This window comes from Elephas maximus, chromosome 14 (assembly GCF_024166365.1).
Source record: "Elephas maximus indicus isolate mEleMax1 chromosome 14, mEleMax1 primary haplotype, whole genome shotgun sequence".
In the NCBI taxonomy this organism is placed as follows: Eukaryota; Metazoa; Chordata; class Mammalia; order Proboscidea; family Elephantidae; genus Elephas; species Elephas maximus.
In genome coordinates, this window is record NC_064832.1 from 24,867,938 (window position 1) to 25,012,116 (window position 144,179).

General features: G+C 40.4%; 3 protein-coding genes across 15 annotated transcripts; 1 reads left to right on the forward strand and 2 right to left on the reverse strand.

The window, feature by feature from the left end:
- Nucleotides 1–3,351: 3,351 nt before the first annotated feature.
- THSD1 (thrombospondin type 1 domain containing 1) lies at nucleotides 3,352–34,563 on the reverse strand. Of its 10 annotated transcripts, none has more exons than XM_049853305.1 (6): nucleotides 34,264–34,352; nucleotides 33,979–34,080; nucleotides 31,481–31,617; nucleotides 27,894–28,859; nucleotides 16,420–16,578; nucleotides 3,354–10,359 (listed from the first exon to the last, which is right to left on the reverse strand). In XM_049853305.1, the coding sequence occupies exons 3-6, from the start codon at nucleotides 31,536–31,538 to the stop codon at nucleotides 9,002–9,004; spliced, it is 2,541 nt and encodes an 846-aa protein (XP_049709262.1). In that variant the 5' UTR covers nucleotides 31,539–31,617; nucleotides 33,979–34,080; nucleotides 34,264–34,352; the 3' UTR covers nucleotides 3,354–9,001. The 10 variants fall into 10 exon arrangements, with proteins under 10 accessions (XP_049709263.1, XP_049709262.1, XP_049709259.1 ...); XM_049853302.1 differs by having other exon boundaries at nucleotides 31,481–32,380; XM_049853301.1 differs by having other exon boundaries at nucleotides 33,334–34,080.
- A 4,978-nt stretch (nucleotides 34,564–39,541) lies between these two features.
- VPS36 (vacuolar protein sorting 36 homolog) lies at nucleotides 39,542–90,437 on the reverse strand. Its single transcript, XM_049853336.1, has 14 exons — nucleotides 90,273–90,437; nucleotides 73,471–73,539; nucleotides 70,408–70,478; nucleotides 60,244–60,358; nucleotides 59,134–59,223; nucleotides 58,341–58,427; nucleotides 50,101–50,133; nucleotides 49,919–49,996; nucleotides 49,149–49,283; nucleotides 47,541–47,606; nucleotides 43,382–43,446; nucleotides 42,702–42,786; nucleotides 40,389–40,465; nucleotides 39,542–40,292 (listed from the first exon to the last, which is right to left on the reverse strand). Exons 1-14 carry the CDS (start codon nucleotides 90,366–90,368, stop codon nucleotides 40,199–40,201), a joined length of 1,161 nt encoding a protein of 386 aa, XP_049709293.1. The 5' UTR covers nucleotides 90,369–90,437; the 3' UTR covers nucleotides 39,542–40,198.
- A 4,549-nt stretch (nucleotides 90,438–94,986) lies between these two features.
- CKAP2 (cytoskeleton associated protein 2) lies at nucleotides 94,987–117,897 on the forward strand. 4 transcript variants are annotated; one of them, XM_049853319.1, is made up of 9 exons: nucleotides 94,987–95,144; nucleotides 96,015–96,099; nucleotides 103,504–103,576; nucleotides 103,684–104,549; nucleotides 105,015–105,219; nucleotides 106,752–106,922; nucleotides 108,526–108,595; nucleotides 115,547–115,796; nucleotides 116,270–117,897. In XM_049853319.1, exons 1-9 carry the CDS (start codon nucleotides 95,075–95,077, stop codon nucleotides 116,523–116,525), a joined length of 2,046 nt encoding a protein of 681 aa, XP_049709276.1. In that variant the 5' UTR covers nucleotides 94,987–95,074; the 3' UTR covers nucleotides 116,526–117,897. The 4 variants fall into 4 exon arrangements, with proteins under 4 accessions (XP_049709276.1, XP_049709279.1, XP_049709278.1 ...); XM_049853322.1 differs by lacking the exon at nucleotides 94,987–95,144 and adding an exon at nucleotides 102,415–102,505 and having other exon boundaries at nucleotides 96,046–96,099; XM_049853321.1 differs by lacking the exon at nucleotides 94,987–95,144 and adding an exon at nucleotides 96,886–97,084 and having other exon boundaries at nucleotides 96,051–96,099.
- Nucleotides 117,898–144,179: the final 26,282 nt, after the last annotated feature.

The window sequence follows — 144,179 nt, forward strand, 5'->3', positions numbered from 1 at the left end:
CAGCTGCTCAGCCTATGCAGATAAGTAATTAGGTTCAAGGGCTTGAAGGGAGCCAGAGGCTGCACCCACATGATATCTGTGTGAGAGCACCCTAAAACTGAGGCCCTTGGCATGATAATGTGATGGTTAAGGTTATGTGTCAAATTGCCTGGGCCATGATCCTCAGTGGTTTGGCAGTCGTATGATATGTGATCACTTCTATGATGGGATCTACTGTGAATAGCCAGTCAGTTGAAAGGGAATTTCCTTGGGTGTGTGGCCTGCATCAAATATAAGTGGACATTCTGGCAAGGCTCATGGGCTTTTGCTTGCTCAGGATCCTGCAGTTGGCTCCTGTTTATCTGGCCTCCAGTTCTTGGGACTGGAGCGAGCAGCTCACCTACGGTCTTGCCTGCCAATCTTGGGATTCGACGATCTTTGCAGTCTGTGAACAAGAGCCCTGTTCTCTGACCTGCCAATCTTGGGTTTGCCAGCCCATGGCTACGTGAATCAGAAGCCTCTATCCTGACCCATGGACTTGGGACATTCCAGCCTGTACAACTGCATGAGCCATTTCCTTGATATAAATCTATATATATATTTATAGACTTTACTAGTTTTGCTTCTCTAGAGAACCCAGCCTAAGACAATAAGATGGCTGACTCAGGTTTGAAACAAACTTCATTTTTGTCCCCAGCTCCTGCTTCTGTATGGTTACAGCCTTGTAACCTTGCAAAACTTTAAACTAAGGCCAGAATGTAGTCAGGGCAGGTGATAAAATATTCCAGGAAATGTACCCAAAGGGGGGCGGATGTCTCATGATTCCCGTAAAAGTTTTTTTGAAACAATGTTGCCATGGTCAGTTGTATGTAAAGATCAGCAGATTTGAAGAGAGACTTGTCTCTAGGTCTGTATAAAAGGCACTCTTTTCCTCAACCCCAATGGAACACTTTGTAATCTCACATTGCACTGTGTTCCCCAGCCTGGCTGTTTTCTATCCCCCTAATAAATCTCTGTTGTCACTTTGAACAGAGTGTAAGTTTTGTTCTGCACTTCAACATTTCTGGTGTCAGAAACGTGGGACTGGAAGGTGCACTGCCAGCATCAACTCCTGAGGAGTCAAGGACCTGAGCTCAGGTACCAGCAAGAGCCATTTGAGCTCATCATCTCTGCAAACTCCCAGGAGTCACTGCAGGTAAATACCTCCCGGATTTGAGTCTGAATCTCTCCAAGCTTTTATTCGGGGATTTGGTGTCTATATATTTATCTCTTTAGTTCAGTTTAAATTTGGATACTCTGGCCAAGGTGTCACTTCAGGTTTGGGACTTAATCACTGCCTAGGACTCTCAGAGTACCATAAGCTGCAAAAACATGAGCACGGGTTTTAGCAACTAAAAGCCCTTAGTGCACTTGACTACCAAACCAAAGTCTCCCGTAACAGGGTGAACGGCTTCGAGGGAAGGGCCAGAAACATTAGGCTGCCTTCCAGACTCAAGACAACTTCCTTGCAACAAGGCACACATTGGTATAATCAAAACACACTGTCCAAACCCTGTGGCAATCCCGCTTAGGTATTTGTTTGACTCTGAGAAACCGAAAGTAACAATTCAGTTTCGATTTTGTTATGTGCGCATTTGTTTTGTCCACAGAAAATAATACGGGGAATGCCAAGTCTAAGAGCAACTCAGGGCCCTGCTCCATGACTCCTGCTCATTCTATGAATATGCAGTTTTGTCCTTTGACCTGTGGATATTTATCTCAGTGGCATGATCTTACTAAGGACAGTTTGGAAAATCGGTGGCCACTTTTAGGTACTTTCCAATTAAAGAGACTAATATGTTTTGAGTCCAAAATAATAGACCAGGTCTCTAGTCAGCAGAATGAATTAGGTTCAGAAAGAATGAAACCAAATTTCAACCAAATTCTTAACATCCTTGGTAAATGAGCCTGGACTTCCCCCTCCCGGGACGCTGGTTTTGGGTTCATATTCAAAAACACTATAAACTGAATATACTAATTTGGAATTTTAGTGATCACTTTTGAGAAAACGAGTTTCCATTTGTATTGTCTTTTCTTTCTGTTTTGGGAACTTCTGTTTAGTTCTCAGGTTGTCAGAGGGTCTGAGATTCCTCCATCTGAGACTCTGGCAGATGAATGAGTTTATCTAGGACCTGTTTTTCTAAATCAATCTCATCTAGGAAACTTTGCTATAAATCAGTCTACTTGAAAAGGGCACAAAAAAAAGGATGGATTGTTTATTTTGATTGATATAACAAGGCCTTAAAAAGGGACAAACTATTGGATCCTAGAAAATATGCAAAAAACAGGGTTATGAAAATGTAATAATTTCTTACCTCTGGATGATATTATTAAACTAGGTTACAATATTTCTTCAAAGAAATTACTTTGACTGGTTTAATAAATAAGCAATTATGTGAATTAAATAGTCCTGATATTCCCAGGATTTGATGAAAATGAATTTGTCCTGACAAAGGTGGATTTTTTTTATGTTTATGCCAACCTTAAAAGCAAAACCTTTCAAATAACTTAAGCTAGCTATTATATGAACTGTGTTTTATTTCAAGAAAAGGGGTAATTTTGTCTTAAAACTTTTAGTTCCAGAGCGGGAAAAGGGAGGCACAGGATAAACCAAGGGGAGGGAAAAAAAAAAAAAAAAGGCTAGCCAAGAATTAATGGGTTCATTTACAAAACTGCTAAAGAGTTTTGGTATTCACTGGGTAAATAAAAGATTATGAAAAAGAGAAGGCAAAAGTCTTACAAGAGAATAGTGAAAGGGGAAGAATTTGGTTATCTTTTGTCTTTCAAAATACCTAGGCTGACTTAAACATATGTAAATGAGTTGAGATGACCAATTATTGTCTTTTGATCAAGAGCCAGGGCAGAATGAGGCCTCTTTGGCTCCCAGCCTCTGTGGAGACCTTTTAAGACAAAAGAGAAAAAGAAAAATGCTGTTTCACCATAAAAAAAAAAAAAAAATCAGAAATTGAGTGGATCCCCTTCATAAAAGAACTGTAAATAAGTTTTCTCTATTGTAGAGGAATTCTTAGAAGCCAAAAGATAGAAATCACCATAAACCATAAGACACACCTGAAATGAAATGGTATGGTGGAATGAGATATTTTGATTCAAAAAACAAAAAAAAAACAGCCAATAAAATCCAAGGTTAGATTGAAAAAAAAAAAGGAATTGGTGAAGGTTTGAATGAAAATATAGACTATTTAAACAAACTATTTCAGCAGTAATTACACTTTTTGATATATAGGCTTAAAATAATTTCCAAGATCTTTAGGTAACTTACTGATATTGAGTTTATATTCGTTATAATTTAAGTTTATATACTATTGTTTTTACAATGCAGATAAAGGATGTATATATTTGGGTCTGCTAAAAAATGTGTTCACTACTGCCACTTAAACCATTGTACTATAAGAGACATGCAACAAAATTTAAAAGATTTATTAAAAATGGAATTTATTTGATATGGTCTCAGTTTTGGTCTGGCTAACATTTGATGGGTTAATTTATGAGATGTTTAAGAACTTTTTGTGTCAAATAGCATATAAAGCAGAGAATCGGGCTTCCCACTGTTAAAGTAACAAAATTTCTTTAACTACTAGATTGAAGAGTTAATTTACTCTTTTTGTGATCTGCCTTGAAGACAAGGGTTCAGCCCCTCATTAGAATAAAATTCCTGAGTCGAAAATCAAGCTGCATAGCTTTGGAAAAGATATTTGGTTAAATAACTCAAATATTGTTTCTTGGTGACCTATGATGAACTCTTGATGACTTTAAAACTTTGTGGAAAGCCACAAAAGATTTGTTCCTGTTTTCTAAAAAGAAAAATGCTTATTTTTCTTTTTAGAAAAAAGTTTATTTGTTATGGGTTACATAAAACATGTTGTCAAATCGGGAGGACTTTTGAGTTAAAAATTTATGTGTCAGTAATGTCTGCCTGATATTAAACAAGCATATAATATTATGTCATCATTTTTTAAATTACTAACCTGGTCGCAACTTATTTTGAATCCACCATCATCAAAGCCAATGGTTTTAACTGGGGAATTCACATCACTCACCCATGGGGTTTTTCATTACTATTCAGATGTTTAGAGACTTGATTATCTTGGTATAGTCTTCATATATCCCGACTATATGGTATTATGCTTCAAGATTATTACATGTTATATTTAAGCTCTGAAAATAAGGTTAATCATTGTGTTTAGAGATATTTTTGTGTGAAGTTTTTTTTTTTTTAATTGACTATATTTGGTTTTGTAGTGCTTTTTAAAATAATTCCCATCAGGTCTTTCACTTTTAAGAATTATCATTAAAAGTTAACCACAGGGATTTCTAAATGTCATCTTCAGATGAGTTTTAGCTTGCTGATTCACTGGAAATGCTTGACCAAAATGTTTCAACCAAAATGGACTATATCAAACTTATGAAGAGGACCGTAATATTTCCAACATGCATGCAATTGGACTAAATTAAGATTTCTAGAACTCTTCCATAGAAGCTGATGGGGTTTTTCAGACTGCCGCTGATCCTGAGTTGCATGGAACAAAAACTAACTACACAGGACTGAATAAACTAACTACTTACAGTTTATATGAGAATATTGTTGATGTTCAATGTTCTATTTCCCTCTCTTTAATGTAAGAATCAGCTATTTCAGTATCTAATAATACTATAATGGCTACAGGATATCCTATGGTAAGAGTTTTTCCTCATCTCCTGATTCTTGCTATTTGACTAGCCCAAATGGCACATCTTGGTTATGTGGCTCTAACCTTTGGCCTTGGCTCCCTCTTGATGGATTAGCAGATGTACTATGGGATTGAGCTGGTCCCAAAGTCAAATATTAACTGACTTACCTCTTCTAGCTGATGCCTCCCCTTTTTAGGAGCTCATTAGTCCTGATCTGTATTTCAGTGGTATAATAATTTGGCTTCCATTTTTGTGCCTCAAATAGGATTAGAAGATTGTTATGGCACATGTCAAAATACTGACTAAATATATTCAGAGAAGGCATTAAACCACGGATCCACTTGTCACAAATTGAAGGGGCCAAGGCACCTCTTTGGACTAGCCAGTCCCCTGGATACCTAAAAATTACATTCAAATGCCCTTGTGGCTAGAAGCAGAGGACATTAAAAGTAGATGGCTAATCCCAAGAGCATGGAACAAAACTTCATGAAGCCTACAGAAATTCTGGACTTTGCTTCATGGTTGTAGCTCTTCTCATGCTGTTAGCTGTACTAGGAACTTTTGGTATTGTCCCCTGATAAGATTTTCTTACGCAGCGGACCAAAGGAACTTTATTGTAGCTGTTACTTTTACATTATTTATCATATTACTTTTGGACAGTTTTTCTTCATTATGAAAATCCTTTAACCCTTTAACAAAAAGGTCTGGAGATGGACGGGTGTTCCTCTGAGCCCTCTTAACAGTTTATGGTATCCCTGAACTCGAGACATCTATTCACAATTTACCTTACTACCATGACACAAAGAGCTGGTGACATTGCTGATGGAATAGCAGCCCAACAGAAATCTGTAGAATCCCTCGTTAAAGTTGTGCTGGATGACAGAATAGTTTTTGATTTCCTTCTAGTACAACAAGGAGTCTGTGCCACCACTAACACCTCATATTGTACTTGGATAAACTCTTCTGGGGAATTAGAATGAGACATTAGATTCACCAGAGAGCTACCTGGATTCATTCAATAGCCCCATGCCTGAATTCCTGTTTTTGATATTTTTGGCTGGTTGCCTAATGGTACTGGTTTTTGGTTATGTTCTATATTGCAAACAGGCTTAATTATCTTATAATTATTTTAGAACTAATCAAATGTATTATGAAATGTTTGTCTAATTCCTATAACCAAACTACTAAATCCCTTGTTATGCCCTTCTCAGAAACTATACCTTCAGGGAATTTTGATTTCACACCTTGAGTTAGTTGTTTTGGGAATGCTAAGCTGTTCCTCTCTATGTGGCCTTGCTCCACCCTCCCCCAACCAAAGGATCACAGAAGCAGAGTGCCTAAGCTATGGGATAGTGAAAAGCCCACTAAACTGGGTGGTGCCCGGCTGCCACTAACAACAATTCCTTTAAGTAGAATGGAATAATAAATAGTGTTGGGTCTTAAAAGATTGATAAGCAGCCATCCAAAGTTAAGAAAACACTCTTAAAATAGTAATCAAGTAATCTCTATTGAGATTCATGATCATAAGGAGGGAATGTTTGAGAGCACCCTAAAACTAAGGGACTTGGCAAAGACAAGATGGTTAAGGTTTCAATCACACTGCACTTTTGTCCCCAGCTCCTGCTTCTGTAAAGGTTACAACCTCATAACCTTATAAAACTTTAAGGTAAGGCCAGAATGTGGTCAGGGCAAGTGATAAAATATTCTAGGAAATGTACCCAAGGGTAGGAGTCCCATGATTCCCATAAAAGCTATTTTTTTGAAAGAATGTTCCCATAGCCTGTTTTATGTAAAGATCAGCAGATATGATGAAAGCCTTGTCTGAACCTCTGTATGAAAGATATTCTTTTCCCCAACCCCAATGGAACACCTTGTAATCTGACATTGCACTAAGTTCCTCAGCCTGGCTGTCTTCTACTCCCCAAATAAACCTGTTTCCGCTTTGAACAGAATTTTTGTTCTGTGCTACAACATACTTGATGACAGACTTCCAATGAAGGTACCCAACTCTTAAGGTTTTGTTTAGACCTTACTTCCAAAGCAAGTTGCAAGACCAGTCCTAACATCTCATCAAGCAGCAGAGAGCTTTCTTCCTTTGGTAAAAGCTAGCAGAAGCTTCTCTGTACATCCACTTACTGCAAAAGGCCCAGCTTTCTCCTGAGCACTTTTGTTTCTATTAGAGAAGGCTTGCAAAGACTGTGATGGTAGTGTGCAGAGTGTGGTATTTAGAATAAAAATGCATAGTCTGCATCGGTCCAACTTTGTTAAGAGTTAATTACCTTCTCTTATGGATTAACATGTGCCCCTAACCCCCCCCCCCAAAAAAAATGTGTTGGGATCCTAACCTCAAACTGTGTAAGATTGGAAGTAGGGTTTTCTTTGTTATTGTTAATTTGAACATACCAAAGTAGTGTGGGTTCTAAACATTTCTGAGTTATAAAAAGAGCAGATTAGATACAGAGACATGGGGAAAGACAAACACCATGTGAAGACCATCTACAAGCCAAAGAGTCAAGGAATGCCCAGGAGTACCTACAAGTAAGGAATTAATACAGCCAAGAGTCTGATTTGGACTTTTAGCCTACAGAACTGTGAGAAAATATATTTGTTCTTTAAAGCTATCCACTTGTGGTGTTTGTGTTACAGCAACACTAGGAAACTAAGACACCCTCTGAGTCTCAAATTCTTCATTTGTAAAATGTGGTAGAAAGACTGAATAAGAAAACAAAATTCTAAATTTCTAAAAAGGTTCCATTCTTCTCTTTCCTTCTTTACCTTTTTCTCCCAATTAAAAAAAGCTTAACTATAAAATAATAATCTGGTCTACCTACTTTCCATATACCTGAGATTAATGAATGCATTTTCTAAATAAAAAGATGGAGTTGTCTTTATACCTGAGATTAATAAATGCATTTTCTAAATAAAATGATGGAGCTGTCTTTAAACACACACACGTTTCAGAATGACACCACCCAGGCGTGGGTCTCCACTGGCAGCCTGGCCCAGGAGCAACACAGTATCACGTGCCAGGCAGTCTCCCAGCCTGCACCCACTGCCCATTTTCCTTGTGATGCTTTATCAGCAGATGACATTTTCCTTTCCAAAATGTTCTCAGAACAGTGATGAATATATGGACAGGTTTTCATTTGACTCATTACCTGCAAAAGTCAACTTCTTACATTATTTCTCCACAGAACAGCTCATGTAATTTTGTGTCAAGCCACTGGGCCCTTTGGTGCATAAAAATCCTTAAGATATCACCCGATGCTGGCCTGAAAGTTCTTCTGGATTATCTTGTGGTCTCACCATTTCTTGGTAGCGGAGTGCTTAATAGTCGCAATTATCTTAATCAGCCAAATATAGAACCTGTTCATACTTCCCCTGTAGGGAGTCAAATTCTTTTGTATAATTAAAATTCAGAAACAGATACTTGTACAACAATGTTCACTGCAGCATTATTCACAATAGCCAAAATGTCCACTAACAGAAGAATGGATAAACCAACGTGGTATACACACACAATGGGATATTGCTCAGCCATAAAGAGAAATGAGGTTCTGGTGCATGCTACAACATTGATGAACCTTGAAAACATTATGGTGAGTGAAACAGTCATAAAAGGATAAATATTGTTTGATTCCACTTACATAAAATATCTAGAACAGGTAAGTATACAGAAACCAGAGTTTATCAGTGATTACCAAGGGTGGGTGGAAATGAGAGAAAAGGGGGTCTCATTGCTTCGGGGACACTGAGCTTCTGTTAAGGGTGATGGAAAAATTTGGAAATGGATAATGGTGATGGTTGGACAACACGATAAATATAATGTCAATGAATTGTACATATAGAAAATGTTTTGTTACATATTTCAGGCGCACACAAAAAAATTCGGAGCTGTAATACCAAGTTAACTGCTCTATCTTCTATTTTAAGTTGAATCATATTTCAGTTTCAATCTGGAAACTGCCAAATGTTCAAAGTATTTCACAGTCACAAGTTGCAACTTATCTTTCATGTCCACATGTGAGACCAAGCCGTGTTTTACTTGTTTAAATTTTATTATCATTGTTATTAGTAATAAACCAGTAGAAACTGGATAACAAAGGGAAAAGCTCAGGATAAATAACTTCTTCCTTATGAATACGCACACCCTCCTTTGTGAGTTACTTCCTCCTCATATTCTGTCCTATTGTACAAATAGTATACAAAAATAGTCCACAAAACAATGTAAGCACTGGATACCACTTTCCGGACAAAGGACCCAAATATGGAGAGTTTCAGGCTGACTCGTGGCTTAGATTACCAGCTTCTCCACACTAAGCGTACTTGTGGTTTCATCCTCTTCATTTGACCCAAAATACCCAGGCAGGTCAAGCATCCTCTGCTCGGCCTCTGTCAGGCCAAATGATGTGTTGTCATAGAAGGCAAACTCAGGGTGTGCTGGGAAGCTCTGACACTTGTCTTTTCTACAGTGAGAAGGACTCAGAGGGCTGGGGCAAATGGGAGAAGGCTGTTTCCTCGAAACACTCCTGTGGCTGGGAGACGGTCCCCTTCGAGCTCTGTGAGGCTCCATTCTCTCAATTCCTGCCACTAACCCTGCCTGGCGATCCCCCAGGTCTGGTTTCCTCGTGGGCTGCCCTAAGGTGTGAGACTTAGGGAGAGGGCTTAATGGACCACTGGTTCCACCTGCTCCTTGGAAATGCTCCAATTTCTCAGGAAACAGGTGGGTGCCTCGACTGGGAGGTCTAGCCCTGTCTTCTGCCTGGTCCCAGGTCTGTGTTCTACAGCTGTAGGTGGGGGCCTGCCGTGGAGTCAGGGTGGACATGCTCCTCTCCCGGAATGGCCGGGCCTGCTTGGTCTCATGAAAACTAGCAGTCCTTCTGAAGTGGGAATTCCTGGGATGGCTCCTCTCAGATTGGCCCCCTCTGCTGCCCATGTGCCTCATCTGTGACTTGCGGATTAGGGTCTGGCTGGGGCTTACTGCACAACTGGCCTGAGAGACATTAAAATCCAGCATGGAGGGAGGCCTTTCCCCAGTACTGACCATTGCCTGGTCCAGAAATGGGGATTTGATCCGGAACTTATTTGCCACAGCTTCTTCCGGGCTCTCCAAGTCTAAGGGGGGGCTGGTGGCAGCATCGATAGCAGTATCTGTCAGGGGACTCTGAGACACGTGGTACACTTTGGTGGTTTCTGTCAGGCCTTTCTTCTTCATCTCTTTCAGCTGCTGCTGGGCAAGGCGGTAGCTAAACAGAGGGGGGATTATCTTCTGGGCATTGGACTGGAAGCTCTCGCTGCCAGAGGCATCGTCCTCGGGAGTCACTGGCACATTCCGCCTATAGGTCAAAGGTATGCCCATCTCCCCCGGGCTCACCAAGGGCCCATCTCCCCCATCCGAGAAGCTCCCACGCTGCTCAGTCAGTTCGCAGATGTTCTCCTCATCCGAGTTCTTCCGGAAGCTGGGGGAGTGGATGGAGCTGTGTCGAGCAGGAGTGCCACACTTGGGAGCACGGCCAAACTTCCTCCACAGTGTGATAAGGACAGTGGCAACGATGATGAACAAGCACAGGGACATCCCAGTGACTGTCACAATGTTGCTGGGTTTCACTGGACCTTGGGGCTGAAGAGGAGAAGGGCTAGATGCCTGGAAAGCTTGAAAAAAAAAAAAAAAGAACAAATGCATTCTGTACTACTGTTTCCTCTGAGTGCTTATGAGATCTCTGAGTGGCTTGCTGTCATTATTTAGCAGTTAAAGGAAAAAACAGAGCAAACAAGGATTTCTGGTTTTAAGTCTGTATCTCTGCTGGCAGCAGAAGCCAAACAGCGTCATCAACAAAGTGGAAACACTGCGAAGACAGACACTAGGGAAGTGAAAGGACCAACTCATCCATGATCAAGGTGCTCACTAGCTCCTGCTGCTCAGCGCTGCCACCTGATGAAAGGTGTCTCAAATATCCTACAAGGAAGCTGCATGTAGAAAATTTCAAGAAAAAATCAAGGTTTTTGCTGAAGATAATTTAACATGGGCTATTAGAGTTTTTTTTTTTTTTTTTTTATTAGAGTAGGAATCGACTCAACGGCAATGGATTTTCTTTGTTTTTGGTATTAGTTAAGTGTATCTTTCAGATGCACATCCTAAAATTCTTAACAAATAAAAAAAACTTGAAATGTGAAATAATTAGGTAGGTTATGCCTAAATTTGCACATCTCAAGAGAAATTACTAAGTGAAAAGAAGACTTTTGGCAATATATTACAACCCATTTCCCCCTTATATCCAGAAGCTGTCTTTGCTAAGTGTTGATGCATCTGCTTTCTCAGTTGTTCTAGATGCTGTCTGTGCCACTTCCTACCTTTACTGTCCTTCTGTGCATGTTGATTTTTCTGCTGCTTCCTTGTTCTCTCAAATTGCTTTGTCCCACAGTCATCAAAATGTTTCATCCAGAAGCAAACACCATCTGGGCCTCAGCCTGTTCTGCCACCAAAACACCTAGAAGTCAACTAATCCCACCAGGCCTTAACTCTTCCCTCCTTGGTCTTTGCCTAAAATTCAGGCCCTTCCAGCCACTTGTCCTATCTCTTTTTTTCTTATAGGCTTATTGCCACCCACTTTGTGCTTCATCTCCTAGGCCTATCCTCCACTGCTCCCCTCTCTCCTTTTCCTGTACATGATGGGACACTGGATAACCAAACTCAACATCCTGAACCTTCCACAACACACTTCCTTCACCTCCTTGCCTCATCTGAGGCCTGGAAGACACTCAGGACAGTTTCCCCTCTACCTTCTCTGCTGAAGAGCTGTTACGCATACTTCATTCATACACATAGCCAGCAATGTGTATGAGTGCATTCCAACCAATACTCCTTCACATCCATGTGTACTTCTGTGATGCTGACACCATCCACCTTAACCCTCTTTGTGCTCCCTCGACACTGTCATCTACCAACTGCCTCATCTGTCAATCACTCTAGCACCTGCATCCCAGTCCTTCTCACCATCCTATACCTAGTACCATCCTAGGTGACTTCAGAGTCCACTGGGGTTGTCCAGCCAACACATTAGACCTTTCTATCATTCACAGCTGTGCCTCTTTTGCAATCTTAAACTTCATCTCCCACTTGCAGCTGTATTCTCCCCTCTCACTTACTCAGTATTACTACACTGGCTACTCAACCTCACTGAGACTTCCGATTTTACAACCCCTCCATTTTCTGCCAAGCTACCATTTGCCTCCTGGTTTCACTTCTCTCCCTAACCAACCTAGACCTCTGATTCATCACCTGAACTATTCTCTTTCCAATATCCTCAACTTTACTGACTCCCTAATATGGAACTACAAGATACCCCTTTCCCTGTTCTTCAGCAAAAGTTCAATCCTAGATAAACGCAGACATCTACATTCTTAGCTGCTGACCCCAGGCCACGAGCACTGGAAAAACACAGCCAGGCAGACCAGTGCCTCAACGTACTTACAGCATTCAGCCGAAGATGGGGCCTTGGTGCTGCCCACAATCCTCTCACGGGCGCCTGAGCAACTCTATTTCCATACTCTGTAACACCTGCTTCAAAGTCTCACAACTTTCCTCAAGGCCTCGACCCAACCCCCTTCTTCGGAAGTCTCTTAGGCATCAGGAAAGTATACCCCAGGCCACCCCGTAAACTTAACCGCAGGCACAGCTACTATTTACCTCTTTCTCTCCGGAATCAGTGGGAGAGGTCTCCTTCTATGAAAGGCAAGTCCACCAACAGATGCTCTCTAAGCTACCAGCTATCTGTCTTCTCGTCTATGTAGCACCTTCCCCTCAGCACAGAAATATGCTCACGCTTTTCTCACTTTAAAATGACCCTTCTCCAATGCTTCAACTACTGTCATTTCTTGCTCCTTCCTGTCCCAGCCAAGCTTATAGAAAGAAGAGTCTATATTTGCTGACTTACTGCCATTGTCACCTGTCTCCTGCAACTTGCCCCCAGGATTCCAACAAAATAGCTCCTTAGCTGAGGTCATCAATGATCTCCTGATACCCAAATTCAAAGGATTTTAGTCCTTATATTCCCTGACTTCTGCAGCTTCTTCCAACTCTCTCTCTTGGTTTCAGTGATAAAACTCACTTATGTAACTTAGAGAGAAGAGCACGAACTTTGGAGTCAGGGAGATCCAGATGTGCAGCCTGGCTCCGCTGGCTCTGCTCTCCATCTCCATGCCCAAGACTCACCATCTTCCCCGCAGAATCTGTTCCTCCTCTGGTACATCCATCTCAAGGGAAAGGCACTGCTGTCGGTTCAGCTGCCAGTACCAGAAACCTGGGTTCCCCTTGATGCCTTCCTCAACATCACTCCACACCCAGTCCGAGTTCTACCTTCTCTCCAGCCCCACTCTGCCGCTTTGCTTTTCAAATGGGTTACTGAAAACTCTCCACAGGCCCTCTGCTTCCACTCTTACCCCTTCTGACTGGAACATCACACTAGAGTCGGAGAAATCCTTCTACGATGCAGGTCCAAACCTTCAAGGCCCCTCAGGATCTGGCCCCTGCCTTCCTGCCTAGCCTCGTTTTTACCACCCCCTCCTAACATACTATCCTCCAGCCACACTAAACTCTTTCAATGTGCAGGCGTCTCGATGTGCCATCTTCTTCCAAGTCTTCATGCATTCCCAACACTGCTCCCTGTGCTCAAACTCCTTTCTCACTGAGTTCATCTGGATGACACCTACTCAGCTCTCAAACAGCAGCTTAAATTCCACCCCTCCAAGAACTGAGGTCCCAGCATCGGCTGTCACTCCTGCAAGCTTCCAGAGCAAGCTGTGGACCCTTTATCATTGTAGATCCTGTACTGTACCGTGCGTTATGCCTGCTTACGTGCCTGCCTAGCTACTGTACTCTAAGCTCCTTCAAGACAGGGACATGTTTATACTATATATATATATATATATATTCCCAACACCAATAACTTGTACCTAGTTGACATTGAATAAGCATCTATTTAATTGATTCATGATTATTAAATAGGTAATAGCAAAATGATCAATATTCTACCAGGTAGAATGTAGGCACAACAGCAATTGGATCCTCCTATTATTACTTAAAAAGACAGACCAAATAAATGTAAAACTACTCAGATCTTGGCATAAAAACATTCTTTTAAAACCAAACCAAATTCTAAACCCCCAACCAAGTGAAAATAGTTGAATGATGAAAGCTTTGTTTCCTGACGTATCACCTCTCTCATCAGCAGTGACTGCTTACGACAGTTAGTAGCAGCGTCGCTGTTACACATTCGAAGCTCTTCCCTTAGCTATGTTACCTGGAAGTCTGGCCGGCTTCCCCGAGACCCACAGCTGGAGAAAAGCCCCCGAACTGCTGGCCTCATCCCGTCTTTCCTCCTTCACCTAAACAGAAGGGGATTTCCTAACGCTCAGCAGCCTGCACATAGGTATTTACATGTCCAAGAAGTAGAAAAAGGTTGGGTAGGACAAAGAAATTTTAATTTTTATCCATTTAAGCATTCTGAGACCACTTATACTACAAGTAGAGGTATCTGTAACACCTCGTTTGCCACTTTATAACGTAAAGGTTTCTAGCTCCCAGAGAGTATTAAAAAATTAAGATGCCAAATGCCACATTTCCCAAGAATGAATGCTAATTCCAGGTTGCTGATCCTTCTAGAAAGCCAGATTGGCCTAAATTTAAAGGCATGGCATTCAAGATAGAAAGCTAAGTATGCAATCATACCTAGGTGAGTACAAATCTATTTACTAGCTTTATGGTCTTGGGCAGGCCACTTAACCTCTCCATGCCCCGTATCCTATGGGTAAGGCACTTAGCCTAACGTGCAGTAAGATCTCAAGATGGGAGCCCAGCATAATAATAACTACCTTGTAGAGTTATTGTGAGGTTTAAGTGACACCATGTATTTAAAGTCCTGGCACAGAGCAACCATTTATTAATATTTGTCACTTTTTTTAAAAGTACACAACAAGGTAATAGCGACTAATTTTTAAATTGAGTGTTATGGCACTTGAGATAGAAAATCTTAAGACAATATGCCATCCTAGGATTGAGAGGACAAAGCATATTTAAAGGAAGTGATACACAAGGAAGAAATTGTAGCGAGTGAAGGGAATTTATAAAGAAAAGAGTAGGTAGAGAAGAAAAATCTTAGAAAACAGTAGGAGATAAAATTGAAGAAATAATGGATGCAGGGTGGAGGCCAGAGTCTATGAACGAGCAGCATTCTGAGGGCTGGGAGGCAGCCCTGGGTCTGACGCAATAGAACAAAGAGAAAGCAATGCCCTCACAGAATGCTGGAATGAAGAGAACAGGCTGATGGCACTGGCTGCAAAGATACGATAACAAGAGTCTTCTAAGGCCACAGGTGAGGACTGAGTTGACACATTGCCACGTGCCTATGATTTTGGCTAAAAGGTGCCTTGAGATCCAAAAACAGAGCAGCGCCCAAGTGCTATAGATGCCAAAGTGACGAGTATCCAGCGCCATTTTTTAACCTGGAATTGGAGAGTGGATGAAGGCAGGACTTGACAAAAGAACCTTAAGGGTCAGGACCACAGCAAAGAGCAGCCAACTAAATGGGAAGCTGGGTTATATATCAAGAGGTGGGATGATGTGTGAGACATGCAAAGATTATTTATTATTGCAGCCTGTGGTAAATGAATGGGATCAGCTCCTTAAACTGAAACAAACCTAAATGATCTATGTAAGCACCACATCTGTAGACCATGAACATTGAAAACTCATTGACTGCCTACTGATGCGTGTCTGGAAGATACCTAGAGGCTGAAGGAAAGGCCAGTCCCTAAGTGATGGCAAAAAGAATCTACTCTTCAACACCTCTCAGGTGGGGGGAAGGGCAAAGTATAAACCTAGGGCCATCCAGGGCATAAGACGAGGTGTCTTGCCCCACTTTGACAAATAAAATGGTACCCTCAGACTTCTCTGGGATGATGGGGAGAAAAATTAAGGAAAAATTTTGGTGAGAGGGAAGCAAAGGAACAAGAAATAACATTAAAAAAAAAAAATCTTGGTCAGAAAGGATAACCCCATTTTTGTATTTTTAAAAATTAGTACAGGCAGTCCCCGGGTTACAGACATCTGACTTACTTACAACCCATAGTTACAAACCATCCCCATTAAAGCCTATATTAAAAATTCAATGTGCACACATGGTTTATAATAACAAACAGGAGCTACTTTGCAACACGCATCAAAACGTTATTACGGTATTATTATATTAAAGACGTTTTACTGGATCTGGAAGTGTTTCTTTAATGTTTTTATGCATAGATAAGTACACTATATATTGTATACTAAGATGAACACTTGACTGATGTTAGATACAAACTGTACCTAACTGTTCCGACTTATGTACAAGTTTGACCTAAAGACAGACTCAGGAACAGCACTTGTTCATAATTGGGGACTGCCTGTATGTCTGCATCTTTAATTTAGAAATTGAGGTATGTTTTATTTCCTTGTCTACAATGTGTAATTCCCTTGTCACCACACTGGCAAGGTGTCCTCCCCAGTTACTCCCACTCTTAGACACACTGAACAAACACAGGGTCAGTACTGCAAAGAACAACCGAAGGTCAGTATGAGTCCACTTCTGAAGTTAGATGGGGGATTTCCAGGCAATCCTGGGCTTGATATTGCCTCTGATAGAGTCTCTGAGGAGAGAATCCTGAAGGAAGAACACCTACCATTACAGTCTTCCAGGGAACATGGGGAAGTCTCTGAAGACATTCCAGGGCAGCCAGGTCTGGAGGGGAAGGAAGTGAGACACACTCGGTGACGCTCTCTGACACCATCCCCACACGTGGCACTACACTGGCTCCACGGCTGCCACAATCCCCAGGTTTCTGCAAGGACATAAGTCATACTTTTAATGATAATTCACTTGAGAATCAGTATTTAAGCTCACCCAAATGAAGAGACAAAGTTCAAATCCCAGGCCTTGAAAAGTCAGAAAGTTAAAATGGTAGAAAGCTGGAAAGAGCGCTGCTCCTACCCTTACAAGAAGAAAACGCTGGTAATTTATAAAATCATGCTGCCCACCAGAGAGCTGAGGGCATGCCAACCAGTCTGAAATATAAGGAAAGACTGGCTTCTCCAAGGAAAGACAGGACACAAACACTTGTTACCTGGGGCAGACACCAGGCACCAGACAAGCTGGTGAGAAGAATTTAGCTGAAAATTTTTAGTGAACTGCTAAAAAGCCTAGTGTTGGCTAGCATGAGAACAGAGAACCCCTGGGAGCCACAGACACAAGGGGAATTTGTGCCCACTTGTAGGTTCTTCTCACAGACCTCACTAAATGCTCACCAGAAGGGCTGAGGGCAGGACAAAAGACCGGAGAAAGCCTCGCATGGGGTGGAGGCCTGAGGAGGGAAGCAGTGTCATTGTGGGAAAGTCACAGAACCTCACCCAGATTCTTCTCCCCAACAGAACAAGAGCATTAAAGCTCAGGGGAAGGGCAGCAAACCTTTTCTCCCTAAAGGCACAGGTTAAGACCCATTACTAGTGGGAAATAAACCAAAACCCAGTGCAGTCGAGTTAATTCTGACTCACAGCGAACCTATAGGAAAATTAAAAAAAAAGTCTTTACCTCTGGGGAGGGACAGAAAACATCCTAGGCCAGACTACTAGAGATCTTTTACCACTGGGGAGGAGTAGGGTCATCAAGAAGCCCTCGTTCCTGAGGCTGAGCGATGAAACACTTGCCTAAGACTGAGGCTAAACCAGAACAGAGAATGTCCTCCCAACCCCAACCACCAAGCCAGGAATCACTAAGTATCAAATAATAGCAATGTACGCCTGGGAGAGAGGCAACAGTGACAGATGACAACTTGTCTGATACAGAGGCTCAGGCCTAAAGCTAAGAGTGGAATAGAAATGCAGAGAAAAACCCCTGGCAGTCCATCCCCTACCCTAAACACAAAGTAACACTAGAAAAAATTGAAGTCTGTGGTACATTGAAGCTAGACATGTTGTCATTAGGTGTCTTCAAGTTGGTTCCAGCTCATAACAACCCTATGTACAACAGAATGAAACACTGCCTGGTCCTGCCCCATTTTCACAATTGTTGCTATGTTTGAGTCCATTGTTGCAGCCACTGTGTCAATTCATCTCTTGAGGATCGTTCTCCCTTTCACTGACCCTCTACCATAATGATGTCCTTCTCCAGGGACTGGTCCCTCCTGATAACATGTACAAAGTACGTGAGGCTAAGTCTCACCATCTTTGCTTCTAAGGAGTTTGGTTGTACTTCTTCCAAGACAGATTTGTTCTGCCTTTGCAAAGAATGGGAATTGCCAGAACACTTAATTGTGCTCATGCCGAACCTGTTCAGAGAACAAGCAGCAGTTGTTCGAACAGAACAAGGGGATTCTGCATGGTTTAAAATCAGGAGGCTGGCCATAGGAACAGCAAAAACCCAAACTCGGCTCAACTCCTAGCTATACTGACTCAATCCCATAGTAAAGCCCTAGTAAGAAAACAGGGGTGTGTCCATTTCCAGACCTAAATATTATTTACCTTAGTGTCTACAGGCATAAAAAAGATGTCCAGCTTTTAACCAAAAATCAGACATACAAAGAAGTGAGAAAAAACAAATTACATCAAGAGACAAAGTAATGAAGAGAACCAGATTTAGATATAACCTAGGTATCAGAACTATCATTGAAACTATTTAAAATAACTATGATTAATATGTTAAAGACTTTAGTGGAAAAGTTGAACAACATGCATGAACAGATGGGAAATTTCAGCAGAGAGTTAGAGACTAAAACAAATCAAATGGAAATGCCAGAAATGAAAATCATAGTGACAGAGGTGAAAAATGTCTTCTAAAGGCTCAACAGTAGACTCAATTCAGCTGAGGAAAGAAACAGTAAATTTGAATACAGATCAGTAGAAATCACCCAAACTTAAGCTCAATGAGAAAAATAAGAGTGAATAAAATAGAACAGAACAACCAAGAACTGTGGGACAATATCAAATAGTCTATCATGCTTGCAATTGGAATGTCAGAAGAAGACAGAATGGGATAGAAGAAATACTTGAAGAGATAATATCCAAGAATTTTCCAGAATTAATGAAAGACAGCAAACCGCAGACCCAAGATGCTCAAGAAACACTAAGCAGATTAAATATAGACAAATAAAAACTGAGACACATCACACTCAAACTGCTAAAACCCCAAAACAAACAGCAAATCTTGAACGTAGGGCAGGAAGGTGGGGGTGAGAACACATCACATATACGATAAGGAAGCATCTCTGCAGACTTCTTGTCAGACTTCATGCCAGCCAGAAGACGACCGAGTGATACACCTGAAGTACTGCAAGGAAAACCTATCAACCCAGAATTCTGTACTCGTGAAAATACCTTTCAAAAATGAAGAGAAAAAAAAAAGAAGGCTTTTTCAGACAAACAAAAACTGAAGGAATTCATTTCCAGCAGGCTTTCATTACAAAAAATGTTAAAAAAAAAAAAAAAAAAACCCTTCAAAAGAAGGAATATGATACTAGATAAAAACTTGGATTTATAAAAGAAATGAAGGGTGCTGGAAATGGCACATATGAAGGGCAATACAAAATTCATTTTTTAAAATAATATATTGCTTGAAGGTAAACTGAGAGTAATTAAAGTATATTGTAAATTCTAGGACAACCACTAAAAAATTTTAAGGTGTAAATAATAAACCAATAGTGGAGTTAAAGTCAATACTCAATACAAAAGAGGCAGGAAAAAAGAAACAAAGAACAAAAGAAATAAAGTACAAAACTAGAAAGATGGCAGATTTCAATCCAACCAGATAATCATTACATTAAATATAAATCTAAACACACCAATTAAAAGAGATTGTCAGGTTGGGTAAAAAAAAAAGAAAAGAAAGCAAGATCTAACTACATGCTATTGAAAATAAATCCACTTAAACGTAAAGATACAGGTTAAAAGTAAAAGAAAGGAAGAATATATACCTTTGCAACATTAATCAAAAGAAAGCTGGAGTGGCTACATTAATATCAGACAAAGCAGGCTGCAGAACAAGAAACACGGAGGATAAAGAGGAACATACCGATAAGGGAGTCAATTGAGCAAGAAGCCTTGACAGTCTTAAATGGGGGTGCATCTGACACTAGAGTTCAAAATACATAAAAAAACACTCCCCACCATCCAATAACCAAAACCAAAAACCAAACCCACTGCCGACGAGTCAATTCCGACTCATAGCAACCCTATAGGACAGAGTAGAACTGCCCCATAGAGTTTCCAAGGAGCGCCTGGCAGATTCGAACCGCCAACCTTTTGGTTAGCAGCCACAGCACTTAACCACTACACCACTGGGGTTTCCGAACATCCAAAGTGGGTTGATTAATGCAGACTTCTGTTCCAAGGAGGTGTGCAATCACTGCCAGACAAAGTAACTAAATAGTCCTCCATGAAGACTTACCCTAAGTCTCTTCTCTATAAGTATGCATCCAACCCCAAGACCCATCAGGTCATGCTAATACCAGGTACCGAAACATCCTCTGCACAAAAGTATCGCCTCATTTTCTAGGGACAAAAACTTATAGTGCAGTCAAAGTGATACGAAGCCTGCACAAACATACAGGGAACGTGTAAGGCAGATGCATTCTCGCGTGAGCCAAGTGGTACAATCTTTGGGGTGAGTCATGGAATATGAGTTCTTCACAGCAATTAAAAATCTCTGAGGATTTTCACAAGAATGGAAGCATTACAAACAAGTATCCTGGACCAGCATCAACTGAGGTGTGGTAATTATGTTCCATTCAGAGGTCCAACTGAACACAATATTGGTTCTGTGCCTCCCAGATGACACTGCAGCTCCTCACAGGGCAGAACAGAGTTGGCTTTGTCCTCGAGACTTCTGGGCTCTTCAGACACTAAGCCCCCAGTGCTTACAAAGCTTTGGGAATCTTATTTTAAAGTCTCTGAGTTAAAGTACTATGATTTATTTTCGAAAAATCTACTGAGAATCCCGCTACTTTGTAACTGAAATTGCAAATTAAGCCAACATATAGTTTATCCTTCCCTTTTGCTCATATTTAAGACCACAAAAGGTCTTCTTTTACTTTATATAAATATAATTTATTTAAATACATAAAAGTCTTTTGTCATAAACCAAAAAACAAAAATTCCATTCATGGGGGCCAGAAAAAAAAAAATCAAACTTTCTGATAAAAACATGAATCTTAATGTCAAAAATCTTATTTTGAAATGTTGTGTCCTTTTCTTTTGAAAGTAAAATCATGGTTTGAAGAATAATGAACAATTAAAAAAATGAGCATTTGAATTAATTTTTATGCTTCCTTACTTCTAAATCAAATTAAATCAATTTAACTCTACAGGAAACCAGTCAGATAAAGCAATGGACAAAGTTAATCAGGCAAATTAAAAAAAGAAAAAAAAAAAAACCTTAAGTAACTCTATCTGATCCCTGAAGACATCTGCTAATAACTTTGAGAAAAATGCTTGGCAACCTGGAATCATAAGACAACCACAGTTCACGTATTAGAAATGAATAGATCGCCAGGTCTTTCTTCTGAGGTGCCAGTGTCAACTGTTCTTCATTAAATTAGATGAACACATGCTACATACAGTCCGTAATATGTCCTAAAGGAATCTGGAAGGAAGACAGGAGTTCTACCATGCAGAGGGGTTTACTAGTTCATTCACTTTTGGAGAACTGTAGAGTATTACAGCATTCAAGGGTCTGGATATATCAATTTCTAAATTATATTTTCTAGATTTAAGTGAACTAACTCACAAAAATGGACAAGTAGCTTTAAAAGACTGGCAAAGAAGCCACAGTTTGAAGGTAATACTATTATTGCAAGCAACTGCAAACAAGAAGAAACTGACAAGGTTCCTATTCTTGGTAAAAGTTCTTGTTCAGACAAATTACAAAGAAAAACATGACCATCTAATCAGAAGATGGCCAAACCAGAAGATATCCAAAAAATTAAAATTATCAGAAAAAAAAACTATACGGAATATAGATTTATACACACTGTCATTAATTCGGAAACCCTGGTGGCGTAGTAGTTAAGTGCTACGGCTGCTAACCAAGAGGCTGGCAGTTCAAATCTGCCAGGCGCTCCTTGGAAACTCTATGGGGCAGTTCTACTCTGTCCTACAGGGTCGCTGTGAGTCGGAATTGACTCGACGGCAGTGGGTTTGGTTTTTTTTTTGGTCATTAATTCTGAAATTCATCTTAAGTTTTGCTTTGAGATACAGAATGCATAATCCCTTTTCTGAAACCCTTGGAGCAGATGTGTTCAGAATTTAGAACTTTTTAGATTTTTGAAAGTTATTACAACGCCTGTGCCATATGTGCTAACATTCCCCAAGCAGATTCTCGGGCAGCATCCCATAATCAAACACATTAACATTTCTGCAAAAAAATATAAATATTCACACTAAATAGGATAAATAAAAACCATAAATAGGCAGCTTTGGCAATATCCATTACATATTTGCTGTAAACTGTTATTTACATCCTATCTTGGGGTCCTAAGACATTTAGAAATGAGACAAATACAAAAACCAAATTAGTCCATTTTCAAAAAGAACTAATAAGAAATTCAGAGTGAGTCAGTGCCTCACGCAAGTCATGGTCGCTCAGTGGGGTTCCTAATGCTGCCATTTGACACAGTCTTCACTGGTCAGAGCTGTCAATTTAAACGGAAAATGAAAAGAAGGTAACTCAGTTCAGTCATAAACTTATATACTAAAACACAGGAAAGCACTAAGGTTCCTTTCTCTAGCATACATTTCTTTCATCAGCCTAACAGAGTCAGAGCCAACGTCTGTCTGACACACAGAGAATCTGGGTCCCCAGCTTTTGCTCCTCAGATGATCTGTTTGGCTGTGTTGAGCTGTGCCTAGTTGCTGTAGCATGGGCAGCCCCCCAGGTGGCCCCTGACTACCGTCAATCTGGACATAAAAACAGCTCCCTACTGTGTCCCTTTCCAGCCTCTTTTCCCTGCTGCTGCCTCAGGAGCTTCTGTGAAAAACAATCCAGTCTTTAGACACTGAGTGAAGAATCTGTGGAATGCCCAGCCGCTTCGAGAACCAACAAGGTAGACCTCCTGTCCCCAAATGTCTCTAATCAAATGGCCTGAATTTCTTTACTTTCCTGATTAGTTTCCATTAAATTCAGTCAATTAGATTTTTTCCTTCTATCAAGTATCTTCTTTTGAAAGGTCAAACACATTAAATTAGTTCAATCAAACTGTTTTTCTACTAATACCTAGCTGAGACCAACCACAATTCAATTCAATTTTCAATTTAATAGACATCTATTGAGCACCGGTTAATGTGTCAGGCCTACTGAGTGGGACAAATGAAGACTGTAAACAGCTTCAAGGCAGCACGAGTCAGTTTTTGCCACCAAATGAGCTTCCCCAATGGGGAAAGGGAGTGACGTTAAACAAGCAACTACAGGATGCCATGCCGGCTGACAGCCAGGGGAATCTAACTTTGCTGCAAGGTTAGAAGAGTCATTCAGTGGAAACTTGGGTAAGTTCAGGTGAACGTCAACCAGGTGAAGACAGAGCAGAGTGTTCACGTCTAAGCACAGAGGTAATGGCTGTGAGAAGGGCAGTCTGACAATGGAGGGCCTTGGAGTCCAAGTCAGGTTGTGGATTCATATTCTCGCGTCAAGTGAGGTGACTGAAAGGTTTGTAGCAGATGATAGTCTGAGCAGATCTGACTTTTATGCAATCCCTCCGGCTACACTGACAGAATAGAGCAGACAGAGGAGAACCAATTAGGAATCTGTTGCAAGTATCCAAGTAACGGAAGAAAAGCCAAAACCAAACCCTTTGCCACCGAGTTGTTTCAGACTCATAACGACCCTACAGGACAGAGTAGAATTGCCCTGGAGGTTTCCAAGGAGCGGCTGGTGGATTCAAACTGCTGACCTTTTGGTTAGCAGAGCACCACCAGGGTTCCAGGTAAAGGAAGAAGCAAAACAAAACCAAACCCATTGCCGTTGAGACAATTCTGACTCATAGCGGCCCTATTCCAAGTGGTTTCAGTGGAACTGAAGAGAAACAGAGATTCCGGCACCGAGGAGACAAAATCTACACAACTTAATGATTTGTTACTGACTTACTGTAATGACTTAGTATTGACTGGTAGTGAAGGAGAAGAGTCTGAATAATGAGTTGAATGGAAGAGTCATACACTGAGGAGCAGGTTTAGGAGGTAAGATGAGGGATCCAATCCTAGACATGTTATGCTTGAGGGCCTGGGAGATGTCTTATAGGTGACAGCTATTGAACAGCAGTTGGATGTGCAGGAAGAACTGGGGAGAGACACTGACCTGGGGAGAGATGCTGACCTGGAGGCATCAGCATCAAAATAGTAACCAAAGCCAGGTGTGTAAACAAGACCACCTAGCAAGTGTGTGAAGGAGGGAAGAATGCAGATGAAGACCAACACATAAGAGCTGAGACAAGGAGGTGGAACCCACAGACAAAGACCAACACCTAAGGGCTGAGACCAGCAGGTGGAACCTGCAGATGAAGACCAACACCTATGGCTGAGAAGAGGAGGTGGAACTTGCAGACAAAGACCAACACGTAAGAGCTGAGACCAGGAGGTGGAACCGGCAGACGAAGACCAACACATAAGAGCTGAGACCAGGAGGTGGAACCTGCAGATGAAGACCAACACCTAAGGCTGAGACGAGGAGGTGGAACCGGCAGACGAAGACCAACACCTATGGGCTGAGACCAGGTGGTGGAACCCATGGACGAAGACCAACACCTAAGGCTGAGACGAGGAGGTGGAACCTGCAGACAAAGACCAACACATATGGCTGAGAAGAGGAGGTGGAACCCTCAGGCCAAGAAAACCACGAATGAACCTCCAGAGAGGTAGGAGGTGAACAAGGTAAGCACGGCGCCTCAGAACCAAGGAGTGACTGCGTCTAGAGGGGGAAGCGTCGAACAAGATGAGGACTGAAAACTTCCTGGGTTTTGGGACCCAGAAGCCATTCACCAGCTGCTTTAGTGAGAACGTTTTCAGGGGAGGGGTGTGAGGTAGAAGCCAGTATGGAGTAGGTTGAGAAAGTGAATATTGGTGAAGACAGGGAAATGAACCCCAGATTGTAGACAACTCTTCCAAGAAACTTGGCTATAAAAGGAAAGAGGGTGATATCTGGGGAAGAACATGGGGCTGAGTGAGGGTGTTTGTTTTGTTTTTAGATAAAAGAATTATAAAGGGGACAGTTAAAGACAGAAGACAGAGAAGATATTAATAAAAGGTTCCTGAAATGAACGGAGTGGGTAGGATCCACAGCGGAAAGGGAAGGTTGATCTTACATCAGAGGCACAACGCCTCTTCCATGATAACAGGAAAGGAGATGGTCTGATGCCTGGGGAGGTGTAGATATTTTGGTGGGAGGCTGAGGGAGATGCCACCTGATGGCTTCCAGCTGCTGAGAATTAAACAGGAGGCAGGGACTGAGAACGGAGGCCTGAAAGAACTCTGTGGAGAATGGAGCACAAGCTGGCCAGGGTGCCACGTTAGGGAATGTGGAGGGCCCAGCTGAGGGTGGAGGCATGATGCATCCACAGTGGCGCTAGTCTACCTGGCTGAGCCCTTCTCCTACAGCCTCAGCAGCTTCAGTAGTGGCTGAATTCACGTAGAGCTGGGACCTGGCCAGGCAGGTGCATCAGAAGCACAACAGGGCAAAGGCATTTAGGAGACTGGTATGACAGTGATTTGAGGGATGGGCCACAGCATATAAGCTGGATAGAGAAGTGAAGACAATGAAGTGGCCAAAGGATGGTGAAAGAGCTGAAGGAAAGCAACCACTAAGGAGAAAAGTGGGTAAATTTGAATCAAGGAACACTTAGGGTTGCAGACAAAGCAAGTCAGAGGCTTGGGGCAGTAAGGGGGCGCTGGGCTTACTGGGCTGAAGCGCAGGTAGTGAAAGAGGAGAGCAGCATGTAACGGAACCACAGTCTCTGCCAAATTAAACTGCTTGCTTGCAGACAGGCCTGAACCCAGAAAAATGAAAAGATATGCAAAGAAGAGGCTTCAGGATGGATGAAATTGTAATAATCGCCCTTCTCTGTGATTACCACCACCAGGTGCCGTCACCTCAGCTGACTCATGGTGACCCCATGTGTCAGAGTAGAATTGTGCGCCACAGGGTTTTCAATGGTTGACTTTTCAGAAGTAGGTCACCAGGTCTTTCTTCCGAGGCATACTTGGGTAGACTCAAACCTCCAACCTTTCAGTTAGCAGCCAAGCGCGTTAAACATTCGCACCACCCAGGGGCTCCTCTTTTTGATTAGGTAGGGCATTACACAAAGAGTACAGAATTTGAAGATTTTTTGGAAACCTTTGAAATCTCACTAAAGAGGCTTCATTTCCATACTGAATGACAGAGAAAAAAGAGAGATGCTCAGCTAGGGGAAGCCAGAAGTTACTAAATTCAAGCAAACTAAACTTCATTTTGGGATTTAGCTTTGGATTCTGATCATATCTGCCATGGACTTGCTATGTGATGTAACAATGTTTAAATATAATGTAACAACAGTTAACTTTTACTAAGTGCTTTCTATGTGCCAGCACAGTGGTTAAGAGCTCGGCTGCTAACCAAAAGGTTGGCAGTTTGAATCCAGTGGGGCAGTTCTACTCTGTCCTATAGGGTCACTATGAGTCAGAATCGACTAGATGGCAATGGGTTTGGTTTTTGCTTTTTTATTCTAAGACCTTTACATGTTTTATTCAGTCCTCTCTGAGGTAGATACTTTTATTATCCTCATTTTAGTTATGGGGAAACTGAGACCTAGAGTGGTTACCTAAGCGGCAGGCTTGGTCTCTTAATTTTTCAGATGAGAATGACAATGCCAGTTGGGACATTATGAGAAGTGAACCATAAAAATAATGGAATATTCACCTAATGGAATATTATGCAACAATTACGAACAATGATGAATCTGTGAAACATAACATGGAGGAACCTGGAAGGCATTATGCTGAGTGAAATACATGAGTTGCAAAAGGACAAATATTGTATGAGACCACTATTACAAGAACTAAAGGAAAAGTTTAAACACAGAAGAAAATATTCTTTGATGGTTACCAGTGTGGGGAGGGAGGGAGTGGGGTATTCACTAATTAGATAGTAGACAAGAACTATTTTAGGTGAAGGGAAAGAAAACGCACAATACAGGGGAGGTCAGCACAACTGGACTAAACCAAAAGCAAAGAAGTTTTGTGAATACAACCAAATGCTTCAAAGAGGCCAGAGTAGCAGGGACAGTGGTCTGGGGACCATAGTTGCAGGCAACATCTAGGTCAACTGGCATAACAAAATGTATTAACATTCTGTACCTCACTATGGTGAGTGGCATCTGGGGTCTTCAACACTAGCAAGTGGCCATCTAAGATGCATCAATTGGCCTCAACCCACCTGGAACAAAGGAGAATGAAGAACACCAAAGACACATGGTAAAGAGGAGCCCAAGAGACAGAACGGGCCACATAAACCAGGGACTACATCAGCCTGAGACCAGAAGAACTAGATGGTGCCCGGCTACCACCAATGATTGCCCTGACAGGGAACACAATGGAGAATCCCTGATGCAGAACAGTGGGATGCAGATCTCAAATTATCATAATAAGACCAGGCTTAATGGTCTGAGACTAGAGACACCCCAGAGGTCATGGTCCCCAGACCCTCTGTTAGCCCAAGGCTGGAACTATTCCCGAAACCAACTCTTCAGACAGGAACTGGACTATAAGATAGAAAATGATACTGGTGAGGAGTGTGCTTCGTGGCTCAAGTAGACACATGAGAATACGTGGGCAGCTCCTGTCTGGAGGGAAGATGAAAAGGCAGAGGGGGACAGGAGTTGGTTGAATGGACACAAGGAATACAGGGTGGAGAGGAGGAGTGTGCTGTCTCAGGGGGAGAACAGCTAGGAGTACATAGCAAGGTGGGTATAAGTTTTTGTATGAGAGACTGACTTGATTTGTAAACTTTCACTTGAGGCACAATAAATAAAAAATAAAAATGGAATATTTCAAAGAAAATTAAGTCCATTTAAATTCTAAATAATAATTTTGATGACACGAAGGCACCAATTTGATGGATTTTTTTTTTTTAAATCTTAATACCAACCTATAGTTCTCTGAATTAGCATGCACTCTTTCTCTTTTGTGGAAAAATGGCTTCTGCTTGAAATGCCAAAGTCAAAGCAGTATTTGTTTTTCCCCATGTCAAACAGAGTGCAGTTAAATACCGTCCTTCTCTCTCCCAGGTTGAGGCTGTTTTCAGCCAGCCGAGCAGCCCCTTCCCCAGGGCGTCTGGGGGCCTCCTTGAAGACAGCGATCACTCCCTGCACAAAGATGCAAGGCGGAGGCACCACCATCACCTCCATCACAGACTCACACATCAGGTCTGGCACCATCACCAGTTTGTATCCGAACTTCTGGGCCAGGTCTGTGGGTCCTGTGGAAGTAATGACCGAGTTGCGGCCAAGTAGCTTCAGCACTACAGTAACATAGGCTTCCGGCCCGACAGGTGCACAGCCAAACTCAATCCACTGACCTTGACAGAGTTCTGCCCTTTTGCTCGTTCTTATTTCCAGGGGCTGTCCCTGACTACTTCTCGCCTCGGGAAGACTGTTGGTGAAGATGACATCCACCGAGATGTCGGGCTTGTCCACAGGGAATGCACACAGTGGTTGATTGGTAAAAAGACCCACCTGAAAGGTGCCCTCTGCTGCATTGGAGGTCCTGTTTAAGTCAATATGAAAAACTGGCCACTCCACCTTCAGAAAGGCACTTCTCTCCCACCAGGGGACTGCAGGACTATTGTCTGCTGTTTCCAAAGCCATTGTGAACCAGTAGTCACCAGCCTCCTTGAAGTAGAAGCACTCAAACTCAAGTGTTCCCTGGGACTGGTTGGTCAGAAGGTATTTGGTGGTAACAGTCTGGTTGGTGTTGGCTTCCAACAGCAAGACAGATACATTCCTCAACGTGCCATTAGCACCATCAAGATGCTGAAAATCCACAGACACCGTGTTGTTGCTCAGCGCTACATGGCTTGGCTCTCCCAAGAGGAGGTACTCAGCTTCGCCAAAAACTGAAAGGAATGGGTCAGAATGGGTTTTAAAAAGGAGTAACTGAGTGCTTCCCATAACCCAGGCATTATATTGTACATCTCTCCCTCAAATGGGCTGGAAATGGATAACACAGACACAGTTGATGAGTTCCAGCCACAGCAGACAGGAGTAGTACACTAAAGAGACCCAGCTGCATTACTGTAGAACTCTTGTTCCTGCAGACAAGGATACATTCTCATTTAGAAACTACAATTTGGATTCACTATATCCTGGGCTACTACAGTGCAGTTTTCGTCTCTCTCTCCCCATTCCTTTATTGTATTTAAAGTAATTGGTGTCTCTACATAAACGGGGAAAAAACAGACCTGTGAAAATAACCTGCCTTTTCCTTTTTTTTTTTCCTTTAGTGGCATGTGTATTCTATGCTCATTCAACTTTCATCTTTATATTCCAGTAAGATATTTTTCTCTCAAAAACAAAAATCTTTGCGTACTTTAACTGGAGAATCTGAATGTGTTTAATTATCATTGTGAAACCAAGGACACTTTTATAAGTTTTTGCATGAAAACTGTTATACATAGAGCAATCTGTCTTTAAAAGAAATAAGTTCCAGATTGGTTTTCCTTAAGTCAAGTGCCTTCTAACGTAAACATTTTCTTAAAAAAGAAAAATGACTGAAGAAGGTGACCTACTAGACAAAATGAACAGCACGAGTCCTGGCTCACTTAACTGGCTGCACCACTGGTTATCACACGAATCAGCATTCTCTGTATCTCGGATCACGTATTTTTTATCAAATTTGAAAAAACAACTTCCATTCCCATACCATTAACTGCTTAAATGTCTATATTTGGAAATCATCAAAAGAAAAGCAGTGAATTTTATGTCATACTGTTGAATTGATTAGTTCAGAAGTTGCATAAAACTCACTGAAAAGTGAACTAAATTTTTGGTTGGAACAAGCTGAACAGAACTAACGTTAGGCACCTACTATGTGCTCAGACTCGAGTGCCTGGGTGGTACAAATGGTTAAGGGCTCAGCTGCCAACTGAAAGGTTGCAGTTTGAGCCCACCCAGAGGTGCCTCAGAAGAAAGGCCTGGGGATCTACTTCCAAAATATCATCCGTTGAAAACCCTATGGAGCACAGTTCTACCCCGACACACACGGGGTCGCCATGAGTCAGCACTGAATCATGGCAACTGGTTTTGTGTGTGCTCAAGACATTTAAGGTGCTTCACATTCTTGATTTCATTTTATCCTAACAACAACCCTGTGGAGTCAATATTATTACTGAGGTTGAAAGAGATTAAGAAATTTATCTAAGGGCACACAACCGGCAATGATGCTCTAGCAGCGAAACTCTCTTGTCAAGTGAGATCTTTTGTACAGCTCCAATATATAAAACATGTAAGTGTGTGTTAAGTTTAAATTTATAATACTGAATTACTGAGAAATCAAAGAGAACTCAGGTCAACACGCTTGTCTCCAGTTTGCTAAAATGAGATTTGTTTTTTATTACTCTTCCTACAAAGCTAAAAGTATATTTAAAATGAAATTTGAATCAAGTATGCAGAATCTCTGAAGAACCCTAAAAGAAACCAAGGTTGAAAAGATCAAAGCTGGAAAGGAACTCACTGTAGACCCTTCCCTGCCTCTTTGAAGAAAGGTCATCAACATCAATACATTTATAAATCTCACACAGGGCTTCAAACCAGTTCTTTCTGGATCAGTCATGGCCGAGGAAGTGAAACGGGACAGACCCAAATTTTTTAAATTTGGGTGAACTGTAACGATAACTGGAATGAAAAATTGATGGGTTGAGGGCCTGCTAGAAACCTAATCTCCTTCTTAGAAAACAAGGGCAGCATATGCATTGCATAGCAACAAAATCTCTCTCCCATCAGGTTTTCAGCAGAGTCAGAAACAGTGGTGCCCCACTCAAAGATGGTGGCGGACCATGCAGCTCTGAGTGTGTGCTGCTCTCCACAGTTCTGCCAATAACTCAATCTCATGCATCAGGCTCCTGAAAGAGCTCACTACGCCTCTTCTGAGCCTCCCATTCCGGGGCTTTGACCCATAATTATTCTCCTTCCAATTATTGTTCTGGATCACCCAAATGGTAAAAATTCAGGTCTGTTCCAGTTAAGCTTCGTAGGCCATGACTAAACTGGTCTGAACCGGTTCAAAGCCCTGATCTCACATTTATGTTTCTTTATTGATACCCAGAACCAAAACCAAACCCAGTGCCGTCAAGCTGATTCTGACTCATAGCAACCCTATAGGACAGAGCAGAGCTGCCCCATGGAGTTTCCCAGGAGCACCTGGTGGATTCAAACTGCTGACCCTTTGGTTAGCAGCTGTAGCACTTAACCACTACACCACCAGGGTTTCCTACAGGTCCCCAGGTAGCACAAATGGTTTATGCTTGACTGCTAACCTAATGGTAGGCAGTTTGAACCCACCCAGCAATACTGCGGAAGATAGACCTGGTGATCCACTTCTGTTAAGATTACAGCCAAGAAAACCCTATGGAGCAGGTCTACTCTGTAACATATGGAGTCACCATGAGTTGGAATCGACTTGATGGCCAAATAACAACAACAACAACAATATAGCATTAAGTATGCTCACAATACTTACCATAGTCACAGAGTACCACCAACAATAGATTTGAAAAGTCTTTCAACATTTGTTTCATTCTGATCAGCAAAATCCCAGGTCTTTGATCTCCTCATGACCTTTCTCACATCCAAATCTTGAATTTTTTCCAAGAACACCTGAAATTAGAACCTTGGAAAATGATGACTCTGTTCAATGCTTTTCATAAAACAGTAATGATGAAATGACAAAACCATTCTAAGAATTTAAACTTCCTAGGGTACAGTGAAAGGAAAACAGGGAGGATGCTAATTTTCCCTGGGGAAATGATCTCCGATCACACATGCCCCTTTCATTCCATTACAGTTCACTTGTTAAGAACATTCAACAGGTAAGTCCAACACCAAGAGTATCTCTGCAGAACATCAAGCTTTATAGCACCCTTAGTGGGTGTCATTTGCTTAGAGTTTGTTGTTGCCTAATTTTACCAAAGCTAACGCCCAATCTGAAGAATACATTTTCACATTATTTGTTTGGCATATCACATTGATCAACTTACTAAATTTCTGCTAAACGCTCATTTTACATAGCCTAGAACTCTTCCTGCCTTGCTTGCACAAATAGGCTTATCACACTAAGTCTTCCCTGCAAAACTGGTGTATTATCTGGACTGTTTCATCACGCCTACATCAAAACCATCAACCCTTAAAAGAAAGAAACACCCAGAGCATTCCAATTAAATATGAACTCCATATGGCCCTGGCTTCCCTTCTATAAGACAGTCTAAAGAAAAGACAGATAAATAATAACTTTTAACTTCTGTCAGTCGTCCAATACCTGTTACTGCTGGTGTGCATAGGAAGGTAGATGACTCATGCGGCAGTCTTCTCAGACCACCTAGGAGGGCAGGGAAGACCTCGACAGCCCGTGATCCAGAGTTATCTGCAGTGACAGGCACTTATTTGATATAAACGATCTATTACACTGCAGAATAAAATGCAGGGCACTTGAGCCAGTTTTTCACATTGAGTCTAGCTGACTATGGGCTACTGAACATAAGCAAATATATATTTTCTTAACTTCTATGTTCCCATTATCCAGAGTTCATATATTTTTAATAAGTATATTATTTTCTAAATATATTTGTGTTACATCTCTTCAGATAAGAACAGAAAGTAATGGAATTAAGGGGACTGATTGAAATAATTCCAAGTACAATGAAAAGGAAACTGGTGTTTCTGTACTAGCTTTTTTCAATAAGTGTTGATTCAACAAAGGAAATACTGTACTTCCTCAAAGGGAAGCAGAAATCTGAAGTGCAATTATGCAGACAATTAATGCCCTCCCAACATCACTCACTCACACACACATACACAAACTCAACTTTGCTGGAATCAGCCATAAATTTGAACCAATCTCTTCCTTGAACATGGACAGGGAAAGCGGGACAAAGACTGAGTACCGGTGAGTACACAGGTGAGGCCCTTGCAGAAAACACCATCATATCCCTGGAGCAAGTGTGGGCACTTGGTACAATTAAAATGCTTCCTTTACAGTCACAGATACTCAGTAACCAAAATAAGGAAAAGAAGTAATTGATCCCTAACTCCAAAAGCTGAACTGGCTTCTCCCAAACTTCTTACTGCCTCATGTTAACGAGTTTTTAAAGAAGCCTCTAATCATAACTGATTGTGTGATTATAACACATTTTCCTTACGTATGAAAATGACCAGCAGAATACAAAATTGTGTGATAGCCTATATTTATAGTACTTTGAAACTGAATGGAAATGAAATATAAAATAAATGCGGAATTTTACTAGCTCAACCTTTAATTTGAAGAATTTAGAAGAGAACCCCCCAGAATGGAATGAAATGCAGGGTAAACAGCATTACCTTAAAAAAAACCCGTTATGGTGGAGTCGATCTGGACTCTGAGCGACCCCATAGGACAGAACAGAACTGCCCCATAGGGTTTCCAAGGAGTGGCTGGTAGATTCGAACGGCCGACCTTTTCGTTACCAGAGAAACGCTTAACCACTGGGCCATGCCTCTTCAATCTTTTTTTTTTTTTTTTTTTTTTACCTTGCTTACTTATTTTCTTCCAAATTGTCGTTTCTAATACCACAGCTGGACAGTTACAATGTTTGGCTTTTGAATCGTTTTAACAAAATAGGAACTTAGGTATATTTTGTACGCAAATTCTCTACAGCATTCAGACGCATAAACATTTCTAGAACAATTCTAAATATATCAGCTGAGAGCGTGGGGGAACGTTGTGAATACTGTCAAGGGCCAACTGCATCACACTCAGCTTAGATCCCACATTTTTGCTGAAACCAGCTAAGTTAAATGCTCCTGTATGCCCCACCCTAATGTCCTGGGGTCACATGACTTGTCAAAAAGGGAAAAAATTAAAAAGAAGCAAAGTGCTTTTGTCCCTTCTGTCAAATATGCATATGCTCGTGTGTATATATATAAGTAATATTTACTGCTATCCCACAACAGCCTTTATTTCTGCACCCCGCCGAATCTGCTCACCCTGGTCCCGTGCGCGGTGCCGCTTCCCTGGGAAGCTGAGCGCGCCGCGTCCACTCGGCCTTTGAAAGGCCCGCAAATCAGGTTCATGCTCGGAAATCTAGCCTGGCCCGCGTCGTCAGTAAAAAAAAAAAAAAGAAAGAAAGAAAGAAAAAAAGACCTCTTCAAATAAGCACCGTCTGAGATGAAACCCTTTCACACAGGATTTGTTTACAGAAGAAAAGAAACGTATCCTGAAACCCCGAGTATCCCGGGACGCGGTTTTTCAAGCACCCCAGCAATTCTCACCCAGCGCTCCTCCCGGGTCAGCCCACTCGCGGCAAAACCTGCTTGAGGGGAGCGCCGGGCGCCGGTGAGAGCCGGATTCCGGGACGCGGTGGCCGACAACTTTCCGAGCTGGTCCCTGGGGGAGCGGACGGGCTGGGCGCGTCGCGGGAACGCAGCCTCCACCCGGCGCCGGCAGGCTGCGGGAGGCAGCGGGGTCCGCCAGGGCGCTCCTTACCTCTCGGGACCGGCTGCGCGCGAGGCGGGCGGCGCAGGGCGGAGGCCTCGGGGCCGCGAGGCAGCGCGCAGAGCACCCCCTGCGCCCGGACTGCGCGCCCCGCCGCCCCGGCCGCCGCCGCCCCGCCCGGGCCCGCCCCCGACGGCGCGGGGAGGGCGGCGGCGCTGACTGAGGACGCGGCGAGGCCGGGCGGCGAGGTCGGCCCGTCCGCCCCGTGGGCAGCGCGTCGTTTCCCCCGGCGGGGCTGGACCGCGGCCGGCCAGGAAGCGGGCAGGAGCCATGCGCGGCCCGAGAGCCGGCCGCCCGGGAGGGCCACCGCCCCGCAGACGCAGACCCTTCTCCTCACACGTGCTCGCCGGGACCCGGAGCTTTAAGGGGCGCTAGCAGTGGCTCCCGACACTTCCAACCCAGTGTCTTCTCCCCCCGTCATTTTTTCTGGGAGACCACAAAAATCAGTCATTGAAATGGCATGTGTGGGCTTGGTTTCCCGAGTGCCATTTAAGAGTTTCAAAGGAAAACAGTTGAGGTGAAGTGCATCTTCATTATTCTTCACCTGGAGCCAGATTTGATTATTTAATTAAAAATAACTTGTTAGTTGTCGTTGAGTCGATTGGGACTCATGGTGACCCCATGTGCGCAGGATAGAACTGCTGTAATAGAGTTTTCAAGGCTGTGACCACCAAGCGGATCGCCTTCTGAGGAGCCCTCTGGGTGGGTCGAAGCCGCCAACCTTTCAGCTAGTGGTCAGCTAGCGCTTAACCGTTTGTGCCACCCAGGGACCCCCAAATAACTGGACATTTAAAATATATATACTGCGCAAATGTTAAATCTGTCTTAAATACCAAAGTATGGAGTCCACTTTAACAGCTCCATTTGTTTTTGAGCATGCTGTAGCTTACCATTTGCTTTTGACACAAAAGATACCGTGTAACAGACACAACTGATCTATAGTGATAGAAATCAGAGCACAGTGGTGGCCTCTGGTGAGAACATGATTGGAAAGGGGCAAGAGGGAACTTACTTGGATGAAAAATTGGTTGTATCGATTCAAAGTCTGAGTTACAGGAGTTTATACATTCGCCAAAACTTATCCAACTGAACATCTGTGCATTTTACCTCAATTTTTAAAACTTTAAGAAAATATATACCATTTCCAGGTTCTTGAATGTATCACAACTTTTAAAAGACATACAACTATTGTATGATATCAGAGGTACCAAATTTTCTGAGTCAATTAATACAGTCCTGTTGTTAGGTGCCTTCGAGTTGGTTCTCACTCAGCGACCCTATAGGACAGAGTACAACTGCCCCCATACAGTTTCCACAGAGAAGCTGGTGGATTGGAACTGCCGACCTTTTGGTTAGCAGCCGTATCTGAGTTTAAATTCCAGCCCTAACTCTCTAACTTAGGCCAAATTAATCTTCCCTCCACTGTAAAAGGCGTTAACAGACACTGAAGTTTTGTGGTGACTGACAATGTACAGCAAGCAATTTTAATCCTTCATATACACACTCTCCCCAGAAAGCCACTCTTGAGGGGTGGGAGGACTTAAATCTAAGGACAAGGGGCTGAATCAATACACTTGGTCATTTTTTAATGGCAGTTTTATTGAGATGCTTGGTTCTTTTTTAAAATTGGCATACCTGCCAAACTGCATTACTATCTTTATTAGACAGTTAAGATATATTTTTACTAAAAGAAGGCAATTTTAGAGTGAAGGGGGGGAAAAAAAAAGCTTCCCATAGAACAATGATTATGTATGGTCTTGTCAGTATTAACTAAAACTAAACTCGCTGTCGAGGTAACTTGAGTTTCTTTCTGTGTCAGTGTCTGGTCTAGTGATCTTGTGCAAATTGTGTAAAATTTATATTATCTCAATAATTCCCTTTATACATATGGGGAGATTTTTTTCCCCTAGGTAAATAAAATTTAAAACTGACTCATGATTATTAGGACACCAGTGACCCAATTTTCACACTATAGTAACAGCTTCTAATAACAAGATAGTACATATGTGTAATCTGACTTTTCTGGAGTGCTTCCGACACCATGGATGTGACAGAAGTAGAATAAAGATAGTGGCTCTCAGGCCAAGCCATGACAAATCTGGTTCCAGGAGCCTCTTGGGAAGAAGGTAAAGGACAGACTCAGGTTTGCCTGGTTAACTCATGACATAACATTATAATCGCCTTCTACCTACTGACAACTACTGGTCCTTGAGAGTTTAGCTTACAAGGCTCCACTCTGACAACAGTCCCAGATACTTCCATCACAACTAAAGGCTTCTTCTTCTGCCCCCACAGTATGCTACTTGTGTCCCTTCTGTGGCACTTCCTTCATCCCATCTTTGTTAAAGTTGCAGACATGTCTATTTTCCTCTTGTTAAGGGCAGAAGCTATATCTTATTCCGCTTTGTATTTCCCCAGTGGCCAACAAAGTTCTTCACACAAAGTCAATATGCATTCCAGAAAATGTTTGCTCAGATCAATTTAATCATGGGAAAATAAAGTGGAACCAAAATATAAAGGTGTATAGATCAGAGTTCACTCATTCAGTAATACTCATTAAGTCTCACTGTGTGCCAGGCCCTCTTCTAGACTCTGAGGATCTATGCATGAACAAACCAGATAAAAATCTCTACCCCTAGGAGCCTACACTCTAAATCCACCAAAAGGATGGGATTAGCAATAAATTTATATAAATTCATCTATACCTAATGGTAAAAAAAAAAAGACAACACAAATTGTGTAATTATTTAAATAGTTTATTAATGCTATAAAATTCTACTGTTGATACACAGTTTTCATTATATGTTGTACTTGCTATATTCATACCCACATACCCACATATCGGTCTATAAAGGATATAATCACAAGACTATGTATATTGAACTTCACTGGCAATTTAAGAGCTCTTCAAGGATAATTTTGAGCATGTACTTGATTTTGTCCTTTGGCACAGTCCTTACAACCTAACCACATTGCAAGTTGTGACTGCACTATACTAAAATGAAGACTGAGGTTGTTGGGCAAAGGAGAACCAAACTAAGTATCTGAGCATGCGAATGATGAATCCAAGCTCTGATTGGATCAGTCGGGCAACAAACAGGGAATAAGAGAGCACAGTCACACAAATGGTCACACATGGTCAATCAACAGTGAAATTGACATTGAGAATTTAAAAAGTGGTTCACAAGCCACCTCCCATTCCTTTCAGATAACTAAAATAGTAAGAGCTTGATGTCATAAATATATTTATAAATCAATTCTTGATAATAAAGTCTTAAAAAAAATCCTTAACATACTGGTTTATTCTGACTTTGAGGTTTATCATTTTCGCGTATTTTTTAAAGAATATTTAAAAGAACATCAAGAAAAATCATTTAATTTTGCAATAAGTTTAATATATATATGAATATCAATCATTTAACCCTGAAAACAATCTTACACAATGTAAAAAAATTTTTCTTGTCAATAAGTGACTAGAAATATTCCATTATCATAAAGCTAGAAACAGATTTATGTGCTTGAAAGCAAAAATAATAATTATACCAATGATAAGCACCAAAACAGAACTTTTTTTGCACTTAGGGCCTGATTGGTTATACTTAAACATAGCCTCTATCAACAGAAGGACCAAAATATCATCTTATTGGGGGGGGGGTGCCTAAAAATACATACAGAGCTCTGGAAACAGTGAAGAATGCCCATTTTCAAACTAAAATAATAAACTCAATCATACTAGGTTTTTTTTTTTTTAATTAATGTGACATCTGCAAAACATTCATGTCACTTTTCTTCTTTAGTTCACTTTATACAATTATGATTGCATCATTTTTGTTAATCTGGTGCCACACTAAATAAATACATAAACATGTTGAATTATGTGGATTTGCTATAACAAATCCAAACCAATAGAACTAGATCCAGTAGCTCAAACAACTTTACTTGCAATTCATTACAACTGGTAAAACAGATTATAATTTATCTTTGTAACTTTTAAACACCTGAGCCTGATGAGATACTGTGCGCGTGTGTGCGTGTGAGTGTGCGTGTGAAAGAGAGAGAGAGAGACAGCAAGCAATGCCCAGAGAAAGGACTGACATACACCACAAGCTTACACAATAGGCTACCTAAGCCTTGCACGGGCAGACACTGAATTGCCCCAAAACAAACTTGAGGCTGTGCCTTGGGGGGAATCAGAGTATCTGTCACCACGATGAAGAATCAGTCACAGGTCTGACAAACTAAGCCTACAGCAGAATGCTACGGCCACAACATTCCTGCTGACACCGGAAGACGTGAAACGGCGACAGTCACTTTTCAGGTAAGGATCTTGGGTGCACTGGGAGGGACTCCCCAGGTCTGCAGCTGAGGATCCCTGGAACTTTCCAAAAGGGTGTTTGTAGCAGCCTCTGGTGGTGGACTTCCACCTCACTTAGGAATTCCAGAGTGTGAACCTGGATGTCTCTCTTCCGAGCCCGAACGGTTCAATACAGGTACTATTCATATTGCATAACTACCCATGCCACCCTTCTGGAGGCTTGGACAAAACTAAGAACCATCACTACGCTTCCACTTCCAACTCGGTCTCAAAAAGGGAGCCTTCCTTCTGTCCTAAAGGGGTCCCTGAGTTTGAGGTATGCTGACATACAACGTGCTGTATAGCTGTAACATATGATGTCTACTTTAAAACTCAAGCCATCTAAATTCAGTATTAGCCAGTTTTTGTTATCTCTGTAATACTTTTTTATCAAGATAGCTTCTCTATACAACTTATAATGTGTAAGGCAAAGAACAAAAGAAAAATATAGTCAGCATGATAGATTTTTAAAAGTTCAGTGGTGAAACTCCTTTAAGAAGAAAAAGGAGACATACTACTTTTTCACTTTCTATTTTCTCATCCTCAGCTTCCAGATTAAAGAGCACTAGGTTCCCCTGCCCCACCACCTACACAATAAGCCTAGAGAATGCCCGGGTTGTCTACCTCTCAAATTTGTAATCCTGTCTCTGGGCATGTCTATACAGCTCTTTAATTCAGGTTCAAAGCCCACAGCATTTTTGAAACAAAATGACATAGTTGCATTCTTTAAATGCTAGCCATGAAATCACCTCTTTACAAAAAAGAAGTCAGTCATATTATACACACATAAATCAAATAAAATTCTCTCCTCTTAAACAGTGCTTTACTTGGTCTGTTGAAGACCTGCCTGTGACTGCTTCTAAAAACCCTTAGGAGGAGCCTGGTGCCACATTATCAAGACTGACATTTTGTTCCAGTGTTCTTAAAACTGCACTGCAGACAGGACTTGCGCTTCATGAAGACTGCCAAATGGCAACACTAGACACAGAAAAACTTCATCTATAATTCATGGAATTTTAGTCACACTAAAATAATTATCTAACCTGTCCAAACATGCAGCTTCTCTTTTTTCTTCCCCCATGAACTAAATTCCCTTCTTTGAAAATGGTTAGATTTGAGGATCAAGTTAAAATTCACCACATCTCAAGTTAAACATGGGTTTTAAACAACATGATTTTAAATTCACACTAAATAAGCTTCCTGGACCATAATATTTAGGAAGATATTAAAAGAGTTTTATATTATACAGCAAAGTTCCAATAAATTCTCAGTTTATCAGGGTTCAACTCTTAGCTCAATGTCACACAACCTCTACATGATGTAAGTATATGGAAACAAGTATTCCAAATACAAAGCCCTTAGTTCTGTGTCATAAATAAATTTGGATAAAACCGCAACCCTTCCACTGAGTCGTCTCGGCAAAGATGGCCCATCTTCTCTGCAAGAAGCAACCTAGGAACAACGGGAGAAAAAAAAAAAAACGTTAACAAGTATCTGTCCATTCAGAAACATAAACACAGTGGTAATGAAGCTCATGCTCCTATTTACCTTTCTTTGGCAAGAAGGACAGACATTCCCACAAGCTTGGCAAACTCTTCTGATGTTAAGGATCCTTTTTCTGAAACCTAACACAGCAGAAAAATGTGACAATTCAGGACATGTGGGTACTAACCTAGGGAATGTCTACCAGGATACTTAGAAAACAATTTTCTGAAATTTCCACTAAAACCCAAAGAATATTCAATATAGAACTAAATCTTCTTCACTAATGTTTAATTCTACAAAATGTGAAAGCCTCAGAACAAATAGAGGCTAAAACATCAAGATAAAGCCCTGTCTTAGTTATCTAGTGCTGCTATAACAGAAATACCAGAAGTGGATGGCTTTAATAAAGAGAAATTTTCACACAGTGTCATGGATTGAATTGTGTCCCCCCAAAATATATGTCAACTTGGTTAGGCCATGATTCCCAGTATTGTCCCATGTGATTTTCCTATGTGTTACAAATCATAATCTCTGCCTGTGGTTAAAGAGGATGAGGGTGGGATGTAACACCCTTGCTCAGGTCACATCCCTGATCCAACGTAAAGGGAGTTTCCCTGGGGTGTGGCCTGCACCACCTTTTATCTTACAAAAGATGAAAGGAAAGGGAAGCAAGCAGAGAGAGGGGACCTCATACCACCAAGTAAGCAGTGCCGGGAGCAGAGCACATCCTCTGGACCCAAGGTTCCTGCGCAGAGACACTCCTAGACCACAGGAAGATTGACGACAAAGACTTCCTCCAGAGTCAACAGAGAGAAGAAAGCCTTTCCCTGGAGCTGGTGCCCTGAGTTCTGACTTCTAGCCTACTGGCCTGTTAGAGAATAAACTTGTCTTTGTTAAAGACATCCACTTGTGGTATTTCTGTTATAGCAGCACTAGATGACTAAGACACACAATCAGAAGTCCAAATTCAGGATGCCAGCTCCAGGGGAAGGCCTTCTCTCTCTGTTGGCTCTGGAGGAAGGTCCTTGTAATCAATCCTTCCCTGGACTAGGAGCTTCTCTGCACAGGAACCCCAGGTCCAAATGATGAGCTCTGCTTTCTTGGTGGCATAAGGTCCCCTTCTCTCTGCTTGTTTCCCTTTCCTTTTATCTCTTGAAAGATAAAAGGTGGTACAGGACACTCTCCAGTGTAACTCCCTTTACATTGGATCAGGGATGTGACCTTAGAAAGGGTATTACAACCCCACACTAATCCTCTTTAACAGAAAATTACAATCACAAAACAGAGGACAACCACACAATACTGAGAATCATGGCCCAACGAAGCTGACACATATTTTTCAGGGACACAATTCAATTCATACCACCCTCTATAATATATCAAATGCACTACACTAGAGCTTAAAAAGGAGCCTTCGTGGCACAACGGTTAAGCACTTGGCTGGTAACTGAAAGGTCAGTGGTTCAAACCCACCAGAGGCTCCGCAGGACATCTGTTCCCATAAAGATCACAGCCTACGAAACCCTATGGGACGGTTCTACTCTGTCACTTGGAGTTGATATGAGTTGAAAATCGACTTGACAACACCTAACAATAACAACACTTAAAAAGAACTGTATCTGAAAAGGAACATATAACAAATTCTAATTCAGGGCAAATTACATGCTCCAATGAAAGAATCTTATACATAGATTTAGTTTAAAATGTGTAGTAGAAATATCTAAAGTCTTAGGGTTTTCATCTAGTTTAAAATACGAAGTATAATAAATGTGAGTTATTCAAATTATACAGGCTCACTATAAAGACTATGAAGACAGTAATATTTCACATATCCTAATGAGTAATATCAGCAGTTTGGTTAGTAAAAAGTTGTTGGTTTTCATATTTTTGAAACAATATTTCAGAAAACAACTTGTGATGCTTTATAATGCTACTTACATACTAAGTATTACTGAAAGAAAAAGTTCAATTATGTGTAATATCCTGATTTAAGAAGTTAAAAACCTGTTCTCAACACTAAGCTTCAACTGAAACTTAGTAATTTTAATTCTCCTTATTTATAACATTTTAAGAGGATGGCGCAGGACTGGGCAGTTTCATTCTGTTATACCTAAGGTTGCCATTAGTCACAGCTGACTCGACAGCTACTAACAACAGCATGAGTGTCAATAAGTAGAAGTTTCAAAAGCGCTTTTAAAGTATAATAATTTTGAAAAATATCTATTAATTGTTAACTATTAACCGTTTTTAATTAAGTATGTGAACATGACTTTTTAGTAAAGTTAAATTCAAAAAGGAAATCCTGTTCCGCAAGTTGCTAAGCATTCAAGTCTTCGTGGTGAGCTGTAACGACTGGAGGAAACTGGGCTCACATACCGTCTCCAGGGCCGAGGCCAGCATTTCCTCTTCCTTGTGGGACTGAAGCTCAATCACCATGACGCCACTGTCAAAGACTCGGAGCCTGAAACGCAGGTGGGAGGACAAGCAATGAAGCATCTACGGTCGTCAGCCACTAAGGAGAAGCAGATATTCTCTACCTTCTCTTCTGCCCAGGTATGAGGGCAATATTAACAAAAAACGACATTTAAATTGTAACAACCACAAGCAACTATGACATAATTTAAAAACACATGAATAAATAGTAAGATTAAGAACTAGAATCTACATGCTAAATAAAATGTCTGGCTACTTTTTTTTTTTTTACCTGAGGATAAGGAAAATACATTCACACCTGAACATTCACACCTTTAAGTCTCCAGGCCCCAACTATAAAATGTGTAAGGGAAGAGGGCTGGTTATTCTGACCTCATGGGAGGAGCCCACATTCTCATCTGACTGTCCCAAATCACCTAGGTCTGACTACTCGCCCCTGTGACACACACAGTTCTGAGCACAATGGAAGCCGGGACAGTAGTGCCAGATGACCACACACATTGTTAGAAAAAGGGCAATCTCTGGGCTCACCACACAGGACGGCAGACCTGGTGGGGCTTTTCTGTCCACCCTGTGCAGAAGTGTGGTGACAGTTGGCAAACATCCTGTGGAGGTTCCTTTACCTGAGAGGTAATTTCAGCGCATCCAGCATCTTGCATGCATTTACTAAATCTTCTGGTGAGAGCAACTAATGGGGAAAAAAATCCAGTTTATGCTGCAAATTAGTAGACTGATGCTATATAACTGTAATAATCACAAAAACAAAGGATCTGAAAACATTACCACTTATCAAGGACTTTAGACGGCTTAATCACAAGGCAAAAAGGATTAATAAAGGGGCAAAGGGCTTCCATTAATTAAAGCAGAGCTATCCTACAGAATTATTATGCAAGACACATGTGTAATTTAAAATTTTCTAGCAGCCACATTTAAAAAGTAAAAACAAAGAAGTGAAATTAATTTATATATATACACATATATACATCTATATATAATTTAACCCAAAAGATTCAAAATAGTACCAATTCAACATATAATCATTAAAAAAAAAAAACCTTAAATGAAGTATTTTACATTCCTTTTTTTTATATTAGGAGCCCTGCTAGCACAGTGGTTCAAGCAATCAACTGCTAAACAAAAGGTTGGCGGTTTGAAACCATCGGGAGCTCTGCAGGAGAAAGATATGGCAGTCTGCTCCCGTAGAGATTTACAGACTTGGGTCGCTATGAGTTGGAATGGACCTAAGGGCAGTGGGTTTTGGTTTTTTATATTGAGTCTCCTAAATCTAATGTGTATTTTCCTAAATCTAATGTGTATTTTACTTATAGTACATCTGAACTGGGATGAGTGATATTCTAGTCTGCAATCCCACATGTAACTAGTAGTGACCATGTTCAATAGAGCAGCCTCCGAGGGACAGCAGTGTGGTTGTGACAGGCATGCTGTCGAGTCACATAGAACCTGGGTTCATGCTCTGGCTCCGCCTCTTAGTAGCTCTAGACCCTTGAGAGAATTCCTTAACCTTTCTGCTCCTTGGTTCCCACCTCCTAGCGTGACTGGAAAAGCCAAGCGAGATAGTGCAAACCAGCAAGTTCCGTGCGGTACCTGGCACACAGTGAGCACTACACTGACGGTGACGATCATGATGATAAAGGTTTTATTGTGGGAACAGTAACTATTTGCATTTGTTTATGCTTTCCTGACCACCAAGTCCTTCTGAAAAAGTACTTTAGCTCTGTAAGGAAAGTTTTGTTATTATCCATTTTACATACAAAGAAACGGATCACGGATCAAAGGACTTGACCTTGTTTACTCAGTCAGAAACAGACAAACTAGGATTTAAACTCAGGTCTTTTCATCCAAAAACAGGGTTGTTTCCAGCTCCAGCACACCACAGCTCTCTCAGGAAATGCCTTACCTCCACATTAACCACCTCATTTCCTCAGGCCCTGGGACTAGCTAGGCGCTAGCCTAGCTGTTGGAGAGTAAAACTGCGGTGGGCTGAGTTGGCCGCTGTCCTAGGAGGCTAATGGGAGAGAATGAGGAGGGGCAGGGGCAGGCCTCAGCATGCCCAGGGATAACTTTCTATGTCTCTTTTCAAGAGAAAGTATAGGAAACTTGAATTTCCCTTCTATTTTTTTACATCGGGGTTAAGAGGTAAAGACATTGCTTAAAAGTTCCAGGCTGATTACTTATAAGATTAAACAAATTAACCCTTTATAACAACACCCCGTGGCATACAAAATGTGCCTTAACAGAACTGTTGAATTGCCACATTGCTAAATGTCACATTCTCAGGCTGACTCTAGCAAGAAAAAATGACACGTCTTGCACACTTAATAATCAACTTTGACACTTTCTTACACACATACACACACACGTGTATGCGTGCACGTTTATTTTAACCATTTGGACGCGACAGTTAAGACAGTCATTCAATCATCCAACAATTATTTATCAATCATTTTTAGGCTACAAACTATTATTCTAGATACAGTGGAAATACAGAGATAAACCATACAAGAATCCTCCCCTTAAGAAGCTAGTAGCTTACTAAGGGAAATAAAGACACGCACTTTAATAACAATACCCCATTGCCATCAAGTTGATTCTGACTCAGGGCAACCCCATGTGTTACAGAGCACAGCTGCATCATAGGGTTTTCTTGGCTGAAATCTTTATGCAATCAGATCACCAGGCCTTTCTTCCACAGCACCATCAGGCAGGTTTGAACCTCCAACCTTTAGGTTAATAGTCAAGTGCAAACCATTTACGCTACCAGGGACCTTCTTAATAACCATATAAAACCTACTGCCTTCGAGTCAATTCTGACTCATAGTGACCCTACAACTATACGGCCTGGTAAAAAAAAGTGGAAAAGGCCAAGAGAGAGACCAGCACAGTGTAGTGGCATTCAAAGGAGAGAGACAGTATTTCTAGGTGGACCAAAAACTCACTGCCGTTGAGTCGATTCTGACTCACAGCAACCCTACATGAGTCTAGCTAGACAAGCTTTGTAAATAGGGTGGCATTTCAGCAGGGTCCTAAGATTTGGACATAGAGATGTGGGGAAAGGACACTGAGGCAGAAATAATCATACAAACAAAGGCATGGAAGTATGAAAGTGCAGGATCACTAAAGAAAATAACAAGTAGCTAAGTTGGCTGAAACCCAGGGAAACATAAGAAAGTTTACAAGGATAAGTTGCAAGACAATCATAGAAGGCAGTAAGGGCTAGACTGAGGGATCTGGAACTATTTTGTGGCTGGTGAAGACCTACTGAGAGTGTTGGAGACTAATCAGAACTACACCTTAAGAAGATCAATCTGATGGCAATGTAAGATTCACTGGAAAAGGAAGTGTGACTAGGAGGATTATAAGAGCAAGGACAGGGAGAAAGGTGGGCACATAAGAAGAGCAGGTTTGGTGGGGAGAATGAGTGTATGAGCCTCCTGTGGCTGCTGTAACAAATTACCACAAACCAGGTGGCTGAAAACAACAGAAATTTATTCCCTTCCAGTTCTGGAGAACAGAAGTTCGAAACCAAGGTGTCAGCAGGGCCATGTTCCCTCTGAAGGTTCTAGGGGAGAACCCTCCCTTGCCTATCCCTAACTTCTGGTGGTTGCTGGCACTCCTTGGTGTTCCTTGGCTTACAGATGCGCCACTCCAGCCTCTGCCTCTGTCATCCGTGGCCTTCTCCCTGTGTCTCTGTGTTTCTTCTTAACAGGACACCAGTATGACCTCATCTGAACCAATTACACCTGCAAAGACCCTACTTCCAAATAAGGCCCCACTCTAAAGTCCCAGGTGGACACTATTCAATCCAGTACAACAAGAAACTCAGCCTGAGCTGGGGTGGGGTGCTCGGAGCTGAGCCACAGGAAAGGCAGTCTGGTGTGCCAGTTACGAGGCACAGCTCCTGAGCCAGCCCAGCCTGGGTCCAAATCCCTGTCAAACCACTGTCTCCTAAGTGTGGCCTTTGTCATTATTTAATCTTTCTAAATCTCAGTTTCCTCAAATTAGTCCCCTAATGGGGATAGTACCTCACCGAGTTATTGGGAGGATGAGATAATATAAGCAGGGTGCTTGGCAGAGTGCCTGGCAGAGTACAGACTCCCTGACAGCAGTTATTATGACAATTCAGGAGCCCAGAGCAGAGGCTTAACTCAGGGGCAGGGGTGCGTGCTGGAAAGACGCACGCGTGAGTCGTTTGCATGGAGGTGACCGCTGACACCACAAAACTGTGTTTGACTGCTAGGGCACAAAGAATATCTGGACAGAACCTTGGAAGCAACGGATACCTGGGTGTGAAGGGGTGATGAGAGTTGAAAGACAACCGCTGCTGATACAAAGCTAAAGGAGCAGGCAGCTCTCCCTCTGCGTTACCTCCAGGCAGTCTGTGTCTCACCGAGTCGGTTCCTTTTACAGTTCACTATTACAGAGGACGGGGTCTCACATACAACCTTACTCTTTACAACACAAACACAGATATTCGAACTGAGAGGTATCACTCAGTCCAACCCTTCTTTTAAAGGTTAAGAAAACTGAGTCCCAGAGAGGTAAAGTAAGCTGCTCAAGGTCACTCAGCAAATCACTGGTAAACCAGGAACAGGATCTACCTCCTGCATCCCAGGGCATATTCTTTTCACTGTACCACACTGCTTCTCAAAATAGCTTTGAGAGTCACACCCCTTCCTTAAATTGTACTTACTGTAGGGGAATCTGTATTATATCAAGAAAGTCTATTTGTAGTTAAAAAATATCTAAATGTTCTATTCTTACTTCCATTCCTCGAGCGCGGTTTACTAAACAGTACACCTCCGTAAGTGACATTATTCCCCCTCGTTCCTGTTAAAATATGAAATAAAAATGTATTATAATTAGCATCAGTTAGCATTTCTTAACAGAAATCAGAATCAGATTAAAATCAGAACATTACTTCGGAGCTTTTAAAACCTATGTCTACACACAAGGAAACCTACCAGATGCCACGAGATGTTTCAAATTCAACATTTAGACTTTAATATCATTGTTACTGTCTTCACTTTTACTAACATGATCGCAATGAAAGGAGGAGCTCTGTACCATGTTTCAAAAAGTGTATTCAATTTTTTAAAAGTTATTCAAACTAATAAATGAAGAAGAAATATAGAATTAAATAAGAATGTTACCATTTGCAACCCCTAATGAAATAATAAATCTAGGTAATGGCTGACAACATCGCACACACACAAGAAGGACAATCTGTTGCAAATCAACCAGGTGCAATGTATCCTGATCTGAATAAACCAGCTGTAAGAAAAAATGTGAACAGTAACTACATATGAAGAAATTGCTTTTTATTTTTTAGGTATGAAAATGGAATTAGTTATATTTAAAGGAGTCTTTATCTTTTACAATTACAGGCTGAAATATTTACAGATAAAGTTATGACATGTCTGGGATTTGTTTGAAAATAATTATGAGTGGAGGTTGGTCCGCAGATGAAGCTGGATGATGGCCACATACGGATCCCCTCCACTGTTTTGGTGGATGTTTAGAATGTATTTCACAATGAAAGTGCTTCAATAAACTTTTGATTGCCTAAATAATGTTAGACTAGAATATGAATCTATAATATGAAATTACTACAGCACTCTATACATTAGGATAGCAGAGAAAGAAAAAAGTTTTAGAGATACATGAAAATACATCCATATATAAACCAAAAAACCAAACCAGTTGCTGTCAAGTCAATTCTGACTCCTAGCAACCCCATGTGTTTCAAAGCAGAACTAAGCTCCACAGGGTTTTCAATGGCTGTGATCTTTCAAAAGGAGACTGCCAGGCCTTTCTTCCAAGGCACCTCTGGGGAGATTCAAATCACCAATCTTTTGATCAGTAGCCAAGCACTTAACTATTTGTACCACCCAGGCACTCCATGTCTATATATATAGGTCATATATTTCCTTTTGAAAGTAAAAACCAAAAACCCATTGCCCTCTATTCAATTCTGACTCACAGCAACCCCACAGGACAGAGCAGAACTGTCCCATAGGGTTTCTAAGAAGCGCCTGGTAGATTTGAACTACTGATCTTTTAGATAGCAGCCATAACCCTTAACCGCTATGCCACCAGGGTTTCCTTCAAAAGTAAGAAGTAAAAACTTCATATCAGATAGAGTTAGGAAGTTATAAACTATCTGAAATAGAATCTGAAAACAATTTAGACTACTGACCAAAAAAATCATTAATAAGTACACTGAACTATTTAATATTGCTGAAAGAAAAAATTAATATGTCAGTTGAATAGTAAGCACTTTATGAAAGCAGGTATGCTCTTGTTAATATTTCTGATGACATTCAATTTAACAACAGTATTTAAAGAACACAGTTTAGGTTTGGTTCTTACCTCTAAAGGCACCTGCAATATTCCAACCAGCTGTTTGGCCAGCTGCATGTGGTACTGTGTGCCTGAGCCATAGGTTTCCCTGGTAACCGGGTTAGCGATTCCCATGCTCAGCAAGTAGGATTTAAACCTGATTGTCTGTAAGACAGGAGAAAATGCACAAGAAGACGATATGAAGAATTAGCCCTCCCTCCCCCAACATTTCAAACCCTTCCATCAAAAATTGAATTCTACTCAGTATTTCTCTATTTACCCGTTTCTTCTACTATGCTTCTCTGCTGTGAACTATAAGGAAGTAGACTGCTAGTGGTTCCTCAGAGAAATCTAATCATTCTCTGGACTTCTACTACCTTGGCGTCTCATACTCCATTTATCTCATGTTTTGGTGCCAGAGATTTAGACGACAACTATGCTATATTTAATGCCAATAAAAGGATGCAACCTAAAACTTAGAAAGGATAATGGCTATGATGAGACTGCAGAGAAATTTAATGAAAGACATATCAAAACTTGGGAATATGTATAAAACAGCCACTCCTTACGTGTTTCAGTATCTGGGTTCTATACTCCACCAGGAGGTGCTGAAATAACTTTTAATCCTACTAGATCTTAACAAAGTTTTTATGGTTAACTCTGTCTTTAGCACTTTCACTTATCCTTAAGTCCTAAAAGAAATAAAACACTACATTAAGAAAGAAAACTGGTAAACTGCCAAAACATCATGTTATTTATATAATCTAGTTTCTCAGGCCTTAAAAAAGCAATCTATTTACCTCATCTTCGGTGATGTCACCTTGTTTGTCTTTAATTTTACTGGCAATTGATTTTGATAACTCCACCATTTCCTTAGCCTGTCAAGAAGAGAGCAATAATGTCCCAAAGTGTCTGCTAACAAACTATATTTTCAAAATTGTATCATAATTGACATGAATTTAGTGGTGTAAAGGACATATACCTTGATCATGAGTTTGCTTAGGTCCTCAAAGGCCTGAAATGAGAAATGAATTTTTGTTAGAATCGGCCTTAAGGATTAAAATGTTTTAAAAGCAATGAAGCACTCTATCTTATTCCTTATGATAAAAATTTATGAAATTTTCTTACAAATACCAGTTTACTTATATAAACGTAATGTTGTTGCTATTGTTGTTAGGTGCTGTGGAGCTGATTTTGACTCACAGAGACCGTATGTGACGGAACAGAACTGCCGCAGCGGGTTTCTAGGCTGTCATCTTTAAGGGAGCAGATTGCTAGGTCTTTTCCCCCACGGAGTGGAGTGGCTGGTGGGTTCAAACTGCCAACATTTCTTCCAAGTAGCAGCCTAGCATTTAACCAATGTGCCATCAGGACTCTTCCAAGTAATAAATCTACCTTGCTCTAATAATTCTGTTCATAAATTTTCCAAAACAAAACTGTAATAGAAAATATTAATTACTGTTCTTTGACACAAGTAAGAAATTTGTCATTGGTTTTTCCCAAAATCATTTCCTGACAGGAAGTCAGGAATCAAAGGCAGTGCGCAGCATTCCTGGCTTAGAGGGCAGCGCAGTTGCAGGAACGGCCCCCTGGGCCCAGCCATTGCTACTTTCAGCAGGTGCGAGTTGGCTGAAGCAGTAACCTCAGCCTCTGAATAAGACAGCCCAGGCTTGTAGTGCCGAGTATCGTGGATATCACAAAAGGAAAACATTCAGACACTACCAAAAATTAAACAAAACCCACCAATTGTTTAATTTACTACGGTGAATACCCACTTCAAAGACTTCTTCAAACTTAAACAGACATTCCTAATAAACTATGTCAAGTTACTGAAAATACACCTCCAGGCAGAATATCTTGTCTATCTTATGAAGTACAGATGTTATTTTTAAAAATCAACTAAGCACCTTATCCTTAGCAAGTCTTTCAGTCTACATTTAATAGCGGCCAACAGGTTTTGATCAGCTTATGCCCATCTTAATTACCCACAGGAAAGTATCCCCCAGCTGCAAAAAGATTTTGCTAAAAGAATAGAGTGTCATGTAAGATTCTCGTGGCCGACCCACTAAGGCTAATACTGAAAACAAAGGGGAATGAGCACACACCTAACAGGAATTTCCTCAGATAAACAAAAGGCTTAAACACTGGACTCTTATCAGCAACACACAGAAGATGCAGGAAACCCTTTGTGGGAAACTCTGGGCACCAGTTCTGAACCCAAGGGCAAATCCCATACGAACCAAGCTCTCAAACTGACGCACACAAACGTTTTACACACTTATGTTTTTACTTTCAATATACAAAATATTATTAGATTTCTTTTACCTGTATAAAGAAAACTAAGACGATGACACTTTAAAATTTTATATGGTAAACCATTTTATTTATTATATTTTCAGAGAAAAAATATGCCAAAAGTAAGAGTGAATCTACAGAGAATACATAAATTAGCCCTTACCGCTTATAAAAAGTTAATAAAAAACATACTTTAGTGTCTTCTTAGAAGATTTATAAAGTATCTTAAGTAATTATGAAATACAAAAGCATCCTCATTTCTATCTTTCCTATTATTCTAGAATTTGGAATTAGCCAACTGTCCAAAAAAATGGATGGCGAAACTACCTACAATAAAAATAAAAGCAATACACATTTAAACACAAAATAGAGGTACACACCCTTTCATTAATTTTCCTGCCAGTTTATAGAACCCCCTACCCGTCACGTCCTACAGTCAAACTTCCACTCCAGTCTTGAGAAAAACGGCATCTGCTTTACAGCCATAAGGTATCCTCTTACTGACTTTCAGTTAATAGTCGGTTTTTGGCTTCAGTAAACATTAATACATTCTTCAATATTCTGCTCCAATACCCTCGATTCTGTACATCTGCATATGCCATTCCCTGTGGCTGGACCCCTTATAGCCCTACTGGTCACCTATTAGCGCCTGCCCATCTTCTAGGCCTTGACTTTGATGTTACTCTGTGAACAAGCCTTCTGTGATCCCTAAAGGAAGTCAGGGGCCATTCTACGTGTTCCTGTGGCACCCTGCATTTCCTCCGAGTGTGGCATTTCTCACACTGGAGACCACGCCTGTCCTGCCTGTGTCTGGCATATCACTGCAGTACCCAGAGCACCTAGTGCAGGGCCTGGCAGACCAGACAGCAAGAACTACCTGCTGACTACATCACTGACCTGTATGAAAGAGCACAATGGCCTGTGCAGAATCTTTTGAAAACTGCACTTCCATGGAAAGTAGACCGAAACTGAATAATTTATGCCATAAATAAGAAAAACAGTATTGTGAACGTAACAACAGGTAGCATGGCAACATACAAAAAAGGAATACAAATGATGCACTTAGCTCACCATTCCACAGCCTCTCCAGAAGGACTGACACAGAAAGGATGGGAAGGAGAGTCATTGACAGAACAAGAGGACAGGGACAGCACCTTCTCCCCAAGCTGGCTGTCAAGGATTGGCATGATGTGGTAAACCGCACACCTGCCTGCAAATTAGGGTGCCCAGGTTCTCATCCCACAGTGAGTGCAAGGGGACCTCAGTAAGGCACGAAGGGGCTGAAGTGGTTTAGCCCCCCTGAACTCTCAAAATTGACCTGCCTTCCCAGGACAAGAACCCATCCTCAGGAGAATTTAGAGGAAGAAGAATTAACAACTGAGCAAGGTAAAGGTAAAACAAGACCAGATAAAAATGGGGGATGGAAATAGTGCCAGGAAACCACAGAAAGGAAGCTGCCATCTTTCTTAACACTGTTTGAAGTAGTAGAAGAGGGGCCTCTGTGAAGTAAGAAAAGCTACCCAGAACTAGGCCTCCCTCTAAAGTTCAGAAAAACCAATTTCACTTAAGAATTAGGAACAGCAAAGTATCAAGGTCAAATCTCACACAAAGTTATAAGAAAAAAGAAAAAGCAGAGTTAACATTCTACCCACTATAAAGCATACCAGAAAGACATACTCATAGATCAGATCAAAACTTAACCTTCCTTTCAAAATGAGCGAAAATGTGTTAAGAAAACGAGACAAGATATGAAAGGACAATATAAATAAAAAATCAGACGACAAGATTCAGGAGAGAACTAAAAGGAAAAGAGAAAAAATCATTTCAGAAATAAAAAGTACACTAGACAGAACACAAATGACTAAACACAGCAGAGAGCACCTTGAAAGAAACAGAAGAAAAAGAGAAACATTTTCTAAAGAAAATCTAAAGATAAAAAGACTCTGAAAGACAGTCACAAAGAGTGAAGAAAAGCAGTGAAGCTGCAACATACAGCTAACAGAGTCTCTGAAAATGAAAACTAAAGCAACTAATGAGAATTTTAATACAGATAAACTTCCCTGAAATTAAAAAATTCTTTTTGAAACTGTATGTTGAAAAAGCACACCATGTATCTGAGAATAACACCCAGAATAACATACAAACACCTTCTACTAAAATTACTGGACTTTAAAGAGAAAGAAAAAAAATCCCCTGGGAATCTGGACAAAAACAGCAAGTAACTTATGAGGGGAAAAGTAAGACCATCAGCACTCTTCAACAGTAACACTTCATGCCAGAAGGGGGAAACAAATGAAGTGACATACTGAGGGCACTCAAGGAAGTGGGCCAAGGATCCTAAATCCAGCAGAGCTGACTTTCATGTATAAGGACACAAACTATTATCAACATGCCAGAACTCAAAGCGATATTGTTCCCGTGTGCATTCCCAAAGAATCTACTAGAGAATGAGCTTGAGACAACCAAATTGACCACAGAGGGGATCAACGTAAGACAGGTGGTGAGCACTAAACATAAAGCGCAACCCACTGCCATGGGTTCCGACTCACAGCTACCCTACAGGACAGAGCAGAATGGACCCATAGGGTTTCTGAGGCTACAATTCTTTATGGAAGCAGACTGCCACATCTTCCTCCTGTGGAGCGGCTGGTGGGTTTGAACTGCCGACCTTTTGGCATGCAGCCGAGCGTTTTAACCACTACGCCACTAGAGCTCGTTATTAAGCATATAAACCAAAACCAAACCTGTTGCTGTCAAGTCGACTCTGACTCATAGTGACCCTATAGAACAGGGTAGAACTGTCCCACAGGGTTTCCAAGGAGCGGCTGGTGGATTCAAACTGCTGATCTTTTGGTTAGCAGCCAAGCTCTTAACCACTACGCCGCCAGTGCTCCATTAAACACATAGTTACTTAGAAAACTTGAGACTAAATGAAGGCCAAAGGGGAGAGGGTATGTGGTAGCTAAATGCTCAGACAACACAGATCTAGTTCACCTGTTTTTAACGTGGGAAGAATACGGGGACTATACACAAAAAAATCTTTTTAACTGTTTTAGTAATTATTTGGTATTATAGTCCTGAATTTGAATAAGAAGTGTCACTATGATCTCATGAGCTAAGTTATACTTAAAAAATTTTTTTTTCCTTGTTCTGTCTACTGAAAACGCATCAATCACCTCTAGTCTTCCCAAAGGGATCAAACATGAACCTGATGAAGCCTCTAATTCCAGCTCCCAATTTGTAGAAAATACAGAGGGCAAAGTATTATGGATTGAATTCTATCCCCTAAAAAGATATGCTGAAGTCCTAAATGTGAATGTGACTTGTTAAGTTTGCATGAGGTCACATTGTAGTATGGTTAGTCCTAATCCCATTGAATAGTGTCTTATAAAAAAGACAGACACACCAAGGGGAGACACCATTTGAAAACTGATGGAAAAACTAGACAGGCATGGAATCGTTTCTCTCTCAGGAACTTCAGGAGGAATTTAAATGGCCAATACCCTGATTTGGACTTCTAACCTCCAAGACTGAGGTAACAAATTTCTGTTCTTTAAAGTCACCCACTTGGAGGCCTCACTTTACCTGATTTTAGAACCTATTATACTGCCACAGTACTCAAAACAGCCTGGTACTGGTACAACAACAGATACATGGACCAATGGAACAGAACTGAGAATCCAGACATAAATCCATCCACATATAAGCAGTTGATATTTGACAAAGGCCCCAAAACAGTTCAATGGGGAAAAGACAGTCTTTTTAACAAATGGTGCTGGCATAACTGGATATCCATCTGCAAAAAAATGAAACAAGATGCATACCTCACTCCATGCACAAAAACTAACTCAAAATGGATCAAAGACCTAAATATAAAATCTAAAACGATAAAGATCATGGAAGAAAAAATAGGAACAATGTTAGGAGCCCTAATACACAGCATGAACAGTATCGAAAACATTATAAAGAATGTAGAAGAAAAACTAGATAACTGGGAGCTCCTAAAAATCAAACACTTACGCTCATCCAGACTTCACCAAGAGAGTAAAAAGACTACCTACAGACTGGGAAAAGTTTTTAGCTATGACATTTCTGATCAGCGCCTGATCTCTAAAATCTACATGATACTGCAAAAACTCAACTACAAAAAGACAAACAACCCAATTAAAAAATGGGCAAAAGATATGAATAGACACTTCACTAAAGAAGACATTCAGGTAGCTAACAGATATATAAGGAAATGCTCACGATCATTAGCCATTAGAGAAATGCAGATCAAAACTACAATGAGATTTCATCTCACTCCAACAAGGCTGGCATTAATCCAAAAAACACAAAATAATAAATGTTGGAGAGGCTGTGGAGAGACTGGAACACTCATACACTGCTGGTGGGAATGTAAAATGATACAACCACTTTGGAAATTGATTTGGCACTTCCTTAAAAAGCTAGAAATAGAACTACCATACAATCCAGCAATCCCACTCCTTGGAATATATCCTAGAGAAATAAGAGCCTTTACACAAACAGATATATGCACACCCATGCTCACTGCAACACTGTTTACAATAGCAAAAAGATGGAAGGAACTGAGGTGCCCATCAATGGATGAATGGATAAATAAATTATGGTATATTCACACAATGGAATACTATGCATCGATAAAGAACAATGATGAGTCTGTGAAACATTTCATAACATGGAGGAATCTGGAAGGCATTACACTGAGTGAAACTAGTCAGTTGCAAAAGGACAAATATTGTATGAGGCCACTATTATAAGAACTCGAAAAATAGTTTAAACAGAGAAGAAAATATTAGTTGATGATTATGAGAATGGGGAGGGAGGGAGGGAGAGGGGTATTCACTAATCAGATAGTAGATAAGAACTATTTTAGGTGACGGGAAAGACAACACACAATACAGGGGAGGTCAGCACAATTGGACTCAACCAAAAGCAAAGAAGTTTCCTGAATAAACTGAATGCTTCGAAGGCCAGCGTAGCAGGGGCAGGTGTCTGAGGACCATGGTTTCAGGGGACATCTAAGTCAATTGGCATAATAAAATCTATTAAGAAAACATTCTGCATCCCACTTTGAAGAGTGGCGTCTGGGGTCTTAAACGCTAGCAAGTAGCCATCTAAGATGCATCGATTGGTCTCAACCCACCTGGATCAAAGGAGAATGAAGAACACCAAGGACACAAGGTGATTACGAGCCCAGGAGACAGAAAGGGCCACATGAACCAGCAACTACATCATCCTGAGACCAGAAGAACTAGATGGTCCCCGGCTATAACCGATGACTACCCTGACAGGGAACACAACAGAGAACCCCTGAGGGACCAGGAGAGCAGTGGAATGTAGACCCCAAATTCTCACAAGACCAGACTTTTAATGGTCTGACTGAGACTGGAAGGACCCCGATGGTCATGGCCCCCAGACCTTCTGTTGCCCCAGGACAGGAACCATTCCCGAAGCCAACTCTTCAGACATGGATTGGACTGGACAATGGGTTGGAGAGGGATGCTGGTGAGGAGTGAGCTTCTTGGATCAGGTGGACACTTGAGACTATGTTGGCATCTCCTGCCTGGAGGGGAGATGAGAGGGTGGAGGGGGTTAGAAGCTGGCGAGAAACACGAAAAGAGAGAGTGGAGGGAGAGAGCAGGCTGTCTCATCAGGGGGAGAGTAATTGGGAGTGTGTAGCAAGGTGTATATGGGTTTTTGTGTGAAAGACTGACTTGATTTGTAAACTTTCACTTAAAGCACAATAAAAATTATTTCAAAAAATAAAGTCACCCACTTGGTGGTACAGTATTTTGTTAATAGCAGCTCTAGGAAACCAAGACACCAAGGAACATGTGCAACCATACTGTAGGTATGCAATCAGGAAAACCTAGCCCATGGCACTCTGTGGGTTCCAGTGCCCTGGGCTATTCAAAAGATAAATTATAGGTAAAGCACAAGAATGAAGAAAAAAACCTATAGATTAAAAGAAACTTTAAAGACACATCAAAGTTCTAAAAATGAGTAAAACTTAACTACATTGTCTGGGGTTGTATACTTGGGATAAAACTATAAAGAAAAAGAAGGACGTGTAATGCTGATTAAACTTAAGGTATATAATTTTTAACAATGTATAATTTCAAATACACACACACATACTTTTTACAGTGTTTTAAAACCAACTCTGAGCTTTTGCCTGTTAAAGTAAATACATATTAACACATATCATCTTGCCAAAGGGATTGAACATAAATTTGATGAAGCCACTGGATCTAGGTGCCAATTTGCAGGAAATACACAAGGCCAAGCAAACCCTAGACCATGCACTTAACAAGTCAAACGTCCTAAGTTTCTCAACTACAATCTATATTTTGAATTAGTGAACCCACAATAGGTATTCAGTAACAGTTTGCAATTTAGACTTCATTTGATTGACATATACTTAATTTCCATGAACAGCACCCATCAATGAAATTTTACTTACAAACTATTGTCAAAAAACGAAGAATTACTTCACAGCATCATTTTATAAAAATCAAAGACCATTTGCATTTAAATATGGAAAAACCAATGATATGTTTAGGTGTAGTAACAAACTATAGAATCTAATGCATAACTGGCTCTCTTAAGTACAGTTCTTTTCCCTTCACTTCAGTCTTCTCATATACGATGAAGCTTCAGAAGCACTGTCATGTACCTATTCAGGGTTGTTCTCATAGTAGATGTGGTGGTGTCTTTTTTTTTTTTTTCCTTTTTGGAAAAAGCTTTTTAAAACATGTTTTGGCTAAACTGAGATAGAACTATAGCTTCGGGCACATTAAGTATATTCCAAATTACAGAATGGAGCCAGTCACAGCTGTATCAAAAAGAATAAACACAAACGGCTGAAAAAAATAGCTGACCAAAACTTGTTTAAGAATTTACCTCAGAAATGTTTTTGTCAGTTTCTTTTCTTTTTTCTTCCAGTTTCCTTTCAATACCTACAATTCCTACAGCCCTTATTCTTCCTGGCTGAAAAACAAAAGTAGAAAGTTGGAAAAAAAATATGTATATATGTATATATATAGGAAGGAAACAAAATCTTTTGTAGCCGACCACACTGTGTTTTCAATGGCAGGAAGGGACCTACTAAAAATAAAGAAAAACAGCATACAATTACATCTAGCTTCCTTTTAAAACATTTCTTACTGTACATAATGATCTTTGAATCATTAAAGAAAAATTAACATAAAATAGATGGTATATTTTACCCTGCATTTTAGATATCAACTATGTGTGCTATTCATTTTTGTTCCTTGGCAAGCTATTATGTATTAGATTTTTAATAGGGTCTCAAATGTGCAAAAAATTGTAGTTAAAATTTTGGTGCTTGACAGCTAGTATACAAGCTAATTTCACACATGTGAATACCTGTCTGTAGTTGGTGATTAATTTAGACTAGCCCGGAAATCACAGCCCAGCCATACTGCCTGTTCTCCTGGATGCTGCTCTTAATTATAAACAACAGAAAGCAGAGAGTGGAATCTTCTACCATAATGAGAATTACTCTGGTAAGGTATCATTTATGCTTATTAAATACACTAAAGAGGACTAAATTAGGTGCTGAAAAATAAATTTGTAACCAGAATATTATCGTTTCTGGCAAGTTCTATAAACAGAGTCTTTTCCAATGAAGATATAAGAAACCATGGAGTTGAAGCTACTGTTTAAAAAATACCTGGGGTCCTCGATTCATTTGTAATGACTGGGAAACTGGCATGTTCTCCCATCTTCTCTGTGTCATTTCCTCTGATAAACGCCTGTAAAACTGTTGTATAAATGCATACACTTTAAATAAGTCAGGCTGTAGCATCCTCGTAGAAATCATTACTTAACATTTCTTCAGTTTAAAGGTCTGTTCAGTCATTTGCAACAAGTCTAGAATCCTCAGAGACATCAAAGGAAATCAAAGGAAGTTTTTTTTTTCTTGGATCAACCTCAGAAAGCACAAAGGGAAAAAAAAAAAGGAACTGACCTTCCATATAAAGTGGGCTATTCTCAACAAAGAGATAAATGACACTGAAATAAGTAGATGTGCTTTAAACAATTCTGCATACGTGAGGCATAAACACAGTGCCAGGAAAAATACACAACCATTTTCCATGAAGGAAGCAGAAAATAATTTGTTTACTTAAAAATGGAAGCCAAAAGTGAGGACCAAAATATGCCTATACTCACAAAAAATCAAATGTATTTTTCAACTACAGCAAGAATGACTTCAGTCAGTTATATTTGCTTAGTGCCTATTATATGAGCAGCAGTAGGTGAGGGGCTTCAGGAACAAAACACATGAATAATTTATGATATTGGTGGGAAGATAAACACACACTTGGAAATGTCTTAAGAACACACTTGTACAGTAACTTATCAATCAGACATATAAACTGATTAGTACTAGGGTGATCAGACTTGTGCAGAGTTAATCAAGATAGAAGACTACCTGCTTAAAAGCTGGTGAGCTTTCAGACGCTGAAGTGACGTAACATTTCACTGCATCACACTCTGTCTCTTTACCAAACTATACCGCTGAAATGTTACCATCATTAGCATATTTCCAGCCTCGACTCCTTCATAGTGACTGCACCCTCCTGCTTTCTGTTCCCACTGCAACCTAAACTTCATATTCCCCACTCTTGGATAAGGCTTAAGATATCATAATAAACTTATTGTAAAAATACAGTGAAACCTGGTATACTACACAATGTTGCCTTCCATCATAATAACAAGAAACAAAAAGAAACACACACACACACATTTCTAGGTCAATTTTATTCATACAGAAACTTACCTCAATCTGGCCATGTTCTTTGAAAGAAAGTTTGATGTAGGAATTCTTACTACTCTGGAATGGACCAGGTTCTTTGTTAGGAGGAGCTGGGTGAAGATGAACCACTATTTTGGCACTAAACAAAGAGCAAATGTAATGTATTTTGTTGCTTTTAAAAAATCATCAATTCTATTTTCATATTAATATATTTCAGACCACTTTTAAAATTCATACAGAAACAAAGACCATCTAAGAGCAGCCTTTTAAAAATTGTATTAATTCAGTAAATAATACACTATTAAGCTACTAATGGGTCAGGTAAGAAATCAAAAGAGAAACGACAAATTTCTTAGAGTCAAATGAAAACGAAAGAACAACATACCAAAACTTTATGGGATACAGTGAAGGCAGTACTCAGAGGGAAACACATAGCAATAAATGCCTACGCAAAAAAAGAAGAAAGATCTCAAATTAACAGCCTAACTCGACAACTTCAGGAACTAGAAAGAGAAGCAAACTAAGACTAAACCTACCAGAAGAAAAGAAATAACAAAGATCAGAGAATAAATAAATAAAATCGAAAACAGTAAAACAGACTCAATAAAACTAGAAGTTGGTTCTTTCAAAAGATCAATAAAATTGACAAACCTTTAGCTAGACTAAAAGAGACAAGAAGAGAAAAGATGCATATAACTAAAATGAAAAATAAAAGAGGAGACCTTACAACTGACCCAATAGAAATAAAGAGAAATGTGATAGAATATTATGAACAAGTGTAGGAAACAAACTGGATAACCTAAAAGAGATGGGCAAATTCTTAGAAGCACACAACTTACCCAACCTGACTCAAGAGGAAATATAAAGTCTCTAACAAGTGAAGAGATCAAGTCAGTGGTCAAAAACCTCTAACAACAACAAAAACCCGGGAAAGATGGCTTCACTGGGGAATACTGCAAAACATTTAGAGAAGAATTGACACCAATACTGTTGAAAGTCTTCCAAAAGACAGAGAAGGAAGAATGCTCTCTAATTCATTCTATGAAGCAAACGTAATGCTGATACCCAAATCAGACAAAAACACCACAAGAAAAGAAAACTAGAGGCCAATATCTCTTATGGACATAGATGCAAAAATCCTCAACAAAATACTAACAAACAGAATCCAACAGCACATTAAAAGAGTCATACACCATGACTAAGTAGGATTTATTCCAGGAACAGTTCAACATTAGAAAATCAATCAACGTAATACACCACATCAAGAGAACAAAGGAAAAGAACCACATAATCACCTTTAAGGATGCAGAAAAAACATCTGATAAAATCCAACACCCTTTCTTGATGAAAATCCTAAAGAAGACTGGAATAGAAGGAAAGTTGCTCAATATGATTCAGGGCAGGTATAAAAAGCCAACAGCCAACATTATACTTAATGGAGAAAGACTGAGAGCTTTCCCCTTGAAATCAGGAACAAGAAAAGGGTACCGCCTCTCACCACTTCTATTTAACACTGTATTAGAAGTCCTAGCCAGAGCAATAAGAAAAAGAAATAAAAGGTATCCAGATTGGAAAAGAAGAAGAAAAATTATGTCTACTTGTGGATATGATCCTATATATAGAAAATTCCAAAGAGTCCACAAGAAAACTTCTTGAGCTAACAGAAGAATTCAGCAGAGTTGCAGGGTACAAGGTCAACAAACAAAAATTAATTGTGTTTCTATACATCGGCAATGAGAAATCTCAAAGGAAAATTAGAGAAACAATTCCATTTACAATAGCACCTAAGAGAATAAAATACTTAGGAATAACTCTAACCAGGAACATGAAGGACATATACAATGGAAACCATAAAACACTGCTAAAAAAGATTAAATAAATGGGAAGATTGTTCCATGTTCTTCAATTGGAAGACTTAATATTAAGCCTTCACTACCCAAAGCGATCTATAGATTCAAAACAATCCTGATAAAAATTCCAACAGGCTTCTTTACAGATGTAGAAAAAATAATCCTCAACTTTATATGGAGTAGCAAGAGGCTCCAGATAGCTAAAACAATGTTGAAAGAGAAAAAGTAAGAGGATTCACACTTCCTGACTTTAAAACATACTATATAGCTGCAGTAATCAAAACAGCCCAGAACTGTTATAACAATAGATACACAGACAAGTGGAATAGAATTGAAAGCCCAGAAATAAACTCATACTTCTATGGTCAACTGATTTTTCACAAGGGTGCCAAGTCCATTTGATAGGGAAATAAGCTGGGAAAATTGGATTTCTGCATGCATAAAAATGAAACAGGATCCATGCCTCACACCATACATGAAAACAAATTCAAAATGGATTAAAGATCTAAATATGCAAACTAAAACCATAAAATTCTTAGATGAATAAACAAGGGTAATGCTGTCAAGGTCCAGCATTCAACAATGGATTATCTAAAATAGTAACAAAAGCACAAACAGCAAAAGACAAAAAACAAGTAAACGGGACCTCATAAAAATTAAAAACTCTGTTCATCAAAAGACCACCAAAAAAGTGAAAAGACAAGTTATAGACTGGGTGAATATCTTCTGAAACCATACATCTAAAAAGAATCTAGTAACCAAAATATATATAGAAGTTTGACAATGTATTAACAAAAAGATAATCCTAAAATGAGCAAAATACTTGAATAGATATTTCACCAGAGGACATTAAATGGCCATCAAACACATGAAAAGACTCTCAGCGGGCTGTGGGTACCATGGTCTCAGGGAACATCTAGCTCAATTGGTGTAAAAGAGTTTATAAAGAATATGTTCTACTTTCTACTTTGGTAAGTAGCATCTAGGGTCTTAAAGGCCTGTGAGTGGCCATCTAGGATAGTCCACTGGTCTCAGGAGCAAGGAAGGGTGAAAAAAACTAAAGGTGCAAGGGAAAGATTAGTTCAAAGGTCTAATGGACCACATCTACCACGGCCTCCACCAGACTGAATCCAGTACAACTAGATGGTATCCGGCTACCACCACTGACTGCTCTGACAGGGATCACAATAGAGGGTCCCAGACGGAGCTGGAGAAAAATGTAGAACAAAATTCTAACTCAAAAAGAAAGACCAGGCTTGGTGGCCTGACAGAGACTGGAGAAACTGGCCCCCAGACATCCTTTCAGCTCAGTAACGAGGCCACTCCTGAGGTTCATCCTTCAGCCAAAGATTGAACAGTCACATGGAACAAAACAAGACTAAAGGGGTACACCAGCCCTGGGGCAGAGACTGGAAGGTAGGAGGGAACAGGACGCTAGTAACAGGAAACCCAGGGCTGAGAAGGGAGACAGTTGACATGTTGTGGGGTTGTTAATGTCATACAACGTGTGTACTGTTTGATGAGAAACTAATTTGTTCTGTAAACCTTCATCTAAAGTTCAATTAAAAAAAATTCTCAGCATCATTAGCCATCAGAGAGATGCAAATGAAAACCACAATGAGGTATCATTTTCACTCTTACTAGGATGGGTAAGGAAACCCTAGTGGCATAGTGGTTAAAGTGCTATGGCTGCTAACCAAAAGGCGAGCAGTTCAAATCCACCAGACACTCCCTGGAAATTCTATGGAGCAGTTCTACTCTGTCCTACAAGGTCACTATGAGTCAGAATCAACTTGACAACAATGGGTTTGGTTTTTGAGTTTTTAGGATGGCTAAGACAAAAAAGAAAATAACAAATGTTGGCAAGGATGTGGGGAAATTAGAACCCTTATCTCCATTGCTGGGGGGAATGCAAAATGGCATAGCCTTGTGGAAAACAGTATGGTAGTTCCTCAAAAAAATAAAAATAGCACTACTATATGATCCAGAAATTCCACTCCTAGGTATATACCCAAAAGACTTGAGAGCAGAGACTCAAAAAGAGACGTGTTCACCAATGTTCATAGTAGCACTATTCACAGTAGCCAAAAGGTAGAAACAACCTAAATGCTCATCAACACATGAATGGATAAACAAAATATGGTACATACATACAATGGAATACTATCCAGCCTGTAGGAGAAATGAAGTCTTGATGCATGCTATACAGTATGGATGAAACTTGAAGACATTATGCTGAGTGAAATATGCCAATCACAAAATAACTCACTTACATAAGAAGACAAGAAATGGCGAATGCATAGAGACTAAAGTTTATAAGTGGTTACCAGGGGTGAGAGGGAAGGGGAAAAGGGGGGTTAACGGTGATGGAAAAATTGTATTAAGGGTAGTGATTTTTCTAATTGTCAGTAAGTTGTGCTCCTGTAAAAAATTGAATTGGCAAAAGCTGTGTGATAGATATATTTACAACAATGACAAAAAAAAAAGAGTAGCTGTTGAGGCTGGTTATATACAACCAAATACCCCAGAGAATCTGGTTTCTTGGTTTGGAGGTTTAGGGTCATGGTTTCATGGGACATTCCAGTTAATTGGCTGAATAACGTATTTAGTGCTTCTGTTCTACCTCCAGAAACCCTGGCGGCATAGTGGTTAAGAGCTATGGCTGCTAACCAAAAGGTCAGCAGTTCGAATCTACCAGGTGCTCCTTAGAAATCACATGGGGCAGTTCTACTCTGTCATATAGAGTTGCTGTGAGTCAGAATCAACTTGAGGGCAATGGGTTTGTTTTTTAGGTTTGTTTCTACCTCTTATTCATTGCATAGTGCCTGGGGTCTTAAAACCTTGGAAGCAGCCATTTTAGGAACAGTAATTGATCTCTATTCACCTGGAGCAACAGAGGAAGGAGAGACACAAATAGGAGTATATGGAACGTGTGGCTAATTGCCTCTATGAACAAACTGCCTCCTTTGCCAGGAGACCAGAAGAACTGGATGGTGACCAGCTACCGTTACTGAAAATTTTGATGAAAGATTTCACAGGAGAATCCTGATCAAAAGGTGGGGAATGGAGAACAGAATTCAAATCCTCATAGACTCTAGACTTTCTAAAGCCATGGAGGGCAGATGAACCCCTGAAACTATTGCCCTGAGATAATCTTTAGACCTTAAACCAAGAATAGCCCCTGAAGTTATCTTAAAACTGAACAATAATTTAGCTTAGCTAATTAAAAAAAAAAAGTCTTCCTTGAGCATTATGCTCTTTTAAGATCTAGAGGCTGTCCAAGACAGTAGTCAGATGCTTCACAATGTCCCTCTTAAAACAAGGACCAGAGAAAACAAGTGAATTGGATATAGATGACAACATTGGAAGCCTGAGCATCAAAGACAAGGTTCAAAAATCAGACTGAGCACAAAGTGGAAGGAGGGAGAGTACCAATACAACAGACAGAATTATAGATCACCCACACCCTGCTATCAGAACCTGCACAGTGCTGCCATATTGAGACAAAGCAAGCAGTTCCCAGGCAAAATCCCCATCACCTGGTGCACCAAGCAGGAGCGATGCTGTACTCACATCCAGAGCCAGGTAGGAATGCTTTCGCCTGTGAATGTTAAGTGCACGCACCACACTCACCTTGCCCACCCCAGGCCCATGTGCCAGGGGCCCGTGCACCTTTGGGGCCCCCCAAACCCTCCTTGGCCATCCCCCGTCCTTGCACACGATCGCAGTCCAGCAGTGCTTGCCACCACCTTAGCCCTGAGCCAGGAGCCCATGGACTGGAGGCGCTAGCCTCTTCGTTCAGCTATCCACTCTGGGGGCCCACAGACCTACAGCGCCTTCTACCCGCTCTGGCCACCCACACCAGGGCCTGAGGTCCAGCGGGGCCTCCTACTCCCTCCGGCCACCCACACCGGGGCCTGAGGTCCGGCTGGGCCTCCTACTCCCTCGGCCACCCCTACTAGGGCCTGAGGATGGCTCCTCCCTACAGCCACCTGTGCCAGAGGACCGAGGACCAGCTGCACAACCTCCCTAGTGATGTGGTCTAGTGGAGAGACCTATGCCCTACAACCAGGCACCCATGGACAGGTGACATACCCCCCTGGCCCACCCCCACAACCCAAGCCTTGTGCCTTCTTGGTATAGTCCCACACAGCCCTGCCCACCTGGGACCTTCAGTGAGTTTTGTACCACCCACCCTGTGACCATAAACTTTTTTTTGCTTTGTAAACTTTCACCTAATGCACAATAAAAAAAAAAAAAAAAAAAAAAAGAGCTATGTGTATGGGATCAATTTGACAACAGCCAACCTGAAAGATTAGATAGGAACCTTAGGGAGCTTTGAGTTTATGTTAATAAGGGAGGAACAACTCAGAAAAGGAGGGTGAAAATGGGTTGCACAACTTGAGGAATGTAATCAATGTTTTAGTACATGTAGAAACTAATGAATTGGTGTATGTTTACTGTGTATATTCTCAACAACAAAATAAAATTTATTTTAAAAAATTTGTATGAATTCAGGGTTAATAAACCTTTCATAAACATTTCTATCTAAAACTTACCATGAACCAAAAAGGAGCCCTGGTGGCACAGTGGTTAAGAGCTCAGGTTGCTATCCAAAAGGTCGGCAGTTCAAATCCACCAGCTGCTCCTTGGAAACCCTATGGGGCAGTTCTACCCTGTCCTAAATGGTCACTCCACTCGAAAGCAACGGCTTTGTTGTTTTTATTAATGAACCAAAAAATTTCCAATTACTAGCTCTATAGATAAAATACAAACGTGGTTTTAGAAAATAAGTTCAAAGAAATTTGCTAAATTCTGGGTGGTATGTGATGAGGGTTTTCCATCTACACTGTCATCCCCAGAGGTTCCAAGGGTGCTTGTGATTTCTGCCAAAGCGCACTACCTTACTCATGAGAAAACTTATCTGTGTAAAACCAGCCAGCTGACATTCTATTAAAACTCCATCCAAAACTAACATTCTACTGTGTCATTTGCTGGAAAATGCCACTCAATCAACAGCATAATCTAGAAAGATACCCAATTGTAAAAACAATTCTCCAAAATTGTTTTTGCCCTAAGAACACAAACTCCATTATCTTTATGACCACCATTATCTTCTATGCTATAAAAAAATACCACTGTATTCGTTTTCTTTTTAAATCTGTTTTCCTCACCTGTCCATTAAAAATCTTATCTTTATAACAAGAAAAACTAAAAACACTCATAAAGTCAAAATACCTTGGATACCCAGTGTACAGCTTTTTCTTTATGATCACATTACAGATACGCCTATTACTCAATTATAATTTCCTTTGTTTAGGGCCATATAGTTGCCTAAATACCACTGTAAAACTGATCACTGGGTTTTGGGCCCTTCTCAGTGTGATGAATGCTGTGGTCAGTGAGCTGGGGCCAGCCTTGTAAGACCTCTTCATCTATTCCTCTGTGGTGAACACCATTCAGCGAAGTGAGCAAATAAACTGTGCAAGCAGAATCGCAGGACTGTTTGAAGTAAATCATTAATCCAGGCAACAAAACTATGCCAGTCAGGATAGGGTGATTGAGCAAAAGCATCAACAATCTGAAAAACTAAAAAAGCCTAAGCCCTACTATCAGATTCTGCCAAAGGAAATCCAATGAAAAGCTAAAAGATTATGATGCAAAATGAAGCCAAAAATTCCAGAGTAAGAATAAAAGATCCATGCCATTTTTTCATATATTCATTCATTAGGTCATTCAATTACCATATTTTATCAAATTTATAATCCACCAAATGAAAGAGGCATCTTGAGTTCAGAGATATTGAAGGACAAAAGATATTCATACATCTTAGAATCTGTAGGGAAAAAGACCTAGATTTACCTTAAGTAAGGTGGCTTTTGTCCTTAGCTCTAGAGAAATAACCGTTGAAATAACTGGGGTGCATTAATCTGGGACTTCCAAGACACACCTGAGAATCTGAGCTGCTGAGTAGGGGCTGGCCAGACCAGAAAAGACTCACTTGGTAGGATGATATCAACTAGCCTCAGAAGGCATGATTCAGCCCATCATGCAAGGCTGGCTGATAAAAGCCTTGAATACGGAAGTGTTCAGAGCTTCCTCGTTGACGAGAACATCTGCTCTCAAGAGGGCAGCATGTCCCTTAGGATATGGAAAATTCACATCGGAAACCCCCCCAGACCTCACCCTATGCGTCTCTGTTTATATCCTTTTTGGCTATAATAATCTGTAGTCATAAGTATGGTATATGCTCTGTGAATTCCTTGTGTCATTCCAGCGAATTATTGAACCTGAAGGGGCAGTAAAAGCTGGCAGGTCAGAAACTAAGGGCATCGTGTGGACTCCTGAGCTGGCAGCTGGCATCCTGAAAGAGCAGTAGGAAACCAGCCCGAATTGGTGGCCAGCGGGTCAGAAGGTTGGGGTGCTGTGTGGACTCCCTAAACTTGCAGCTGGTGTCTGCCTATTTGACAGTCTGAAGGGCAGTGTCCTTTTAACTTGTGAGCTCTGAGAGAGTGCAGTGAAGTGGCTGGCAACGAGGGTGGAGAAGTGGGAAGGTGAGAACTGGAATAATCTCTGCATTTTGGGGACTAGATTCATGCTTATCCTTATTGCACAGAATCAATAAGATATAGTCATTGTTTTTTGGTTTTTTGGAGGGGGAGGGGGCCCTGGGATTAAAGAGAATATTTGAGAAAAGTTAACCCTGCATATTATTGAATTCCTCCTCACTGAGGATGTCTAAAAAAAAACAAGGCATTAATGTGAAGGTAAATATTTTAAATACTTTTGTTATAGAGTTCAGATTTCCTTGGAATACAGCAGAGGAAAATTCAAATGATCTGGAACACCCTCTAAGTTTTACTTTCTATAACTTAGTAAGATGGAGAAAAGAAAGCAATGGGGGAAATATAAATTAAAGGAACAATTTACAAATCTATGGCTTATTGATCTTTTCACAATGTTGATTAGTTTCTTTCATGTCAAATAAATGATCTTTTATGGCTGCTGTAATGATATAATTGAGACGCACATTGCATTTCCAGTGACATTCAGCATTTGTTTAACTTCTATTGAAGTGTCTAATTACGCTAAACCTAAAGAAAGACCTATATGGGGAAAAAAATCCAAACTAGCAATATTTGTCTCTAAGTCTCCCTCAATACATACACTTAAAATAAAAAAACACGCTTAAAATAGAGAGCCTAAAATAGTGGTATACTTCAACAGACAGAAACACTTGAACCTATAGCTTTAAACCAGAGTGACCACATCTCCTGATGTGCCTGGGTCAGTCTGATTTTGTGCTTGCTGCCCCTATTACTCTTATAAATGTTCCAGCTTGGACAATTACTAATACACTCTAACAGTGATTCCTGAAAAAGTCAACATGAGTTATTAAACTTAATGATCATCTAGAAATAGGAGCAAAGCCAGTTATTTTTCTTAGATGGGTCACTTTTGAATTTAAGTACTGAAAAGCTGGTACATAGACATGTGAAAGCCAACGGTCTGGAAATATGTACAATATGTTACAGCACAGCAATAAATCAGCTAAGTTAAGGATAACGGCTTGACTGGAAACATCTTTTTGTGAATACAGACCTTACCTCTATGTATAATGACCCAACGATACTGTCATGGATTGAACTGTGTCCCCTAAAAATATCTGTCAACTTGGCTAGGTCATGATTCCCTTGTATGGTTGTATGACCGTCTACCATTTTATCTTTTGATGTGATTTCCCTACGTGTTGTAAATCCCATCACTATGATGTAATAAGATGGATTAGCGGCAGTTATACTGATGAGGTCTAAAAGATTAGATAGTGTCTTAAGCCAATCTCTTTTGAGATATAAAAGTCGGGGACCTCATACCACCAAGAATGCAGTGCCGGGAGCAGAGTGCGTCCTTTGGACCTAAGGTTCCTGCACTGAGATGCTCCCAGACCGAGGAAAGATTGATGACGAGGACTTCCTCCAGAGCTAATAGGGAGAGAGAAAAGGGAGAGAGAAAGCCTTCCCCTTGAGCCACCACCCTGAATTCGGACTTGTAGCCTACTAGACTGTGAGAGAATAAACTTCTCTTTGTTAAAGCCATCCACTTCCGGTACTTCTGTTATAGCAGCACGAGATGACTCAGACAGGTATCAAAGCAAATCTTAGTACTTTCTTCATGTTTTCTGAATGACTGGCTATATCATGAGACTAAAGCAGGGAAACACCTTCTTAAGTGGCTTGACTACATAGTCCCACGTATGCGGTTACAGCACAGCAATAAATCAGCTAAGTTAAGGATAACGGCTTGACTGGAAACATCTTTTTGTGAATACAGACCTTACCTTTTCCCAATTCCAGCCGCCTGTTCTTCAATGAACACAATTTGAGAAAGAGGAATGGCCATGCAGCATTCCTAAGAAGAAATGAACAGAAAACAAGACTCATAAGACTTGTCGGAAATCCTCGTTTTGTAGCATTTAATAGAGTATCATTTACCTATAAGATACTCAATAATGAAAACAATTTAAAAATGTTATTTTATTCCTTAAATGAACTTAAGAAAAATTAAATAAAAACAATAGTGCAATGGCATTTTGCTCTGTGGAAGAACATTGAAGTTAAGTTTAAACATAGCTGTAACTACCTTTGTTTTTATAGTAGGTACTTTTTTAAAAAAAATTTATTGCGGCAAAATATATATTTAAAAAATTGCTGTTTTAAAGTGTACAATTCAGTGACATTAACTACATTCACCATGTCGTGCCACCATCACTACCACTCATTTCCAAAAGGTTTCAGCAACAACTCCCACTTCCCTCCCCCGCTGCCCAAGGCCCTGGTAATCACAACTTTCATCTCTATGCATTTGTCTATTCTAGATATTTCATACATTGTTTGTCCTTTTGTGTCTGACTTATTTCACTTAGTGTAATGTTTTCAAGGTTCATCCCTGTTCTAGCATATATCAGAACTTCATTTTTCTTTATGGCCGGGTAACATTCCATTGTATGCATGTACCATATTTTGTTTGTCCTTCACCTGTTGATGGACAATTGGGTTGTTCCCACCTTTTGGTTATTGTGAATAGTGCTACAACAAACACTGGTGTGCAAGTATCTGTTTGACTCCCTGCTTTCAACTCTTTTGGGAATACACCTAGGAGTGGAATTGCTGGGTCATATGATAGTTCTATATTTAACTTTTTAAGGAACCACCAAACTGTTTATCACAGCATGGCAGCTGCACCATTTTACATCCCCACCAACAAAGCACAAGGATTCCAATTTTTCCCCATTCTCGCCAAGACTTGCTATTTTCCGTTTTTCTGATAATAGCCATCCTAGTGGGTATGAGAAGCACTGGTGGTGCAGTGGCTAAGAGGTTGGCTGCTAACCAAAAGGTCAGCGGTTCAAATCCATCAGCCACTCCTTGGAAGCCCTATGGGACAGTTCTACTCTGTCTTGTTGGGTCGCTATGAGTCAGAATCGACTCAACGGGAACAGTTTTTTTTTGTTTTGTTTTGGTTAGAGGGTATGTTGGTCCTTTTTTGTTTGTTTGTTTAGAGGATATGAATAGTGGGTACATCTTTCAAAAATAATATTTATATGAAAACATTTTCACATAATAATCACTTAGAAAACAAAAATTCAAACAGATAATCTGAACAATTTTAAGGAGTGTGTTATATGGGTGATTTTCTTCTTTATAATTTTCTATATTTCACCTCCAAACACATACAATTTTTAACAAAAAATACTGACATACCTTCCCTTTATAAGTATATCTAATTTTTTATAATATTATATATTACTGACATATAACAGGTCTAAGGATTTGTCCAAATTGGCCTCTTTATATGATATTCAAAAAATTATATTAAGACTAATTACTTTATAAACATATAGTTTAAGGACAACACCTTACCATAAAAAGATTGCTTTACAGAATGTATATTTCTTTTTAAAGAAGTAAACAGCATTAGAAGTCTAGTGCACGCATTCTAGGTATAGAAAACTGTCCCCAAGAGGGCAAAATTTGGCTCTTGAGTAACAAAAAAAGTCTTAGTGCAATGGTTAGAGGCCTTTGAACGGGCCACAATAGACTAGTTTACCTGTGGTATTAAAATTTCATGGGGCAGGAGGGCATGTGTAGGAAAAAAACATAGACAAGATAGCTTATCTTACTGGAAAGGCTGAAATTGAGATATATCTACATACTTTCAAATTAAAGCTCTTTGGAATAGAGGTATCAACTCTACATAGACATAACCTGCTCTCCTTTCCTGGAATTAAAAAGCAAGGGGGTTTTCCCCTTGCTGAGTGACCTAGAGGCAGTTTTTCTCAACATCTAGGTAAAAGCATGCATTTCATGGCAGAACTATCCACCTGATTCTCACCAACAACCTGGGAGAACAAACTGTTCTGAGGACATAAGCCTTTTTTAGGGACCTTTCACAACTAATGAGAGGTTCTTACAGAAGGAATAATCAGGGATGGAGCAGGATTTCAGTGGTGATTACAAAAAAGGAATCACCATGATCTCCCATCTAGTAACTATATAGGCTTCTCTAGAGCCGAATAAGGGACAACACTCTAACTCTTCCAACTCCATTCGGAGGGCTCATATGACAACACCCGAACTCCCCACCTGCACTCCATCCAGACAGTCCATGTGACAACACCCTAACTCTCCGCCTGTACTCAATCCAGAGAGTTCATGTGACAATATCCTAACTCCCCACTTGCACTCCATCCAGACAGTCCACGTGAACAACACCCTAGCTCCCCACCTGCGCTCCATCAGGAGAGCTTGTGACAACACCCTAACTCCCCACCCGTACTCCATCCTGAGAGCTCATGTGACAACACCCTAACTTCCCACCTGCACTCCATCCAGACAGCCCATGTGACAACACCTAGCTCTCCATCTGCACTCCATCCAGATAGCCTATGGGACAACACCCTAGCTCCCCACCTACACTCCATCCTCAGAGCTCATATGACAACACCTTAGCTCCCCACCTGCACTTCATCCAGACATCCCATGTGACAACATCCTAACTCCCCAACTGTACTCCATCCTCAGAGCTCATGTGACAACACCCTAGCTCCCCACCTGCACTCCATCCAGACATCCCATGTGACAACACCCTAGCTCCCCACCTGTATTCCATCAGCAGAGCTCATGTGACAGCACCCTAGCTCCCCACTTGTGCTCTATCCAGAGAGCCCACGTGACAACACCCTAACTCCCTACCTGCACTCCATCCAGGGAGCTCATTTAGGGTACACTCTTTTGACATTCTGAAAATGAAAATTTATTGCACCCATTTACACTTTTGCCAAAAAGGAAAAGAAAACCCTTAGTGATTCTAAACCTAGGACAGATGCAGAAAACTGGCTTACATGATTTTTCTGATCTCTCCAAATCAGTCGGTGTGTACTAAGAAGGAGGGTCCCGGCATCAAATTTTATCTAGAAAGATAAGATTATCACAGATATTAATAACATGTCCAGACGTTCTTGTGACTTATACAAGTTACTCATATAAACATTTTAGAATTATGTTTATCACAAATTTAAGAGAAGCAATGCTATACGCTTCATGAGTTATATATATGTATATGCATACATACATATATACACACACACACATATATATACATACAGCTTTGATAGAATTAGGTACAAATTGTAAACAAATTAGATGTGTAACAGGGCAGTGGTTAAACAAGTTATGATACATCCATAACAGGGAATCCATGCAGAAGTAAAAACGAACGATGAAGTAGAGCTATATGGACTATCACGGAATTCTAAGATAGAGTTAATGAGAAAAAAAAGCAATCTGTGGCATATCACATGTAATATAATCATATATCTATTCCCCAAAAATATGTGTGATATATACATCTACACACACATATAGTGTATTTTCATGCAAATAATGCACATATTATACATTTTTTGCCACCACACCCCCACCCCCACATGTTATTTACCTAAGGAGCTATGCCAATTTTTTTTTTTTTTACATGTTGCTGACTTCTATTTCTGATCACATGGTGTCTTAGTCATCTAGTGCTGCTGTAACAGAAATACCACAAGTGGATGGCTTTAACAAAGAGCAATTTATTTCCTCACAGTAAAGTAGGCTACAAGTCCAAATCCAGAGTGTCAGTTCCAGGGGAAGGCTTTTTCTCTCTGTCAGCCTTCTCGTCAATCTTCCCCTGGACTAGGAGCTTCTCCGCACAGGAACCCCAGGTCCAGAGGACATGCTCTGCTCCCATCATTGCTTTCTTAGTAGTACGAGTTCCCCCCTCTCTGCTAGCTTCCCTTTCATCTCTTGCAAAATAAAAAATAGTACAGGCCACACCCCAGGGAAAGTCCCTTTACATTGGATCAGGGATGTGACCTGGTAAGGGTGTTACAATCCCACCCCAATCCTCTATAACATAAAATTACAATCACAAAATGAAGGACAACCACACAATACTGGGAATCATGGCCCAGCCAAACTGATACACACATTTTTGGGGGAACATAATTCAATCCATGACACACGGAAACTTCACTTAAGGTAGGTATTGATTTTATATTATTTGAAATTTAAGCCAAAATTATTTACCAATAGATCGTAAGTGATATACAAAATTTAACTTTTATAATTTTCTAATAAAATATCACCATCATTCTCATGAATGGACCAGTAGAAACACCATGTTGAAACCAAAGAGTATGAATGCACGAAGAACTACAGAAGTAACATTTTCAGACTATTTTTATACACACAAACAAAAGATGAAAGAAAATGAACAGAATGAGATCCATATGGGGCAGTTCTACTCTATCCTACAGGGTCATGATGAGTCAGAACTGACTAGACGACACTGGGTTTGGTTTTTATTTTTGTGGGGGGTAATATGTGAGGAAACCTGCTATGGCTGCAACCCAAAGGGTCGGCGGTTCAAATCCTCCAGGCGCTCCTTGGAAACTCTATGGGGCAGTTCTACCCTGTCCTGTAGGGTCGCTATGAGTCGGAATCGACTCGAGGGCACTGGGTTTTTGTTTTTAATATGTGAGGATGAGTGAATGAAGTCAAAATGTGTTGTCACATGAGCTCTCCTGATGGAGTGTGGATGGGGAATTAGGGCGTTGTCACATGAGCTCTCTTGGATGAAGTGCAGGTGGAGAGTTAGGGTATTGTCACATGATCTCTCTGGATGGAACGCAGATGGGGAGTTAGAGTGTTGTCACATGAGCTCTCTGGATGGAGTGTGGATGGAGGTGTTAGGGTGTTGTCACATGACCTCGCTGGAGGGCTCCACAGACATCGAATGCCTTTCACCTCTGCCTAGACCTGTGTGGGCCCATTCTACAGCATAGGTCCTCATTAGCATAGTATAGCAGGGTATATACCTGAAGCCTATTCTCAACTGCAACAGCTAAAGGGGAGTGACAGGTTTGTAACATTTGCCACCGCCCTATCCATTAAGCAGCGTCCTCACCCACCCACACCAGTGGCCTGAGGGTTGGCAGCTTCACCCACCACAACTAGCCACCTATGACAGGGATCTGAGAATAAGCAGTGTCTCCCAGTCCTTACAGCCAATAGCACTGGATGCCCAAAGTCTGGCTGCAAAACCCATCCACCTACGTGGCACTCAGGGGCAGCCATCAGCCCCCACCTTCTTTAGCACATTAACCCCCTACTACAGCCAGATACCTGTGCCTGCTCCAATCACCCCTATGTAGCCCTGCCCATCTAGGACAGCAGGTGACAGCCTGCACCACACACTCGGTGACCAACAACCTGGACACCTGAGTTGAACTGACACAAGTAAATGGACTCCTGGGCTCATACCTAGTAGCAGCTCTAACCACCTGGTGACAGTACGTGCGAGCTTCAAAGCCGCCAATAATCAAAGTAGCTCATGTGCCCAGCCTATTTGGGCATATCAGAACAAAACAACAAGCTAGGACACAGTTAGCAAACATCCAATAAATAAATAACTTATTGATGGCTCAGAGACAACAGTGAATGTCAAATCACATAAAGAGGCAGACCAGGATGGCTCCAGCAAGTGACCAAAACAAAGAACCAGGAAACCTCCCAAAAGAAGAGAAGGTCCTGGGATTACCAGAGGTAGACAGCAAAAGATTAATATACAGAGCTCTTCAAGATCAGGAAAGAGATCAGGCAAAAAGCAGACCAAGCAAAGGAAGACAAAGACAAAGCAATAGAGGAATACAGGAAGGTTGTTTAAGAGCAGGAAACACTGGTGGCCTAGTGGTTAAGAGCTACAGGTGCTAACTAAAAGGTTGGCAGTTCTAATCCACCCAGCGCTCCATGGAAACCCTATGGGAGCAATTCTACTCTGTCCTATAGGTCTCTATGAGTCAGAATCGACTCAATAACAATGGGTGTACAGGAGCAAAATGACAAATTTAACAGGCTGCTAGAATCCACAGAGACAGTAAATAGCAAATACAAAAGATTAACAATAAACTTCAGAATTACACAACTCAGTAGAAAGCCATAGCAGAAGAATTGAGGCTATGGAAGTCAGAATTAGTGAGACTGAAGATAAAGCTCTTGACCCCAATTTATTTGAGGAAAAATCAGACAAAGAATTAAAAAAAATTAAGAAACCCTAAGAATTCTGTGGGACTCTATCAAGAGAAATAACTTACAAGTGCTTGGAGTACCAGAATGGGGGGTGGGGTGTGTGGAGAGGAAACGACAGAAAATATAGAAACAATTGTTGGTGATTTGTTGGCAGAAAACATTCCTGAAATCATGAAAGATGAGAAGATACCTATTCAAGAAGCTCATCAAACCTACACAGAGTCGATCCCAAAAGAAAGTCACCAGGACATATTATCATCAAACTTGCCAAAACCAAAGATAAAGAGAGAATTTTAAGAGCAGCTAGGGATAAACGAAAAGTCACCTACAAAGTACAGTCAGTAAGACCAAGCTATGACTACTCAGCAGAAACCATGCAGGCAAGAAGGCAATGGGATGACATACATAAAGCCTTTAAGAAAAAAAATTACCAACCAAGAATTATATACCCAGCAAAACTATCTCTCAAATATGAAGGCAAAATGAGGGCATTTCCAGATAAACATAACTTAAGGGAATTTGTAGAAACCAAACCAAAATTATAAGAAATACTAAAGAGTGTCCTCCAGTTAGAGAATCAATAATATCAGATAACAACCCAAGACTAGAACACAGGACAGAACAATCAGATATCAACCCAGATAGGGAAGTCACAAAAATAAGTCAAAGATAAAACACTGAAAATAGGGAAACAGAGATGTCAATATGTAAAAGATGACATTAAAACAAAAAGAGGAACTAAATACTGTAGTCATAAACTTTCACATGGAGAGGAAATTAAGGCGATATCAAGAAATAAAAGATTTAGTTTAAACTTAGAAAAATAGAGGTAGATTTTAAGGCAACTACAAACAAAACAAACCTGCACATCAAAATAAAAAAAGAAAAACAAAGACTCAGCAAATACAAATTCAACAACAGTGAAAAAGATGAAAATACATAAATAAAAACGACGCAGCACAGAAAATTAAGTGGAACAAAGAAACTGTCAATACCCCCCCCAAACATACATCAAAATGACAGCAGTAAACTCATACCTATCAATAATGACACTGAATGTAAATGGACTAAATGCACCAACAAAAAGGCAGAGTGGCAGAACGGATTAAAAAAATGATCTCTCTATATGCTGCCTACACGAGACACGCTTTAGACTCAAAGACACAAACACTCACTCAAAGAATGGAAAAAAAATATATCAAGCAAACAACAATGAAAAAAGAGCAGGAGTGGCAATATCTGACAAAATAGCCTTTAAAGCAAAATCTACCACAAAGGATAAGGAAGGGCACTATATAATGATTAAAGGGTCAATACACCAGGAGGACAAAACCACCATAAATATTTATGCACCCAACAACAGGGCTCCAAAATACATAAAACAAACTCTAACAGCATTGAAAAGAGAAATGGACAGCTCGACAATAATAGGAGACTTCAACACACCACTTTCAGTGAAGGACAGAACATTCAAAAAGAAGCTCAATAAAGATACTGAGACAGACTGGTTTAACTGTGCTGACAGAACAAAAGAGCTATTAAAAGATTACCATCTAGAAGTTGGGTAAACAGGAACCACGCCCTGTCAACAGGAGATAAGGTCAAAACAACCCATGAATTATCATCTCCTTCTTAGTGTTTTTCTTATTTTTTCTTAGTGTTTTTCTAGTCCCCTCCCCCTTTACAGGCTCCTGCATGCACGCAAGAATAAAACGCGACCGCTGTTTAACCTTCCTTAGCCCTCCGAAGATGGTGATGTACTGCCAAAGATCAGTGCACTTGTGCCATACCCCATAATAAATGATGCCAAGGGCTGCTGAGAGGACTCCATCTTGAATATCAGCAGGTTCCACCTTGGATTCCAGATGTGCATGCAACCTAATTAGCATGCACCGCCATTCTGAGAAGTACCTACCCCTTGAAAGAAGCCCACTAAATATTCATTACTGTCTCCACCAAACCCATATAAGCCCTAGCCTTGCTTCCCTTTTCGAGTCAGTCTTTTGGAGAGGCTTAGTCCCCCACTGACTCCTTTTGTTTGACTCAAGCAAAATAAACCCTGCTGAAGCTAAGTGTGTTCTTACTTGGGAAAAGACAAGCACCCTTTGTGTCAGACTGGCGATTGGTAACAAAATTTGGCAAGCCAGCCAGGAGACTAGTGGCTCAAATTAGCCCCCCATTAGGGGACGCAGACCAGAGGGACGGAGCCTCCAGAACGGACCTCTACTCAGAGACAAACAGCTGCCCAGACCTTTTTTTGTCTGGTGTCTCCTCGAAGCAGTAAGTTAGGGGGACTCTGCCCCTCAGTCCTCTTTACCCCTTCAGCAACTTTTATTATCCTTTTTCTGTGTACCTTGTCTCCCGTTTTTTACTCTCTTCTTTTTTCCTCTTTCCATCAAACAGGTCACGAGCCCCAGTGAAGGGGGGTTCGTGGAGAGCATTCCAGTCATTTGCCTTTCACAAAAGGAGAGTTGGCAACAAGGAGTGAGGCCTTGTTAGGGGCTCATCACCCCATATCCCAAGGGTGGGTCATGGACCTCAGACAGAGCCACAGAGAGCACCCACTGAGTGGGCCAGGAACCACACCAGAGGGTCACCGGAGCACTCCAGTAAGTTGAGGGGGGTCACAAGCCTCCGGTAGGAGGAGGCCGTGGAGAGTGCTCTGATGCAGGTCACGTACCCCAGCGGGAGGCCATGGAGAGTGCTCCGATAGTCTACTTCCTTGATTTTTTTCTTTCCTTTCATTTTAAACTATTCTCTCAGGAGGCCGTCTATTGGTCTCTCATGCTCCAGTTTTTTCTCTCTTCTTCTTTCCTCTTTCCACCAAATGGCTCGCAAGCCCCAACGAAGAGGGGTTCGTGGAGAGCGTTTCGGTCATTTGCCTTTTGTGAAAGGTGAGCTGGAGACAAGGAGTGAGTCCTTGTTAGGGGCTCATCACCCCATATCCCAAAGGTGGGTCACAGACCTCAGATAAAGCCATGGAAAGTGCCCACCAAGTGGGCCACAAACCGCACCAGAGGGTCACAGCGAGCACTCCGGTAAACTGAGTGGGTTACAAGCCTCTGATAGGAGGCCACGGAAAGCACCCCAGAACGGGTCATGCATCCCCATGGGGAGGCTTTGAAAGTGCTCTGATAGTCTACTACCTTGACTTTTTTTTTTTCTTTCCTCTCGTTTTTAAACTATTCTCTCAGGAGGCCCTTCTGTTGGTCTCTGGTGTCATCTAGTAGAAATCCTGGCCATCTGCCCAGTCAGTACGTTTTTGACTCTTCAGTACTTTTCTTTCTTGCGTCCTTACATATGGGGGCCTGAAGTTTGTGGTTGCTTTTGCAGGGTTTCGATTCTTAATTGTTACCCAGTTCAGTTCCATCATTGCATTTGTGACCGCAAGGAGGAACCCTTGGTCTTGGTGACTCTAGAGTTTGGGCAGGCATGTGAGTGTGTGGTGGCCATCGTTTTTGTCTGTCTGGATGTTGTCTGTCTCTGGTTGGTGCACCCTGGTTCTGGGGAGGGGATGCAGACATCTCTATCTGTTTAGATTGGGAGATTGAAGCCCCTCTGTCTGGTATTGGGGACAGGAGGTATCTGGAGGGTTGAAGTGCACATTCAGATATTCCTAATAATGTGTTAGACCTCACTAATATCATCCTCATTTCCCTTTCCCAAAATGCCACAATCAATCAGTTTAACCTCATAGACATAAACAAACACTCCACCCAACAACAGGCAAGTATACACTGTTTTCCTAGGCACATGGAATATTCTCCAGAATAGACCGCACATTAGGCCACAAAGCAAGCCTTAACAGAATCCAGAACATCGAAATATTACAAAGCATCTTTTCTGACCAAAAAGCCATAAAGTAGAAAACAATAACAGAAAAAGCAAGGAAAAAAAATCGAATAAATGGAAACTTGAACACCTTGCTCAACAACTACTGGGTTACAGAAGAAATTAAGGACGGAATAAAGAAATTCATAGAATCAAGTGAGAATGAAAACACATCCTACCAGAACCTTTGGGACACAGCGAGACAGTGCTCAGAGGTCAATTTATATCAATAAATGCACACATCCAAAAAGAAGAAAGGCCCAAAATCAAATCAGTCTTAACCCAGAACTAAAGCCATTCCCAAAGCCAACTCTTAGACAAAGATTAGACTGGACTATAAAACATAAAATAATACGAAGAGTGTGCTTCTCATTTCAAGTAAATACACAAGGCTAAATGGGCAGCTCCTGTCTGGAGGCGGGATAAGCAGCAGAAAGGGATAGGAGCTGGTGGAATGGACACAGGAAACCCGGGGTGGAAAAGGGGAGTGTGCTGTTAGGGATTGCAACTAAGGCCACAAAACAATATGTCTATAAATTTTTGTATGGGAAATTAACTTGAGCTGTATGCTTTCACCTAAAGCACAATAAATTAAAAAAAAAAAAAAAAAGAATATCCAATATTGCACTTCTATTGACCCAATAATTACACTTCTAGGGGTTTATCCTACAGATAAATTCACACGTGTGCAAGGTATACTGTGTGCCATCTAGCCGATTCCAACTCATAGTGAGAGTAGAGCTACCTCAGAGGGTTTTCTAGGCTGTTTTCTTTATGGAAGCAGATCTCCAGGTCTTTTCTCCTAAGGAGAAACTACCGACCTTTCAGTTAGTAGCCAAGTGTTGTAACCACTGCACCACCAGGGCTCCTGAAGATGATATATAAACTCCTTGCCATTGAGGCAATTCCAACTTAGAGCGACCCTAGAGGAGAGACTAGAACTGCGTCATAGAGTTTCCAAAGCTTGTAATCTTTCTCTTGCAGAGCACTTGATGGGTTCAAACCACAGACCTTGCCATTAGCAGCCAAGTGCTTAACCACTGCACCAGAACTCCTTAAGATGATATATAAAAATCCATTGCCATCAAGTTGATTCTGACTCATAGTGGCCCTATAGTACAGAGATGAACTGCCCCATTGGGTTTACAAGCAGCGGCTGGTGGATTCAAAGTGCCAACCTTTGGGCAGCAGCCAAACACTTAACCACTGCACCAACAGGGCTCACTATGTTATTCATTGCTATTTGTAAAAGCAAAAGATAGGAAACAATTTAAACGTCCATCAATAGGAATATGTACCTCCACACAATGGACTACTACACGTTCATTAAGAAGAATATACATACTGTACATTTATATATTTACTGTATTTGATAAAATCTAAGATGCCAGTGGCTGCAAGATGTATCCTAACTCAGAGTTGTTAAAAATGTAAAAAAAAAAAAAGTGCTTTCAGTTAAAATATGGAATTGTTAGTAGACCATTAAGTGGAAAAGGCATGGTTAAGAAGACTATGCGTAGTATATTACAAATGTGTATTTCAAAAAAGAAAACGCTATCTTTCACACAAATACCTATTGTATACATATACACGTTCTCTAGAATGGTAACACTGGTTGACTCTGAAAAGAACTGGTAACCAACAGACAGGGTGAGAGAGAAACTTTCAACTTTATACTCTTTGAGGTCAGTCTTTTGAACTTTGTATCCTGGGACTTGTATTACCTACTCAAAATATGCATTTAAAAAACTTTTTAAACTACAATACAATCACAAAGGTAAGTCTTTAGGTCTTTTGGTCCAAATCTTTAATCCTCATAATTTGTTATTATGCCCTGAAAATGACATAAGTCAGTTTTAGAAATGAAACCTAAGAAATTAATAAATCAAACCCTTTCATTTCTGTTAAAAACAAGAAATATACCGGAAGTTTCTCTTTAATTACTAAAAAGTAGGAATTTGCCATAAGGCAGGACTTGGCTACTCCTTTCTGGGAGTCTTTAGTTATTTCAAAAGTTACAAGGCTGGTCCGTGTGTAAGACTATCTCCTAACACAAACTCTAAGGAAAGCGCTGCAGTGAGTGTCCAGTTGACTACAAATAATAATTTCAGTTTCATATAGTATGGCTGCCTTAGTCATCTAGTGCTGCTATAACAGAAATACCACAAGTGGATGGCTTTAACAAAGAGAAATTTATTTCCTCACAGCAAAGTAGGCTAAAAGCCCAAATTTGAGGAGTCAGCTCCAGGGAAAGGCTTTCTCTCTCTGTCAGCTCTAGAAGAAGGTCCTTGTCCTCAATCTTCCCATGGCCAAGGAGCTTCTCAGGAGGAGCAGGGACCCTGGGTCCAAAGGACACACTCTGCTCCTGGTGCTGTTTTTTAGGTGGTATGAGGTCCCACTGTCTCTCTGCTAGCTTTTATCTTTTATATTTCAAGCGATTGCCTCAAGACACAATCCAGTCCTATAGGTTGAGTCCTGCCTCACTAACACAACTGCCACCCATTCTCCCTCATTAACATCATAGAGGCAGAATTTACAACATACAGGAAAATCACACAATACTGGGAATCATGGCCCAGCCCAATTGACACACACATTTTTGGGCGGACGGAATTCAATCCATGACAGTGGTTGAAAATGTGACGTTAAAAAAAAAAAAATTAGAACATATTATATACCATTAAAAAAAAAAAAACCCATTACTGCTAAGTCCAATCGGACTCACAGCAGCCCTGCAGGGCAAAGTGTAACTGCCCACAGGGTTCCCACGGCTGTAGATCTTTGTAGAAGGTGACGGCCACATCTTTCTTCCGCTGAGCAGCCAGTGGATTCGAACCAGTGCTGACCTTTCAGTTAGCAGCCCAGTGTTTGAATCACTGTGCCACCAGCGCTCCAGATTATATACCATACTCCAGTAAAAATAACCATATATTTAATTATGTATGCAGTTGACACTAAATATATTTCAAGATACTCACGATATTAATACAGAAAAAAGTAGATTTCAAAATAGCATACATAGCATGACTACACACACACATGCACAATAACATATGCACACGGAATACAAAAAAATAGTTGTTTATGGGTGGTAGTATTTCAAGTTTCTTCTTTCGGCTTAACTATACTTAAAAATTTTATTACTTATCTAGTAAAATAAAAAGTTAAATTTGATATAGACATATCTGAAGTGTATATAAATTATTTTTTGTTAAATCAAGCACACACAAACATTTTTCAAAAAAGACCCTGCGTAACAACCAACACACTTTTTTTACATACATTTTAAAAAGTGTTTTCTAAAAGTAAGCAACGAAGGAGCCCTAATGGTGCAATTGTTAAGCGCTTGGCTACTAATTGAAGAGTCGGCAGTTCAAACCCACCAGCTGCTCCATGGGAGAAAGGTGTGGCAGTCTGCTTCCATAAAGAGTTTCAGCCTTGGAAGCCCATGGGGCAGTTCTACTTCATCCTATAGGGTCGCTATGAGTTGGAATCGAGTCGACAAAAAAGGGCTTTTTGCTTTTTTAAGCTATGACTATATTACTAATGTTTTAATAATACAGATAATCAACCTTAGCGATAAAAGAGACCCGCTAAACCACCTAGTTTAAATACGCTATGTGAGAGATTATTCCACCAAAGTACTTCAACACTTCAGAGAAAAGACCTTACAAAGTTGCGCGTCTTCCTCAGAATCAGGAAGAACACACAGGTACTCCCCACACTTAGTGCAACCTGGCTTCAAATGTTTTTGCTAATCTTGTTTATGCAAAACAAAATCGTTGAGTTTAAGAAATTTTTAAAAATCTCTTTTTTTCCAATGAGTGAAGATTTCCCTTTTCTGAAAGCAAATATATTATTAACATGAGAGTACATGAGGTCACACTGGAGCACAATTGCTCTAAGAAATTGCATTTTATCTTACTGAAATCCGAGCATAAGGATGTGCATGTAAAACTCAAGCCAGGGTATGCTCCATTGCTATGTCAATTAACAAATGTAAAATGTTGCTGTTGTAAATGAAGAAATTGTGTAATCGTTCCCTTCAGGTATTCCAATGGATTATGATCTAAACTTGATAGACAAGTTTAGGCCCGTTTGCTTCCAACACTCAACACTGGAATCATTATAATTATTTAAAAGCTGATCTAATGCAAGCACTCACAGAATAAGTTCTTATCCTATTTTTGTTTAACATTTTTCTGGTTATAAAAGTAATATATGTGCATTATTGAAAACTCGGAAAGTATTTTTTAAAAAATCTTCAAAAGAAAATGAAGTCACTCATAATCACAGCAGCCAGTGTTAAGTGTTAACTCTAGCATTTTGGGATTATTTATATATAATTATTCATTCAGTCATTCTCTCTCTCTGCGCGTGCGTGCGCGGGCACGCGGAGGTCATTCCAGTAGTTATGTTCTATAAAGTCACCGTGAACACTGAATCAGTGAATACCGAGCCACTGTCCCTAGCGGAAATATAGGGTTAAGTTCCTGCAAGCTTCTGGTCACATTTTTGTCAATAATCAGTATGTAACCTTGTTTTATGTGTTTCTGTTAAAAAAAAACACCTTATTTAATACCTATTTCTCACAAATGATTAATAATATGCAGTATTTCTTGAAAATAACACACTAGCCAGGAATGGTTTAACAGTTTCCTGACCCTGAGTGTGACTGTAAATTTGTTACCATAAATTTCTTTGGCTTTCCCCCTCGATGGGATGCTGTCCACAACACTACTTTTATGTTCACTATGCTATTTTAGGGACCCTTGGTAGCACAGTGGTTAAGCGCTTGGCTGCTAACCAAAAGGTCCACGGTTCGAAACCACCAGCCACTTCGAGGGAGAAAGATGTGGCAGTCTGCTTCCATTAAGATTACAAACTTGGAAACCCTATAGGGCACTTCTACTCTATCCTATGGGGTCACCGTGAGTCGGAATCACTTGATGGCAGTGGGTTTGGTTTTGGATGCTGTTTTTATCAGTCATCATCTCAAGAGTCCACAAATTTAGGCACTTTTCCACCTCTTTATCATGTGCTCTAAAAGCTCTTCTAGCACTCCAGGGCAGGGAGGTCTCGTGTACAGGCTGGCAGATTTCCTTCTTTTTTTCTGGATGTACCATACTGTTGCTTAATTAACACTGAACTTACAGCCAACAGCCCTGTAACTCACGCCTGAAAGAAGCTCTTCTAATGCATATTTTCTCCATATGGCACATCACAGCCTTCTTGGCTTAGGGACACGAGACAGCACGCCAGCACTACGCTTGGGGGCCATTTTAAACAACGAAATAACCAACAAAAACCACAAAAATGCAGAAAGTGTGGCATGAAATAGACCGTGAAAAGCACACTCGTTCACAGTATGAGTGCCGAAGCAAGAAGGCAGAGCATCACCTTGTTCCACCTCAGCTGAGAGCTCAAGCATCAGGCAACTCAAATTTTCTGTTGTTCTGCACGTCTGCAAATGACCAAGACAGTGCTGCAGGTGTTGATCTGGGGGTCACAAATAAATTTTAACAAGTAAGCAAATTTGCAAATAGGGACACCCCAAATAAGGACTGATTATATACATACGTATGTATATATATATATAAATATATATGTGTATATATATATATACACGTATGTATATACGTATATACATATATACATACATATAGTGTCTGTTTTAAACAAAATAAAAACCAGTTGCCATCAAGTCGATTTGACTCACAATGACCCCATGTGTGACAGAGTAGAACTGTGCTCTGGGGGATTTCCGGTGGCTGATTTTTGAGAAGCAGGTCATTAGGCCTTTCTTCCAAGAACCTCTGGGTAGATTCAAATCGCCAACCTTTTCCTTAGCAGCTGGGCAACTTAACTGCTTATACCACCCAGGGACCCCAGAGGACTACTACTATTCTGCTTCTTAACAGCCCATGATTAGCAATTGGTCATGCTAATGTAGGCATATCATAATTTAATTAGTCAACCCCAATTGTGGACATTCAGACAGGTCCTAATTCTTCCCTATTGGAAATAATGTTGAGATGGGCATCCTTGTACATAATATTTTTATGCATTTCAGATTATTTCCCAAAGGTAAATTCGTAAAAATGAAATAGCTGGCTGAAAGAGAGTGTTTTCTAAATTTTTTGGTATGTGCTTCAAACTTACTATTTCACACCACGACTAGCATTCTTACATTATTTTTTAAACTAGCTGAGGCCATAGGAGCTCCTGGGAACTGAAACAAAGGACCTGTCTACACTGCTTATGAAAACAACTCACTATACAGTCATAACGGGCACATGAAAACCATGCCTGTGTAAACAAGCAAACACATTTACTCACAGCTCCACCAATTACTGGTTGTGTGACCTTGCAAAAGTCACAATTTTCTCAAGGATAAACTAAGGGTCTCAGTTTCCTCACCTCTGGGAGGATGGGCTCTATTAAACATTTTGTAGAACCTGGCACTGGTGACTGCTATATTTTGAAATGATGCTGCATAGTGAACAAGGCACAGAATTTGGGAGTCCAGTCAAAAGAGATTTAAATTCTGTCTCCCATGATAACTAACTGTGAATCTTACACAAGTCACTTTATCTCTGAGCATGATTTTTCTCACTCAGTAAACTACCACCTCATACCGCTGAGGTTGTATGTAAAACTTATGGCTTTACAAACCAAGAAAACCAAACCAGCTGCCATGGAGTCGACTCCGGCTCATGGCAACCCCATGTGTGTCAGAGTAGAACTGTGCTCCATAGGGCTTTCAATAGCTGACTTGTTAGAAGTAGATCCCCAGCCTTTCTTCCGAGGAGCCTCTGGGTTGATTTGAACTTCCAATCTTTCAATTAGTAGCTGAGTACTTAACTATTTGCACCACCCAGGGATTCCTCCTGGCACATACTGCTAAACCCAAACCAAACCCATTGTTGCAGTCTACCCTGACTCATAGCAACCCTACAGGACAGAGTAGAACTGCCCTATAGGGTTTCCAAGGCTACAATCTTTACGGAAGCAGACTGCCACATCTTTCTCCCATGGGGCCACTGGTGGATTTGAGCCACCAACCTTTCGGTGATCAGGCAAGCACTTAACCACTGTGCCACCAGGGCTCCTTTGACATACTGTAAAAAACTGTAGGTGCTGTAAATTCAGTCAAAAACAAAAATATGTTTCACACCACAGTGAGTCATAAGATACAAGGATGAGTAACACACTTTGTGCCCTCCAGGAGTGTCCAACTGGTCTAGAAGACAGCCATGTACACTCCTGCCCAGGAAATGGGCTGGGATGCAAAGTTACAAAGAAGGCTAAGCAGCCTGGCCTGCAGCCCCTAGGCCAAGAGAGCCAGTGAAAGATTCTGAATGAGATTCGGAGGCTAAAGTGCAACTCTGAGAGTCTTCAGCACCACATGAGGTCTGGGAGCCCTGCAGCAGGTGAGGAAGCCAGGACCCGGCGCTTTCCCCCAGGAATCAGTCTGGCTCTCAGTCATATTAGGGACCAAACAGCTCACTAACTGTTTAAGTAGGTCCAGACCTGGGCCACCATAATTAAATGCCCTTTACAATTTCAAGATTCTCTCCCACCCCAGTTTTTAGGAGTTAAGAATTCCTGACCAGATCAAAGGGTCTCAAACTAAGTTTGCCCCAGGACTTTCTTCTAAAACCTCCGACACTATACCTGCTTCTCTGCTAAAGCAAACAGCAAAAATTTTAAAGGAACAACTAGGATTTGCTGGCTCAGCGATGTTTTATTGTATACATGTACTAACAGTTGTGATTTTATATTGTTTTAAACATATCACAGTTACAGTGCCTGGTGGCAAACGTGTTCCTAACTTGTATATTGTGTGGTGCTCTGAAAAGCTGGTTTCCAGCTTCTCCTGCAGGGAGTGGCTTTGGAGGAGTCTTTGAAGGCCAATCTATCATTGTTAGCGCTCAGCTCTTCTTAGCGTGGAGGCATAATCAAACCACCCAGGGAGGAAACTAAGCTTCCATTTAAAACCATCCCAAAGGTATAAATGGTTGGGGGGAAAAATTAGCTTGTCACTCCAACCAAAAAAAGGTGCAAAACCCAATTTGAGATTAAGGTAATAAAAGGGTTGCAACAGCATGCAGGAGAGACCCAGGTTCAATTCCCAGCTTATGCACTTCAAGCACTGCCACCACTTGTCAGTGGAGGCTTGTGCGTTGCTAAGATGCTGAACAGGTTTCAGAAGCACTTCCAGACTAAGAAGACTAGGAAGAAAGGCCTGGTGAGTTAGTTCCAGTAATCAGGAAATGAAAACCCTATGGATCACAACAGTCAGATCCCACTGTATATGAATCAGGACCCTCTTGAAGGCAGCTTAACAATAATAAGTCCAAGCAAATTATTTAAGGGAACAACTCTGACTCAATAATGTCAGCACTCAAAAAAAAAAAAGTTGCTAAGAAGTCAACCCTGACTTTGGGCAACTTGTGTGCCACAGTAAGTGCCCTAGGGGAGTCAGAAGACTGGCCACCCACTTCAGCTGTGCCCCTTGATAGCTGTGTAACCCCCACCTCCATTACATAGGAGGAAGGAAGCCTAAAGCATCAACCAGAAGAAGCTATGAGTAAAGAAACATATACAAAATGGAGATGTTTCATTAACAAAGTTGCAAGGAATGAGAGGTTGCAAGTGAAAACTTTTAAAAGTGTCAGCTCTAAGTTTAAATAATTTCTCAAATTCCAATTTTATACATTTCATCTAGAACAAGATATTTTGTACTTTCACTCAAGTATTCACAAAATGTTTACAGTACTTACAGTTACTATTTCTCCTCTGAATTTGCAAACGCACCTCCGAAGGCTTATTTCTGTGGAAAACCAGGACTACTACACCACTTTACAAAACAAACGCTCAAAACTCCCTTCTAAAATAATTAAAAAATCAAAAAAACCAAGAGCCTGTAGCAAAGGCATTCAACGGGGAAAGACACTGATACCTTTTATGAAACCCTTTCAAAGAAATTTCTCACCCTCTTCCTTCCCCAGGTCAGGTTTTGTAACCCATGCGGACTCCCGTAACGGCCAACCTAAAGCTGGGCAGCTTACAGGCACAGCACTCTCCTAGCAAAAAGGCAGCACTGGCCGGTCCCAGTTATTTTTTATTTATCAGTGTAATTAAAACCCGGCGCGGTGGAGTCGATCCCGACTCACAGGTACCCTATAGGACAAAGAACTGCCCCACAGGGTTTCCAGGGAGCGGCTGCTGGATTCGAACTGCCGACCCTTTGGTCAGCAGCCGAGCTCTTTAACCTCCCTGAAATAATGCCAAAGAAATCTGTCGTCACCATTACTACTCCATGCATGAAAACAATGCGATATTCTCACCAGCATACACAAGCTGTGGAGTCACAAGTACCATCTCAGCGAGGCGGGGGTGGAGGGGGAGCCAGCACGCCCCGCGCTTCCTGGGAACGCTTCCAAAGTCGGAGACGGCACCGTGGGCCCCGCCCGCGCGCTCCAGGCCGCGGGGCGCGGACGCCGGGAGCCAGCGGGATGCGAACCGGCGGCGCGGCGGCCGCTCTCCTGGCCCCGCACCGAGGCGCCAGGGCTGCGGGAGGCCAGCCGGCGGACTGCGCGCCTCCGCGGCCGGGCCAGAGAGCCAGACCGGGGCCGCAGGGCCGGGCGGACGGAAGGCCGGCCCGGCGGGGACGCGCGTCCGCCGGGGAGCCCGCTTCCGCCAGGCTCTCAGGAGGCCGACCGCGGGTAGGCGACCGCCTTACCTTCTCCTCGCCGTCGTAGATGCGCACCCCGCGCTGCTGGATCACCAGGGTCTCGTTGATCTCCAGGAGGCCGCTGGTCCACAGGAACCGGTCCATGGCCGCTAGGCGGGCTCCACCGCTCACCAGTGCCGGCGCTCCCAAGCCGAGAGCCGAGCGCCAGGCAGCCTGCGGCGCCCCCTGGCGGCGGGCGGCCGTGCAGAGGCGGCAGCGTGGGGGGCGCTGGGAGCGGCCTGGCCGGGGGCGCTGTGGAGAGGACTTGGAGACGTGCTTGGAGCGCCCCCTGGCCGCCTGTCTGCCAACGGCCTTCTCGACCTGCACGTCAACCCCGTTCTTTGTCCAACTGGGTCACAAACCGAGACCATAAAAATGACTTTGAGGAAGCCCACACCACAGCTTGGACTTCCTTGTTATTCGTAATCCCTGCCTATATGGCAGCTTTCTTGTCACTGCCCAGCATATTGTCGTGCTCATTCAAGGCCGTAAATACTTTTTTTCTCAAACTCACACTTAGGGCATGAACAAGCGCCTTTAAGTATTTTCATTTAAACATTTTCAGATTTTAACACGACGGACCTTATGAATTTACTACAGAGAATATTTCAATATATAAACAAACAAAAAAATTAAAAAACCCGTTGCCGTCGGGTCAATTCCTACTCATAGTGACCCTCTAGGACAGAGTAGGGCTGCCCAACACGGTTTGCAAGGAGTGTCTGGTGGATTCGAATTGCCAACCTTTTGGTTAGCAGCTGAGCTCTTAAGCCCTGCGGCCACAATTGTCGTTAGGTGCCTTCAAGTTCAGTTCTAACTCATAGCAGCCCTATGTACAACAGAAAGAAGCACTGCTGGTTCTGTGCCATCCTCGTAATCATTGCTATGTTTGAGCCCATTTTTGCAGCCACTGTGTCAATCCATCTCATCCAGGGTCTTTTTCACTGACCCTCTACCAAGCAGGATTTCCTTCTCCAGGGACTGGCCCCTCCTGATACCATGCCCAAAGAACATGAGATGAAATCTCACCATCTTCGCTTCCGAGTAGCACTGTGGCTGTATTTCTCCCAAGACAGACTTGTTCCTTCTTCTGGCAGTCTATGGTATATTCAATATTTTTCACCAACACCATAATTAAAAAGCTTCAATTCTTTAGTCTTCCAAACACATAGTGTCTAGCTTTCCCACATATACGAAGTGACTGAAAATATCGTGGCTTGGTTCAGGTGTACCTTAGTTCTCAAAGCGACATCTTTGCTTTTTAACACTTTAAAGAGATCTTTTGCAGCAGATTGTCCCAATGTAATATGTCATTTGATTTCCTGACTGCTGCTTCCATGGGCATTGATTGTGGATCCAAGTAAAATGAAATCCTTTACAATTTCAGTATTTTCTCCATTTATCATGCTGCTGTTTATTGGTCTAGTTGTGAGGATTTAAAAAAATTTTTTTTTAATTGTACTTTAGACAAAGGCTTACAAAGCACATTAGTTTCTCATTACACAATTAATACACATATTGTTTTATGACGTTGGTTGCCAACCTCATGACACATCACCAGTCTCCCCTTTTTGACCTTGGGTTGGTTCCCTGTGGCCACCAGCTTTCCTATCCCCTCCTGCTTTCTAATCCTTGCCCCTGGGCTGGTGTGCCCATTTAGTCTTGTTTTGTTTTATGGACCTGTATAATCTTTGATGAAGAATGAAACTCAGGAGTGACTTCAGGACTAAGTTAAAAAGTTGTCTGGGGCCATACTCTTGGAGTTTCTCCAGTCTCTGTCAGACCAGTAAGTCTGGTCTTCTTTTTTTTTGTGAGTTATAATTTTGTTCTACATTTTTCTCAAGGTTTGTCAAGGACTCTCTACTGTGATCCCTGTCAGAGAAGTTGGTGATGGTAGCCAGGCATCATGTAGTAGTGCAGGACTCAGTGTGGTGGAGGCTGTGGTGGTTGTGGTTTATTAGTCCTTTGGACTAATCTTTCCCTTGAGTGTCTTTGGTTTTCTTCATTTTCCCTTGCTCCTGGTGGGGTGGGGCCAGTGGAGTATCTTAAAATGGCCACTCACAAGCTTTTAAGACCACAGACACTACTCACCAAAGTAGGATGTAGAACATTTTCTTTTTAAATTATGTTACGCCAATTGAACTAGATGTCCCCAGAGACCATGGCCCCGAGCCCTCAGCCCAGTAACCTGGTCACTCAGGGAGTTTGGATATGTCTATGAAGCTTCCACCTTTCCTTGGTCTAGCTGTGCTGACTTCCCCAGTACTGTGTACTATCTTACTCTTCACCAAGTTACCACTTACCTAACTTTGGTGAAGGTTAAGACAGTACACAATCCTGGGGCAAGGTCATGAAAGCTCCATAGACACATCCAAACTCTCTGAGGGACCGAATTGCTGGGCTGAGGGCTGTGGGGACCATGATCTCGGGGAAGATCTAGCTCAATTGGTATAACATAGTTTATAATGAAAACATTCTACATTCTACTTTGGCAAGTAGTGTCTGGGGTCTTAAAAGCCAGTGAGAGGCCATCTAAGATACTCCACTGGTCTTACCCCTTCAGGAGCAAGGGCGAATGAAGAAAACTAAAGATACGAGAGAAAGATTAGTCCAAAAGACTAATGGACCACAACTATCACAGCCTCCAGAGTTAACTCTGTTGATTTTATTAATTGGCATGGTATGCTTTTCATATCTTTTTAATGCAAAGAAAGACATATACTGATAAAACTAATCAATCTGGTATCTAGCATATACTCTTATGTTTTTGCTAAAATAAAGTAGAAGCTCTTTGAAAATGTACTAAAAGAAATAAAATGATGAATGACTACAGTTGAAATAAATATTTAGTGATATGCATGAATACAACAGATTTTAACTGCTGTTTTGAATAACACATACTGAGTCCAAAGGGTATCATGTAAAGGTTTTATTTCTGGCTCTGCCCATATATTTTAGAAAGTTGGCAGTCTCAGAAGATATTCAAGTTAGTTTTAAGCACTGTTTTAACTGTTTGAAGTTATCTCTTCCCAGTCAAAGACACATCCTAGGAATAAGTATTAAGAGTAGATATAAAGAATTGTTGAATGTTTAGATATGCAAGTAAAAATTATTTTAGCAGTCAATATTTCTTAGCAACCTTGATTGCTGAAAATGAAGAGGACTTGATGAAGATCAAAGACTACAGCCTTCAGTGTCGATGACACCTCAACATAATGAAAACAACAATCCTCACAACTGGACCAATAAACAACATCATGATAAAGCCAGAAAACCAAACCTGTTGCCATCAAGTCAATTCCGACTCATAGTGACCCTGTAGAACAGAGTAGAACTACCCCTTAGGGTTGCTAAGGAGTGACTGGTGGATTTGAACTGCCAACCTTTTGATTAGCAGATGAGCTCGTATCCACTACGGCACCAAGGCTGCAACATCATGATAAGTGGAGAAAAGCTTGAAGTTGTCAAGGATTTCATTTTACTTGGATCCAAAATCAACACCCATGGAAGCAGCAGTTGAGAAATTAAACAATGCATTACATTGGGCAAATCTGCTGCAAAAGACCTCTTTAAAGTATTTAAAAGCAAAGCTGTCACCCTGAAGACTAAGGTACGCCCGACCCAAGCCATAGTGTTTTCAATTGCCTCATATGCATGGGAAAGCTGGACGATGAACAAGGAAGACCAAAGAAGAATCGATGACTTTGAATTGTGGTGCTGGCAAAGAATATCGAATATTCCATGGACTGCCAAAGGAACAAACAAATCTGTCTTAGAAGTACAGCCAGAACACTCCTTAGGAGTAAGGATAGTGAGACTTCATCTCACGTGCTTTGGACATGTTATCAGGAGATACCAGTCCCTGGAGCAGGACATAATGCTTAGTAAAATAAAGGGTCAGCAAAAAAAGAGGAAGACCCTCAATGATGGATTGACAAAACGGCTGCAACAGCGGGCTCAAGCATGGCAATGACTGTGAGAATGGTGCAGGGGCGGGCGGTGTTTCCTTCCTGCTGTCCTAGGTGGGGTCGCTATGAGTTGGAACACACTCCACGGCACCTGACAGGAATAACAGGCCTGGTATATAACCAAAAAACCCGAACCAGTAGCTGCGGAGTCAACTCACGACTCCAGCTCATAGCAACCTCAGGTGTGTTGGAGTAGAACTATGCTCCACATGGTTCTCATGGGCTGATTTCTCAGAAGTAGATCACTAGGACTTTCTTCCCGGGTTAAGTCTGGATGGACTCCAATCTCCAATCTTTCTTAGGCGCTGATGACATTCACTGTTTGCACCACCCAGTCGCGAGTTAATAACTGTTAAGTGAATACAGCTGGGCAAGTGACCTCAGCTGGGCGTACTCCTTCCACCGAAAGGCACTGTTCAGTATGGAAAACCTAGAGAGACCCAGTGCAACCCACTGCCCTCCAGTCGATTCCGACTCATAGCGACCCTATAGGACAGAGTAGAACTGCCCCACGGAGTTTCCAAGGAGCGCCTGGCGGATTCAAGCTGCCCACCTTTTGGTTAGCAGACCTAGCACTCAACCACTACGCCCCCAGGGTTTCCAGACTCAGTCCAGGGCCCTTTTAATTAACTGACCGGGACGGAACAAACCCCGCCCCTGCAACGGCAGCCCGGGCTCCGCCCCTCTGCACCCAGTGGCCCTTTCAATTCCAGCCGGGACCAATGGGCGGCGGCGGCGGCGGCGGGGCGGAGCCCTGGCGGCGTGTGGAGCGCGCCGGCCATCAGGTCTCTGGGAACGTGAGGCGCTCGGACCCGAGACAGGAGCCCTCCTTCCCGGCCAGCGATGAGCTTGCCAGCCGTGCCCCCGAATCTGCAGCTACCTCCGAGTCAGAGGACGCAGCCCGCGTTCCGAGGTGGGGGAGGAGCGGCCGTTTGCCGGGGGAGGGGGCTTCGGGCCGTGGGCTCCGCGGGCTCGGGCTCAGGCCGGTGTCCGCAGACCAGCTCAGGGCGGGCCAGCCAGCAAGCGGGGTGCACAAGTCAGCTGCGCGCACCTCGCCCGGACAGGTCGCTGCGCCTCTGCTGACCTCACTCTCGTCCCCCGTGATACGGGTGGTAACGCAGTAGCACCCACTGCGGCCGTTACTGCCGCCGCACCCCCCCCCCCCGCCCCCGCCCGGCTCGGCAGCGAGGCTGGCGGCGGCGAGCGAGCCGGGGTGGCCGCGGGGGAGGGCCCGACGGCGGACTGCGCCTGCGCCGCCGCTCAGGTCCGCGCTCCGGGCTCGTTTCTGTGCGGCTGGAGTTTGATCTTTCCAGTTTAACAGCTTGACCTCAGACAAGGTTATGGAAACGCAGGGATGCCAGGGTCCTGAGGACTAATGTTATTTCTTTGTCCTACCTGTGGGAAAAAAGAAATTGAAGTGACTTACCCCACCCACTTCTGGCGAATGAGGCAGAACTTGGGGTCTGGTGTCTCGTCCGCACCCTTTACTGTCTTAAAGCCTAGCGTTTAGAAACCGTATGTTGAAAATAATGTTCTCCAGATTTTTTACTGTCATGCAGTAAGAATGTAATTCTTTTGCAGAGTGATTATAGAGACCTTTATGTTTGTTATTACTACGATTATTTCTCTAAAGTAAAAGAATTGGGAAATTTTTTGTTATATAGAAGATGTGAAGTTAAGTAGTACAATTTTCTAAATAAAACCTTCACCTAGTCAACAGTATTTATTTGAAGTTATTGTTTTAACTAATATTGACCGGTAGATCTTTCCTTTTATTATTTAGAGCAAAGACGACAAAAACTCGAGCAACGTCTATTAAAAGGAAAAACGCTTTTTGTATATAAACAGGAACATCAGATATTATCCAGGTGAAGTTTATTTCAATGAAGTTCTGTAAAATTGTATCAGAGCTGATATAATTTAAAAATATAACTATGAGCCAATATTTAATTTTAAAATTTCCAGTAGCCAGATTTAAAGTCTTTTTAAAAAATGAAGTTTAATATATTTTATTTAATCTAATATATCCGAAATATTGTCATTTTCAACATGTAATATATAGTATAAAATTACTGTTGAGATATTTTATATTCTTTTTTGGTACTAAGTTTTCAAAGTCTGGTGTATATTTTTACTTTCTCTATATCTCAGTTGGAAACCCTGGTGACCTAGTGGTTAAGTGGCATGGCTGCTAAGCAAAAGGTCAGCGGTTCGAAACTGCCAGGCACTCCTTGGAAACTCTACGAGACATTTCTACTCTGTCACTATGAGTCTGAATTGACTCCACGGCAGTGGGTTTGGTTTTGGTTTTTTTTGGATATCTCAATTTGAACTAGCCACATTTCAAGTGCTCAGTAGCCACATATGTGGCTAGTGGTGTAGTACTGGGCAGTGTAGTGTCAGATCTGTTTCTTTGTAAATTAATTCACACTCTAAGAGGATGTAATTTTAAAGCAGAGTATGTGTATATACTAAAATGTTGATTGATGGTTTATACAGTGCTATAAAGGTCTGTCAGTCTATAATTTAGCAAAAGTTTTAATGTTTTGGCAAGCTTTTTGGGGGGGCTCCCAAATGTTTGGTGATCATTTATTTTAGTCTTCACGCTCCATAGAAATATATTTTTATTAATTTTGTCTAAATTATAATGATAGGACGCAGTTGTGACAAAAACAAACAAATCTGTGGAAGTAAATATAAAGCAGAAATTCAAAAGGTCGCCTTGCTCTCTAGAGATAACGTCTAATAACATCTTCCAGGCTCTTTGTGTTCACACTAAGAGCATGGACTTTGGAGTAATAAGAACCTGGGCTGGAATCTGTAAGTTGGCCACTTACAGCTGTGTCACTTTGGGTAAGTTACTTGACCTCTTTGAGTCTTTTTACTTACACTAAGATAGAATTGGTTAATACATGTTTCTTGGGACTTAAATGAGATAGTGTATGTATTTTGCTATGTCTTGCCTGGTATATAGTGCGAACTCAATAAGCGGTAGCTATCGTTTCATGGTCTGTCAGTGGCATTACATACAGTAGATTGGTTCTTGAAATATTTTTTCTCCTGGTTTCCTTAATTTTCTTCCAACATCATTGTCATTCTCATGGGTTTAAAGGAAAGTCTCACTGTTTTACTTTACATTTTTTATGTTAATTACTTTATGTTAGGTCTTTATGAATACCTCTTCATACCCTTTCTCATGGTGGAAAGTAGTCAGATTTGGTTTATGTTTAGGAGATACAGCTGACAAGACTGGTGATGGATTAGGTATGGAATGCAAATGAAAGAGTGGAGTTAAAGATGATCCTGAAATGTTTCAGATTAGAGGCTAAAGAGACAAGACAGATAAATATAATACATAATCCTATACTGGAGGGGAATACTACAAAGATGTTTTTACGTCAGTTGACAACTACAGTATTTACAGTAGACTAAAGTAGTATACTAAAGTAAATGTAAATTTGGTAACTATATTGAGGTTATATAAGAGAATATCCCTAATTTTAGGACATTTAGATTTTTGAGAGTAAGGGGCTGAGGTGTATGTAACTTACCATAAAACAGTTGAGGAAAAAAAATTGTATATCTGCCGCATATGCACATTCAGAGAGTTTCACTTTATTTTCAAATAAAATTTTTTTTCTTAAATTTCTAACGTTATGTTAATAAGTTGCAGTAGTTAAACATTTTCTCCTTTCACAAAACCCATATTTCTTTAAGAAAAAAATGACATTAGGTTTTTTTTAGTAACTGTGTGAATAATGATACCATATATTGGGATGGGGAAAACTGAAGGAGGTGTGGCAGAATCAAGAGTTCAGCTTTGACCATGTTAAGTTTGAGGTGCCAATAAGATATTCACGCATAGATGCCAAATAGATGTGTCTGAAGTTCAGAGGAGAGATTGGTGCTGGTAATATAAGCTTGGGAATTTTCAGTGTACAGGCAGTCCCCTGGTTACAAACATCCAACATATGTATAATCTGTAGTTAGGAACCAACTCCATAAACCCTACATACATACATACATACAATGGTTCCTAATAACAAAGGGGCGCAACTTTAGGACGCGACATCAAAACATTATTATTACTGCATTATTATGTTAAAGATGTTTTAGTGTATCTGGAAGTGTTTATTGTTTTTATGCATAGAAAGGTACACTACGTACTAAAACAGATATTTGACTAACTGATATTAGATACAAACTGTACCTAACTGTTCGACTTAACATACAAATACAACAGAAGAATGGAACTCATTCATAGTCCAGGGACTGCCTGTATAGATGGTGTTTATTTAAAACGCCAGGACTGAATGAGATAGTAGTAATTTAAATAAGATAGTGACTCTCAACTGTTTACTTAATGAGGAATCAAATGGGATGGGGTTTATAATATTCATACATGATGGGAAAAAAATTCTAAAACTCTTCTTCTGGCTTAACCAAAAATCCGCACGAGCACTGTATGTACTCTTTCAAAAAAACAGATGTCGATTTAAATATTATTACTTGAGCAACAAACTGTTAAGTCAACCAATCAGGGTTGCAGTCTTTCTGGATCAAACATTTAACCTGTTAGTACTATTGAACAATTCTGTTTTACAATCAAAGTATGGGTATCTTAAGACTCCTTTGTTCAGATAATCCTTCTGAGAGCAGTTTTATAATGAAAACACAGAATAGGATTATATATTTCATATACATCTTCACATTGAACAGGTAAGATCTGTTCTCCTTGTCCTGAGATCTTTAGCTAGCAGTTAAGAAAGCAAGCAGTTTGAAGACTAAACACTAGAATTATATTAGCACTGACAGAAAAAGAGGAGTCCCTAGGAAGTATAAAACTAAAAAAGGCAGAAGAAAAGCTAAAAATTTGAATTGGGCAGATTAGGAAGAAGAGACAGAGACTTTAAAAGAAGTGAGGTAGGAGGAAAAGTTGGTGATCCAGTAGCAAAATGAAGGAAATGCTTACAGAAAGAATGATCAACTATCAGGTGCTACTGAGAGATCTAGCAAGATGAAGACTGAGAATTGACGATGAGATACAAAATCATGGAAATGATGACATTAGGAGCTTGAGTAGAATGGTACGGACAATTTCTTGATAGACATAGGCTGAAGAGAGAATGCAGGTGACAACATGAAGACAGTGAGCATAAATATCTTTTTGAAGGAGTTTTGCTGTAACGAAAATTGAGAAAATAGGTATTAGCTGAAAGACAATGTGAGGTTTAAGCCTTTTTAAGAGAGATATTGATCAAAGACTCCACAGAAGAATCCTAATCAAAAAGGAGGAAAATACAGACCAGGATTTCAAATTCTCATGGGCTCCAGACTTCCTGGAGTCATGAAGATTGGATGAACCCCTGAAACAATTGCCCTGAGACGATCTTTAAGACTTAAATGAAAAAAAGCCCTGATGTCCTCTTAAAACCAAACAACAGTTTAACTAGTAAAAAATGTCTGCCTTGAGCATTATGCTCTCTTAAGAACTATCTATATGGGATTAAATTGACAGTAGCAACTGGAAATACTAGATAACAACCATAGAGGGCGCTGAATTTATGTTAATGGGGGAGGAATAACTCAGAAAAGGAGGGTGATAATGGTTATAGAACTTGAATGTAATCAGTGCCACTAAATGGTACATGTAGAAACTTTTGAGTTGGTGTATGTTTTGCCATGTATATTCTCAACAACAAAATAAATTTATATGTTAAAAAATTAAAAAAAGAGAGATAAACATAGTGGTTATATGCTGATGGAAATGACCTCGGAGCAGGACAAGTTACTGATACTGAAAGATTAACAAATAAATGTAGGAGGAAATGCCTTGAGTAGAGAAGAGGGAATGGAATGGAGTGCAGAATTGGAGATTGAGAATTTGGCCCTCGATTGGCACAGCATCAGTTCATCCATTAAAACAGGAGGGAGGGCAGTATATAGGGATGGGGAAACAGGCTGGTAGAGTTTTGTGAAGGAAAGAAGCTAATCCGTGTTAAGATTGCTTCTGTACGCAAGGATGAAGAACAATTGAATCTGTGAAACATCTCACAACATGGATGAATCTGGAGGGCATTATGCTGAGTGTGAAGTAAGTCAATCACAAGATAAATACTATGAGACCACTATCATAAAAACTCAAGAAAAGCTTTGCACGCACAAAGAAACAATCTTTGATGGTTACAAAGGAGGGGAGGGGTGAGGGAAAGACATTGCACAGTATAGGGAAGTCAGCACAACTTGACCAAGGCAAAGTCATAGAAGCTTCACAGACAGATCCAAACACCCTGAGAGACAGAGTTACTGAGGTTGAGGGCTGGGGACCATGGTCGCCAGGGTGATCTAGGTAAATTGGTGTAAAAAAGTTCATAGAGAAAATGTTCTACGTCCGTCTTTGGTGAGTAGCGTCTAGGGTCTTGAAAGCTCACGAGTGGCCATCTAAGGTACGTCTACTGGTCCCATCCAGTGCAGAGCAAAGGAAAATGAAGAAAACTAAAGACATAAGGGAAATAATAGTCCAAAGGACTAATGGACCACAAGGACCGCAGCCTTCACCAGCCTGATGCCAAAAGAACTAGATGGTGCCTGGCTACCACCACCAACTGCTGACATCACAACAGAGCATCCCAGACAAAGGAGGAAAAAAAATGTAGAACAAAATTCAAATTCACCAAAAAAAAAAAAAAAAACTGGTCTGGCAGGGACTGGAAGAGCCCTCGAGGCTATAGCCCCGGACACCCTTTTAAGTCAGAACTGAAGCCACTCCTGAAGTTCACCCTTCAGCCAAAGATTAGATGGGTCTATAAAACAAAAACAAGTTAGGGACATGCGTCTTAGTTCAGTTGTGTATAGGAGACAAAATGGGCAACACCTGCTTAAAAGCAATGACGAGAAGGCAGGAAGGGACACGAAAAGCACATGAGTGGAAACAATTGGGGTGTGGAGGGGAAGAATGTTAACAGGTCATGGGGATTGCAACCAATATCACAATAATTTGTGTATAAATTGTTGAATGAGAAACTAATTTGTAAAGTTTCACCTGAAGCAGAATAAAAAAGATTGCTTCTGATTTTCTATATCATTATAGCATCAGAGCATGCTTTTAGCCCAGAAGTAGTAGAAGCTGAGGTCAGTAGGGGGCCTGATTAGTTGAGGTACTGCATGGGAGCAGCCTGGCAGGTTGACCCTAAGCATCATCTCCTTCCGCCTCACACCAAGCAGTAAGCCAGGCAATAGCAAGAGAGGTATTCGCCCCTGGTAGTAAATGTAGGAGATATTGCTATGTTCTGGGTGACTGGCAGTGTCTGGAAGGAACAAGAAGCCACCCACACTCAGAAAATAGTTGGAAAGATACACTGGTCAGTGGCACATTTTGACCCTTCTCTACCATTGAAAATGTACAGTACAAGCTATGTCAACAATTCTGCCCCTTCCACAAGCAAGACTGAGCACACAGAAATGAAAGGCCCACCCAAAAACCAAATCCACTGCCGTCAGGTCGATTCTGACTAATAGCGACCCCATAGAATTTCCAAGGCAGTAAATCCCTACAGAAGCAGACTCCCACGTCTTTCTCCCACGGAGCTGCCGGTGGTTTCGAATTGCCAGCCTTGTTGGTTAGCATTCAGGTCGCTATTCATTGTAAGAAGCATTTTTATTTTGTATACCATTAAGGAAAAAAAAATCCAATTAGACGTGCCACTGATTCTAAGACATATTCCAAGTTCAGAGATGTTAACATGAAAAACTATGCATGTTAGAATCAACTAAATTGGATATTTTTAGAATTGATCATTTTGGTTACACAATTCTAAGATGTATAGGTTCAGATTCTCTGAACCTGGAATCTTAGACTCAATGGCGTGTCTAAATGGATGGTGCTTTTTTCCTTTCTTAATGATAAGCAAAACAAAGGTGCTTCTTACAATTAATAGCATCTTAGATTTATTCAAATATGGTCAGTACATAGTCAAGAATTACCATAGGTGAGAAAATCCAACACAATGAAAGAAGTAAACTAAGCAGTCAGGGGAATGTATAGCAAAGGAAGTGGAATTTTAAGTATCTTTGAAGAGATAATATACCAAGCCAGGAACAGGTGGTAGTTATGAAAGAATCAATCGGACATCTGAGGAATGAAAAATATAATTGTTGAAATAAAAATATCTATGTCTGAATAGCATGGTGGACCAGCTGAAGAACAAATACCTGGGAATTCTTCCAGAACACAGCACAGAGGAATGGAAAGTCTGAGAATAAGTCAGGTGTCAGGTATGGAGAAGTCATCATCATGGATAACTCCAAGAGGAGAGAAAAGAGAGGAAGCAATATTTGAGAAGTAAAAGTTGAAATTTTCCTAGACTGAAGAAACCAGGTTCTTGAAAGAGTTTGGTGAGCAGGAAGAAAAAAATCTCATATTCTAGGTATGAGACATATGAAGAGTCTATATGAGAGAGGCCCCCTTCTGAAGATAACTTTTGTTCTTGAGCTAGAAACTGCCCTTCTCTCTTGTCTTCTAACCTTTCCTGAAACATAATAACAACTCTTAGTATAATCACCTGCTAAGAGATTCTCATGGCCTATACTAACCAATCTATACCTGTAAAAAGGACTTTGGGACAAATTCTTGAGGAAGCATTTGCTTTGGATAAATATCCTGAATGCAGTGCCACTTAGCCACCTAGAAACTAAGGGTCCACATGCTCCATGTAAATTAAGCTGTGAGTGTGTGTATAATATATTTTTAAAGTTTTCAGTGTAACTTACTAAGTACTTTAACCCAGGAAGGTGTTGCTTAATAGTTTTTGAAAACTTATTTGGTGACTAGAAAAGACTGGTTTAGAATGAGAATATCAAGTGTTTACATGTTATTAATGGGGTAAGGATGTTAAGACTTTACAAAAACAAGTACCTTTAAATTCCTCAGTATGAAATCACATTTTAATAAAGAAAAGTATCTCTTAGGACAAATGAAGTGCAGCTCAGTTCTTCCCTCTTTTTAAAATATAAAATCATGGAACCTGAAACCCATTGCCTTTGAGTCGATTCTGACTCATAGCCACCCTATAGGACAGAGTAGAACTGCCCCCATAGGGTTTTCAACACTATAAATCTTTACAGAAGCAGACTGCCACATCCTTCTCTTGAAAATTATGAACTCAGAGTTAATTGTTAATGTTCAGTGTCTCCCCCATGCTCCCTCAAAAAAGAAGACTTCTTAGTACATGATTAAATTTTTAATTTTTATTTATTTATTTTTTAATTAATAGAGACCAGAGAGTGATGACATCTAAGGACCAGTTCCAAAAAGGGATAAACGTTCCAAAACTAAAAACAAAAATGGTAAGATCTGGACACAGCACTCAAACAGTCCTTTTATTCCCCTACATAAATGCTTCATGAAAGAAATGAGTTCTGAAATACTGATTTGTCTGAAATAACTTTTTTAGGCTAATAAAGAAAATGCCAGTGGGCCTACAGGGATCAAAAATAATGTGACAATGGAAAAAAATTGTATTCCTTCAAAACCTAATGAATTAACCAATTCAGATTTAGAAATTGATACACATAATTGTGAGGATAATAATCAACCTCTTCAGTTGTTACCAATTAAAGATGACATCCAAAATCAACGTATGACATTTAGCCAGGCATTCCACCTTAAAAAAAATAATAAAAAGAAAGAAACGCTTACAGAAAAACCGAAGCAAGAAGCTAACATTCCCAAGAAACCTGTGCTTGGGTCTTATCATGGGAAAGTTGTTGAGTCTAAGATTAATTCATTCAGAAAACCTCTACAAGTCAAGGCTGAGAGTTCAGCAGCAAACAAGAAACCTTCAGCTCTGATCTCTAATGCCACCAAGCCTCGGCCCATGAGCGCCAGCAGCGTAACAGTGAAAAGTGATAGAGCCTCAAATATGACTACTACCACTAAAATCGTGAGCACTGGATCTCAGAGCAGACAACTTGTGCGAGCTCCTATTAGAAACCACCACGATAATACTCAGGACAAGGTGAAACAAGGCATCAGTAGAACCCCTGCCAATGTTACAATTCGGAAAGGACCTCATAGAAAAGAACAGACTCAATTAAAAACAGATTTATCTAGCGTCAAAACCAGTTCTGCTCAGGACATAAAAAGAAATGAGGCACGATCAAGAAGCATAGCATCTGAAATTGTAGCCAGGCCTGCTTCATCCTCTAATACCAGACTGATAGAAGAGTCGGAAACCATCGGCCAGCGAAGACATACTATAGCAAAGGCAAGTGTTGGTAGTAGATCGGGTCAGCCCAAAGAAACCGCAGAACAGAGAAAGTGAGTAGATGGAATTTTCTTCATTTTATTACCTTAATTTTCAATAGGGTAGTATTTGTGAATTTGGTTTGTTATTTCCTTGAGCGTATTAGAATTTTCTTCTGTGCAATCTCTTCTGTTATGTGAGATAAATCTAAGTAAATGTATATTGTGAAATTATAGGACCTAAAAGTTACTGTTTTGGGGTATGTTTTATTAAGTTGGTTTTTCTAATCTAAGTTAAAATGCCCAGTAATAATTGGAAAATATTTTATAAACTCTCCAATTAAAAATGCATTCTTGGGGGTCTTTAAGCATGTCATTGACTTTAATATGTTCAGTGTTTCTTTTTCTTGAGGTTTGTGAACTATGTGTGTGCCACCAGTGTGAAACTAAAGACCTGAAGCATTTTTTAGCTTTTTCTTTATTTGACAGAGTTCTGTCATCAGCATCATAGTAATGTTTATATGCTGCTTCTAACTGCAGAGCTCGTCTGACTGAGTGGAAAGCTGGCAAAGGAAGAGTGCTGAAAAGGCCTCCTGGCTCAGGAGATACCCAGCCTGAGGCTGCAGGGCAAAATGAAAAACCTGCTGGGTCCTTCTGGACTACCATGGCAGAAGAAGATGAACAAAGATTATTTACTGAAAAAGTAAACAAGACATTTTCTGAATGCCTGAACCTGATTAATGAGGTATATTGTCTTTATCTTATATTTGTGTAGCATTTATAGTTTGCAAGTTACCTTTGTAAACATCTCATTAAATTACATTGTCAATCTTTTTGACTAAGTTATGTCAGTAATGTTGGGTTGGATTAACATTAATTGTGAGATTGTTCCTCTTTAGCCTTTAACTGACTGCATTTTGCACTGAGTTCGTACAAGTATATCAAGGGAATATTTAGTTTTGATATTTGAATTTTAAATACTGTAATCTCCTGGGACATTGATATAGAGTAGGCTTGGGGTGGATATTTATTCTCTTTTCAACTCTGATACTTCTGTTTCTTAGGTTCGTTTGAACATGTTTACAAGTTATTTTTCCCAGTTACTACATGTTTTACCAGTGACTAACAACAAATTACTGAGCCATTATTATTACAGATTAAATTAAAGCTAACTAAAACATTTGCAAACAATATCCCATTAATCTAAACCAACACCATCATGGCTTTAAATTTTATTGTGGAATTTTGTTATTTGAACAGAAATCATCAAGGAGTATAATAATCAGCTCCATAATGTCTTCTTTATTTCCTAAGTATTCAGTCGGGCTTTGCTCACCTACTAGTGTTGCAGGTCCAGAGCAAACCTGAACAGGGTGCCATGTCAAATATTACTCCCATGTTCTTGAGTATCTTTAAACCTTTTGTGGTTCTGAGGACCAATGAAAGTTACAATCAGGGCAATGATTCTATTCTCATTTCTGTTCAGTTGAGGTTTGTTTTGATACTGTGGAATTTATCTGCCCTATTTTTTACTTTTTAAGTAAGGAGCCCTGGTGGTGGAAAGGTTAAGTGCTTGGCTGCTAACTGAAAGGTTGGTGGTTTGAACCCACCCAGTGGCTCCATGGGAGAAAGACTTTTAAAGTATATATAACTCTTATTGTACATAAGGAAACCCAGGTGGTATAGTGGTTAAGTGCTACGGCTGCTAACCAAAGGGTCTGCAGTTCGAATCCACCAGGCGCTCCTTGGAAACTCTATGGGGCAGTTCTATTCTGTCCTATAAGGTCGCTGTGAATCGGAATCGACTCGACGGCACTGGGTTTGGTTTTGGTTTTGGTTGGACTGTACATAAACCATCTCAGATTCATTTTCATCGTAATGTCAACACCTGACAAAGACAGGAAAAAAAAATTCTACAGACTCTCCTCACTCATAAAGTATGGTAGATGCAAGAATTTTAAATAAAGTATTAACAAATGGAATCTCACAGTATATAAGGGAATAAACCATAAGACCAAGTAAAGCATTAGTCAGTTTTTACTAACGCGTATCTAAACTAGTGTTTTATTTTCTGCTAATACTCATGACTGATAGGCTTCTTCATAGCCATTCAAAATAAGTTTGGAGTAAGGAAAATGATGATAATGAAGGCTTTTGTGAATATTTTTATATCAACTTTTTCCATCTTTGTCATTGATCTTGATTAGTAGCTTAATCACTAATTTTTCATAATTTATAGGCTAATGATATCACACACTTTATTTCTTGCTCCTTTAGGGATGCCCAAAAGAAGAAATATTGGTCACGCTGAATGATCTGATTAAAAATATTCCAGATGCCAAAAAGCTTGTTAAGTATTGGGTGTGCCTTGCACGTCTTGAACCTGTCACAAGTCCTATTGAACATATTATTACCATCTACGAGAAGGCCATCCTGGCAGGGGCTCAGGTGAGATGAAAACTTCCGCGTCTTTAATACAGTGCAAATGGTTCAGACTTGTTTATGAACACCTCACAATGTAATGTGGTAAAATTGTGGTTATGTATGTAGTAGTAATGGAAAGCTGTTTCTCAGCCTTCTAAAACTTTCTGTGTACTGGGGATAGTCAGACCGTAGAAAGTGGATATAAGCTGAAATGTAAATTTAATAAAACTTACCCTGAGAAATGTTGCAGGGCAACATGTCATTCTGTGCATTTTCTAGCTGGGAAATCTAGGAAGCTCAATTTTTAATATTAAAATTGTGCTTATTGACTATAAACCAAACAGAGTTAAATTAACTTTTAAAGTGTTATTGAGCTCTGATGGCTTTGTGAGAGAACTTTCCTTCATTTTAGGAGTATATCTGAGCCTCATACTCACATTTATGGATAATACGTTCCTTCCTGCCTACATATAAAGAGGCATTAAACTGGTTTCTCTAACATTATTGTATTCATAGTGGTTTGCTACGGTAACCTCTCACTCATTTCTTCCTAGTCTGTTGGTATAAAAAAACCTCAGTATAGAACAGATTGTGTCCTGAGGGTTTTTGTTTTTATGGGCAAATGGTTCTAAAACATATTTCCTTTCCACCAAGTTTCTCAGAAATGTGTTCTCTCTTAGAGATTTTTTAGATTTTTTCTTCTAATTCTTCTTTTTAGCCTTTCCATAAGAAAGGTCTGTTCACTGTGGTCTTAGCAAAGCCAAGAAATGCTATTTGAATCAAAACTTAGTCAATGGCTATTAGGTATAAAATACTTTGCCGAAAGGTGATTATATTGACAAAATCCCACCTAAGTGGAGTGTCGGATCCATCCCTACTACACTGGACCAGAAGAGACATTACTTAAGGCCACTTATGGCAGTGTAACTGGTAAGAAGCAGTAGTGTAAAGAGAAAAGTGTAACACCAGAGCAGAAGTTGGAAAACAAGGATCAAAATTAGCCAAGAAAATTGAAAGCAGGATAGGTGAGAAGTTCAGGGACTAAGACTATGAGCCAGAGCTCCCTTTTTGTATAACATCTTGTATATGTTGCATTAACTGGCATGGTGGCTCAAAGGAACATAGTAAATGCTTATAATGTGTGGCGTGTAATGGACACTTACTCAGTTTTTGAAAGAATGAAGTGTGTTGGACTGGTCAATCTTACACTGTTCAGAGATGTGTTTAACAGCATGTGAAACAAACATAACCATGGACTTAGATGTAGGAGCCCTTTTAGCTCTCTAGTAAGTACTCATGTTTGTTTTCTGCTTGTTCCTTAATTTTGTTCTCATCAGGCAAACAAGTTAACAAAGCCTTAAGGAAAATTAAGGAGGAAATTTTAAATTGATGAAATCTTATCCTTTAAATTTATTTGTATTTTATAAATAGGAAAAGACAGCCATTTTTCAATTTTAGTGACAAAATAAGTTGTTCTGAGATCATGGTTTAAAAAAACCACTGCCTTATTTTAAAATATAAAATCTTAATCACTATAGTTTTGATATTTTCAACTTGGACAATCTAGTTAATAACTGAGAATATGAAGTTTACGGGTTTACTTTCTTTGTTAAAAAAAATAATTAAGCCTATTGAAGAGATGCGACATGCAATTGCAGATATTCTAACAATGAAGAGTCAAGAAAAAGTTTATTTTGGTAAGTTTGTTTCTTTGATTTCCTTCAAGTGACTTGTAGTTTTATTAGATTTCTTTGTTGAATTAGTTTTTTCTTTTATCTTTTTAAACTTTTAAGTTAATGTAGGTACTTTTGTTGACCTACCTCCAATTCAGTGGGTTTATGTAGTATAGAGGATTTTTATTTAGGTAATGTGGTTCAAAATCCAAATTTGTCACTGAGGGTCTGTGAAAGTTACTTTACCTCTCTAGGCCTTCATTTCCTGTCTGTAAAATTCGGCAGTTTAACCAGATGATCTCTAAAGACCTTTTACTTACTAAATTCTAGGACGTATCCTATGCTGTAGAGCTCATTCAGGAATTCGTTTTGCTGGTAATAGTAGATAGAAATGAGACATGAGATTGACTAGCTGTCAGGTATATAAGATGTAAGCATATTTTAGAACCAGATATAGGCTGTGCCCATTACTGTGACCTTTGGCAAGAAATTTAATCCCTTACTTATCTGTAAAATGGGGATAATGTTAACATCTTCCTCAAGATTACTGGGATCACTGAGTGAAACAATCTATATGAAGAAAGTATTAAAAAAAATAAAGTATCAATCTATGGCATATAGTAAGTACAAATTTTAGCCATTAACAGATGGACTAAAATCAGTATATATAAATGTAAGGTAATTCGTTTCCTCATTTAGAGTTCTTTCCAGTTTTTCCTGCAATACTGTACATCACTCAGTCAATAAATACTTGGGTACCTGTTATGTACTGTCTTTACTTATATCTGGTTATTTTCTTTTGATTAATTTTAACAAGAGTCAAACAGTTTCAACTCTTTAAGGCTCCTGATATATGCTGCCAAATTGCTTTCCAGAATAGTTATAGGTATCCTTTTTAGTACACAAAATGAATTTAAAATGTAGGGGTCTGAGTCAAGGAGTAATGTTTGAATAAAATTAAAGATCATACTAATATTATAAATTGTGTTATATGTTTTTGGTTACATATATTACAAAAACCAGTTCAAGGAGGTTAATATGCTAATGGTTGTGTGTGAGGAATACATGCTTCTATTGTTAGTATGTTTGTTTGAACAGAGAATATTTCCATTTAAAGTGGCTGTTACTATGCCTAGGGAGAATATAGAAGATGTATGTGATCCTATCATACTGAAACCTAACCAACCCATTGCTGTGAAGTCGATTCCAACTCATAGGGACCCTATAGGACAGAGTAGAACTGCCCCACAGGGTTTCTGAGGAGCAGCTGGTGGATTCAAACTGCCAACTTTTTGGTTAGCAACTGAATGCTTTAACCACTGTGCCACCAGGGCTCCCTTATCATACTAGTAATATTTAATGAAGGAGCTTGAGAAGGAATGGCTAGATAGGTAGAGGAAAACCAGGAAAGACTAGTTACCAGAAACAAGAGGAGAAAGGTTTAGGAATAACCTGATTTTGTCTCCTAAGTGCTAAAGAACAAAGTAGAAATAAGAATTTCATAAAAAGCCATATTCCTCATAATTCTCACTGCCTCTAGACATATGTGGAAAGAAAAACAAGCATTTAAATTTGACTCAGTTATTCTGTATTATTCCTTAATAGAATAATACTAGTAAGTAGAATTTTTGCTAGGAAATAGAGTATTTATTACATTGTTTATAGTCGTTAGGTACCATCTAGTCCATTCTGACTCATAGCAACCCTGTGTATGACAGAAACACTGCCCAGTCCTGTGCCATCCTCAAAGTTGTTGCTATGATTTAGCAAATTGTTGTAGCCACTTTGTCCATCCATCTATCTCATCAAGAGTCTTCATCTTTTTCGCTGACCTCTACCTTACCAAGCATGTCTTTCTCCAGGGGTTGGTCCCTTCTGATAACATCTCCAAAGGACGTAAGACAAAGTCTCACTATCCTCAATTTCAGGGAACACTCTAGCTGTACTTCTTCTAAGACAGATTTGTTCGTTCTTCTGGCACTCCTTGGTATATTCAGTATTCTTCGCCAGCACCATAATCACCATAATTCAAAGGCATCAGTTCTTTTTGGTCTTACTTATTTGTTGTCCAGCTTTCCATGTGAGGCAGTTGAAAATATCATGGCTTGGGTCGGGTGCACCTTAGTCCTTAAAGTAACATCTTTGCTTTTTAACACTTTTAAAGAGGTCTTTTGCAGCAGATTTGCCTAATACAACACGTTGCTTGATTTCTTGACTGCTGCTTCCATGAGCATTGTTTGTGGAACCAAATAAAATGAAATCCTTGCAGACCCCAAATTCTCATAAAAAGACCAGACTTAATGGTCTGACTAAGACTAGAAGAATCCCGGCGGTCATGGTCCTCAAACCTTCTGTTGGCCCAGAACAGGAACCATTTCTGAAGCCAACTCAGCAGACATGGATTGGACTGGACAATGGGTTGGAGAGAGATGCTGATGAGGAGTGAGCTACTTGCATCAGGTGGACACTTGAGACTGTATTGGCATGTCCTGTCTGGAAGGGAGATGGGAGGGTAGAAGGGGTTAGAAACTGGCAAAACGGTCACGAAAGGAGAGACTGGAAGGGAGCAGGCTGACTCATTAGGGAGGAGAGTAAGTGGGAGTATGTAGTAAGGTGTAAATAAGTTTATATGTGAGAGACTGACTTGATTTGTAAACTTTCACTTAAAGCACAATAAAAATTATTTTAAAAAAAATGAAATCCTCGACAACTTCAGTCTTTACTTACTATGATGTTGCTTATTGGTCCAGTTGTGAGGATTTTTTTTGTTTTGTTTTCTTTATGTTGAGGTGCAATCCAGACTGAAGACTGTAGTCTTTTATCTTTATCAGTGTTTCAAGTCCTCTTCGCTTTCAGCAAGCAAGGTTGTGTTATCTGCATAATGCAAGTGGTTAATGAGTCTTTCACCAATTCTGATGTCACATTCTTCTGCATATAGTCCAGCTTCTAGGATTATTTGCTCAGCATACAGATTGAATGAGTGTGGTGAAAGGATACAACCCTGATGCACACCTTTCCTGATCTTAAACCACACAGTACCCGCCTTGTTCTGTTTGAATGATTGCCTCTTGGTCTACGTACAGGTTCCGCATGAGCAAATTAAGTGTTCTGGAATTCCCTTTCTTCACAGTGTCATTCATAATTTGTTTTGATCCACATAGTGGAATGCCTTTGTATAGTCAGTAAAACACAGGTAAACCATCTTTCTGGTATTCTCTGCTTTCAGCCAAGATCCACCTAACAGCAGCAATGATATCCCTCGTTCCATGTCCTCTTCTGAATCTGGCTTGAATTTCTGGCAGTTCCCTGTCGATGTATTGCTGCAACCGTTTTTGAATGATCTTCAGCAAAAATTTACTTGTGTGTAATATTAATGGTATTGTTCAATAATTTCCCCATTCCACTGGGTCATCTTTCTTTGGATTGGTTACAAATACGAATCTCTTCCAGTCAGTTGGCCAGGTAGCTAGCTGTCTTCCAGATTTCTTGCATAGAGAAGTGAGCACCTTCAGCGCTGCACCCATTTGTTGAAACATCTCAGTTGGTATTCTGTTAATTCTTGGAGCATTGTTTTTCACCAGTGCCTGCAGTGCAGCTTGGACTTTTTCCTTCAGTACCATCAGTTTTTGATCATATTCTGCTTCCTGAAATGGTTGAACATCAACCAGTCTTTTTGGCACAGTGACTCTGTGTAATTCTTCCATTTCTTCTTTTGATGCTTCTTGCATCATTCATTATTTTGCCTATAGAATCCTTCAGTATACCAACTGAAGGCTTGAATATTTTCTTCGGTTCTTTCAGCTTGAGAATTACATGTTCTTTTTTGGGTTCCAGACTCCAGGACTTTGCACACTTCATTATAATACTTTGTCTTCTTAAGCTGCCCTATGAAGTTCTCTGTTCAGCTCTTTTACTTCCTCATTTCTTCCAATCACTTTAGCTACTCTGCATTCAGAGTGTCTTCTGACATCCATTTTGGTCTTGTCTTTCTTTCCTGTATTTTAAATGACCTTTTGCTTTCTTTATGTACGATGTCCTTGATGTCTTCCCACGGCTCATCTGGTCTTTGGTCGTTAATGTTCAGTGTGTTAAATTGATTCTTGAGATGGTCTCCAAATTCAGGTGTTATATACTTAAGGTTGTATTTTTGTTTGCATGGACTCACTTTAATTTTCTTTAGCTTCAGCTTGAACTTGCGTATGAGCAATTGATGGTCTGTTCTGCAGTCAGTCCCTGGCCTTGTTCTGACTGATGATGCTGAGCTTCTCCATCGTCTCTTTCCACAGATGTAGTCGATTTCATTCCTGTGTTTTCCATCTGGTAAGGTCCACTTCCATGTTTATTTTGTTGAAAAAAGGTATTTGCAATGAAGAAGTTGTTAGTCTTGCAAAATTCTGTCATCCAATCTCTGGCATCACGTGTATCCCTAACGCCATGTTTTCCAACTACAGATCATACTTCTTTATTTCAGCTTTCGCATTCCTATCACCATCCATTATCAATGCATTTTGATTGCATGTTTGATCAATTTCAGACTGCAGAAGTTGGTAAAAATCTGCAATTTCCTCACTTTTGGCATTAGTGGTTGCTGCATAAATTTGAATAATAGTCATATTAACTGATATTCCTTGTAGGCGAACGGATATTTTCCTATCACTGACAGCGTTGAACTGTTCTTTTTGATGATGAATGCAACGACATTCTCTTGAATTTGTCATTCCTGGTGTGGGAGATGATATGATTGTCTAATTTAAAATGGCCAATACCAGTCCATTTCAGCTCACAAATGCCTAGGATATTGATGTTTATGTGTTCCATTTCATTTTTGACAACTTCCACTATTCTTACATTAATACTTCATACATTCCACGTTCTGATTATTAATGGATATTTGCAGCTGTTTGGGGAAAAAAGGTATCCATAAACTCTAAGCTTTCTGAATTGTATAAATTTTAAGTATAAAACCAGTATTACAAAGCAAAATTATTTGTAAGTAGTAAGAGAACTTTACTGGGAAATGTAGGACACTTACCGGGGTGTCTCTCAGGTACCTCAAACCCAACATATCCAAAATTGAACATGTAATTTTCCCCTAAATCTAATAATTTTGGTTCCCTGTCTCAGTATGTGCTATACAGTTGTCTAAGCTAGAAGTCTTTGAGTTATTTTTCACTTCCCTCTTCCTGTTCCCAGCTATTCAAAGTCCAGTCAGTATAACTTTCTACTTGTCTCTTAAAATCCATCTGCTTCTTTCCATCTGTACTCTCATTATTATTGTTAGGATCACCTAAACTCTTACCCCTGGACAACAGCAGTAGTCCCCTAACTGGTTTCCTGCCTTTGTGCTCTTGCTCCATTCCAATCCATTCCCAGTAGGATAACCCAAATGCCCTGTCACTTACCTGCTTAAATTCCTGGGTCCAGCCTCTTCTCATGTCACTCCCCCCTCTCTCATATCCCTAAGTTACTTCATTATTTTTATACTTTTTCATTTCCTACAAGGGGCCGTGTTACCTCTTGTCTCGCGGTCTCTCTAAAACAGTCTTCTACTCTTCCTTTACCTAATTCCTACTTACCCTTTAAACTTCAGTTCAAATGTCACTGCTTTGGTCTCTTTCCCTGATACCCATGTCTCTTCCTGCAAACCCAACTAAGTTGATGCACCTCTTTTGTGCACCCTGTCTTCCTTTTGAACTGTAAACTCAATGGTCAGGACAGTGTCTGATCTTCTTCACCATTGTATCCTCAGTACTAATGCAATGCCTGGCATATATTAGGCACTTGAATATTTGTTGAATTAATGGATTCCACCTGTCCTTACTTCAACTTCCATTCACCAAAAAAAAATAATAAATTACCATGCAACTGAAACATCTCTTAGTAAAATCTCTGATAATTTCTTAATCAAATCTGTAGGTCTTCTCAGCTCAGTGGATTTGCCAGAATGTCTCACAATTATTTCAAATCTAAATCAAATCTTTATCTTCCTCACTGCTTTCTTATACCTGTTATCCCTTCCCCCAAAAACAGGGAGAGGGGAAACAGAAAAAGAAAAAACCCTGCTCTGGCATTAAAGTCAAGGGATTTTGTAAGGTATGCCCCTAATACACATGCACACTCATTTAGACACACATCTTTTTTTATATGTTCATTTGTTCATTAAATTCTGTCTATTCTATTTCAGAAATATCTCTCAAATTGGGCTTTCCTTCCCACCCCTACTTTTATCACATTGCTTACAACAGCTTTGTCTTCTTACCATCACAGATCATTAGTTTTCATTTGCTGTCTTACTAGACCTTATTTAACAGTGACCATATCTAATTTTATCTGGTTCTGCACTGTTTTGTGTTTGCTTTTTAACCAAACTTCTTACATATAAAGTTCATGACAGTCTAGCCCCAGCCTGCCTCTCTGAGCTCACCACCTCCTCCCCACACTCCTGCCTTACTCCTTACCCTATATTTTATTCTGAGGACAATGGTCCTTTAAATGTTGTCTTAATAGATCATTTCCCTTTTATGCTTCACACTAAGACTATCCTTCATGGTCTTGTCAAGTACTTGTTTTTCAATACCCAGCTGAAATATCACTTGTGAAGTCTTCCCTAGCTATCCCCCTTCCCCACAAGGAAAGGTCATTGTTCCTTTTTAAGATTTATAGCCCTTTATTCTTGCCTCAGCTACAGCATTTGTCTTATTTATAATTATTTTCAAATATGTCTCTTCACTGACGGTCAGTTCTCAAGGACTAGGATGATTTCATTCTTATATTTGTATCTAAAATCAGGGACACATAAGAGATACTCGGTAAATAATTATTAAATAGTTGGCAGCAATGTTTGCTAAGAAAATGTAATAGTCAAGAGATGGCAGTTTGGTTCTTCTGAAAATTTGGTCAACTATGAATAACTTGTGTCTTCTGAATTTGTTTTTAATTTGGCCAAAGCTTAATCTATAAATGTATTTTGTTTAGCAAACAATATTGAGGAGGCAACCAAGGAAAAAGTGCAAGAACTCAACGTTAAAGACATAGGCCTTAGTCTAGAGCCAGGAGAACCGAAAATGGAAAATAAACATCATAGAAGTGTGAAATTTCATGATTGTGAAAAAGAGCAAGAGGACAAAACAAAAAATCCAGCCGATGGTGTTGAAACTTCTGATAAAGAAACCAGGGAGGGTTGTTTGATTAAGTATAATGTGTCTACTACGTCATACTTGCAAAGGTAAACATTTAAAATGTAACATGCTATGATTTATTTTTATGCTTTTGGATAATAAATGTAGTATTTTTGATAATAGAAAGATTTTCAAACAGATGGAATGTGATTGGGACATTTTACCTTTTAAATACTATATTTACTTTGTTTTTCTCTAAATAGTGCCATTTTGAAAAAGAAAACTTTCACATCATTTTACTTTAACCTCTTATTGTATATTGCGTAGTATTAGCAGGTTTGAACTGAACAACTAGCCAATTCTACAGATACTTAGGTTTCTCCTGTGTAGAATTTGTAACATCAAGTAGAGAAAAGAGTAAGTTCCTCACTTCCAGGATCTTGCAGTAATGTCCATCCCTTTCTGTAAGACAAGCAATCAAATGGTTGTAACATAAGATATAGTATAAATAGCAGTAGAGAGCAAAGGTGTTCACACACATTTTTGAACTTCAGGAATAATTTTGTGTTTTCTTTTTCAGTGCAAAAAAGAAGATTCAGTTTGATGAAACAAATTCTGTATTTAAAGAGCTCAAGTTTCTAACACCAGTGAGACGTTCTCGACGTCTTCAAGACAAGACTTCTAAATTGCCAGATATGTTAAAAGACCATTATCCTTGTGTGTCTTCATTAGAACAGTTAGCAGAGTTGGGATGTGAAACTGATGCTTTTGTGTGCCGTCCTAATGCAGCACTGTGCCTGATGGACACAGAGGACAAAACAACCCAGGAGAAATAAAGCTATAATAAGGAATGGGGCTTTATTATTTCTGGGGTGCTTTGTTTTTTTTGTGGCTCTGTATTTCTCTGTGGTCTGGGCTGGCCAGGTACATAAGTATTCTCAGTATTCATGGCAGTGAGCTGCTTTACTGATTTTCATATTATAGCAGAAGTTGCCTTTGATGCATCAGAATCCCAGTCCTTCTTTGTCAATCTCAACAGAGACCGAGTTTTTCTTGAAGATAGGAAAATTTTGTCAGGTAGTTCACTATGTTCCTTGAGTATCAACAAAACATGTCCATGCAAATTTATAAATTTTGTCTAGAACACCTCATTTTCTAATGATGTAGCATTACTGTAGTTACAGTTAATGACTTACAATGTTTCTATAATTTTGGACTTCTTAAAAGTAAAGTGAACAAACTAACAGTACAGTGAAACTTGTTGATATTCAAGGCAACTCCTGCTATAATGTGAAAATTAGTAAAATCATAGTTTAGAATATAACTCCTTGCCTTTAAACAGAATAGTAACTTTTATTTTGCCCTTTTTTTTTTTTTTGATGATTCTGGATGGACCTGAAAGTCAGCAATTGTGATGTGTAGAGTGACTCCCTCCAAACATTTAGACACATAAGACTTAGCTTGTTTTTTCACCAAATGCTTATTGCCCAGAGTGTTGTGCTCTTCGTGACCCTTGGACTGCCTATGGTTCTTCACTGTCACTTTTCATCAATGCTAGTGGGTTTGTTTCTGTGGCCTTTGGCTTGTTTCTACTTGTAACTGAGGTCATCAAGAAGAATGATTAACCAAATACTCCATTTCTAAGAGAAAGTACTTTGTGGTAAGAAGGAAAAGGTGTCAAATTTAGTGGATATTAGAAACTTTAAATCTAGTCTGAGTTCCTTTCTTCAGTTCTTTTTGTAACTTTGACTACCTAAAATATTAAAATAATAACTTTATAGCTTCATTTGGTGTAGTTTATAGACTATTAGAATGGAGTTAGGAAAGAAATATATATTGTTTAAGAAATATCATAGTTTAGATAACATTTCTAAAATAACAAACTTTTTTCCTCATGATATAAACACCTATAACTTAACTTTTAAATCATGTCTTCATAAACAGGACAATTATATACAGTAAACAGTTCTCTTCCACACATAATTCCCACCAATAAAGTTGATTTATAAAGCCCTGAAGTAATACTCGGTATACATCTACCAATTCTGCAGTTTCACGTAAGTGATTTTCATTGTAAAAGATTAAGATAGTATTAAAACTATGTATGCTATGTGAATGTAGTTGAAGATTACATATTCTTACATAATTTGTTTATTCATTCCATGTGTATAATAGCACCAATCCTTGTTCTATTTTTGTCTTCTCATGTTCTGTAGAGTAAGGCTTTTTTTCTTTTTTACTTGTGTAATAATGTGTACAATAAACTAAAATGTCTGTATCATGATGTTCCAATACATTTATTTCAACAAATATTTTATAAAATGCAGGTTAACCACGGTGAATGAATTTGAACTTTACCTTTGAATACACTGTATGAAGATTTGAATTGAGGTTTTTGACACATAAATAAGTGTGTGCTTATTGGTGTATTTCCTTCTGAAAAATGATCATCAGTCTAAACATCTAATTTTTCATTTGAACAGAAACAATAACTCATATTCTTCATTTTATTTTTTCATACTTTGACCCAAAATGTGCTGTTTTGAAATAAAGTTCAAGCTGGCATACACTCTTACCTTTATTATATCCATAGCATATGGTTCATATTCCATAGCTTGAAATACTTTGGTGAAATAGCACTCAAGAAATAAACTGTGAGGCAGGGCCAAGATGGTGGAGTAGTCAGATGCTTCCTGTGGTCCCTCCTACAATAAAGACTTAAAAAAGCAAGTGAATCAATTATATATGACAATCTAGGAACCCTGAACATCACATGCAAAGTTGAGGAATCAGACTGAGCGGCAGGGGGAGGGAGTGACAGTTCAGAAGAAACGAGAGGTTGACCAGACCTAACCTGGTGGGAACTGGCACCCCACAGGCCAGATCTGCTGGAGCCAGTGCAGTGAAACAAACAATGGCATTCAGGATGTGTTTTCGACATCAGGAGAGATGGAGCAGAAGAGAGTCCACTCACACGTCCAGAATCAGTGAAAAGCAGCGCTCAATCAGCAAAAGATGAGTACGTGTGTCTAACCTACCACACGGATCCAAAAACATCCCTTTGGGAGAAACCTCTCTTACATTTATCTGCCCCCTTCCTGCTCTGCACTGGGTCCAAGCTGGCTGCAGAGATTGCCATGTCCCCTGGCTGAAAGCAGGACCCATTATGCATCCTGAGCCATTCTCCCAGCCTTGGAGAGGGAACAAAATAACAAACAGGAAAAAATAATCTGCCAGTTCCCCTAAGCCGGGAACTCAGGGCAGAAACAGCTCCTTTGCCTAGGCACAGACATAAGGGGTCCATGGATTTTGAATGCCTTTCACCCCTGCATAGACTGGTGTGGGCCCATAATGAACAGCCTAGGCCCTTATTAGGACAGTACAGTAGGGTATAGATTTAATGTCTAAACTCACCTGTATCAGCAATATGGTGGAGAGGTAGGCTCCTGACATTTAACACCACTCTGCCTATTAAGCGAGGTCCTCATCTACCCACATCAGGGGCCTGAGGACTGGTGTCTCCACTTAGCCACCCTAGACAGGGGTCAAAGAATAAGTGGTGCCTCCCAGTCCTTAGAGCCAACAGCATTGGGTGCCCATAGTCTGGCTGCAAAACCCACCCACTTGCTCTAGGGAACAGGGACGTGCTTTCATCACAGATGCTCATGGGCGGCTGTCAGCTGCCTGTCTTGCTCAGTGCATGACCCCCTACTGAACCCAGATTCCTGTGACTACGCCAGTCACCCCTGCCCATGTAGGACTGTAGGTGAGAGCCTGCACCACACACTTGGTGACCGACTACCTAGACACCTGAGCTGAATCCATAGAAGAAAAGTAAGTGGACTCCTGGGCTCACATACCTAGTAACAGCTCTAACCACCTGGTGACAGGTGGTTAGAGCTTCAAAGTAGCCAATAATCAAACTAGATCACATGAGCAGCCGATTTGGGCATATCAAAACAAAACAAGAACCTAGAACACAGTAAGCAAACATAAAATAAATACAATAACTTACTGATGGCTCAGAGACAACAGTCAATATCAAATCACATAAAGAACAAGACCACAATAGCTTCAGCAAGCTCCCAAAACAAATCTTCTGGATGAAAGAGAACTCCCTGGAATTACTGGAGGTAGAATACAAAAAATTATAGAACTCTTCAAGAGATCACGAAGGAGATGAGGCAAAATGCAGAACAAGCCAAGGAGCACGAAAAACAATAGAGAAAGTTAAGATTAGAGAAAGGCATAATGACAAATTTAATAGGCTGCAAGAATCTATAGACAGAGAACAGAAATCCAGAAGATTATAAAGTTTCAGAATTAGACAACTCAATAGAAAGTCACAGGAGCAAAATTGAGGAAATGGAAGTCAGAATTAGATTGAAGATAAAGCACTTCAAAATATTTAAGGAAAAATCAAAATAATTTTAAGAAATGAAGAAACCCTAAAAATCTTGTGGGACTATCAAGAGAAATAACCTATGAGTGATTGGAGTACCAGAACAGAGGGGGATAACAGAAAATACAGAGAGAATTGTTGAAGATTTATTGGCATAACACTTTCCTGATATCGTGAAAGATGAGAAGGTATCTATCCAAGATGCTCGTTGAACCCCACACAAGGTAGATTCCAAAAGAAAGTCACCAAGACATTGTAATCAAACTTGCCCAAACCAAAGATAAAGAGAATTTTAAGAGCAGCTAGGAATAAACAAAAAGTTATCTGCAAAGGACAGGCAATAAGACTAAGCTCTGACTACTCAGCAGAAACCATGCAGGCAAGAAGGCAATGGGATGACGTATATAAAGCCTTAAAGGAAAAAAAATGCCAGCCGAGAATTATATGTCCAACAAAACTGTCTCTCAAATATGATGGCAAAATTAGGACATTTCCAGAGAAACAGAAGTTTAGGGAATTTACAAAATCAAACCAAAATTAAAAGATAATAAAGGAAGTCCTCAGGTTAGAAAATCAATAACATCAGATAACAACCCAAGACCAGAACACAGGACAGAACAACCAGATGTCAACCCAGATAGGGAAATCACAAAAATAAAGCTAAAACACTGAAAACAGGGTACAGATGTTATTATGAAAAAAAGATGACAACATTAAAACAAAAAAGAGAGACTAAAGTAGTAGATCTTTCATATGGAGAGGAAGTTAAGGGGATCTAAAGAAATAAAAGATTGGTTTAAATTTAGAAAAATACGAGTAAATATTAAGGTTAACACAAAGAAAACTAACAATTGTACACATCAAAATAAAAAACAAGAAAAACAAAGACTCAGCAAATATAAAATCAACAACGATGAAAATACATAAAGGAAAATAGCACAGAAAATTAAGTGGAACAAAGAAACTGTCAATGCACAAAAAAAAGACATCAAAATGACAGCACTAAACTCATACCTATCAAAAATTGTGCTGAATGTAAATGGAATAAATGCACCAATAAAGAGACAGTGGCAGAATTGATTTAAAAAAAGTGATCTGTCTATAGGCTACCTACAGGAGACACACCTTAGACTTAAAGACACAAACTAAAACTCAAAGGAAGGACAAAAATACATCAAGCAAACAAAAAAGAGCAAGAGTGCCATACTAATTTCTGACAAAATAGACTTTAAAGCAAAATCCACCACAACGGGTAAGTAAGGACACTGTATAATGATTACACCAGGAGGACGTAACCATATTAAATATTTATGCACCCAAAATACATAAAACAAACTCTTTAACAGCATTGAAAAGAGAGAGCGACAGCTCCAAAATAATAGGAGACTTCACACCACTTTCGGTGACGAATAGGACATCCTGTTCAGTACAGACACAGAAGTTCAGTACAGATACAGAAGATCTAAATGCCACAATCAAACAACTTGACTTCATAGACGTATACAGAACACCTCGTCCAACAGCAACCAACCAAGTAAACTTTCTTTTCTAACACACCTGGGACATTTATCCAGAATAGACCACACATTAGGCCATAGAGCAAGCCTTAACAGAATCAAAAGTATCGAAATATTACAAATTCTGACCATAAAGCCATAAAAGTAGAAATCAATGATGGAAAAAAAAAAAATCAAACATACGGAAACTGAACAACACCTTGATAAAAAAAACTACTGGGTTACAGAAAAAATTAGGATGGAATAAAGAAATTCACAGAAGAAAATGAAAACACATCCTACCAGAACCTTTGGAACACAGCAGAAACAGTGCTCAGAGGTCAATTTATAGCAATAAAAACAGAAGAAAGGGCCAGAATCAAAGCATTTACCCTACAACTCGAACAGATAGCATCAAAAGAAGCCCTTGGCAAAGGATATGAACAGGCACTTCACCAAAGGAGACAATTAGGTGGCAAACAGACACATAAGGAAAGGCTCATGGTCATTAGCCATTAGAGAAATGCCAATCAAAACTGCAAGCAGATACCATGTCACTCCAACAAGTCTGGTATTAATGCAAAAAACACAAAATAATAAATGTTGGAGAGGTTGTAGAGAGACTGGAACACTTATACACTACTGGTGGAAAGGTAAAATGGTACAGCCACTTTGGAAATCGATTTGGCGCTTCATTTAAAAGCTAGAAAAAGAACTACCATATTATCCAGCAATCCCACTCCTTGGAATACATCCTAGAGAAATAAGAGCCTTCACACAAATGGATATATGCATACCTATGTTCACTGCAGCACTGTTTACAATAGCAAAAAGATGGAAGCAACCAAGGTGCCCATCAACGGATGAATGGATAAATTATGGTATATTCAGATAAAGGAATACTATGCAACGATTGAGAACAACGATGATTCTGTGAAACATCTCATAACATGATGAATCTGGGAGGCATTACGCTGAGTGAAATTAGTCAGTTGCAAAAGGACAAATATTGTATGAGACTAGTATTATAAGAACTAAACAAATAGTTTAAACACAGAAGAAAACCTTCTTTGATTGTTATGAGTGTGAGGAGGAAAGGAGAGGGGTATTCACTAATTAGATAGTAGGCAAGAACTATTTTAGGTGAAGGGAAAGAAAACACAGTACAGAAGAGGTTAGCACGACTGGACTAAACGAAAAGCAAAGAACTTTCCTGAATACAACAACCGAACACTTCAAAGGCTAGAGGAGCAGGGATGGTAGTCTGGGGACCACGGTTTCAGTGGACATCTAGGTCAACTGGCATAACAAAATATGTTAAGAAAACATTCTGCATCCCACTTTGGTGAGGAGCATCTGGGGTCTTAAACACTAGCAAGCAGCCATCTAAGATACATCAATTGGTCTTAACCCACCTGGAGCAAAGGAGAATGAAGAACACCAAAGACACAATGTAATTATGAGCCCAAGAAACAGAAAGGGCCACATAAACCAGAGACTGCATCATCCTGACCAGAAGAACTAGATGGTGCCGGCTACGACCGATGAGTGCCGTGACAGAGAACACAACAGAGAATCCCTGAGGGAGCAGGAGAGCAGTGGAATGCAGACCTCAAATTCTAGAGGGACCCTAGAGGTCATGGTCCCCGGACCCTCTGTTAGCCCAACGCTGGAACCATTCTCGAAGCCAACTCTTCAGACAGGAATTGGACTGGACTATAAGACAGAAAATGATACTGGTGAGGAGTGAGCTTCTTGGCTCAAATAGACAGATGAGACTATGTGGGCAGCTCCTGTCTGGAGGCAAGATGAGAAGGCAGGGGAGGACAAGAGCTGGTTGAATAGACACGGAGAATACAGGGTGGAAACGAAGAGTGTGCTGTCTCATTAGGGGGAGAGCAGCTATGAGTAGCTAGCAAGATGTGAATAGGTTTTTGTATGAGAGACTGATTTGATCTGTAAACTTGCATTTAAAGTACAATAAAAGCAAAGAAACAAAAAAAAAAGGACTAGGGCACCAGAAGAAAGCAAATAATAAAAATTTGAGCAGAATTAAATGAAATAGAGAACGGAAAAAAAATTGAAATAGTTAACAATACCAAAAGCTGGTTCTTTGAAAAGATCAACAAAATTGATAAACTATTGGCCAAACTGACAAAAGAAAAACAGGAGAGGAAGTAAATAACCTGAATAAGAAATAAGATGGGCAATATCACAACAGACTCAACTGAAATTAAAAGAATCATAACAGACTACTATGAAAAATTATACTCTAAAATATTTCAAAACCTAGAAGAAATGGACAAATTTCCAGAAACACACAACTTACCTGAACACAAACAGAGAAAGAACATAACAAAAGAAGAGATTGAAAAGGTAATTAAAAAACTCCCAACAACAACAAAAGCCCTGGCCCTGACAGCTTCACTGGAGAGTCCTACTAAACTTCCAGAGAAAAGTAAACACCACTACTACTAAAGGTATTTCAGAGCATAGAAAAAGATGGAATACTCACAAACTCATTCTACAAAGCATAACCCTGATGCCAAAACCAGGTAAAGATACCACAAAAAAAGAAAATTACAGACAAATATCCCTCATGAACGTAGACACAAAAATCCTCAACAAAATGCTAGCCAATAGAATTCGACAACATATCAAAAAAATAATTCACCATGACCAAGTGGGATTCATACCAGGTATGCAGGGATGGTTCAGCATTATAAAAACAATCAGTGTAACCAATCATATAAAACAAAAGATAGGAACCACATGATCTTATCAATTGTTGCAGAAAAGGCATTTGACAAAGTCCGACAACAACTCATAATAAAAACTCTCAATAAAATAGGAATAGAAGGGAAATTCCTCAGCATAATAAAGGGTATTTGTACAAAGCCAACAGTAAACATCATCCTAATCGGAGAGAGTCTGAAAGCATTCTCCTTGAGAACAGGAACCAGACAAAGATGCTGTTTATCACCACTCTTATTCAACATTGTGCTGGAGGTCCTAGCCAGAGCAATAAGGCAAGAAAAAGAAATAATAGGCATCCAAATTGGTAAGGAAGAAGTAAAAGTATTTCTGTTTGTAGACGATATGATGCTGTACACAGAAAACCCTGAAGAATCCACAGGAGAGACTTCCAGCCAACATGGCACCACAGACAGAAGCACCAGGCCATCCCTCCACAACAAAGACCCAAAAAACTAAGTAAAACAGAGACAGACATCATTCCTGGAACCTGAAGTGCCAAATGAAGAGATAGAGAACTCAGCCAAGCACCAAAGGGAATAAGAAACTGACAGAGGACAAACAGCAAGGAGAGATACCTGCGGAGGGCGCCATCAACTAACACAGCACGGATCTTCCATCTTGGACTCCATTTGGAGATCAGCAGACAGGGAGCACAGGAAAACAGCTTTGCCGAACTCCCAGCAGGAGACAGAGCACCTGGTAACAGCGATACTTACTTTCTCCCCCCGCATTCTCTCCTGACCGCTCCACCTCCAAGCTTCCTGGCTCGCTGTGTTGGCTTGGCTGGCTGGAAAGTGAATCTCCGTGCTGCTTAGATTCCCCTCACCCATGACAGAGATTGATGCACAGGGAGTATAGGAAAGCAGCTTCACAAATTTCCCAGCAAGAGACAGAGGACCTGGTAATTAGCAATATACACTTTCCTAGCCCTCCCTCTTCTTCCCGCCAGCCCAGTCTCTTGGCCATTAGGCAACTGTTTTGGCCTCAGGCTGTTTGTATTCACCCTGCCCACCCTGGCCGGGCCCCTGAGCTGGTGCTGGTTCTGTCTGTTTTGGTTTCTTCTATCACCTCCCCCTCCTTTCTTTGGAGCACCTGGCTCCATGTGCCATCTTTGCTTTCTTGCCACGCTCAACTGGGGAACCGCTCCCCCAGCCCGTGACACCACACTGGTGGGATCCCTAAGTCTTTTTTTCCCCCCATTTTGATTTGTTCTGATTTATTTTGTTTGTTTTTGCAGCTTGGGAGCCCCTTCAAGCTGGGCTGCACTGCATGGCTTAGGAGCCACTCTCCCAATATGTGCAGCCACGTAGGTGGGATCCCTGGGGGCATTTCTTTTTTTTCTTTTCTCTCTTTTTCCCTTTCTGTCTTCAGTTCTCAGTTCTTGTCTCTCTGCATTTATCTTCTCTTCCTGTCTCCTAAATATCTTGTGCTGTGTGACATCTATACCCCCTCTAGCCAGGCTATATACTGCACAGCCTGGAAGCCACTTCCCTGGACTTAGCAACCCCACCAGTGGTACTCTGGGACTCCTGAGGGCTTTTCTTTTTTTCCAAATTTTTATCTAGTTTTTTTCTTTTTCCCTTTTTCTTTTCTCCATTTCATGGTTTCTCATCTCTCCACTCCAATGGCAAGCTCCCTTACCACTCTTTTTTTTTTTCTCTTTGCTTGTTTGTTTTTGGCTCCTGTTTTTCTCTTCCCTCTTTCCACTTTCCAGCACCCCTATTAGCACCACACATCACAACCTCCCCCCTTTCCTGCCTATCTGCACTGTGCACTGAACATCACACCCCGGAGCAGCAAAGGCACGGCCTACTGGAACCTGTCCAGCACTGATTCCTGACCCATGCTGCCAGCCCTAGTATGTGCCACAAACAACTCATGCCAGCCCCTTCCCTTCAGCTGGACCTGCCCTGCTGCACCATAGCTGAATGACTGGCCCTGCCCACTGGACAAGGAGGTGAAAATTATCGCAACTACAGATGAACAAACAACAAAGAAAGCACAGCCCACCTTCTCAGACATAACCAAATAAAACAAAAAAGCAGCACAAAACAAACAAATCTACAATCAAGAAATGAAGAAAATAACTACTGACTGTCCTGAAGACAGCAGACAATATCAAAACATATTTAAAAAAAAAAAAAAAAAAAGGATGGGTCCAGTAGGTGTCCAAAATAAAATACCAGATGGCTTTACAGTACAAGAAAAGGCACTAGAACTGCCTGTCAGGAAATTCAAGTCTCTAGTATTCAGAACAATCCAAGAGTTGAAGCAAAAAGCAGACAAAAATGAGGAAGAAATAGGCAAATTTTTGGAAAAGGCAGACAAATTCATGGAAAATACAGATTTAAAAAATGGAACAATTCAGGAAAGTAATACAGGAACAAAATACCAAAATTAATTCACAACTAGAAATCATACAAAAACAATAATTAGAAATCCAAAAGATAAACAACAAGGTTTCAGAAATGGACAGTGTCATAGAAGGGCTGAGGAACAGGTCTGAAATGATGGAAGATGTAATCAGTGAAATTGAAGACAAACACTTGGATACAACTCTGAGGAAAAATCAGAAAAAAAGAACAAAGAAAAATGAACAAACCCTGAGAATTATGTGGGATACTATCAAAAGCAAAAATATGCGAGTGATCGAATTGCTGGGCTGAGGGCTGTGGGGACCATGGTCTTTGGGAACATCTAGCTCAACTGGCATAACAGAAGAAAATGTTCTACATTCTACTTTGGTAAGTAGGTCTTAAAAGCCTGTGAGCGACCATCTAGGATACTCCACTGTTCTCACCCCTTTGGGAGCAAGGAAGAATGAAGAAAACTAAAGACACAAGGGAAAGATTAGTCCAAAGGACTAATGGACCATGTCTACCACGGCCTCCATTCCACCAGACTGAGTCTAGTACAATGAGATGTTGCCTGGCTACCACTACTGACTGCTCTGACGGGGATCACAATAGAGGGTCCCAGACAGAGCTGGAGGAAAATGTAGAACAAAATTCTAACTCAAAGAGAGATCAGACTTGCTGGCCTGACAGAGACTGGAGAAACTCTGAGAGTATGGACCCCGGACACCCTTTAAGCTCAGTAAAAAGGCCACTACTGAGGTTCACCCTTCAGCCAAACATTGAACAGGCCCATGGAACAAAACAAGATTAAAGGGGCACACCAGCCCTGAGGCAGGGACTGGAAGTCAGGAGGGAACAGGAAAGCTGGTAATAGGGAACCCAGGATTGAGATGGGAGTGTTGACTTGTCATAGGGTTGTTAACCAGTGTCATACAACAATGTGTGTCCTAATTGTTTGATGAGAAACTAGTTTGTTCTGTAACCTCATCTAAAGTTAAAAAAAAAAAAAAAAAACTCGTTGCCAAAGAAAAAGAAAAAAGCCAAAAGAAAACTACCGGAAGTAATAGAAGATTTCAGCAACGTATCAGGATACAAGATAAACATAAAAAATCAGTTGGATTCCTCTACACCAACAAAGAGAACATCAAAGAGGAAATCACCAAATCACTACCATTTATAGTAGCCCCCAAGAAGATAAATTACAGAGGAGTAAATCTAACTAGAGATGTAAAAGATCTATACAAAGAAAACTGCAAGGCACTACTGCAAGAAACCAAGAGACCTACATAAGTAGAAAAACATACCTTGCTCATGATAGGAAGATGCAACTCTGTGAAAATGTCTATTCTCCCCAAAGTGATCTATAGATACAATGCAATCCTCATCCAAATTCCAATGGCATTTTTAATGAGATGGAGAAACAAATCACCAACTTTATAAGAAAAGGGAAGAGGCCCCGGATATGTAAAGTATCCCTGAAAAAGAAGAACAAAGTGGGAGGCCTCACACGACCTGATTTTAGAACCTATTATACCACCTTGGTAGTCAGAACAGTGTGGTACTGGTACAACAACAGATACATAGACCAATGAAACAGAATTGAGAATCCAGATGTAAATTCATCCACTTATGAGCTTTTTTTTTTTTTTTTTATGAGCAGCTGATACTTGACAAAGGCCCAAAGTCCATTAATTAGGGAAAAGACCATCTCTTTAACAAATGGTGCTGGCGTAACTGGATATCCATATGAAAAAAAAATAAAACAAGACTCATTCCTCACACCTTGCACAAAAACTAACTCAAAATGGATCAAAGACCTAAATATAAAGTCTAAAATGATAAAGATCGTGGAAGAAAAAATAAGGACAATGCTAGGACCCCTAATACATGGCAAGAACAGAACACAAAACATTGCTAACAATGCACAAACACCAAAAGAGAAACTAGATAACTGGAAGCTCCAAAAAATCAAACACTTATGGTCATTAAAAGACTTTACCAAAAGAGTAAAAACACAACCTACAGGCTGGGAAAAAGTTTTTGGCTACAACAAATCCGATCAGCGTCAAAATCTACATGATACTGCAAAACCTCAACAACAAAAAGACAAATAACCCCATTAAAAAATGGGCCAAGGATATGAACAGGCACTTCACCGAAAAGATATTTAGGTGGCTACCAGATACATGAGGAAATGTGCTCGAAGAAGTAGAGAAAACATATTTTTTTAGTGTTTTAGTATTGAAGTAGAGAGAATATATTTTCTAATGTTTTAGTATAACTGTATAAGCTAGTCTTTAAAACATAATTACTTGCTCTCGAATCTGTCCCACACTTGTTCCTTTAAAGAAAAATAAGGTAATCAATTTTTAGTTGCTGATTAAACTACATTCCTCTCCCAAGGAGAAAAATACACAAAACTGAGGTAGCTGAACAAAGCGTAGATCCATCTTGTGACAGAAACCAGGATGGCATGAAGAGACTTGCAGGACTTCAATAACAGATGACTTTATCATCGTGTCTACCTCAAAGAAAAACCAACATTCCTGAAAACCTCTAAACCCTGACCTTCCCCCTATGAAAACTCTTCAATTAGTCCTCTAGGTTTAGACAGAATTTGAGAGAAATTTAATCCACTCTGTCTCTTGAATACTGGCATTCAATAAAGCCCTCTTACTGCTTACCTCCTCCTGTCTCAGTATTGGCTTTGCGGAAGGCGGCACGAATCCGCAATTTGCGGTAACAACAATCATTAGCCATTAGAGAAATGCAAATCCAAACTATAGTGATATACCATCTCATCCAAACAAGGTTAGCATTAATCAAAAAAACACAAAATAATAAAATTGGAGAGGTTGTAGAGACTGGAACACTTATACACTGCTGGTGGGAATGTAAAATGGTACAATGACTTTGGAGATTGATTTGGCACATCCTTAAAAAGCTAGAAATAGAAGTACCATAAGATCCAGCCATCCCGCTCCTTGGAATATATCCTAGAGAAATGAGAGCCCTCACACAAATAGATATATGCACACCCATATTTATTGCAGCACTGTTCACAATAGCAAAAAGATAGAAACAACCTAGGTGCCCATCAACAGATAAATGGATAAACAAATTACAGTATATTCACACAATGGAATACTTCGCAATGATAAAGAACAATGATGAATCCGTGAAACATCTCATAACATGGATGAATCTGGAGGGCATTATGCTGAGTGAAATTAGTCAGCTGCAAAAGGACAAATGTTTTATGAGACCACTGTTATAAGAACTCAAGAAGAGGTCTAAACACAGAAGAAAATATTCTTTGATGGTTACAAGGGTGGGGAGGGAGGGAGAGGGGTATTCACTAACTAGGTAGTCGTCAAGAATTATTTTAGGTGAAGGGAAGGACAACACGCAATATAGGGGATGTCGGCACAACTGGACCAAATCAAAAGATACAGCCAAACACTGCGAAGGACAAAGTAGTAGTGGAGGGGGTCTGGGGACCATGGTTTCACAGGACATCTAGGTCAATGGGCATAACAAAGTTTATTAAGAAAATGTTCTGCATCCCACTTTGGTGAGTGGTGTCCGTGGTCTTAAAAGCTAGCAAGCGGCCATCTAAGATTCATCTAAGATTCCCGACCCACCTGGAGCAAAGGAGTATGAAGAACACCAAAGACATAAGGAAAATACGAGCCCAAGAGACAGAAAGGGCCACATAAACCAGAGACCACATCAGCCCGAGACTGGAAGAACTAGATGGTGCCTGGATACCGCTGATGACTGCCCTGACAGGGAACACAACAGAGAGACCCTGATGGAGCTAGGGAAAAGCAGGGTGTAGAACTCAAATTCTAGTAAAAAGACAAGACTTGACGGTCTGACTGAGACTGGAGGGACCCCAGAAGACATGGACCCAGGACTCTCTGTTAGCCTAGACCTAAAACCATTCCTGAAGCCAACTCTTCAGACAAAGATTAGACTTGACTATAAGACACAAAATGATACTGGTGAAGAGTGTGCTTCTTGGCTCAAGTAGATAAAAGAAACTAAATGGGCCACTCCTGTCCGGAGGCGAGATGAGAAGGCAGAAGGGGACAGAGGCTGGTTAAATGGACACAAGAAATACAGCGTGGAGAGGAGGAGTGTGCTGCCACATTGTAGGGAGAGCAACTAGGGTCACATAACGATGTGTGTATAAGTTTTTGTAAGAAAAACTGACTTGAATTGCAAACTGACTTGAATCACAATTAAAAATATATACATATATGTATTAAAAAAAAACTCTGCATAGTGAGTTTCTTAGAGTGTTTTGGTTTTTTTTCTGCTCATATGGGAGGGAAAATCTGTCTCTCTAAATGGTCCTACTTCTAGCATTTACAGCCATATGTCTAATTCCTTTAGACATCTAAGAGCAGCTATCATGACTCTGACCTAAGTTTGTTCCAAGGTAAATTTTTCCAAGGATGTGATCCCATAAATTAGCTTTGAACTCCAACACACCTACATTCAAAATCTGAACTCCTCGCCTTAAATGTTGTGTCACTTTGGAAAGTTACTTAGTTGAACCTCATCGTTCTGAAGGATAAAGTGGGATAGGCCTCTCTAGTCATTTTGTACCATATAACCTGCCTGCTACCCAAGTTGATCAGCCATGAATAAGCACCTGGCTTAAGCCGAACATGTGCGCATCCTTCCAAAGAAATATGGAATCAGAACTGAGACTATGTAGTGTTAAATATAAACTAGAAATTAATGGCCATTTGTGTCAGGTACAAACCTTGACAGAACAATAGAGAATTTTCCAATGTTCTAACTGTAAAAACTTTTGTAAAAAACAACTTGACAGTAAAAAATGTTTCTGATTTACCTACCATACCCAATTCCACCAATTCCCAAAAGACAAGTTTACTTACAAAACCAGTGACAGAAAGGCCCCTGCTTTGTAAGACCCTCCCTTCAACTAAAGACATATCTAAGATCCAATCATCATAACTTCCCTACTGGAAATCCCCTCTCTTTAAAGACCCTGTATTTGTGCTACTTGACCCAATATGAGTGCCTTGCAACTTCCCTCTTGGATGTTCCCTGTTCTTGAATAGCTTCTTGCTTCAATAAGCCCTATTATTTCTAATTGACTTGCTGATCAAATTTCTCTTTTTGACAGTAGTTAGATGAGGCACCAGGTGACCATATGCGGGCTAGAGAGCAGGATGTCAGTTAACAGAACAATGAAGTAGCGACCTAGGGAAAAGCAGAGAGAGACTCCTGCTTGGTTTTCTACAGCCTATATCATGCAATATAGGGTCGCTATGGGTCGCAATCGACTCGACAGCAGTGGGGTTTGGAGATATCATGCAAATATATTCATCTGGCTAAATCCAAATATAGATCAAGCAGAAGTCCTCCAGTTTGACTCCCTTTCTTAGATGTAACCAATTAACAGTATGGTAGCCTTTGAATTTTTTCTATATACATAACACGTGTTATTAGTTGCCATCAAGTCGATTCTAAGTCATGGTGACCCCCTGTGTGCAGAGTAGCGCTGCTCCACAGAGTTTTCAAGGCTGTGACCTTTCAGAAGCAGATCACCAGTTCTGTCATCTGAGGCACCTCGGGGTGGGTTCAAACTGCCAACCTTTCAGCTAGTCATCAAGTGCTTAACCTTTTGCACCACCCTGGGACTCCTAACATATATGTGCACACGTACAAATACATATACATATGTACACATACATGTTGTCAATTTAGGGAATTTTTTGCTGTTACATATAAATGGCCCCATAGTTCATGTATGATTCTGCAGCTTCTTTTTCTTTCTGATTTACTGAGGAGAAACTTTTCAATGACATAGATCATTAAATAAGACTACACTGGAATTTGTTAAATGACCCATGTTGTTGTTAGGTGCTGTCAAGTCAGTTCCAACTCATCGCAATGCTATATACAAAGGAAGGAAACACTGCCCAGTCCGGCAGTATCCTCACCATCATTGTAATGCTTGAGCCCATTGTTGCAGGCACTATGTCAATCGATTTCAATAAAGGTCTTCCTTTTTCTCACTGACCCTCTACTTTACCAAGCATGATGTATGTCTTAGTCATCTAGCGCTGCTATAACAGAAATACCACAAGTAGATGGCTTTAACAAAGAGGAATTTATTCTCCCACTGTCTAGTAGGTTATAAGTCCAAATTCAGGGTATTAGCTCCAGGAGGAGACCTTCTTTCTCTGTCAGCTCTGGAGGAAGTTTTCTTGTCATCGATCTTCCCCTGTTCGAGGAGCTTCTTAGGCACAGGGTCCCCAGGTACAAAGGATGTGCTCTGTTCCTGGTGCTTCTTTCTTGGTGGTATGAAGTCCTCAACTCTCTGCTTGTTTCCCTTTCCTTTTATCTCTTCAGAGATAAAAAGTGGTGTAGGCCACACCCCAGGGAAACTCTCTTTCAGGAATGCGAACTGGTAAGAGTGTTACCAGGTGTTAATCCTATCTAACATAAAACTACAATCACGAAATGGAGGACAACCACAGAATACTGGGAATCATGGCCTAAGCAAGTTGACACATACATTTTTGGGAAGACATAATTCAATCCATGACATTCCACCCTTTGGCCCCCCAAAAATCACATCCTTGCAACATGCAAAACATATTCATTCTGTCATATCATAGCAAAAGTCTTAACTCCAAATCCCAAATCCAGAAATTCCTCTTCACCTGTGAAATCTAGAATACAAGTTGCCTTCTTCCAAAGGTACAATGGCAGAAGAGGCACAAGCTAGACATTTCCATTACAAATGGGAGAAATTGGAGGGAAAGAAGGCATAATAGGCACCCAGTAAGTCAGCAGAATACATCACATTAGCCCTCAAGGGTTTGAAAATAATCATTTGTTCTCTGAGACAATTCACACAATGGCCCTGCCCTCTAGACTCTAGGTATTGGCCACACTCTCCAGATTCTGAGTGGAGGCCCCTCGGCCTGGGCTTCAGCTATGCCTTCCGGACCCACTGGGAGAGCAACTCTGCTACCTCAGCTTTAGGTGCACAATTTTCCTAGTCCATCTGAGTGGTGACTCCACCCTTAGAAACACCAGAAGCCATGCCTCCACCCTTTGAAAGCCTAGAGGTCCAGGCCATACCTTTTGAGACTGAGGCAGCTTGGCTGCTTGTGATCCTTGTCTTTTCAGCTTCTGCTTCCTGGTTTCTTGGCCTTTCGGCCCTCAGGCCTTACCCCCGCATTTGCCCTACTGGTGCAAGTGTTCCAAAGCTCTGTAGCTCCACTGATAAGTGCCTGGAGGCACGGCACTCCACCAGGAAGCCGCCTGTGCACAGGCACTCAGCTCTCTCGCTCTGTGGGTTGGCTCCAGCACTGCCTGGTGCTGGTCTCCTGGTTCTGCTGTTGTTGGTTCGCTGCTGCTGGTCCTCTGCCTTTGCTGCAACTCTATCCCTTCACAGTTTCAAAACCGCTTCCACATTTTAGGTATCTGTTAGAGCAGCACCCCACTCTCTCGGTACCAAATTCTGTCCTAGTCATCTAGTGCTGCTGTAACAGAAATTCCTCAAGTGGATGGCTTTAACAAAGAGAAATTCTCCCACTTTCTAGTAGGTTACAAGTCCAAATTCAGGGCAACAGCTCCAGGAGAAGGCTTTCTCTCTCTGTCGGCTCTGGAGGAAGTTTCCTTGTCATTGATCTTTCCCTGACTGAGGGGCTTCTCAGTCAGGGTCCCCAGGTCCAAAGGACATGCTCTGCTCCCAGTGCTTCTTTCTTGGTGGTATGAGGTCCCCAATTCTACTTGCTTCCCTTTCCTTTTATCTCTTCAGAGATAAAAGGTGGTGCAGGCCACATGCCAGGGAAACTCGCTTTACACTGGATCAGGAATGTGACCTGATAAGTGTGTTACAATCTCACCCTAATCCTCTCTAACATAAAATTACAATCACAAAATGGAGGACAACCACAGAATACTGGGAATCATGGCCTAACCAAGTTGATAAACACATTTTTGGGGGGACATAATTCAATCCATGACAATGCCCTTCTCCACTGACTGTTCCCTCCTGATAACATGTCCAAAGTACATGAGACGAAGTCTCACCATCCTTGCTTCTAAGGAGCAATCTGGCTACATTTCTAAGACAGATTTGTTTGTTCTGGCAATCCATGGTATATTCAATGTTCTACACGAGCACCATACTTCAAAGGCATCAATTCTTTTTCAGTCTTCCTTATTCATTGAACAGCTTTTGTATGCATGTGAGGCGACAGAAAACACCATGGCTTGGGTCAGGTGCACCTTAGTCCTCAAAGTGACATCTTTGCTTTTTAACACTTTAAAGAGGTTTTTTGCAGATTTGCCTAAAGCAACGTATCTTTTTATTCATTTTTAATTTTGTGCTTTAAGTGAAAGTTTAAAAATCAAGTCAGTCTCTCATACAAAAATTTATATACATTTTGCTATATATACCTAGTTGCTCTCCTTCCAAAGAGACAGTACACTCCTTTACTCCACTCTCTATTTTCATGTCCATTCGGCCAGCTTCTGACCTGCTCTGCCCTCTCATCTCCCCTCCAGACAGAAGCTGCCCACAAAGTCCCCTGTGTCTACTTGATCCAAGAAGCTCACTCTTCACCAGTATCATTTTCTAGCCCATAGTCCGGTCCAATCCTGCGTGAAGAGTTGGCTTTGAGAACGGTTCCTGTCTTGGGCTAACAGAAGGTCTGGGGACCATGAACTCTGGGGTCCTTCCAGTCTCAGACCATTAAGACTGGTCTTTTTATGAGAATTTGAGGTCTACATCCTACTGCTCTCCTGCTCCTTCAGCAGTTCTTTGCCCCTGTCAGGGCAGTCATCGGTTGTAGCCAGGCACCATCTAGTTCTTCTGGTCTCAGGTTGATGGATCTCTGGTTTATGTTTATGTGGCCCTTTCTGTCTCTTGGAAACCCTGGTGCCATAGTGGTTAAGTGCTACAGCTGCTAACCAAGAGGTCAGCAGTTCAAATCCGCCAGGTGCTCCTTGGAAACTCTATGGGGCAGTTCTACTCTGTCCTATAGAGTCGCTATGAGTCGGAATCGACTCGACGGCAGTGGGTTTTGGGTTTTCTGTCTCTTAGGCTCATAATTACTTTGTCTTTGCTGTTCTTCATTCTCCTTTGATCCAGGTGGGTTAAGACCTATTGATGCATATTAGATGGCTGCTTGCTAGCTTTTAATACCCCAGACGCCACTCTCCAAAGTGGGATGCAGAATGTTTTCTCAATAGATTTTATTGTGCCAATTGACTTAGCTGTCCCCTGAAACCATGGTCCCCAGACCCCTGCCCTTGCTATGCTGACCTTCGAACCATTCAGTTTATTCAGGAAACTTCTTTGCTTTTGGTTTAGTCCAGTTATGCTGACTTCTCCTGCATTGTGTGTTGTCTTTCCCTTCACCTAAAATAGTTCTTATCTACTATATAATAAATGAAAACCCTTCTCCCACCCTCCGTACCTCCCCACTCTTGTAACCCTCAAAGAATATTTTCTTCTCTGTTTAAACTATTTTTCGAGTTCTTATAATAGTGGTCTTATATAATATTTGCACTGGGTTATATAATATTTGTCCTTTTGCAACTAATTTCACCCAGCATAATGCCTTCCAGATTCCTCCATGTTATGAAATGTTTCACGGATTCATCATTGTTCTTTATCGATGTGTAGTATTCCATTGTCTGAATATACCATAATTTATTTATCCATTCATCTATTGATGGGCACCTTGGTTGCTTCCATGTTTTTGCTATTGTAAACAGTACTGCAGTGAACATGGGTGTGCATATACCTGTTTGTGTATAGGCTCTTATTTCTCTAGGATATATTCCAAGGAGTGGGATTGCTGGATCGGATGGTAGTTCTATTTCTAGTTTTTTAAGGAAGCACCAAATTGATTTCCAAAGTGGATGTACCATTTTACATTCCCACCAGCAGTGTAGAAGTGTTCCAATCTCTCCACAACCTCTCCAACATTTATTATTTTGTGTTTTTGGATTAATGCCAGCATTGTGGGAGTGTGATGGAATCTCATTGTAGTTTTGATTTGCATTTCTCTAATGGCTAATGATTGTGAGCATTTCCTCATGTATCTGTTAGCTACCTGAATGTCTTCCATAGTGAAGTGCCTGTTCATATCTTTGCCCATTTTTTAATTGGGTTATTTGTCTTTTTGTAGTTGAGTTTTTGCAGTATCATGTAGATTTTAGAGATCAGGCACTGATCGGAAATGTCATAGCTAAAAACTTTTTCCCAGTCTATAGGTAGTCTTTTTACTCTTTTGCTGAAGTCTTTGGGTGAGCATAGGTGTTTGATTTTTAGGAGCTCCCAGTTATCTAGTTTCTCTTCTGCATTGTTAGTAATGTTTTGTATACTGTTTATGCCATGTGTTAGGGCTCCTAGCATTGTCCCTATATTTTCTTCCATGACCTTTATCATTCTAAATTTTATATTTATGTCTTTGATCCATTTTGAGTTAGTTCTTGTGCATGGTGTGAGGTGTGGGTTTTGTTTCATTTTTTTGCAGATGGATATCCAATTATACCAACACCATTTGTTAAACAGAGTGTCCTTTCCCCATTTAACTGACTTTGGGCCTTTGTCAGATATCAGCTGCCCATGTGTGGATAGATTTATGTATAGATTCTCAATTCTGTTCCAATGGTCTATGTATCTGTTGTACCAGTACGAGGCTGTTTTGACTACTGTGGTGGTATAATAGGTTCTAAAATCAGGTAGAGCGAGGTCTCCCACTTTGTTCTTCTTTTTCACTAATGCTTTACTTTTCGAGGCTTCTTGCCCTTCCATATGAAGTTGGTGATATATTCCTCCAGCTCATTAAAAAATGTCATTGGAATATGGATCAGAATTGCATTAAATGTATAGATCGTTTTTGGTAGAATAGACGTTTTTACAATGTCAAGTCTTCCTATCCATGAGCAAGGTATGTTTTTCCACTTACGTAGGTCTTTTTTTGGTTTCTTGCAGAAGGGTCTTGTAGTTTTCTTTGTATAGGTCTTTTACGTCTCTGGTAAGATTTATTCCTAAGTAGTTTATCTTCTTGGGGGCTACTGTAAATAGTATTGATTAGGTGATTTCCTCTTCGATGTTCTTTTTGTTGGTGTAGAGGAATCCAACTGATTTTTGGATGTTTATCTTGTATTCTGATGCTCTGCTGAACTCTTCTATTAGTTTCAGTAGTTTTCTAGAGGATTCTTCAGGGTTTTCTGTATAAGATCATGTCATCTGCAAATAGAGATACTTTGAAGTCTTCCTTATCAATCTTGATAACTTGTGTTTCTTTATCTAGCCTAATTTCTCTGGCTAAGACCTCCAACACAATGTTGAATAGGAGTGGTGATAAAGGGCATACTTGTCTGGTTCCCGATCTTAAGGGGAATGCTTTCAGGCTCTCTCCATTTAGGATGAGGTTGGCTGTAGGCTTTGTATAATGACCTTTATTATGTTGAGGAATTTTCCTTCTATTCCTATTTTGATGAGAGTTTTTATCATGAATTGGTGTTGAGCTTTGTCAAATGCCTTTTTCTGCAACAATTGATAAGATCATGTAGTTCTTGTTTTTTGTTTTATTTATATGATGGATTACGTTCATTGTTTTTCTAATGTTGAACCATTCCTGCATACCTGGTACGAATCCCACTTGGTCATGGTGAATTATTTTTTTGATATGTTGTTGAATTCTATAGGCTAGAATTTTGTTGAGGATTTTTGCATCTGTGTTCATGAGGGATATAGGTCTGTAATTTTCTTTTTTGGTGGTGTCTTTACCTGGTTTTGGTATCAGGGATATGCTGGCTTCATAGAATGAGTTTGGGAGTATCCATCCTTTTCTATGCTTTGAAACATCTTTAGTAGTAGTGGCATTAACTCTTCTCTAAAAGTTTGGTAGAAGTCTCCAGTGAAGCCATCTGGGCCCTGGCTTTTTTTTTGTTGGGAGTTTTTTGATTAACTTTTCAATCTCATCTTTTGTTATGGGTTTATTTAGTTGTTCTACCTCTGTTTGTGTTAGTTTAGGTAGGTACTGTGTTTCCAAAAATTCATCCATTTCTTCTAAGTTTTCAAATTTGTTAGAGTACAATTTTTCGTAGTACTCTGATACGATCCTTTTAATTTCAGTTGGGTCTGTTGTGATATCGCCCATTTCATTTCTTTTCGCGTTATTTGCTTCCTCTCCTGTTTTTCGTTTGTCAGTTTGGCCAATGGTTTATCAATTTTGTTAATTTTTTAAAAGAACCAGCTTTTGGTGTTGTTAACTCTTTCCATTGGTCTATGTATCTGTTGTTGTACCAGTGCGAGGTTGTTTTTCTGTTTTCTATTTCATTTAATTCTGCTCTAATTTTTATTATTTGCTTTCTTCTGGTGCCTGAGGGTTTCTTTTGTTGCTCTCTTTCTATTTGTTCAAGTTGTAGGGTGATTCTTTGATTTTGACCCTTTCTTATTTTTAGATGTGTGCATTTATTGATATAAATCGACCTCTGAGCACTGCTTTTGCTGTGTCCTAAAGGTTCTGAGAGGAAGTGTTTTCATTCTCATTGGATTCTATGAATTTCCCTATTCTTTCCTTCATGTCTTCTATAACCCAGTCTTTTTTGAGCAGGGTATTGTTCAGTTTCCAAGTGTTTGATTTCTTTTCCCTGCTTTTCCTGTTATTGATTTCTACTTTTATGGCCTTATGGTCAGAGAAGATGCTTTGTAACATTTCACTGTTTTGGATTCTGCTAAGGCTTGCTTTACGACCTATTATGTGGTCTATTCTAGAGAATGTTCCATGTGCACTAGAAAAGAAAGTATACTTGGCTGCTGTTCAGGGGACTATTCTGAATATGGCTATGAGGTCACATTGGTTGATTGTGGTATTTAGATCTTTCTTGTCTTTGTTGAGCTTTTTCTGGATGTTCTGTCCTTCACTGAAAGTGGTGTGTTGAAGTCTCCTACTGTAATTGTGGAGATGTCTATCTCTCTTTTCAATGCCGTTAAAGTTTGTTTTATGTATCTTGTAGCCCTGTCATTGGGTGTATAAACATTGAATGTGTTTTTTCCTCCTGGTATATGTCCCTTTAACCATTGTATAGTGTCTTTCCTTATCCTTTGAGGTGGATTTAACTCTTTAATGTGTATTTTGTCAGAAATTAATATTGCCACTCCTGCTGTTTTTTGATTGTTGTTTGCTTGATATATATATTTTTTCCATCCTTTGAGTTTTAGTTTGTTTGTGTCTCTAAGTCTAAGGTGTCTCTCTTGCAGGCAGCATATAGACGGATAGTATTTTTTTATCCATTCTGCCACTCTCTGTGTCTTTATTGGTGCATTTAGTCCATTTACATACAGTGTAATTATGGATAGGTAGTGCTATAATTTTGATGTGTTTTTTTGTGTATTGTTGACAATTTATTTTTCCTACTTAATTTTTTGCTCAGTAGTTTATATATTGTCTTTTCCTCTTATTCATTGTTGTTGATTTTGTTTCTTCTGAGTCTCTATTTTTTTCTTGTATTTTATTTTGGTAAGTAGAATTGTTAATCTCCTTTGTGGTTACCTTGACATTTACCCCTGTTTTTCTAAGTTTAAACCTAACTTTTACGTCTTTATATCTCCTTGTCTTCCTCTCGATATGAAAGATCTATGACTACATTTCTTCATTCCTCTTTATTGTTTTCATGTTGTCTTCTTTTACATAATGACATCGCTGTTTCCCTGTTTTGAGTTTTTTAATCTGGATTTATTTGTGTGATCTCTCTATCTGGATTGACCTCTGATTGCTCTGTGCAGTGTTCTAGTCTTGGGTTGATATCTGATATTATTGATTTTCTAACCAGAGAGCTCCCTTTAGTATTTCTTGTAGTTGTGGCTTGGTTTTTATGAATTCGCTAAACTTCTGTTTATCTGGAAATGTCCTAATTTCACCCTCATATTTGAGAGAGAGTTTTGCTAGGTATATGATTATTGGCTGGCAATTTTTTTTTTCGCAATGTTTTGTATAAGTCATCTCATTGCCTTCTTGCCTGCGTGGTTTCCGCCAAGTAGTCTGAGAATATTCTTATTGACTCTCCTTTGTAGGTGACTTTTCGTTTACGATAAATTCTCCCTTTATCTTTGGTTTTGGCAATTTTGGCTATAATATGTCTTGGTGACTTTCTTTTGAGATCTACCTCATGTGCAGTTCGATAAGCATCTCGGATAGATATCTTCTCGTCTTTCATGGTGTCAGGGAAGTTTTCTGCCAACAAATCTTCAACAATTCTCTCTGTATTTTCTGTTATCCCTCTCTGCTCTGGTTTTCCAGTCACTCATAGGTTATTTCTCTTGATAGAGTCCCACATGATTTTTAGGGTTTCTTCATTTTTTAAAATTCTTTTATCTGAATTTTCTTCAAATACATTGGTGCTAAGTGCTTTTTAAGTGTTTTATCTTCAATCTCACCAATTCTGCCTTCCACTTGCTCAATTCTGCTCCTCTGACTATCTATTGAGCTGTCTAATTCTTTAATTTTATTGTTAATCTCCTGAATTTCTGATTGCTGTCTCTCTATGGATGTTCTTGATTTACCCTTTAAATTTCTTCAACTGCTTTATCTGTGTGTTCCTTGGCTTCTGCTGTGTATTGCCCGATCTCCTTCTTGATATCGTTCCTGATATCTTGAAGGGTTCTGTATATTAATCTTTTGCATTCTGCATCTGACAATTCCAGGAATGCATCTTCATCTAGAAGATGCCTTGACTCTTTGTTTTGAGAGCTTGTTGACGTGATCGTGGTCTGTTTCTTTATGTGATTTGATATTGACTGTTTTGTCCAAGACATTTATAAGTTATTGTATTAGTTTATTTTATGTTTGCTTACTGTGTCCTAGCTTCTTGCTTTGTTTTGTTTTGATATGCCCAAATAGTCTCCTTGAGTGAGCTAGCTTGATTATTTTTGCCTTTGAAGTTCTAACATCTTGTCAACAGATGGCTAGAGGTGTTCTCAGGTATATGAGCCTAGGAGTCCGTTCACTTTTATTTTATGGATTTAGCTTAGGTGTCCAGGTAGCTCATCATCAAGTGTGTGGTACAGTCTCTTTTCTACAGTCTTAGAGAAGCAGGGGTGATTGGTGTAGGTACCGGTATCTGGTTGAAGCAAGGGGCCATGCTCTGAACAAAGCAGGGGGCTGAGAATCATCCCCCGAGTTTCTCTGAGGAAAGTGTGTCCCTGTTCCCTAGACCGTGCAGTTGGGTCAGTTCTGCAGGCAGACCATGGCCACCCAATGCTTTTGGTTGTAAGGACTGGGAAGTACCAGTTATCCTTGGACCCCTGTTGTGGGTAGCTGGGTGACCTGAGTGGAGCCACCAGTTCTTAGGCCTCTGATGTGGGTAGGTGAAGACCCTGTTTAATAGGCAAAGCCATGTCAAACATCAAACACTCAACTCTTCACCGCACACCTGAAACAGCTGCAGTCTGCCAACAAGGGCTTATTCTCCTGAAATAGGCCCACACAGGTCCATGCACGGGGAAAGGTATTCAAAGTCCACAGACCGTTTATGCCTGGACAGGAGCCACTTTTGTCCTGAGTTCCCCAGGTTAGTGGATCAGGCAGATTATCTATTCCCCCATTTGTGAACTTATTCCTTCTCCAAGGCCAGGAGAATGGCTCAGAGTGCTCAGCAGAACCTATCTCAGTCCCAGTGAAATCAACAGTCACTGAAGCCCACTTGGGAGCTGGGGGTGCAGTAAAATATATGCAAGTACTTAGCTTTTGCCGAGAGCACTGTTATTCTCTAGTTCTAGAGGTGTGAGTAGGCTGTACGGCTGGCTGTTTCTCCCTGAGGAAACTGCAGCCAAACGCTACCACCAGCCCGGAGCATTCGCTCCCAGGAATGGTGCCTGAGGGTTCCCAGCGATTCAGGTCCTGCAACTCCTCTCCGCTTTTGAACTGTCTCTCCCTCCCCTTGCTGCTCAGTCCATTTTCTAACTTTGCCTTTGATGTTCAGGGCTCCTAGCTTGTCATAAGTATAATCATTTCACTTGTTTTTCAGGTTTTTGTTGTAAGAGGGATCACCCTAAGTGTCTGACTACTCCGCCATCTTGACCCTGCCTCCCTCATTTGATTTCTTGGCTGATGTTTCCACGGGCATTGATTGTGGATTCAAGTTAAATGAAATCCTTGACAACTTCAATCTTTTCTCCATTTATCATGATGTTGCGTATTGGTCCAGTTTTGAGGACTCTTTTCCTTTGTTGAGGTACAATCAATACTGAAGGCTGTAGTCTTTTATCTTCATCAGTAAGTGTTTCAAGTCCTCTTCACTTTCCACAAGCAAGGTGGTGTTATCTGCATACTTCAGGTTATTAATGAGTCTTCCACCAATCCTGATGCTGCATGCTTCTTCATATAGTCCACCCTCTTGGATTATTTGCTCAGCATACAGATTGAATAAGTGTGGTGAAAAGATATAACCCTAACATACACCTTTCCTGACTTTAAACCATGCAGTTTTCCATGGTTCTGTTCAAACGGCTGCCTCTTGGTCTATGTACAGGTTCCTTATGAGCACAATTAAGTATTCTGGAGTTCCCATTATTCACAGTGTTATTCCTAATTTGTTATGATCCACACAGTTGAATACCTTTGCATAGTCAATAAAACACAAGTAAACATCTTTCTGGCATTCTCCACTTTCAGCTGAGATCCACCTAACAGCAGCAATGATATCCTTCATTTCACATCCTGTCCTGAAACTGGCTTGAATTTCTGGCAGTTCCCTGTTGATGTACTACTGTAACCAGTGTGGAATGATCTTCATCAAAATTTTACTTGTATGTGATAATATTGTTCAATAAATTCTGCACTGTGTTGGACCAGCTTTCTGTAGAATGGACACAAATATGGATCTCTTCCAGTCAGTTGCACAGGTAGATGTCTTTCAAATTTCTTGGCATAGATGAGTGAGCACCTCCAGCGCTGCATCCATTTGTTGAAACATTTCAATTGATATTCCATCAATTCATGAAGCCTGGTTTTTCCCAAATGCCTTCAATGCAGCTTGGACTTCTTCCTTCAACACAATCAGTTCTAGATCATATGCTACCTCCTGAAATGCTTGAATGTTGACCAACTATTTTTGGTACAGTGACTCTGTGTATTCCTTCCATCTTCTTTTGATGCTTCTTGCATCATTCAGTATGTTGGCCATAGAATCCTTCAGTACTGCAACTTGAGACTTGAATTTGTTCTTCAGTTCTTTCAGCTTAAGAAATGTCAACCATGTTCTCCCTTTTGGTTTTCTAACTCGAGGTCTTTGCACATTTCATTATAATATTTTACTTTGTCTTCTCAGGTTGCCCTTTGAAATCTTCTGCTTAGCAGAATTTCTTCCATTTGCTTTAGCTACTCTAAGAGCAAACTTCAGAGTCTCTTCTGACATCCATTTTGATATTTTCTTTCTTTCCTGTTTTTTAATGAC

What these genes read in the sequence shown, in the direction of transcription:
- THSD1 (XM_049853303.1), bottom strand. Translation starts at nt 31,538, where the DNA reads ATGAAACAAATGTTGAAAGACTTTTCAAATCTATTGTTGGTGGTACTC. An exon ending in GGTGGTACTCTGTGACTATG is followed by an intron (nt 28,860 to 31,480) that starts GTAAGTATTGTG and finishes CATTCCTTTCAG; the next exon opens with TTTTTGGCGAAGCTGAGTAC. An exon ending in TTCCCTGGAAGACTGTAATG is followed by an intron (nt 10,360 to 16,419) that starts GTAGGTGTTCTT and finishes TTTTTTTTCAAG; the next exon opens with CTTTCCAGGCATCTAGCCCT.
- VPS36 (XM_049853336.1), bottom strand. Translation starts at nt 90,368, where the DNA reads ATGGACCGGTTCCTGTGGACCAGCGGCCTCCTGGAGATCAACGAGACC. An exon ending in GCGGCTGGAATTGGGAAAAG is followed by an intron (nt 60,359 to 70,407) that starts GTAAGGTCTGTA and finishes CTCTTTGTTTAG; the next exon opens with TGCCAAAATAGTGGTTCATC. An exon ending in GTCCTTCTTGCCAAAGAAAG is followed by an intron (nt 40,293 to 40,388) that starts GTAAATAGGAGC and finishes CGTTGTTCCTAG; the next exon opens with GTTGCTTCTTGCAGAGAAGA.
- CKAP2 (XM_049853319.1), top strand. Translation starts at nt 95,075, where the DNA reads ATGAGCTTGCCAGCCGTGCCCCCGAATCTGCAGCTACCTCCGAGTCAG. An exon ending in GCCTGAACCTGATTAATGAG is followed by an intron (nt 105,220 to 106,751) that starts GTATATTGTCTT and finishes TTGCTCCTTTAG; the next exon opens with GGATGCCCAAAAGAAGAAAT. An exon ending in CCATCCTGGCAGGGGCTCAG is followed by an intron (nt 106,923 to 108,525) that starts GTGAGATGAAAA and finishes AAAATAATTAAG; the next exon opens with CCTATTGAAGAGATGCGACA.